General features: G+C 40.4%; 3 protein-coding genes and 1 long non-coding RNA gene across 6 annotated transcripts; 3 read left to right on the top strand and 1 right to left on the bottom strand.

The window, feature by feature from the left end:
- Positions 1-11,827: 11,827 nt before the first annotated feature.
- On the top strand, positions 11,828-41,661 carry quob (quattro b). Of its 3 annotated transcripts, none has more exons than XM_079681346.1 (24): positions 11,828-12,122; positions 21,611-21,808; positions 23,009-24,539; positions 25,568-25,732; positions 25,865-25,988; positions 27,855-27,948; positions 28,380-28,466; positions 28,575-28,691; positions 29,836-29,934; positions 30,042-30,190; positions 31,673-31,811; positions 32,023-32,145; positions 32,346-32,543; positions 32,667-33,646; positions 33,861-34,110; positions 34,522-34,611; positions 35,256-35,480; positions 36,489-36,659; positions 38,502-38,679; positions 39,132-39,248; positions 39,857-40,102; positions 40,302-40,579; positions 40,958-41,014; positions 41,158-41,661. In XM_079681346.1, exons 1-23 carry the CDS (start codon positions 12,120-12,122, stop codon positions 40,994-40,996), a joined length of 5,601 nt encoding a protein of 1,866 aa, XP_079537472.1. In that variant the 5' UTR covers positions 11,828-12,119; the 3' UTR covers positions 40,997-41,014; positions 41,158-41,661. The 3 variants fall into 3 exon arrangements, with proteins under 3 accessions (XP_079537472.1, XP_079537470.1, XP_079537471.1); XM_079681344.1 differs by having other exon boundaries at positions 25,529-25,732; XM_079681345.1 differs by having other exon boundaries at positions 25,529-25,732; positions 40,958-41,020.
- Positions 41,662-42,924: 1,263 nt separating this feature from the next.
- tgm2b (transglutaminase 2b) lies at positions 42,925-52,444 on the top strand. Its single transcript, XM_079684444.1, has 13 exons — positions 42,925-43,032; positions 45,978-46,157; positions 47,093-47,311; positions 47,708-47,826; positions 48,275-48,403; positions 48,520-48,697; positions 48,860-48,992; positions 49,498-49,601; positions 49,687-49,926; positions 50,269-50,544; positions 50,628-50,788; positions 51,116-51,252; positions 51,938-52,444. Exons 1-13 carry the CDS (start codon positions 43,023-43,025, stop codon positions 52,089-52,091), a joined length of 2,040 nt encoding a protein of 679 aa, XP_079540570.1. The 5' UTR covers positions 42,925-43,022; the 3' UTR covers positions 52,092-52,444.
- Positions 52,445-53,310: 866 nt separating this feature from the next.
- On the bottom strand, positions 53,311-89,027 carry vstm2lb (V-set and transmembrane domain containing 2 like b). Its single transcript, XM_079683192.1, has 4 exons — positions 88,770-89,027; positions 57,410-57,579; positions 55,401-55,445; positions 53,311-54,670 (listed from the first exon to the last, which is right to left on the bottom strand). The coding sequence occupies exons 1-4, from the start codon at positions 88,882-88,884 to the stop codon at positions 54,362-54,364; spliced, it is 639 nt and encodes a 212-aa protein (XP_079539318.1). The 5' UTR covers positions 88,885-89,027; the 3' UTR covers positions 53,311-54,361.
- Positions 65,846-67,363, top strand: LOC307040400. Its single transcript, XR_013808483.1, has 3 exons — positions 65,846-66,311; positions 66,582-66,707; positions 67,106-67,363. It is a non-coding gene; the product is annotated as an uncharacterized lncRNA (long non-coding RNA).
- Positions 89,028-131,807: the final 42,780 nt, after the last annotated feature.

Below are 131,807 nucleotides of genomic sequence, written 5' to 3'. Positions count from 1 at the left end.
AACCCTCTTGGATCAGCTGGAAAAGGCATCGTCACAAAGCTGAAAACAGGGCTGCTTCTAGGCTTCCAGGACAGAGGCATTACAAACATATGATGACTTTAAATAATACAATGCATTGTTAAAGATTTAACTGAGAACATAAAGAAGGTACAGTTAGTATCATCTTAAAATCTACAGCATTACAATGTTACCGAAACATTAACGCATGCAGTAATATTACTCCAAAAACATCTTACATAATGGTGAAACACCGGCAGGGAATATGAATATGCGCATCAGTCATTAAAGGTTATAGAACTTTCGTCCAACACTGTGAAAATGTTCCCTTGAAAGCAAGATGTTGTTTTTTAAATATTGAATATGATTATCTGGTCTTTTGAGGTTTCAATTAGTCAGTGAATTTCAGTAAATGTAGTTAATTTCTGCGTGACTGCAACATTATTACATCATAGCTGTTTACATAATGTAAAACTAAAGCTTCACAATTGGTATTATGATGATTTGGCGGCAGAAAGTAATGGGATAGACACAAATTCTAATTGAAAAGCTGCTGCCAATTTCCAACTAATACAATGCGGTGTCTTTTTCCAGTAGGGAGGCTAATTACAGCAATATTTCTGGCTCCAGTTAAAGCACGAACTGTGACAGGAACAATCTTTCCAAGGCTTTGCTTTGAGGCAGTTGTCTGTGTGCAGGTTTCAGATCTTTGTCAGCATCCTGAAGAGGAATCACGCCATGTTGCTTTTTATTTTTACTCATCTTTGTGTGTGTGTGTGTGTGTGTGTGTGTGTGTGTGTGTGTGTGTGTGTGTGTGTGTGTGTGTGTGTGTGTGTGTGTGTGTGTGTGTGTGTGTGTGTGTGTGTGTGTGTGTGTGTGTGTGTGTGTGTGTGTGTGTGTGTGTGTGTGTGTGTGTGTGTGTGTGTGTGTGTGTGTGTGTGTGTGTGTGTGTGTGTGTGTGTGTGTGTGTGTGTGTGTGTGTGTGTGGTAGGATGTTGGATAGTCCAGAACAAGTTTCACATCCTCTAAGAAAAACAGACAGATGTGAATATGTTATTTAAAGCTTCAAAATATTGTGTCAACAAAGAATGGGGTAGAAAGGTGATGGGAGACTTTTAGAGGCCTGGCTGTAAAATACAACACAAGGCTTTCTCTGTTTGACGTTTAGACAAAAGGCAACTGCATAAAGTAGTTTGACGTATTCCTTGAAGTGGTAAAAGTCGTTCATTTGATCCTGGAGATCACATTTCTTACCTGCAGGCCTGTCAACCTACAGAAAGACGTTTTTTTACAGATTTTTCAGTTCAGGAAATCTATCTTCCGTCAAAAAATCCCACCTGTTAGCCACAGACATTGATGTGTGTGAGTGTGTGTTGTTTTCTTTCTAGACTTGTGGGATGTGTTGAGTCATGGAGATCAAAGGTCACGACCTTTTAATAGTGTCCCATGGCCTGTCACAGGTTCAGCTGCCTCTCTCGGACATAAAGGTCCCTGGTTCTTTATTTTAGTGTTTTTTTAATGAGCTGAGCTGTTATTAGGCTTTTACAACTTGAGCTATACCCAACTATTGAGTGTTCATTAACTATGAACATTATCGCCGCTCTTTTATTAAGCTTTCCCTCCTTTAGGCCCCTGAATTATTGTTTTTAGACTTGACAAAGATTGTAGATAACATAGTTCTCCTTTTTTGTACGGAGAAGTGACATTTTATGACAAAAAGTTATTTATGGATAAAATCAGAACCATATATTTCTGACACACTAAACGTATTGACGCAAAGTTCTTATTCTAACCAAACATCCTGATATACAAATCCTAGAGCCTGTTCAGTTCCTTGGGAGAATATGATCAGATTCAGTGTGTTTTTGAGGCAGTGGCTTTGCTTTTTTTCTTTTTTTTGATGCACCACATAAAAGCTTTCAATGTTTGCTACAACGGAAAGCCATACAATCCACAGCAAACACAGGCACAGACAGCCAGGTGTGTTCTTTAACCCTTCAAAAAAGAACACACACGCACAAAGAGCTGTATGTTCTTTGTTCTTCTTTAAACATTTCCGACTTGAACAAATATTAAAAACTTGGTGACAAGTTTTCCAAACGTCCTTACAGTAGTGATATAAAAAGCTTGCTTGTTAGAATCATTTACTGAGAGGAAACACTTTATTCATCCCACTCCTATTTTGTTCTTGGTCTGTTGACATTTTGAGAATTATACTTTCAATTATTAAGTTAAAAGGTTAGAAACAATGTCGGTATAATGTGCTTATTGATTTCATAACCGTTTTGCGTCATTCTGTGTGCCACATTAAGAGCACATCCTTTGTGTGTGTGTGTGTGTGTGTGTGTGTGTGTGTGTGTGTGTGTGTGTGTGTGTGTGTGTGTGTGTGTGTGTGTGTGTGTGTGTGTGGGGGGGTGGGTGGGTGGGTGTGTGTGTGGGTGGGTGTGGGGGGGTGGGTGGGTGTAGGTGTAGGTGTAGGTAAACATGTGTTTAAAGACTAGGCTCTTAGCTACTAATGTCCCTGTCAGGTTGATTGCTTAAACAGCTGCACACTTGAGTCCCCGTACAAACACAAGCGTTCTCTCTCTGTCTGTCTTTCTGTCTGTCTCAGACACACACACAAACAGACATGTGCTCGGTTGGTTTTTGCACAAAATGCTTTAGACATACCTTTTGTTGGAAAACTTGTTTATATCACTTCTCTTTGCAACAATGGTATCAATATGTCACGTTTGTTACACCACATTAATTTTGAGCAAATCCAGATTTAAAACCAGACAGTATTATCAAACAAGGAGAATCTCATTTTGCAGATGCGTAAACCTTGAAGAATGTGTGTGTGTGTGTGTGTGTGTGTGTGTGTGTGTGTGTGTGTGTGTGTGTGTGTGTGTGTGTGTGTGTGTGTGTGTGTGTGTGTGTGTGTGTGTGTGTGTGTGTGTGTGTGTGTGTGTGTGTGTGTGTGTGTGTGTGTGTGTGTGTGTGTGTGTGTGTGTGTGTGTGTGTGTGTGTGCTATGTCACCCCTGCATCACACAGCTCTGCCGGCCAGATGTTTTTTGGAGTGATAATAATACCTTACAAGGAGGCAGGTGAAGATAGGGTCACAATGCTCACCAGTCCACATGCCATCTGCTTCAATTTATTCTGCCAGTGGAGATTACTTTAGTTCAGTCTATTTTCAGTGGATAATCTTGTCCTTTTAAGGAAAGCTCTGCTTCGGCACATAAACTTAATGTTAGCGGGTTTTTTTATGTATAAGATGCTTTGAAGTCAAGAGATGATATGCAGATGTTGAATAGAGTGCTGATATCATATACAGCTTTTTCTTTATTCTGTGGTCTTGACATCTTCTCAAATTACTATAACATCACAGTTGTGCCAGCTGAGGAAACATGACACCTAGTGGTCTAACAATTACACTGCAAGTTCAGTAAAGGAAACCCATGTAAGGCAGGGACGCCAAATGATGTCGAGTGTGACTGTCTGATTAGGATGTAGGGGTATGTTTTCAGAAAATGTTATTGAAAATGCAGTTATAATGTGTCTTTGCCAAATTGCTGCATCAGTTATCCCTCTCACTTCATCTCAAAAATGTATTAGTGGACCAGAACTTAATGTTTCCCTTTATACAAAAATGAAGCCCTCACCCAGGATATTCATCTTTTCTTAAAACTCTTATCTGAATCAAAACAAACGGCAACACACTCGCCCAAACCTTTCAAAATCATATACCCCAATATAAAGTGTGACATCTTAATGAATGCTAATGTGTGCCACCAATGTAGTTATTAATAGAACCCTGATACAACCATCAAACTGGGTGCACCTTCATTTATATATATTTTTAATGAATTTCATAGTTGTGGTACAGATTATGGCACCATCAGCTTTACTGCAAAGTAAGTATGAAATTAAATAAACTAATACATGAAAAAATCTCATAAAAGATAGACTGCCTTCAGCCAAAAGGAACAAATAATCAAAGCATGCCCCTAATTCTGACCCTCTTCCTACTAGTTTGTCTACAATCCCTTATAGTATTTCCCCCTGATCTTTAGGAAGAGTAAATCTTGCCCCTGTGGCTTACGGGGTTGGACCTATGCCCTGTAAACCAACCACTGCGTGGCATGGCTTTCCAGTTAGCCAACACATCTGCTGCATTTATCACCACAATCCCCCCCCCAAAAAAAGGAATGGACCAAGGCACAGCTGGCACTTAGAGAAACCAAAAACAACAACTGTAAACATAGTTAACGTAGGCAGACACGCCTGAACCAAATAGTACCAAAGAAGATAAGAGGAGGGAAAAATAGAAGGAATGTGATTGTCTGACCCAAGGAAAACACAATTATTTGGGGTGGTTTGGAGTACAAAGATAGCAGAAATGACAAAAAAAGGGGCCAGTTACAAAGTAATACATCTAACAGGTTTGCTCCTCTCAGAGGGCCACAACCTCCCAACAGACATCTGAACTACTTACTGTAAAAGTAAAAAAAATGCAAGAGGAAGGAGAATAGTGAGTTAAACTGGGAGTGTGAATTGTGAGGAAAAAGAGTGACAGGAGGAATTAACGCAAGAAGACAAGACATGTTTAGGGGGAGAAGGAAATAGCTGACACAGAAGAGCGCTGAGAGATCTGTGTCAGGGAAGGTAAAGCAGTTAGAGGCAGTCAGAGGGAAATGATCCCAGGAGACGCTGAGGAGACAGAAGATGAGACAGATGGGGTGGGGATAGTCGACAGATAAGATTTACACATTCTTGTGGTGACTCAGTGGTATTTTAATAAAGCTCATATATTACTGTGTTATTGTCTCGGGCTTTCCCAACAAAATTAAGCTCTGTCAATAACACCATCAATCTGTGTGTGATATTAGGGTCTCTGCATTCCACTTCGTCTGAAGAGGCCTTTCAAGTAAAGCTTATGCTAGTCAGTTATTTACTGTTTATTAGTGGACCAAGTGAGAACCATTCAGATAAACGTTAAGTCTGCTTTTTAATGTTCAAGTGTATGGAAAGGAAGGATGAAGGCATCTCAAGCAAGCTGCTTTTCTTTCTCTCACACACACACACACACACACACACACACACACACACACACACACACACACACACACACACACCTGTTGTCCTCAGTTTCACCTGAAACAACATTGTCCGTGTGTGCTGCCGCAGCCTATCTCCAACTCAGCGGCATGTTTTGTTCTCCCCGTTTCCCATGGCCCAGCAGCGGGCGTTGTTTTCATATAACACTTTCCCAAAACACCATTGTGTCGACAGCTTTGCTTACACAAACGAGTAGAGAGAAAGGTTGACCATTAAATACTGTCTTGCTGCAGTCTTCCCCGGTGTCCTAATGACTGTTTCAGTCCGGTGACTTCCATTAAAAGCTTAATTTTGTTGAGGTGACAAAACATTACTGTTCCTGGTAAAAGCGTATACCTGCAAAATGTCACAGGACATTTAAAACAACCGCAAAGAAACATAAACATAGAGGGGGAAAAACAACCACAGGGACACAAAACGACCAAAAAGGAACCGGCTGATTACAAAGAGACACAAGCAAACTAACACAAGGGGAAACAAGACCCAAAAAGGACTACAACGATTAGAAAAGAAACACATAAAAGAGGATACATGAAAGGACCCCTAGATCAACGCAAAGCCACTAACATATGCATAACAAGGGATACAAACAGCTTTAACAGCAACAAAAAGATGCAAAACTACCATTGATATGAAATATAAGGACCGATTGATAACCAGGAATTTGTTATAAGAATGTAATGTTTTCTAGGAGATGATTCTTAATTACTTTGGTGCAGCCCACCAATATGTGGAGCCTTCATAATGTATATTCATGTCGTTAAGACCACAGCTTCCTGGTTGTAGTTGGAGATATGAGGAATTCTGTATCCGCTTAAACATCTCTACATGCTTTTACTGTTCATAACCATCTTGTGAACGTTGGGAACACTATCTTTACAGATATTGTGTGAATGCAGCAATAGTCTGGTGAATTTCAGGTAGGGATGGTAATGAAGAGCTGGGCCTGACACAATGACTCTGAGATTTCCTAAAATAGCATTTCATGGCTTTTCTTTTGGTAACACCCTCAGGTGAAATTGACATTTTTGTTGCCCCACTGGTGGGAAAAATCTAAGGCGAGTGAAGACAATTTTCCCCCTATCTATTTAATCACTTCGGTTTCCTTGTGCGTAATGAGCATAACATCCTCACGAGGCCGCTAGCTTCGCTCCAGACTGTTATCCTTGTTTTACTTTTGAGTAACTTTTTAGGGGAGAGGGAATTTTCCGAGCCAGAATCCCAAACTTCCCACATTCCTGTGTCTTCTTATTCTGACTTGTCTGCTGTTATGAATTTAACACCTGCTTCCTACTCTGGACCAGCACCCAGCAGTGGCCAGCTGAGGTTAAAGCCTCACAGCGCTCTACCTCTCAGGACAACACAGCAGGACAGTAAGAGACCGACCAAAACATGTGGAACTGCTCAGTGGGTCCACCATGACCTTCACATGTGATAATAATCAATACAGCATCAACATCCTTTTTTTGTTAAGCAAAAGCTTGCACAGATAGGAGAGTCTTTGATTCTTACAAAACTGTCTCTTGAGAAACAATTACTCTATAGCAGCTCATTGCTAAGCCCTTGATTGAAATTGACGTGATATCACTGAACCACAAACACTTCATTTTCCCACTTGGATATCAACTCAAGCCTACAGAAAGAATAAGGAACAAATGGGCTTTGTTCTTTCTAGCTATGGCAAAGATGTTTCCATTTCGGGGGAGTCTTTTATGCATCATTCCTCTCCTGCAGAGCATGCATGGTCCTTTATTCCCAGCATTTGTTTGACTCAGCCCTCACACAGTTAGATTCAGGCTATATCCTAGATTGCTGCTGAGTGGGATTCCTTGGCAAAGCAAATTGTTTTTTCCAAAAGGGATTGAAGTTCATATTGAGGATTTGCTATAAACAGGATTGTGTGATATAATGACATGAGCACAGTATCATCTGGATGTAAGCTGCTGCAAAACAGGCATCAACAGAGGATTACAAATATATATATTTAATCCTGTTGGTCGGACAGTTTGCTCTTTTTGACAAAATTAAGTACATTGAAAGTTATTTTGAGAAATGTTATCCTATTTGATATGTTATCTATTAAGATGTAAGCGTGTGTTTGGGAGTTGGTTGTGTTTTTGCATATTTTATAAGGAGAAAAGAAAAATGTGACTACACTGAGAAAAGGATTTGTAGTCCTGAGAGACATTATCGTTGTATTAAAATGTCTCATTATAAAAGCCTCAGTGGGAACAAAGCTGTTAAAGTGGGGCAGATGGAAAGCTATTTAAAGGGTTTCAAGCAGAGCTGTCCTGTCTCGTATTAGCCTTAAAAATGGAGCAATAGAACTCGATAGATTTACAATTACAAGGGAAACAAACATTTGGGAACACTTAATGTCACGATGCATCACTCGTCGGCACCTGAATGAACAGACGAGTGCGTACACATGCATGTAAAGAGCCCGACTGACCCGGCTGGAATGTCATTGAATGCACATCTTTTATCTACAAGACTCTCATTTTCTCTTGAGCAGCACAGCAGGCGTGACATGCTACTCAAAACATGCCTTAAATCCTCGCTTAAAAAAACCCCAGAAATACCACACACAAAAACACATCTGTGGTGTAGACAGATATCGACTGGGTAAAGAAGCAGGGACTTGAATCCCTTCTGTTTGTTGAAAGAACAACCAAATGTCTAAATCACAAGACCCGGGGCCCCTAATCTTGACAGGCCGGGGTCGGGCAGGAAATGATGTCACAGTCACAGCAGCAGATCTCCAGACGCTGATAAGGTCGCTCTTCCTGGGAACGTGAAACAAGGGAGAGACAGATAACCTCTTTGTCTTCCCTCTTCCTCCTTTCATCTTGTCCCATCAAGACATGAGTGATTACAGCCAAAAGCTATTCAGACATTTGTCACTTAGACAGGGCTCTTTCTAATAGTGTCACATATGAATTATGAATGCTGAGACTGCTCTTCTCCCCTTGTTTTAAATCAAGACAACCTGTGTTGCATAAAAGAACATGATTATAGACTTGCAGTGTAAATGGAGTCAGTTAATTGATCCAAGAAGTGATGCAGGGGGTAAACTGCCAAGAGGAGAGTTTGTGTTTTCCCATTCTTTAACGACGATAATAGTGTGTACGCTCACTGTGAGTCATGCGTTATAAACCGTCAAGGCCAAGGGCTGCTGAGTCTAAGTGTACACGGGAGGTCATGGGGGCGAGTGTTGGTTTGAAGTAAATCACTGAAGGGTTCCTGCTTACTCGCCTTATGGGGCTCCCACTCGAATGGAATTAAACACAGGGGGAGGGAGGGAGCGTTCAGGGTCTCGTCCTGCTGTGTTTGCGTGCAAGGTTTATGTCTGTACTTAAGAAATTGCAGTACATGTGCATGTTTATACGTGTACTTAATGAACCCATGTGGGTGTGAGCTCAAAACTTCCTCCGGTATCTCCGGAACTCTCGCTCTCTATCTCTGTGTACATTTTTAGTTTAGTTTTGTCTGGTTCTCTCGGTGTGTATCCATGTTTGTTTATGTCTGCAATTTTTAAAACGCCTATCAAATCTCACCATTCACTGACTCAGAGAGCAGCCCCCTCCAACATCTCTCTGTTGGCTTAGATGGACAGCCCATCTGGTTTTCATGAAGGAGGGATCCAAATTGAGTGTCAGCTCGCTGTGACCCGCTTTCATCCTCCCAGCCCTCAACTTCACTGTCATGTTTTTTGCTAGAGCAACAGTCTGAACTAGTCTGAGACTAGACAATGAGTCAAAAGAACATTGCCCTTTCCTGAGAATTAGCTGGAATCACAGAAAGATCCCAGAAGATCTAAGCCTATGACAATACAAAGTGTTGATGAACATTTTGGGGGGTAAATAGAAATAAACGGATAAAGATAAGTAGCTTTGAAACAATTACATCATTGTTTGATCTCTAGTTAAAAAAATTGTTTTAGTCAATTTATTGAACATGTCAGAAACAAAAACATACAACAATAATATATATATATATATCTATTCTCCTTTTTCCTTTTTTTTCTCACTCAAATTAATAAATATAACAAAGTACAAAAAACAATAATAATTCTCAAATAGTCTCTGTCATCTGTCAACAGGGGCAAGAAGAAGCTTAAAAAAACTTTTCTGGTCCTACCCCCTCTAGCATATATTTTTCTTATAAATAAAATATTAGGTCATCGTCATCAGCGACATGTTTGTCTTGTTAATTTGTTTGCTTTTTGACAAAAAAATCAGAAAGAAATTACTTTTACAATTACAAGAAATAACAACACATGGGATTTTACAGGTCCTGTTCATAACCATTAATGATTTGGCTCCTAAATAATACTTTCAGTTTAGATAGACTTGAACAATATTCCAGTGCGTCATTACAGTTATTCCACAGACTATCACCTTTTGATGAGATGCAATGAAGTTTGGTATTTGTTCGTACGAGTGTTTTTTTGAAAATGCAGTTTCCTCTCAACATGTGCATGCTTTCTCTCCGTGTGAAAAGTCCCTGGATATTATGAGGTAATTGTTGATTTGTGGCTTTGAACATAATTTGAATAGTTTTATAGTCAACCAGGTCTTGAATTTGTATTGTTTTTAGTTTGATGAATAATGTATTTGTTGGTTCTCTGTACGTAGTTTTATGTATAACTCGTATGGCTCTTTTTTGCAGGATGAAGATAGGATGTGTATTTGTTTTTGTTGATGACCCTCTGTACAGTCTCTACAGTAGGCCTACATACCTTGGTCATACAAATTCAAAGTAGGCATTACATGTTTATGTGAGCTATGTCTTAAATATCCCTCACATATTGGTTGATAGACTTTATTGAAATTATTAAAGCTGCTAAAATGTGTTGTTTTTGTCTGTTATTTGTTGTTTTTGTCTGTCTGACTGGTTGTCTGACTGCCTTTTGTTTTGTTTGTTTTGCCCTCTTCTTCCTTGTAAAGCGACCTTGGGTCTCATGAAAGGTGATATATAAATCCAAGCTATTATTATTATTAAAATCATTATTTTTTAATTGATCAAACAGGTGTCGCTTGTCATGCATTGTTCAACACCCTCGTGCATTACAAAAGTCAGCAGTTTAAACAAAACAAAACAAAAAACGGATAAACTTACTGTATACTGTATATACTGTATACTACCTGCCAAGCACGGGACAGCAAACAGACAAAGTTAGCAACTAGTACAAGAACAGTTAAGCATTTAGTAACAAAAGGGCTGTATATGTTTGATGAGAGTGAGTGAAGAAGACCAAATAAAGAGCTAAAAAGTAATACTTTCTTAATATATTGAATTTGTCTATTTCAATTGGTGAAAGTCAGTAAACACGTTTTTATATTAATATTGGCCTTAGTATTATTACTGTTAAGCAGACAAATGATTGTTGGATTAGTATGAGCAAGCACTTTTGGTTAATTAACATCGTTCATATTCACTCTGTCTCCTGACTGTTCAGTTTCCCCGTCATAATACAATGCTAAATGTTGGGGAGATATTATAATGGGATGTTCAATACACAAGTTTTGAAAGATGGAGAAAAAAAGGGGAGAAATGGGGAGTGGAACAGTGTTCAACATTTCAAGAATGTCACCTACATATTTCTGTAATTTAGGGTGAGAGACAAATCAGCATGGCTCTCTTTCTGTGAAACAAAAACATGTGAGAAATGCTTAAAAGACTGCTGTTTCTGCAGAGCGGGAAACCACAGATACCGAGAGAATTACAGAGAAAGTCAGAGGCTTACGTTTCATATTTCTAGCTGCCCCTTCACCTGCATAATGAAGAGGAAAGTTTAATTAAAGTAAATATATTCTGCCTGTTATCCTTGTAATGAAAATATGTATGGACTCTAGTAATTTCTGGAATTTGAACCAACAAACAGACATGGGTTGAGGCAATGTGTGAGCTAGTTTTCTAATCCTCCTCAATAACACAAATTCTCAGGCAGAAATAAATCATCTCCTGTCAATCTTTTTTCTCAAAGAATGTCTCAGGGATTTACCTCGCTTCTTAGAGCAGAGGGTTTTGTGTTTCATACTCTATACATCTTCCAAATCCAGATGTAAAAAGGTAGTCCAGAGGGTGTAACCCTAAATTCCTCTGGCCTACTGCGGATGTAAAGCAGCACTATTCAATGCCTGCTGCTTGGCTCGGACAACGGCAGGGAAGCCCCCTCTGCTCTCATTCCTTTTGATAACGGTCAAAGACTGGGCAGTCTGCCGGAAGACAATTGCTGGAGAAAGGAAATGAGAAAGCCCGGAGCAGACAGTGGAAGTCTAGGAGTGACAGGGGAGAGGAGAAAGACTGACTTAGGCTTTAAAAAGCTTCCAGTGATTGAAATAGAAAGAACAAAAAGGGGCCACAGACAAGGGGCTGGATTTCTGCAGCTCTCTGATGCCGGGCCAGAGGAGCACATCGGTGTGTTTACATGCATGACAAAGTAGGATGTGGAAATGTTTCAATTCCGACATTTGCATACAGTAACCTACACATTGAGTGGGAGTGTATGTGCAGACTGGCATGCTTTTGTGTGTCCATTTGTGGCATATTGTGTCTGTGAGTGTGTTAGGGTATGTGATAAAGCCTGCGTGTGTTTCAGAGAGAGGGGAGAAACTCTGAAAAGCCTCGAGGGGGATTTCCCTTGAAAGAGAAAGCTTTTCTCCTCCCCCTCTCAGGCACTCTCTTGCTCCCTCCTTCCCTCTCTCTCTTCCCTAAACACTCAGAGTCGCCAGAGAAGTGAAGCAAGAGGATCAACAGGCGGCCTGGCAAGTTGTAGCTCTCTGTGCTACAAACTCAAGACTTTTGAAAAGTGTACAAAGAATGGGAATAACTTTGGTTACTTTTCGATCAAGACAACTCACTGTCATGTGGATATACTTCAGCAGACTTCTGTTGTTGATGCTCTAAACATGGCAAGTCTCTCAGCACGGAGCCAAGGGAGACTCTCTGGAGAGGATTATCAGGAACAAGAACTAAATAGACTTTCTGCCGTATAGAGAAGAAATCACCTGCAAAGATGGTAACGTTTTTGGTTTTACTGCTGGAGATTGACTTGTGTTGCTTTAAGAGTTAAGAGTTCTCAACTGACTTAGTAACAGAGATTTGGACAAGTGACTTCTCTCTGTGGCTTTGCAGGTCATGTGTGAATGAACCCTAAGAATACTCATATTGTAACTAATGCATTTTGTATGCTTTCAGCTGTCTTTTATTCACTTTGTGTGTTACCATGCACATTACTAATCCACATTTTCTCTCTCAATGAAACCTAATCTTTGTGACATACAAAGGCAGTACAAAGCTAATGTAACTGCACTCTTTAAACATTTGTGTTATCCTTAGCACAGTTTGTGGGACTGTTTCACATCAACAGCCCACGGCGTCTCTAGCTTTTAAAGCATGTGCACAAAGACTGAGTGACAGAGAGAGGCACATTGTCTTTTGTTTTGCATCCTTTGATTTGGACCTAATAGATGTGGATGGCACACATACTTGAGTGAGTGGAGAGTGTTTGAGGAATACATTATTTGACTGCTTTGCATTGGCACATAATGGAATTCTCCAGCCCAGTGTTCAGCACTTTAAAAAGTTCAAACCGCAGGGCCGCTCTAATCCCAGGCACAACAAGAAACTAATAAATGACAAAGAGTGAGCCCTAAGATGGGAACATGTTTGATGATGGGTTTGTGGTGAGACGCAGGATCTTTGACGTTTTAATAACTGGTTGTTGCTGCTGCGAAATAGTCAAATAAATGAGCAGATAAATTATAATGTTATGATAAAGACCATAATGAGGCATAATAAGCTTCTCCTTACGTGTCTTAGCTTGTCTTACTTGTCTTTAGCTTTCTATTTATAACATTCTTATTTCTATGGAAACCAGGCAGACCCCTAACATCTGTCCAAGGGAGACAAATAATTGATAGCTTTAAGGAGAGCAGGAAGGAAGGATGTTTAAAGCAGTGCAGACTTGGCTTCTCATTGTGGCCACCACTGTACTTTGTCCTTCCTTCACATGCACCGCAGCACTTGTTTGAGCAGCTTTAACAGCCCCAACTGTTTGTTTTACTTATTGCATGACCAATGTCGTCTTCCGTGACCACCCTCCAACTTCCAGTCATGAGCCAGCTGAGTCAAAATTATTAGATTACAAAAACGTGCATGACCAGGAGTTTCAATCTTAGATAAACACTCAGCAATGACAAATACAAAGTCCCGGGCTACTGGTGTGAATTGTATTTGCCTTGGCAGGAGTTACTGTGTGATAAGGACAGCCAAGAGAGTCATTCATTCACCAGCAAGGTTAAATACCTTCTTCTTAAGGCCTCACAGAAGCATGGGTTTCATTCATTGTACATTCGAAGTATATTCAAAGTCAATGCAAATCCTTCCATGAGATTTGCTCCAGGGTTTTGGTTGTGCTCTCGTCTTGCCAAAACAGGTTTAGTTTAAAGTTTTCTCTGATTTAACAACAGGGAACAACTTACAATAGCAGATTTACAAATCACTTAGCAAAACATTTGATTACAGTATGTCTTTTGCTTATTCATGAAGTGGATTTGGGGCAACATTAGCATCTCAACCTAACAAATGTACTGTCAAATATTTACTCTGCTTTTAACTCTGCTGAGCTCTTCACTGACTCCTTTGGAAAAATATCAGGCTTGAAGTTTATCTTGTTATAAAACAACATGCTAGCTGAGAAAACACTTTTTTTACTATCATGTTGCGGTCATAAAACCAAAAACAATGAGCCTAAAGATGCCAAAATGCTCAGAGAAACTGCAAAGTCAGATAATAATTATATGTGAGTTTGTGGTAAAAAGCTTTCCGCACATAACACATATATATTTTGTATTGTAGCAGCTTTAAGTCTCTTGATAACTGAGATACACTTGCACATGCCCGCTCCATATCATCCGTCAGATATGCTCATTCGTAACAGTTCGTTTACCTTAATATACCTTAATCTATTATGTGATGTAAATAAGCTGTGTGAGAGCATCCAGGTTTTGACTTGCTGACAGTATACATTTAAGGGTCACAGCTGTGTCTCTCTCTCTCTCTCTCTCTCTCTCTCTCTCTCTCTCTCTCTCTCTCTCTCTCTCTGTGTAACATCCAGGGTAGAGACAGTATCAGTAGCTTCTTCTCCCTGCCTGTATTAAGTCATCACATTTTAACAATACGACAGTCTGTTCTCCCTTTGGCCAACAAATGATACTTCCTGCCCACTGCTTCATTTTCTGTGATTTCGCCAAATGTCTACAAAGCCAGACGGGGAGAATCGTAACAATGAACTGATGTGATTTATAGAGAAAATATGTCTAATTGCAGACATCTGCCTCGTGGAGCTGTTTGGGCCAAACCATTTCCAACTTTCTTCAATCAGGGAGTCGAGTTTCTGAGGGTTGTCATGGAGCTGTGAAACATATTTTCAGTGTGTTTATTATCTCTGTAGCACAAAAGCGGGTCAAACTCAATAGATGCTGTGTGGTGTATTTTGATAACAGAGCCATTGGCAAGTGTTTGGGGAAAATATGTTCTGCTATAGTATAGGCTGTCAGCCTGCTTTGTCTGTAGAAACACAGTCACTGTAGCTTTGTCATTTTATACCCAGACTATGTTTGAACTGCTGTTGTTTATCCTCTCGGGGCTTTCTCTAAGGAAGATAACACCTGTATTATAGCTGCCGGTTCAGTGATCATGATGCACCAGTCTCAAGTCATAGGATTCAGGTTTTGTTGCTTCATTCAAAACCAGTCTAACAACTTTAATCGGAAAATCTGAGGTGACATACTGTGATGAGATGAGACAACATTTACTGAAGGATAAGACATTCAGTTTGAATTCCATGTAGACCGCTGTGCTCTGTTTGGCTCTTGTTGGTGTTATGCACTTGTTTGCGGAGCTCAGGAATGAAGAGCAGCAGATGTCAGTGCTTAGTACACTTCTTGTAAACACATTCACATGCTGACTATCAAATCTCCCGTGTTAGGGCACAAGGCCCTCGATTAATTGTATTTCAGTCCTTTTTCAAAGTCTTGGACATTTTAACGTTGTGAGATGAACAATGGTAGTTAGGTGTGTTGCATTCTTTAAAAACAAACCATTTGTATGTTTCATATCTTGTAGTTTGCCAGAATGCAACCTTTGGGATATGAGCTAAAACCCAGGAGTTGTGTTGTCAGTAAAATGGGAGCGGTGCATTATGAGTCAGTCGTGAAGACATTCCAGAAAAAACTCAACAACATTGTCGTTTAGTTTCAGTTTTTAAATGTACATCGGGGATGATAAGTCTTTGGAGGAAGCCTTATAGTTGCACCCAGCTGCTCTTCCTATCCTATCGCCTCATCAGGCATTTGGCAACTTTTTCCCACTACACAGCAGTCTGAGCCTAGGGTAAGATTTCAAAATATGCTGACCTGGCATGACTGAGAAGGAGTGTATCCAAAACAGTGGTAGAAATGATGAAACAAAACAGTTTTTTAATTGTTACATTTCACAACGTGTGTTTGTCATGAAGGGCTGCTGTGAGTCAGCTCTTTATGACAAAAGAGATGACAGCCCTGATTAATGTCGGATCCAGACACACTAGGTTGATTGTCCTATAAGATAAAATATTACAAGCCAGTCGTCATTGCTCATTGATAAAAGATTCAGGGTGGATTAATGAGTCATTGTGAAATAAAATCTCATCTTGAATCTCATGCAGCATAAGAAGAAAGCCTGAATCGGAAACCAAACTCACTATTAGTTTGGCCTCTTCACTTTACAAACATAGCTAAAGTGCTCACAAATAAAATAAAAAGTATAATAGGAACCATGCCAGATTGAAGGTCCGATAGGAAGCACATACCATCTTTACTGCTGGCAGCGGTGACTCTAATAAAAACGATGTAGGGGTTTTGTTTTGGAGGTGCCTTTTTTTTTTTACTGGTTAAAAGGATTTAAGATGGCTTAGCTGAATAGAGTGCCCCTCTGCTGAGTTTAACAAGAGTGGATCGCACACAATGAAAGCACTGTCTCACCGCCAAATAGGAGATACCAAATGTTTAAGGAGGAAAAAGGGAGGATAGGAAATAACTGACAGATACTGATAACTTGTTTCACGATATGACTTAGACTGTGATCTTGGTTTTGATTGCTCTTGTCAGCTTTCTTATTTTAGGTCTTGTGTCAAACCAGTCTGTATAAACTGCACATTTTCACTTTCTTCTTACCATGGTAATATTTCTCAATATTACTTAAGGTTAGGTGTCATTTCCCATCATTCCTCTTTGCCACCGGCTGTTGGCTGATGTTATGGCTGAGTTGGTGGTGTGTCACCTTAGACTCTTGGACATATCTTCATGTCTGTACTTGCAGAATTCACTCGGATTTACTGGCAGGTCTTGACGCAACTGTCACTTCTTCTTATGTTTTGGGTTCAGCCCGGAGGTGCTGTGACATTCCATTTCAAAGAAATGTGTTGACCAGTCAAGACACAGACATCAACAAATCCTTAGAGAATGTCGCATCAGGAACTTTGTCCATTTAGTTGAAGTTAATCTTCTTTAGAGTCACATTCTGGTCAGCTTACCTGCTCTAATCTTTTGAGCTTTGCGGCTCTCCAGATACACATTGTGCATTATTACACACCTTGACAGTTTGTTTATACTGTGGCTCAAATCTGGGTCCAGACTTTCTTTGGCCAAGGCCCAAGGCAATATGGAGGAAACCTGTAATTATCTGCTTAATAAGGCGAAAACTCCCAGGGAGCCTGAAGGGTGGACAAGACAAAGACGGATCCCTGTTGTCCATGCTAGCATGCCAATTCAGGTCAAACACAGATCTTTGTTGGGAGCTGAAGCTATTTCTAGGGTTAAATCACCGGCTGCACTGGATAATGAGGGGCAAAGAAAGAATTCCCTTGCGTTAAATGTATAGAGGGTGCGGCTAAGCTGGACATCGATCAAGTCCCAACGTATTTGCAGCCCAAGATAAAGGTTCAGGATTTAAGCTTGATCGAACGCTTCTCTCTGGCTGAATGTGGGAGTGAAAATACCCTGGAAAAGAAGTAGCAATTCTGTCAACATGAGGAAACTTCAGCTGGACACTGCACACTGACATGCAGTGACAACTTGTGTTATTGTAGGATGTAGGGCAGTGATTGTGTCTGGGTGCTCACACAAGACTGAACAAATTGCTGCTAACCAGGAGTTTTTGTAATGGGACGAACGGTTAAACACACAAAAGGAATGCAGACAAAACAGCAAAAAGACTAAAAGTGTGATGAGACATTTCAATTGTACTGCACATTATAAAATGCAATATAAAAGTTTATACAATACTATGGGAGTTAAAAGACAATCTGAGCATACATCTCAGAACCTCACGTGTATTCCTTGCATTTATTGATGTTTTACATTACATTGCATTTAGCTGACACTTTTATCCAAAGCGACTTACAATAAGTGCGTTCGACCAACAAAATACAAACTTGAAGAAAACAGAATCATATAAGTACATCAGGTTTCATAGAGCTAAAACATTTCAAGTGCTACTCAACTGGCTTTAGATAAGCCAGTCCTTTATTAGTATATAAGTGCTTTATTAATAATTACACGCTCGAAGTGGAGTCGAAAGAGATGAGTTTTCAGTCTGCGCCGGAAGATGTGTAAGCTTTCTGCTGTCCTGATGTCAATGGGTTTTAATCCCTCACATTACATTTTCAATGTGCTCGGCAATCTCTTCATCTCCATTAAATGCCCAAATCGCTCAATTCAACTACTAGAGGGAACCAACACATATCTTGAATAAGGAAAGGTAATGTAAGTAAATAATGATCCGTACAACCCGCCAACTGAGAGAAATCTAAATCATAAGGAGTAAAGAAGATCAAGTTACTTAGTTTCCCCATTTGTGTATTTATTGTTCCAGATGCTGAATATTTGCATGTTTGCCAGTCAGGGTTTCAAGTCCATAACACTATGTTTTACAGAGAGGTTGTTTATTTACTGTAGTTCTGGACATGTATTTTAGATCCAGTGGTGAATTTGGCAAGAACTTAGCTTTGTCTTAGAGGAATTCCTGCTGAACCTTTCACAGATCAGTTCAGACCTCGTTCGACAAATAAACAACCATGAACCTGTTTTGCATGTTGTCTGGCACTTTGTGCAATATAATGAGATGCAGAGGAGAGCCCAACGCTGGCAGCCCACTCTCCTTACTCTCAGTTCATTTGGCTGGCTAGCCTTTCTGAGCTTGGTCCAGCAGAGCAACGCTTTGTATAATCTCAAGTGGTTCTCACTTATATGAGTATCACCAGCCAACCACCCACAGAGAGGAGCCCGTGTCGTGTTTTCAACCATCTTTGTTTTGAGAAGAAGTTCAAGTTTTGTCATTTTAGCTAGTGTTAACAAAAATAGGTCTACATCTCAAATGATTTTGAGGTAATGTTATGATAACAAGTCATATTTTTTCAAAGACTGAATTTCAATGACTGATTTAAAGTCAGGCTAAAGAAGAGAGATTGGAATATTTTGAATTCCAGAAATCTAGAGTAAAAACAAAATGCCCCATCTCTTAACTGTGACTTAAGAAAAAGACATGTCTCTGGTTTAGTGTAAGCCTTAAATCATACAGTACAACCCAAAGTTCAATGGCTGCATTCAGACTAAGACAGCTGTGCTGCATTACCGTTCAACAGCCAACCTCGAAGGTATTCTGTTCTCCATTGACTAATCTATTTTGACAGATGTGCACAATCACAAAAAGGAAGCATTTTTTTCTACTGAGCACATGCAATGTCTGGAAGAACTAAAAAAACTTTGCAAGAGTGGTCAAATATTGATATTGATATTGATCCAACATCTTACATTAATTGTGTTGATGAATCTATCGAAATGTGTACAAAACTGCCTGTATTTCAAATGTAAACAATGTTTGAAAGGTGTAGCTAACAGAGAATGTAAACACTAAACTAAGTTGTACGAGTTGTGGAATTATTTGGTGACTCATGTAACTACTTTATGACCTTTGTTCCCAATGTTTCATGGCTGTCCAAGGTGCTCCCAAAAGCATCCGTAGCTAAGCAGTGAGCGCAGTAGTCCCAGTGCTAACCAGTGTGAGCTCTTTGAAGCTGAGGTCCTTCTGTTTATCCTGGGCTGGTCTCTGGTCTCGGTTAGGCCATCAAGCTAAATGAGGAGGGGGGCTAAAAACAGACTCCTTTGTGGAGCGGGAGATTGACACAGCAGGGTACTGTGAACTGATTGTATGAATAGCACGTCTGCTGTGGTTAGCTGCTAAGACCTGTCTTGATTCAGAGGAAGCGTCAAGTCCTTAAGCTCAACATGAATATTATTCATTTCATAACAAGGTGTCATTCCTTGTACTGAACTACTACGCGCCATAGGTGCTATTAGAACGCATATTCAAAAGTACTGTGCACCTATCCAACATCAGACAAGTATGTGAAAGGTATTTTAAACACGTGTTTTGAACAGATTTCCCCCCAGGCTCAATTTAAAACAAAGAAGGCAAGTTTATATGTATAGCATCTTTCAAAACAGAAAGCCATTAAGGCGTTATAGAAAAATACACTTTTATAGGATTTTACAAGATATCAAATAAATAGCTTTGTTGATAGTTTCCTTTTAAGTAAACCCCTATCATCAATTGTGTTAAATAGTCTGGCTTTTGACTAAATGCCTTTGATATTAATGACATCAATCAGACTTAGTTGTACTTTTTTCTGCTGGTACAGTAGCTTGTACAGTAAAGGTGGTTAAGCCTTAAAACCTGCTAAACCCAACTGTGTTTTTGAAGCATGCTGTTAGTATTCACCTCCAAGCATGCCTGCATAAGCAATAATGTAATCACACAAAGCCTCTCAGAGCCACGCCTCAGCATAATACAGTAAAGTAATTGTTTGATTCACATGACAATTTACAATCAACCTACAGGTAACACTCTGAGTTTGTTTTACAGTATCTCCAGTATTACACAATCAAATCAAAAGTCCTGTATTTGCAATGCTTATTCAATTGCATTAAAAGCTTGGCTGTCATGCCATCAGGTGGTTGACCAAAAATGCTTTGAAGACGGCCTCTCTTCGTCTGAAAATAGGTTGTGAGTTTAGCTGGATGTCACCCGTGGCACAGCTGGTGTTGACAGCTTATCTACTAAGGACATTTCTACATGCAGTAAAGATGAGCACTAAGTGTTCCTATGACAGAGAATTGTGTCGTTTCACGCACTTGCTTTTTTATGGTAATTTTTAACAGGACTGGGCATTTATTTTCTCTGCTTTGCTTCTTCTTGTCACTTTGAATAAGATCAGACGCTGGCCCTGGTCTGCTACAAATATAGGAGTTTAAATGAAGCATATCCTGGCTAGACATGAAACAAGTTGCAAATACTCATGCAGGACAGACTTAATCTTCTCCAGATACTCTTTTGATTAGGCTCAACCAAAATACCCCTCTTGATCTCCTAAAAATGACAGTATTAATTCACCTCAAAGCCTTTTCATAAGTGAATAGATTATTTTGTTTACGTTTTTGGTGAATTTGATCTTTTGGTGGACGTTTCAGTTTGTAAAAGATGATAATGCATTTACTGATACATGTAGGCCCAGTTCAGAGTCCAAAAAGTGCACTCATGCAAAAAGGTTTATCGCTTTTAAACCAAAAAAAACAACTCTTTGATGTATTCAAAACGCGCACAGCGAGGGGTGAAAGGCCAAGAAAAAGATCTGTCCTGTCGTTTTGCATTTACAGGGTATTTGTTCTCCCTTGACCATGTGAAGCTTCTTCAAAGAAATCAGTGTTAGAAAATGCATTTACTTTAAAATGTGTAGTCCACACTACACACTCAGGTTGCTAGATTTTCACACACAGTTGACCAGAACTCGCACAATACATGTCATTGGATGGAAAAGGCCAATAAATTCAGATTATATGCCACATTATTTAATAACTGCAATGACAGGATTTCAGTTTGAGGGCAGCTATTCCAATGACACAAGATAGTCTGTAATATACGATTTATTACAATTAATGTTTTACAATTTATGTGCCTTGATTAAAAAATCATTACTCATTTGAAAAGAATGTGCACATCACACCACTCCTTAACTTATTCCCTGACATTGATGTTCTGAATAAGCCTTCATTATGTGCACATCAGATGTTATATTGCGTTAATTTGAAGTGAAGAGGGTTTTTATTTTCCTGCAATGTCAGTTCTAGGGTTTGATATAGTTCTTGTGGCTTTGACTCATTAATACTTTAAATCAAAGAAGACATTAAATGCAAAAGACATAAAAATAATTAAAGGAAATTGATTGCTTTCTCATCCAAGAACAGGTGGTTATTAAGTTTAACTATCATTTGTATTGGTAGCCTTTGAATTATTGATTTGTTGTTGCTGGTATTCTTCATGGGTTCAGCCAGAGTCTAACAGTCTGTTTAAATAATAATCATACAAACAAACCTTATCTCACTAACCAGCACCTCTTTTGACCTCCAGAACCCTGAATCTCTGGACTCGTCCATCCAGAGCGCCCTCTCGGCCCTCTTCCCTCCTTTCGAGGCCACAGCTCCCATCGTCCTCTGCCAGCTGTTTCGCACCATAGAGGAACGTTACTACGGTGATGCTTTACAGTGTCTGCTGGACTTCCTCATTCCCTCCAAACACCTGCTGGAGAGTGTTCAACAGGCAGCATGTGTGAGTATTCACCCGTGTATTCCAGGCTTTTACAGAAAGGGTTGTGTGGATATTGTCTGAAATGTGGAAATTCAATTAGACTTTTATTATCGAGATCAAAGTGGGTGATTACGATGTGTTTCTAGTGTCTTCGTCCTCTATTTTTACATACATGGAAATGACAGAAAAATATAAAGACCTCCCAATATAATACATTTCCCATCACACTCCTCAATGCTTATAATATAACTGAAGTTATACCTACCCCACCTTTAAGTGTAGGCCTACAAAAATGAAAGTAGACTTCATGGAACTACAGGATTCGGTTTTTGGAATGCAATAGATCGACAAGTGTGCTTAATAAAGCTCCCACCAAGGGTGTTTTACATTCACTTTGACTTACCCTTCCAAAGATTGGATATCCCTGCTGTCCATAGCGAATACACGTCCACATGTGCTTAGGAAATCACAGCAAAAAGACGCTCTTAATAAGTGCAAAACTTCCCTGAAAAAGCATTGCATTTTTAGTTGTATTCAGTATCAAAGTATTTCAGTATGAATTGTATATACAACCTTGGATACAATGCACAAAGAACAGCTAATAACTAATTTGGCATACTTTAAATGCTGCCAAAAAGAAATGGAGGGGGCTGAAGCAGGTTGAAATTGTAGCCCATAGCGTCCGACATTACACTTCCTGTTTACAATTGCAAAGTCCCCATGGGAACTGTTGTTCCAAAAATCAAAGCATGATTAATCCCCATATGAGAAGAAGAGGAATGCAAAAAAGAGTGAGATACAATACAATAACATAATCTTTTTTCATATAAATATTATGAATATCTCCCTTTTTTTTTACTCGCTCTTGCATACCTGGAGTAAGTGCCTCTATCCATGTATAAACACATTTGGGTGTGTTACAGTGCAGATCCAGTTGCATACCATACATAACATTTATAAACAATGATACATTTCCAAGCTGCAGCTTCTCTTGTGTTTACTTGGTAACAGATAACTCAGCTCTTTGTATGCTCTATGCATTAAACGTCATAAAAAAATAAAATATTTACAGTGTATTCTAACAATCTACTAAATATGACTAATATTTAAAAATAGGAGAAGACAAGAACTTACACATAAATGAAAATATGATACAAATGTATTAGGTAGAGTAAATAAAACCAAAATGACACTGAAAACTTATTATTTTATTTTTTCTAGGCTGGATACTCTGATGTGGTTTTTCGCTGTGAGGGCTGGCCTCTGTGTCTCCATGACAAAACCGTCATCCAGTTAGCACCTGTGAACCCTCTGTTGCTGCGTCCTGGAGACTTCTATCTGCAGGTGGAGCCTTTCGGGGAACAAGCTGCTCGCGTTGTCCTCAAAAGTCTTCTGGAGGAGGGCTGTCGAGAAGTGGAGGAGACCCCTGTTCCTGAGACTTCCTACCCCTGCATCTTCACTGAGGAATGGCTGCAGGAAATCAATGAAGGACGCCAAGGAACTCCTCTTTCCCGTTGCTTACTTTGCACGGATCAAGGAGTGATCAAGTTGCCCTGGGCTGAAATCGCCAACCCAGAGTTTTTAGACAAGCCTAAGATCTTGCCCACGTATCGAGAAACTCCTCCTGAGCCAAAACAGATCTCTGTTCCTTCCCATTTCAACTCCTCCACCCTCCCGATGGAAGCCATGTTTTGTCCTGCCAAAGACAGGATGACAGCTTCTTTCAAAACAGTGGACTGCTCTTCCAGACTCGTCAAAATGGATCATGAAAGACGAACGCCAAAATCCTGCTCCAGACCTTTAATCAAACCTGTGGGCTGGGTTTCTCCTAATACTTGGGACAATCATAATTATCGAGAGATTGAAGGTGATTATGTGGATCTGGTGGATATTGCCAAAGGGAAGAGGTTTGTGGATAAACAGAGCCATCCACATCCACCCAATTCAGTATTGTTTAAACCTGTCAGACCACCACCACCTGTACCACTTAGGAATAATGTTCCCTGTGAAGGCACCCTTCAGTATGCAGAGGAGCCTTGTACACCGTGCAGCCAGGGAAGGCTTGAGCCTGAGTCAGCTGACCAAGACTTGAAGTGTAGGTACAGAGAATCTTACGTGGCAGCACTGAGAAACCCAGTTGCTTTTGAGAAGGGGAGTGTGGAGCTCCTGGCTGCCTTGGAGGAGGTCAGCCTTTGTGAAGAGACAGAGTTAGGATCCAAAGGAGCATTTGAAGCTCAAAGAGACAAACTTGGAAACTTTTGTAACCACTGTAATAAACCTGTGATGAGTAACAAGCGCTGCCAATACAGACACTGCTGTGAACCAACACCAGAGGCCTTTGCGTCTCAACTCAAAGATCTTCCTACCAGTTCTGAATCGGAAGACGTCATGAAGGAATCCCCCAAGATCTTGAAATCAACACCTGGTTTGAGCCATAGTCACAAAATTCAGATGAAACTTATTTCCCAACAGACAGCACATAATGCTAGTGCGCACCCAGGGTCAGGCGGTGATAATAAAGCTCTTCAGAAAGTGGAGGTTGTGACGCCTTCGGGAAAACAAAAAGTTAAGGCTAGGTCTCTGTCCACGGTGTCAGAGACTTCCAAAGGGAATCCACTTCTCTATAAAGTCAACAACAGGAGCCACAGTGATATCTGCCCTGACACAATCACAAGCATCATGCAGTGTAAGAAAGGTGAACTGTTGGATCAAGTGACTTTGAAGCTGGAAAGACTGAAGTCCTCTAAAAAAGGTAAGCAGACTGGACAAGTTAAGGCTAATAATCCAAACTACTTTCTGTTTCCTTTTTTCTCCCCACCCACTCACACACATGTTGTACATTGTTATTACTGCACACACAGCCATTCGTTATGATCTGTTGCTAAATGCTTGAAGGGCAACTGAACATTCACGTCAAACTGACTGATTGAAACTCGACCGTGACCTCGCGTGCTTGGAGGAATGTGCTTCACTGAGATCATAAAGGCTCTTTAGAGAGAAGGGTTCAAAGGTCAAAGGTCAGACTTGAGTATGATCTTCTCCCACTGCTGTCTTGGTTCTTCAGCAGTACAGCTACATTCACACTATTCCCATAACAGAGGGAGTGAACGGAAATAGCATGCTGGGGGGGGCCTGAACCACTTGGGTAAAAAGAAAGAGCAGAGCATTCCTCTAATGCAGAGAGACAGCATAACGTGCAAGAAGGAGGTCTCTGTGTCCCCTGCACCCGCTGGCATGCACCTTTATGCCCTCAGAGGGGCATGTAGAGATCTTGACTTGAGACATGTTTGTCATGGACTGTTAAAGCAGCAAGGAGAGAACACAGGCACGTCTTTGTTGCCCCTAAAGGGAGGCCAATTAGGATGTCTGAAATCAAAGCCAGGCTTAGTCGCAAGGCCACTTTAGAGTTTTGTTACAGAAACCATGTCCAATGTGAAATGCTGTCAGCAGCTGTGCAGTTGTGAACGTGTTGATTGATGACGATTAAGATTTCCGGGTAAAGAATTTAATAACTACTGTTGCTATAAAAAGGACAACGTTTCTGGGAAAAACAGGGAGTTGATAGTTTATAAGAAACATCCTCTTGAGACAAAGTCTGATAAATTAAACAAAATGATGTTGTGGGAAAAAAAATACACACACTGACTTTTTCTGGCAATGATCCAATTATATTTTGGTTTATTTGGTTTTCCATGCATTTCCTGTGAGAAGACAACTATGTTTGTGTTTACTGTAATGCAGACTGCCAATCAAGTAAGAGTGAAACTCCCTTCACTGCAGATGGACCAGACTCAAAACTCAATTTCTCAAAGATAGAAAGGCCATCTCCTCAACAAGTTCAACTTCCGTCTGCAAGTTCTGATGCTCCTCAGCCTCCAAAGACTGAGGACTCGTGTTTCAGACGCATCGGTGGTCTGTTTGGACTCGGCCTTATTTGTTTACCAGGTACTTGATTTCTATAACCCAAATAATGTTCTCTGTATGATCGCAGCATTTGTCATTAAACAATGACTCAGGCCCTTTTATCAGTCTCAGTGATACGTCACTTACTTTTTTATTTGTCTTGTACACTCTCAGGCAGTAGGGACCGAACAGGAAGAGCAGTGCTGGAGGTCCATGGTGGCAACGTGGAGTGGACATCTCCTCTTTCAACATCCCAGAATGTCTGTGAATTACTGCTCTACTTACACGCCATACCAAGGTACTGGACACATATTAACTAGATATCTTTTTCTAGCAAAGAAGACCAAATTGGAATATAGACCCATAGCCGTGGGAACATGTTTCAAATGTGGGGTGCTGTGGGGATGTCACCAGGGCTGGTTCTGACCAATGTGCTGCCCTATAGGCAAGATTTTAGCTAGTAATGAAAAACCTCTACAAAAGACCAATACACTACAAAAAGAGAAACATATTGACATGGTGGACAGCTTATATAACAAGGCTTCAAATTTATTTAGTATTATAACATGTTTTAATTGGGGGGGTGGACTTCACATCCTCTAGGGGGGTCCGGGGATACTCCCCCGGGAAGATTTTTTTAACATTTTAAAGTAAAATGCTTCAATTTGGTGCACTTTGAGCGCCCAATTAGAGACTGATCTAGGGGGTACAACTCTAAACACCCATATGAAAAAGATCGGTTTGCATTTTATTAATCAAATAAGTAGGTATGTGAACATTTCCAATAACCTACCATAGCCAATAACAAATACATGTAACTTATTTTATTTGTGTTGTTCATTCATATCTTATTTTACCAGTTAACATTTATTTATTTATGTATATTTTTAAATCTCTCCAGTTTGAAACGATGTTTTTGGTTTACTTTCCTATAGTATACATTGGAATGATTTCAAACCTGTTTTTATTTATCCTAATAATTATAAAGGTGTGCCTTGGAAATATTTGTTTACATAAATTGTGATCAAAACGTTTGAGACCCACTGAGATAACTTAGACTAAAGTGAACTATCTAAACCCTCAGAGTCCTTTACCTCACTGTGCCTCTCAGTCTGACAGGACAGAACTCTCCCTCCACATTATTGTAGAAACAGCTTCTTATATCCGTTAGCGCAGCAGAAGCTAACAACAATCCCCGCCGGTACCGCGGTATCCCCTTTCTCTATCTCTCTCACTTTGGCTGCGGGCGCCTGCTAAGCCAACATCCCCCACTTTCATCACTTACAGCGCCCATCGTACAGGGCAAATGGAAAATGTAACCGGGGTGAAAAGGGTGTTATCTTTACTTAATTATGAATGTTGTTACATCAAGGCTGAAAATTCGTTTTTTTTGTATTGTGGAAGTGCAGATCCCCTGTCCTCCACCAGGGGGTGCTGCAGCACCCTCAGCACCCCTACTTCCCACGGCCCTGAGAGTAGCTGCTCAAATGTATGCTGTATGCAAGAATAGGTCTGACCACAAGAGGGCAGCAGAGACTATTTAAAATCTCTCCAGTTCAGGTTTTGAATAAAGTGATACACGTTCTTACATCCAGCCTGAATAAGTCATCATGTATAGGTCATCCGGATGGCTTTACAACTAATACAACAACATGTTTTATTCAGAACCACAACTTTGAATAATTCTGCCTCCTTCAGAAACTACTTTGAGATCAGCCGACTACTATCGCACTCTTTTTAAAGTGTTGTTTGTTTACACTGGTTGTAATGGAGTCTTTGAAGTTAATAAAACCATTCTACCAGATAGCTTGGCCTTCCTCTGTCCCCACTAAAGAGCCATACCATAATAGTCCCTGGCCAGGCTGGCTGCCAACTGTCTGGTATGCAGCGCCTTGCTAGAATTAGCAGCCATTTCTGAGGTAGGCTCTCACAACAGTAACCGAAGAAGGGGACATTAAGAGGGGAGTGTGAAGGCGTCAAAGTGTTTAAAAGAATGTGTGAAGAAAAGTGTGTGTATGGGGATGTCAGAGAGACATAAGAAGATAAATACCGATTTGAGAAGTTTAATTATTAATCCTAAAAGCCTTTTTTTTATGAAATGAAGACCACTGTTATGAAGTCATAATGTTTAAATGTGTACTAACATGATTAAATGTCTTGCTAGGAAAGAAGTTCGAGAGCTAGGAATGACTTTGGTCATCAATGCCAGGAAGAAACCTCCTTCACTTCATTTTTACAAAGCTCTTTTGATGGCCCAGGTAAAAAAAAGAAAGCCTGCATGCACTCGTCCAACTCTACAATACCTGCACTCACACATCATCAGATGATGACAGACGTAAACTATCATGTTCCTTGATTCACAGCTAAGGAAGATGTTGGGTTTTGCTTGGTAGAACACTGAGTAAATACGTACATGGGGTTTGTTAGCACTGAAGTAAAGAAAGAAATCTCCATTTTTTCAGATATACTTTTACAACAGTGTAACACACTGTTGGACTATTTTACTTGGACATCTTCTTTTTCAATTCAGAGGGAAGGTCAATAAGAGTACACATTGTATTTTGTCATGACAAATAAATCATCTTATATCTAAATGATCAGAGTAACCAGTTGAGATTATGTTGAATTATAACACATGATAGTCTATGGTTCTTTGTCTGTACCTGACTGACTTACTGATCTGCTGCAGGAGCAAGCTCTCCATGCTGTCCACAGTATCGTGCTACTGGTGGATAAGGACACTTGTCCACGACCTGAAAAACAGCCAGGGTTACAGGTCAGGAATTCAAACTTCTTCTTGTTCTCCATTGTTCTCTTGATTTGACACTAGCTATGACTCTTACCTACATGCCTAACCTCCCCTTTTTGTTTTTGTTTCTATAAGATGGAAATTGTGACTTCAATGAAAGCCCTCAACAAAATAGTTGAAGCTTCCCAGCTGACCTCTGACCTGGGAGGGACCTTTACGTACAGTCACTCCGACTGGCTGCAGTTTCATCAGGTACTGTACTCACAAACCACAATCACGTTGATAAACGTAGGAGTTTCCCGTTATTTCAGAGGAGGATGTTGTTCGACCGTTGTTATCCCACTGAGGAATGACTCGTAATGTGCACGCCCTCACTAAACATCCATCACCTCTATCATTCTTTAATGCAACATTTAACTTTGGTATTTGAGTGGAAGAAGGCTGCGGTCACAATAGGAAAGTACAAAGATCAAAATATGAATTTGATTATTCATTATAGTGTAAACTACTGACTTCCAAAAATATTTTTAATTTTTGTCGAAACTGATCAGTACAACCCTCACTGGCTCTTCAAATATACACTATTTCAGCTGAATTGAATGTGAAAGGACAAATTGTTTGCAAGTAAAATGTTGATGTTATTCAGGTTGCATGATTAAAGTATTCAAAACCAAACTACTTTTTTTTGTACATTAGGGCATTGTTTTGTTTTTATCGTTAATTTTCATTGTCATCTGATCCTGGCTTGTTAAGCACTTTGGAAACCGTCTTTGCATGAAATGTGCTATTTGAGTAAAATGAATATCATTTGTAAAGTGCAGCTCAGATGGAAGCAGCTAAAGTTTCTCATCTACAACACTGTATATTGTACATTTGTTTCCTTTCTTTCATCTTTTGCGTTTTGTTTGTGAATTTCTGGATCATTTTACATTTTCAGGTCCCTAAAAACATTATAAGAAGGAAGGAAAACATGTCATTTAACCTAACAGAGTACCATTCACAAATATGTACAGTAACTGGTAGGTGAAGCATCGGGGTCACAGTCCAATAGGTTGTGAATCAAGAGCACTAATGTTCCAGATGGAAAGTCCTGAGCAATGGCTTCATGTAGTAGCTACTCAGAGTGTTGTTAAGGATGTCTAATTAACAGTAGCAGTCAGGTCTGAGACACTATTCTCCTGTGTCTCTGTTTGTCTGGCGTCTTTCCCTGCTAACACACAGAAGGCAGTCTCCTGTTTTTAGATGATACGTACACCTCACTGCGTCAGCTCTTGGCCTCTGGATGGCACTGCCTGTGATGCTGTCAGCAGAACAGGGCAGATAACTCATCACCTCAGAGCTCTAATAATGTACAATTATTTCCACTTCTACTAAATTTACATTTAATTCATTTCAGAGACTGGTTTCTTTCATGACTGACCTGCGAGGAGCCGACAGCTTGTTGCAGAAGGCCATAAAGAAAGTGGATGGCAGTAAGAACTTAGACACAGCACAGGTAGGATATACAAGGTCACAGTGTGAAGTAATGTTGTTAGTGCACCGCACATTTCCAAATAGCTCATACTGTAGGTGTTGACTCTGCTTTTGGTGTGGCTGCTACAGGAAGTGCAGCAATGCATGCAGGAACAGAGGGCCTCAATGAAAGAGGTGCTGGAAGACACTCGAATGTTGACCCTGCAAAGAGAAGGGGGGGCCGTTCTAGCCAGAATGAGAAGGGAGGAGTTCAGGTTTCCCCAGTCTGAGGACTACAGGTATCAGACCATATTTACATTTATTTATTGTCAGATGTTTGTGCCAGGCAGAACACATAGATAAATGGCCTTGCTGTTTTTTTTTTGTTTTTTTTTTATAATATGCTTATTGGGATTTTACAAAAGAATTAAATCACATTATAAATTCCACTTTGAACATTTGAATTGAATCCCTAACCCCCTGCAATCTTACAGAAAGTGAGATAAATTAGAGACAACAATGTAAAGAAAGGTACACATACTAATACTAGGAACAACAACATACAGGTGATCATAATAATAATAATCCACTGAACCAGCAGTTGTACTTTAACACTTAAGAAATAGTTCACTTTCAAATGTAGTGCTATAATGACTATTTACCAGTTAAAGCATCAGCTACAGATTTACAGATATATTATTTATACTAGGCTTTTTTGTAATAACAGCAGTATTCCTCTTTCATTCATACAGGCTATAAGCCAGTGAATGACTTGTTATCATAACAAGTATCCTTTTCTGAAGTGCTCTTACAGTAAGCACTTCAGAAAAGGATAGTTTTTATGATTTGAGTTGTTGCTCAACAATTGATGAGTTACAGCAGTGGTTCTCAAAGTTTAGATAGTTAACTTTAGTCTAAGTTATCTCAGTGGGTCTCAAACGTTTTGGTCACGATTAATGTAAACAATTATTTCCGAGGCACAGTTTTTTTAGTTATAAAAAAATAAGAGAATAAATGAAAAACAGGTATGAAATACTATATGACAGTAAAAAAAGAATAACGTTTAAAAGGGTGATTTGTAAAATATCCATAAAGAAAAAGTAAATCTGTTTACAGTTCTGTTTCAAATGGGTGTTGAGAGAGGTATCCATAGATCTCTTCATGTTGCTCTCAAAGTGCAACAGATTGATGCTTTTAACTTCAATATTTAAAAATAAATCTTCCCGGGGGAGCGTGCCCCCGGACCCCCCTATGTAAGGTCCACACACCACCTATAAAAACAGCACTTTACCCCTGTTTACACCTATATGCCGTGAGCTGATTATCGAGCCTTCATTGTAACTGTCGCGGGTACGTTGTGTAACTGTCGCGGGTACATTGTGTAACTGTTGTGGGTACGTTGTGTAACTGTCGCGGGTACGTTGTGGGGATTGTTGCAGTAGAACATTCCACTGTAGCGACTGGTACGGGAAATCCTAAATGTTTGAGCACCCTCTATGAAACGTCAAGCTACCCCGCAGCAGCCCCAAAATAAATCTCTGGCGCCGCCACTGAGCGTGACTATTTATGTTGGGGGGGCCGGACTTTTTTTTTTTCTCCAAAGGGGGGGCCTGACAGAAAAAGTTTGAGAACCACAGAGTTACAGTAAGAGTCTTACTGTAACTCATCAATTGCTGCTTTAGCCCATTAATACACTTGAAATAACAAATGATACTAAATAACCCAGTTTCGTTTGATTTGTCTCATAGTTTTTTTGTATTGTTTATTCACTGTCCTTGCAGAGATGCTCTGGAGTCTGTGACTAGTCTCTATAACCAGGTGGAGGAGAAGCTCCACACCCTGGTGATGAGATCGAACGAGTCACTGCAGCAGCTGGAGCTCCTTTTCAGGCTCAGAGAGACAGAGGCCAACATTAGCACGGTAATACAAGTTCTATCACCAGGTTCACAACAATTAATATCTACAATGTGAGGAAACCTTTACTAATGAAGTGTTTCTATGAAGAGAGATTCAAGTTTGTCTCCTTTTGTTCTTATTAATTTAACTATTTCTCTGTAATAACAAGCGTAAGGCTACACTCACAGTGCCAAGTTAACTGTAACATTGTGTAATCCTACATTACATATTGCAGGCTGGGATATGGTTCAATGCAGAAGGCGAGCAGAGGCTGAAGAACTCTTACACAACAAATGAGTCCCTGATGTGCACTGAAGAGGCCTTGCAGCACTTTGATGTGTTTCACGCGGAGTCTAAGGTATTACAGCAATATAACAACATTTTTTAAATTGCTTTTATTTGGCTGTCTATGTTAGTTTTTACATACCAAAGGTTTTTCTTTCTTTTTATTCTTTCCAAAAATTGTAATTACTTCACTGTTAACATTGAGGGACTCCCATAGATGTGGGAAAGGGGAAATCAATCTTCCACTTGACATCTTATTATTATTTGTTACAGGAGAAACAACAATGCGCCTTGACCCTGGTGACAGAGGCAGAGGGACTCGTTGGGGCGAGTGAGTCCAGTCCTGCATCAGATGTTTTTCGGACTTTGCTCAGCACTTTCAAATCCAATGTGGATGATTTTATGGTGCGAGCAGAACAGAGGCACAAAGAACTGAACACACTGGTGCATGTGCACCGCTTCTGTGACCAGGTTTGTGTTTTTTAATCTTCCATCTGACATTTCAAATTAAATTGTCCTTTTTCTTCACTTGCCGTTTGCCAACATATGATTTTTGTTAACTTTAAAATTCCCTTTTTCTTTCTTTCATTCTAGGCGTCTGCTTTGGCCAAGGAATGCAGTCATTTTCTGGAGCAGGTAGAGCCAGGGTGTTACTCAGCTCAGACCCTGAGAATGCTCCAAATGTATGTAGAGAGATTAGGTGGTGAATTCTCCACCCTGCATTTCCAGGCTGTGAAAGCTAAGGCCTGTGCTGTGGGATCAGGGGCCTCGGGGCTGATGAAAGTGTGGAATGCTGCCTTGGTTCAGTGCCAAGAACTTAGGCAGCGTCTTGAGGAGAGGCAAAAGAAGGAGAATGGCGTAGATAAGAACCAGATCCAGCAGACCACAGCTGCAAACCCTCAAGAGGTATATGGAGGAGTAGAGAAGGAGGAGAAAAGGAGCGAGTTGGGGGAGGACGAATGCTCCCTGAGACAGCAGCCAACCCCTCAGAAAGAGGTCGTCAATATCTCAAAAAGTGAAGGAGATAGCACCACTGCTGCATGCCTCAACCACGATTTAAAACAGGACTTGAAAGATGGTGAGGGAGGAGAATCCCAAGCACATAAATTACACGGAGAAGAAGTTAAAATCAAAAACAATTCTCCAGTTTTTCCAGAAAACGGCCAATTTCCTCCAGAAACCAAACAAATGTTCAGAACACATCACAGTGAGGAAGATCTGAGGAGAACAGACTCAATTAATGAGGGCGATGATCTCGCATTGCACCAACCTTTGGGTCGGTCCCTGAGCGAGGGCTCATGTGCGAGCTCTCATTTGACAAGCATCGTTGGCCTTTCACCTTTAAATGGGAGACACAAACACTGTCAGCCACTGGAACCAAATCTGCAGACCGTCCAAAATCTGCCCGTTTCCCATAACGAGAGTTTACGGTCAGGAAACCTGAGCTGCGAGTCAAAAACAGACGGTAATGAAGAGGAGGGTGGAGGATGCTCGGCCTCTACACAGAGCCCTAAGGATTTAAAGACCCCAGAGACATCACTCACACCAACAGAAAACAATGGCAGCAATGTTTTGTAAGTAAACCCCCCTGCCTCAGCTGTAATTTAAATCTCAGTGAGATGCTGTACATGAGGAAATGGATATATAGGTTATATTCATGAATGGCTCAGTTGTTCTGTAGTTGCAACACTGTCACACCCGCACAAATACATCATACTGATCCCAAGCTCACCTGGGTTACATTATGAGCTTCACATTCACACTTTCCATTCCCTGTATGCGGAACAGGAAACTGCGGAGGATCATGGAGGAGCTGCTGTCCACAGAGAGGGAGTACGTCAAGGCCCTGTGTTATGTTCGAGATCACTACTTCCCCGAGCTGGAGAGGCCCGACGTCCCTCAGGACCTCCGAGGCCAGAGGGGGAGCATCTTCGGCAACTTAGAAAAACTCCACGACTTCCACCGGCATCACTTCCTGAAAGAGTTGGAGAGCTGCGTGGATGAACCATTCAGAGTGGGACGCTGCTTCTTACGACATGTATGTGTAATATTAACAGTGAAAAGAAGTATTACAAATGAATTATAGCCTGCAAGTTCGGTAAGACCTGGGTTATTGTTGTTTATCACGAAACTATGTCAAGGCAGATGTGAGACGTTAATGTTGTCCATGGTTTCCTGTTTTGAGCCAAAACCATAACAATTAAGCATGATCGTTTGCCAACAAAAGCCCTGCCAGATGTGTCCTGATTGTAGAACAATGCAATGTCTTTATTTCCAATTTAACAACTGTTTATTCAACACATTTATTGGAATTGAGAAGTAGAAACGACACACATGTGAACTGCTCTTATACACTGTTTAGTCTGCACAGTTTGACGTGTGCGTATTCTTTTGTTGCCGATGATGATGATGACTAACGTTCTTTCTTTTTCATCTGTTTTTTTTTTAGAGAGACAGCTTTGCTTTGTATGCCCTTTACAGCAAGAACAAACCACAGTCTGATTGTCTTCTCATTAATCATGGACAGTGCTTCTTCAAGGTGAGAAGCACTGCCATCCTCTCTTTGCTCTTCATTCCTATTCCCATTTCTCTTCTCAAAACCACGTCCTCACTTTTCTTTAAGAAAACTGGAGATAATTATGTGTTAAGAATCGACTAGCTGCTATGTGAGCTTGTACTTAGACCAAGCAGTTCTTTGAGTTACTTTTAATGTTAAGATTTATAATGCAGAAAAATATAAATCAACTAATATATTACAATGTTTTGTCATGGATTAGAATACACCCCAGTACACAGTCTTTTAACTGAAACAAAGTACTTTATAAAGTATTCTGAAATTGCCCAGTTGGTATAATGATTTACTTTTTGATTCTTAAGAAAGATGTATACTTAAGGACTTTTACTTGACACTGAGAACTTCTACACCGTGGTATTGCTACTTTTACTTGTGAAAAAAATATTAGTACTTATACCACTTCTGAGCCAAGCTGATAGCATTGCTAATAAAAATAAGTGACTTTCTAAGAATGGGGGCGCGGCTCTTTACACTAAGTCATGATGGATATCTGTCTTATCATTAAAGTGTTCTGCAAATAGACTTCACCATTATTCGAATACCTTACGAGTACATTTCTAGCGCTGCTGGACAATAATGAAGCGTTGTCTCCTCTCCTCGTACGGCAGCAAAAGCAGCTGAAGCTGGGGGATAAGATGGACCTGTGGTCGTACCTGCTGAAGCCCGTGCAGCGGATCAGTAAGTACAGCCTGTTGCTGCAGGACATGATGAGGGAGTGCGGTCCGGGACAAACCAGAGAGATGGCTGAGGTCAAGGCCGCCCTGGAGGTCGTCCACTTCCAACTTCGCCATGGCAACAACCTGCTGGCAATGGACGCCATCCACCACTGCGACGTAAGATAATAATAATAATAATAATAATAATAATAATAATAATAATAATAATAGTAACAATAATAATAGATTACATTTGTATAGCGCCTTTCAAGGGACCCAAGGCTGCTTTACATGGTGAATAAACAAACAAACAAAAGGGGCAAATAAATAAGTACAAATTAAATAAATAGCAATGAGAGTGGAAGCAGGGGGACTGTGATGGGTTAGGGGTCAAAGGCCATGGTGAACAGGTGAGTTTTTAATGAAGATAGGCAGCTCGTTCCTTTAAAATGTTGTGTTGTATTGTAAACCGAAATATAAAGAAAGACCATAAGAAGGGGATGTCTTCATGTCCTGTATACATTACATACCTATATAGTTATGCTCTATAGATATATAGTATACTGTGATAAGAATGACTCATCACCCTCCAGCAGTGAGCAGTGAGCAGTGATCATTGAAATCTCCACTTCGATGGGGAAAGCATAGTTGGCAGACAGGTACAGACAAGGCAAGGTGACAGCATTCATCCATTACAGTTATTTGTAAGTGAGGGGAAGGAGTACAGTTTTCCAAAACATTCATCATTGTGGATTTGTGCAATACAGGTCACCAGGGATTGATGTGGGTGGAAGAAATAAAATGGGTTAATTATAGAGAAAGAATTATAGTTTCATAATCTTTCCATGGAATGTGAAGGGAGATGCTATGTGCTTGGGATGTGCTCCATTACCAAAAGAGCAGATTCATAGGAATTGTGTTGGTTAGCTTATAAAGGTTATTGTTTCTGTACATTGTCCCAAAATACTTTGTAGTGATTTTAACTGAAATTGCCTAAAGCATTTATATTAAATGCGTATGTCCTCATCAGCTAAATTTAAAAACAAAATAATCATTTTTGGGAGAAAAGGCTGATAGTACATCATATTGATAAATAATTTGTAGAGTTGAAGTTGGTATTTTCTATTTATTTTTGCTGAATACCATACATAACCCCCCATAATCTCTTTTTTGTGTGTACTGCAGGTTAATCTGAAGGAGCAGGGGCAACTGATACGGCAGGATGAGTTCTTGGTCACATTCAGGAAGAAAAAATGTTTACGCCACATTTTTCTCTTTCAAGAACTGATTCTTTTTAGCAAAACCAGGAAGACGGATGTAGGAAATGATACATATATCTACAAACAGTCATTCAAGGTACACTTTTTGTTGAACATACACAACTTGATGTAAGGTCTAAATGTGTTAATGTAAACCAGAAGTAGTAAATTAAGCAATAACAGTTTCAGATGTACTACTACTTCCTCTTTTGTTGGAACAGGGTAACTCCCTAAATGTGTGTGCATGCTGAATGACAATTACAACTCTCTTGTAACACACCTACTCATTATTTGCAGACGTCATTCTTTGAGAAAAACTCCAAATGACCTAAGGCCTGGACATGAAAATTGGCTTTGAACGTTGTCCCATTTAGAGCTTCGCGTTAGAAATAATATCTCAAAGAACATTTGGATACTTTACTAGAATGTTAATGAGAGAAAAGAAAACATTGCAGTACATTAAATATAATTGAAATTCATGGATTTAAATTGTATATATTTCACCTAATATTTAAGTACTTTAACAAGAGAGCAAACATTAGACCAGTGGTTCTCAAATCTTTTCTGTCAGGCCCCCCCTTTGGAGAAAAAAAAAAGTCGGGTCCCCCCAGCACAAATAGTCAGGCTCAGTGGCGGCGGCAGAGATTTTTTTTGGGGGCGCTGTGGGGTAGCTTGACGTTTCATAGAGGGTGCTCTAACATTTAGGGTTTCCCATTAATGTACCGGTCGCTACAGTGGAATTTACTACTACAACACTCCCCACGCATATACACAGTGTGACAGTTACAATGAAGGCTCGATAATCAGCTCATGGCATATAGGTGTAAGCAGGGGTAAAGTGCTATTTTTATAGGTGGTGTGTGGACCTTACATAGGGGGGTCCGGGGGCACGCTCCCCCGGGAAGATTTATTTTTAAGTATTGAAGTTAAATGCATCAATCTGGTGCACTTTGAGAGCAACATGAAGAGATCTAAGGATATATCTATCAACACTCATTTGAAACAGAACTGTAAACAGATTTACTTTTTCTCTATGGATATTTTACAAATCACCCTTTTAAACTTTATTCTTTTTTCATACCTGTTTTTCATTTATTCTCTTATTTTTTTATAACTATAATGATCATATAAACGTGTGCCTTGGAAATAATTTTTACATTAATGGTGACCAAAACATTTGAGACCCACTGAGATAACAGTGAGAGAGTCCTTTAGTTCACTGAGCCTCTCAGTCTGACAGGAGAGGACCCTCCTCCACCTTGTTGTTGAAAAAACTCCTTATATCCGTTAGCGTAGCTCGCTAGCACCAGAAGCTAACAACAACGATCTCCGGTACCGGTGCGCTCTCTCTCTCTCTCTCTCTCGCGCACACAAAATGTCTCGTTCCACACACATACACAGAGCCAAGCTTTAATGAAACACAGAGACCCAGACGTAATAGTACTGTACTGCATCATATTATTTTCGAATCAATCATTTTTCAAATTATGATATTATTTTTATTTTTTATTTTTTAAATCTTTTTTTTCCTCCTGGTCTCTCGCGCCCCCCCTGGCATGCCTCTGCGCCCCCCACTTTGAGAGCCAATGCATTAGACTAACACCTAAATCAGCATAAACCCCATTAACACCTTGGAGAAGCTTTCAACTGCAACTATAAGCAAATATTCAGGAGCCAACCTCGACCTCCAGGTTAACAACAATGTAGCTTTGGCCCCATACACTACACTTTACTTTAGGGGCTGTCTTCCTATGAGATTCACACTTTGTCCACCACTAACATTTTGTCCTCACCAGAAGTTTATGAAATCTTCTGAAACACTGCATAACACACCACAAGTCAAAATAAAACAAGTTGTAGAGAATTGTCTGTACTTTTCATGCTTTTCATATTTCAAACTAACATGTTACATGACTAGCTTGTCTTTGCTTCCATTTAGACGTCAGATGTAGGCATGACCCAAAACAGTGGTGACAGCGGCCTGTGCTTTGAGATCTGGTTCAGGAAGAGGAAAACCCAGGACACATACACACTTCAATCAGCCAGTCGGGAGGCGAAGGACGCCTGGACCAAGGACCTGGAGCGTATCCTGTGGGAGCAGGCAGTACACAACAGAGGTACCAACAAATGGACACAAATACATAAACACGCACTGACATGGCATGACATGTCCATGACATGTCTTCATGCCAATATACTGTACTGCCCATTACAAATATTATAACATGTGTGAGGTTTATGTAATAGAGAGTTGTTGATGGCTCTCTCTACTGCAGTGAGGGTTGCCAAAGAAATGTAGTTGTACTTTGTATGATGGCAATAAAGATATAGTCTATTCTATTCTATTGATAGAGCCTTTTCATTATAAAGACATTTGCACTTCCTGTGTACCTATCTTTCTTGATATTTCAAAACAAGTGAGCATTTCCACAATTTCTACAACGTGGTGTTGCTTTCTATACCAAAGTAATAGATCTGAGAACTTCTTCCACCTCTGCCTGCGTTTTCTTTAATTTCCATTCCTGAATTTGAAAACATTTTGAACTGATTATTTCACTTGTGTTTTTAGAGGTCCGCATGCAGGAGAGAGTGTTCATGGGTATTGGAAACAAGCCGTTCATGGACATCCAGCCCAGTGATGCAGCAATCAATGACAGAGCTGTCAACTATGTACAGATGGGAAGAGGTAAGCAAATAGGTTTACTCACTGATTCATGGCTTTCATTTTATTCAGCAGCAGTGGCCAGGCCAGCAGATTGACTCAGGCCAGCCTGTTCGCCAATTCAAACCAACAAAATGCTAATTGTGTAGGCTAACCTTATTTGTTGATGCTGCCTAACAACTACCAGTGTAGTGATACACTTTGCCACTCTGTTTATCTGGGCAGAAAGGCATACAAGCATTTGGGAATGAGCAACAAGTAAACATCCCACATCTTACCGTAGTACAATATAGGCTACACACACCTTTTCAAATGTCCAAAACTTTCCATGACCTTGAGCGGAATTTATACTATTAATAACTACCATTTCCTTGCAATCCTGCTAATGTAACTAAAAAACAACTAAATGTGTACTCACTGAATCCTGATGGCCAGTCTGGAGAGGTGGAGGCTTCAGCTCTTCTTTAGTGATGATGCAATATTGACGTTGTGCCTGATGCATGGATTCTGACCTGTAAACCCATCAATTCAACTATTAGCTATTTTACCAAATGTTCATTGATGAAGGTGACAATAGGCTTTATATAACTTTTGGCTTTTTTGATCGTATCACCCACTTTCTCTCACTGCAGGAAACAGAGTGCTATCCTCACTTGGGCCATTGGATGGGTTTCTTGGGGTTCGTCCCAAATCTGGTGGTTCAGGAAGCAGCTCGTCCTCTTCCTCTTCATCTGGAAGAGGTTCCCTGTCTCCCGGGGGATACCTGTGTGGGCCAGAGAGGAGGGGGGTTACGGGGGGCCTTGGAGGATACGCATTGCCTTCTGGAGTTATAGAGGACGACGACCTGGACCATGAGAGTGGGAGTCACAGCTTACTGCGTGAGTTTAGTTAATATGTTCTTAACTCATACATAACCAAAATGTTATGAACCTGGAGATACTTTAACAGTTGTATTCCTCTCAAACAAAGTCACAGGTTTAGGTCAAGGGCAACCAAGGAGACTTCTAAAGGGAAGTTGATGGAATTGACCATTTATCCATTGAACGTGTGTGTAATCCAGCCTCCTCTTTGTTCCAGTGGACAGCTCCGAGTCATCTGGAGAGAGTGTGAGTGGCTTCAGCTGCTCCAGTCACAGCTACCAATCGGCCGTTGGAGGAGAGGTGGAGGAATCCTCTTCCCTTTGTTCCTCCATGAACACTGTTAAAGAGGCATTGGTTGCTCATAGGACTGAAGCCTCTGCAGTCTTCCAAAAACCAAGTGCTCTGGCAGGATCCCCAGTAAAAACCCAACCACCAGTTGCACCAAAGCCCAAGTTTAAACTACAAAAACAGACCAAGGACCTGCCCTGCGGCAAGGTGCAGTACAAAGCTCCTTACCACTGATTAACATGTTCACAATCTGGAAACTTAAAATACCTAGTGATTAATTCATCAATAAATGATCTCTGCCCTGTTTATCCGAACTGCACAATTAGTGTTTTGCAAATACCATGCCTGCACCATAAATACTGTCTGTTCAATAAAAGAATGTTGGAAATAATCCCTTTTTTATTCATTTTTTTATTATTGTGGTATTCAACAATGTTATTGCATATGGCATGTTTTCCTCAATTAGTGCCGCTCTAGTCTTTATACAGAAAAGTGATTTCTGCATGCAGATTGCATTTCCCAATCTCAATGATTCCTCTTATGTTGTGATTCATATTTCATTGTATGTTGTATGCAATCCCTCAGGCTCAGAACACCAGTGTTGGAAAATCCACTGAAGTTTGACCTGTGATGCAGTACAAGGTGAGTGTGAGTAATTTATACTTTACCCATTGTTCTTAAACTTTTATTTACTATAACTCCTTTTGAACAGTTGGTAATTATGTGTACTATAAACTGTTCTGCTGTGGAAAGAAAATTGATTTAAACTTTTTTTTCTTCTACAGGTTTGGATTTCATCCAAGAAATGCCATCTGTTGACGACAGCGTTGAAGATGAAACCATTCAAACAGACATCCTTTTATAGACCAACTGTAATCCATAACCACTCTGTAAATAGTTGTCCTAATAATTGTTTTTAAAAAAGTCTGTAAATGTACTGTACTCAAACATTTCAAAAATGCTTAACTGACATGGCTGTCCCTCTAAACCAGTCTCATATCTCTTGCAAAGGATCATAGAGTTTCTGCAGTCTTTCAGTGCTTACCTGCTATTTGTAACACAATGCTAATAATCGTGGTGAAATTAAATGAGCAGAATGTTATTAACAAGCAACTTACGGATTCTAGAGGAGTTTTGTAAAATGTGGAGGTCCGTGAAGAATTGTATCACAAAGGCAGCAAACACCATTATGCCTTTTTGTCCCATATGTATTTCCTTTTGTACAGATTTATCAAACTTGTTAAAACATGTCATACTTTTTTCCTCAAAAATAAAACACATTCACTCTTTCCTTTCTTTTGATCAGTCGCACAAACTAATATTTTACTGAAATGAAGGATAGCAACTTGCTTTTGTATTTGAAATGTAGCGGATTTACAGTGATGATAGGTGTCCTTTGTGTATTTATTTGCACAATAACCTTGTTTGTATCCAAACCAAGATGCAAGATCTTTAAACAAAAAAATGTGTGGCTAACATCTAATAAAGTCTAATATTTTAATTAGTCAAATAGTTAGTCAATTTCTGGCCCAAATTTAAGATGGGGAATTAATATAGTCGAGTAAGTTATCAAAATGTATTTCCTTAATTAATGAAAAGTAAATATGCAACACCAGAATATCCAAACCCACATGAAAGAGTTAACATAATTTGAAGAGAATCGATTGATTTGTTCACAATACTTTACTTTTTAAAAGTGAAGAAGAACATGTAACATTGTAGCCAACATATCGCATTAAACGGTATGAAAGATAGTTAGATTACTTTAACTAGCCTACTAACAGTTCTATCTAACAGGAAATGTTATGCTTCATTGCGCTCAACAGGAACCCCACTCACATACTTCCCCTAAAGCTTCTGCTTTTCTGACTTCTTTAGAAGTAAAGGTTTCAAAAATATTTCCTATTTATTTTTCTTGGAAACACTTGATTACTATTAGATCGGGAACTGAGACGCCACAGTCTTTTAGCCAAGCCTGCCTTGGAAAGCGTACTTAGTCATTTCCACTCTGTGCATGCAATGCACAGCTCTGGAGCCAATACTCTTATATGTGGTTTATAATAGTCTGCCTTTAGAGCTGCAAACCATATGACTGACTCTTACTGTGTAATGTGTATGGGTTTTACTCGAAATAAACTAGGCTCATAAGCCAACATGTAACCAAGTGTAATACCGGAGTGAAAAAGAAGAGAGAAAGAAATATATATAAAATAGTGAAACAAACAAAAGGTTACATCTTAAAGTATAAATACTTATCAAATACACCTGCTTTTAATTGCCTTCTTATTTTTAATATTAGTAGCATATTGCCATATTGTTGTAATTCTAAGTAAATGTTACTGCACTCTGTACCTTTCCACTATTCTTCTGTTACGTCAAAGTGGACCTCTACTTATTCTTGGCTAACCCAGCACACACAAATTAGAGTTCAAACCATCCTTCAGTAATGAATCACCGGAAGATGTTTGCAAGAGGCTACAACTCAACGTGTGGGCGCTTGCGCGAAAGGGTCGCGTCACGCCCACCACCAGGAGGAGGACCACTACAAATAAGAGCGAGATAACGGTGAGGGTTCACACACATATTCCCCTTTGAGCCGCGCTGCAGATTCGCTGGAAACACAGTTTGGTCCAAGAACACACCTGCAGTCATGTCTAAAGGTAAGTTGTACTCTCATTACTTGCATTTGTTGTCATACAATGCCGGTGCTATTTAAACAACAACAACAACCATTTGCGATGTAATTGCATAAAAAAAGTCGTGTAGTAGCCTAGTTCACAACTAGGTAAGTTATTGAACAGAAACTCGGCTATGCGTAATGATATGTATTTATTTTGCAAGTCAAGGATTTTGCTTTGCAGTTTTATCTCTACCGTTTTCTGTACAGGTGTTTGTGTTAAGGCAACTCACTTTCAGTTTATTTAATGCAGTGCTCATTTATTCTAGTCACTGACAGAATAGTAAATGAGAAGGAAGGTCAAACAATGTTGTCAGAATATACTTTAGTCATGATGTGTCCGAAAGAACCTGACAAATGTTAAGTTGTCACATCCTGCACTATCATTCTGTCAAGCACAGAACCATCTAACATCTGAAGACCGATGCATCTAAAAACGGTTTGAACCGCATGTTTGAGCCGATGATTGTTGTCCTTGGACCCTTTTAATAGCAGCTGAAAGCAGCTGGAGTCAACTGGTTAGGAAGGCACACAGACAAACATACATACAGAGACACAGAGACATACACGCACACGCTCACACACAACCCTACAAATAGTTAATTTGTATGACCTTTTAAAGACATTTAAAACTCCTCAAATACCTTTAAATGTTGAAATACAGCATTGACCTGTGTGTAGGCAACATGTGTAGTATAATTATGCCAAACATGGCTGGTGATGAGTAGTTTCACATTTTATGGAAGAAAAGGTAGAATAGGCATACGATTTTCCCTTTTACAGTAGGTGGCATAGAAGAGAACTTGTGAACAGAACAGTAAGTCTGAAGTCATAAATAAATGCTTTTTCTATTTTTTTTAATTCAATCTCCACAGGATGTTACTAATATGTATTTTTTGCAGCAATTACACACAAATAGAAATGAGCAAATATAACAACACTGACTACAGAATTAGAATAAACAGCACATTGATGAAGAAATGGCACCTGTTTTCCATCTGTTGGAAGCTTACAAAGCATTTAGTTGAAAGTGTCTGTGATGGAGCGCTGAAGTCAGCATGGGTGTTAACTGCAAGACTGAAAACTCCATTCACTTCTGACGGGAACATATTTATTTTTCCAGGGTTAAAACGCTGTTTACTGTACCAGCGGCTACACAGTTGACACTAGCTAGATTTGTTTTAATATCCTTATTAGTGCTGCCTGCTGAGACAGTGCCTCTGTGTGTGGTTCTGCGGGTCATGGGTGGTAAAGTTGGACTGAATTGTGGGCGTGCACAACGTGTAGAGGTCAGTGAGGAGGACAGAGTCATTTCTGGGGAATCTCTGCCCATCCGTGTCATATTAAAGCCTTGTGCTGTGAGTTATTTAACCCTATATACCTTTGAATACCCACATGAATACCATCTGCTTCATCACATGCACTGTGGTTTTAAATCAAAAGAGATGTTCTCTTGTGGCCAAAAAAACCACCCCACAAATCTTTACAGAAAGCATTACGTCAGTTTCCCAGTGCACCATTTGTCTGCTGTGAACGTTTCAGGTTCATGGACATTTATATGATATTCATCTTTATAATAGTTTTTACATTCTGTAAACTGAGGATCTGTTTTATTGAACTCTTAGCATGAGGTGCGATGTACTTAACAGTAATACTCTTGTCTACAAAATAAAACAGTAAAAATAAATCTGAATTTCCTGGACTCAAGTGAGATATTTCTTTCTCCAGATGTTTGTTCTCAAACACGATTAAATAGCATAATGCTTCATGCTTCCATGCTGATTTTTTATATGGTATTTGCCTATATCGAATGGCTGGAGAGTATTCACAGGCGGAACTGCAAAGCCCTCCTTATCCCCTGACTACAATCTACAGCTGTCCCAGAATAGGTAGCGCTGTCATCTATAAGGCATTTACCCCAATTAGTGACACAAACGTGTCTTCAATTAGAAACTGAACTAAGTTCAAGATCAGTAAAACATCAGAGCTACAGGAAGGTTGAGGAAACACTGAGGAATGATGGACTTGGTGTAAAACAGCAGGAAAACGATGCAGCTTAGTTTTTGTTGATCCAAGTCTAGCCTAGACCTGACACTCCTATATCCACATGAGGGTCTCCAGGGCTTTTGTTAACACATCATACTAATATATGGTCAGGGGATAACCTCCTGACATGTCATGGTGCAGTAGGTAGTGAATAACTTATATAGGGAGACCTTTAATTTGTCTAAAAACAAGAAATCCAATGGTGTGATTCTCTTTAGTCACAGGGTGCCCTGGGGAGAAGGAGTGGTTCTGTCTTTGCACACTTCACAAGCAGGCTGTGTTTACTTCTTGTTAAATCCAGCCCTTTGAAATTAAACGATCTTACCATTAAAGTATTTTTATCCCAAAGTCCACACAATTTTGCTTTGAGGATAAATAATAAACATTTGACCTTTTTTGTTTTGTTTTATTATATAAGTCAACTTGTAGCCAGGAAAGCAAAAAATACCTAAAAACATGTTAATTGCAACAACAAGATTCAGACTCTATGTACACTACAGATCTGTATGTTCTACTCATTTTAATGAATATAAAGAGAGCTACTTGCTATGTAACACGTTATACATTATTTGTTGAAGAAAACGACAAGTTGAGCATCTTTTCAGAGAATTTCAGATATAAAAACACAAAGGACCATATACTAATACATTAGTAAGGATACCAATATCAGGGTATAATTAGTGAAGTACAGTTTAGTAACCATAATAACCAAAAAGACTGTTGAGAGAATACTTAAAATAATTCACAGCGTATTGAATAGCAAACATACATGTTTATAAGGTTGATAATGGTAAAGATGTATAATGATCAACACCACCTTTTTAGGGTTATGCTTTCTGCTCATTTTTTCAGTGTTTTTTAAATGCCCTCACGTCTTTACAGCTCTGGACATTGAACGCTGGAACCTGGAGTGCGAGTTCAACAACACCGACCATCGCACCGATCTCAACGGTGTGGACCGTCTGATCCTGAGGAGAGGCCAGGTGTTCACAATCAGCCTCTACCTTCGCTCCGGAACCTTCCAACCGGGAGTCAGCTCCCTTGAGTTTGTCGCAGAGACAGGTGCTACTCCTACTTTACCTCTTTACTGTCTGTACACATACAAGTTTAAGTAAACATTTTAAAATATTATAAACGTTTCTGTAAGTATCCCTGTAATGCAGGACCTTAGTGTCACATTGGAACTTACTGTGTGTTTTTTCTTAAGCAACCTATTGTGATTGTAGATATGATCGGGGGAAGCAGCTGTAGAGGAACCTAAAGCAATTTCCCATGGTTCATTTTTCAGTGACACCGCTATTGGCTTTTACAAAGAGCACACTTACAGTAGCTTTAAGATGTTCTGTTGTTTTGTCCCTTAATGTTCTATGGGTGTTAGAGGACAAAGCTGTTATTGTTAGGAGCCACAGTTACAGTTTACTCATCATATTCTGCTGTTTGAACACTAAGTAAACACAGAGACATCTGAGTACTCTCCTCAGTTCATATTTTGATAAACTCTCATGCAGAGTATGATAAGTCAGCTGATACTTGCCATCATATCCAAAACAGGAAATGTTGCTTGCAGACAGGAAAGCATGTGTATAATCATAGATAACATTATCAAGCTATAAAAGTAAAGTATGTTTTAATGGATCAGAGTAGGAACCCTAATCCCACCCAATGAGAAGGAAGCGGCCTGCTCTTGTTTTAGTTGGATGAACCCGGTGGAAGATGTGAAGACATTTTTGGACTGAAATGAACACAGTGGATTTTAAGATGAAATTATTTATCACAATCCAAAGCTAAACTGAGGTCTCTTAGGGGGGGGGCTTGAGAGAGTTATAATGAGATGCCATTACACAGTTAAGCTGTCCATGCATGAGAACAGATTCCAGAGATGTTTGAACTAAATATAGTCAGGGTTGGGAAAACAGGCAAATGCACCCTGCGAGTTTCCATTGCCCAGACTCAAAATCTTTCCCAGATGGTATCTCTAACTAAGTTCTTTGTCACAGGTCCTCAGCCTAATGAGCAGTATGGCACCAGGGCCTCCTTTGGTCTGTCTGCCAGCATTGACACTTCCCGCTGGAGTGCTGCTGTCACCAGCCCCCCCGGAGACATGGTGGCCTTGTCCCTCTGCGCCGCCCCTGACGCACCTATCGGCCGCTACACCCTGACCCTGGGGCCATCAGAGCGGATTGAGTTCATCCTGCTCTTTAACCCCTGGTGCCCAGGTGGGTAAACAGACAGAAGTTATTTAAGAGCACTGCAGCACAGAGGGTATAGGAGAATGATTAACTGAATAGTTTTGTTGAATAATTATTGTCTGACCTTAAAGAAATAGTTAAACATTTTGGGAAATATAATTATTGATGTTTTTTTTGCCGATCTACACTGTTCTGGTAAATATGGGCAAGCAGCCAGTTAAACTTAGCATAATGGAAACAGAGGGAAACAGCTGGCCTGGTAAGCATCTGTAAATCATACTAATAAAGCTGTGAATGAACTCCATCAGATTGCAGGGTGCGGTTAAAAATGTTGTTCCCGAAGAAATTGAAGTCAACTGATGTTCCACTTCAGACATGTATTAGGACATTCATGATATTATTCTTAATGGTTCTTGGCAACAGGAGATGCAGTGTACATGGAAAATGAGCAGAGTTTGGAGGAATACGTCTTATCTCAGGATGGGATCATCTTTCGAGGCAGCCACAAACTTCCCATACCTACACCCTGGAACTTTGGCCAGGTACCAACACTAACACTGTTGCTGTCAGCCTCACTTCATCCTACACACTTTGTCCAGTCTGAGAGCCAACATTGTGTCTGAGTGGCAAAGGAGTTTGAACCCTCCTTATTTTGATAAAAGGAAGACATGTGCATTTCTAAAAAATATTTGGCGCTTGAATTGGCTGAGACATTTATATCTGACAGTGTACAGTCTGAGTCTGATAGCATGAGGGGAGTGTTATCTTTTCCTGCCTTTTCTTTGATATCTGACACAAAGTGTGATAAGCCTGGCATAAGCGTTGCATTACTGCTTTACAGCATGCCAGAGTTCCACGCTATGCGTTTGCACCGGTTTTAGTTGTTTCGAAACTGACTTGTCTAATCTCTCCTTGGTTATTTCTCCATCTCTAACCTTGTGTCAGTAACGGTCAGTAATAAGAAACTAATCAGCGTTTTTTTCTGTACAGTTTGAAAGTGGAATCCTGGACACCTGTCTGCAGATTTTGGATATGAATCCTAAATGTCTGCGAAATCCTGGCAAAGACTGCTCAGGGAGGAGAAATCCCATCTATGTTTCCAGGGTGCTCAGTGCCATGGTACTCATTTCCTTTCACTTATCCTTTGTTCATCTGCACAGATGATGTCATTTTAAACTAAACATTTAAAAGTCTTGGATTTCAGAATTTAAATGTATTATTCCTTTGCCTGTTAGGTGAATTGTAATGACGACAAAGGGGTGTTGCTGGGGAAATGGACAGATGGCTATGAAGGAGGTGTCAGCCCCCTGTTCTGGAAGGGCAGTGTGGAGATTCTGCGCAACTGGGACAAACAGGCCTGTCAGCCTGTTCGCTACGGACAGTGTTGGGTGTTTGCAGCTGTAGCGTGCACAAGTAAGATAGGACACAGTGGAGCTTTGTGGCCTATCACTGAAAAACACATTCGATTTGTCTCAAACGGACACAAGAAATGTGTAAACACACAGTAAATATATACATTTGTCTGTTCCTGTTAGTATTGCAATACTCATGTAAGTTGCTTATATACCCTGTTAGTTTCCAGAGCGCTTGGCATCCCCTGCCGAGTCATCACCAACTACGTGTCAGCCCACGACAACAACGGCGACTTGGTGATCGAACGCTACATCAATGAAAACGGTGGCCTCCTTAAGTCTGGAGAAATGATATGGTCAGAACATATTTAATAAATTAAGAAAAAGGTCTAATGTGTAGGGATGTAACTAAAGATTATTTGCATTATCATTTAATGTGTAGATTGTCAGGAAATGTTGTAAAACATCCATTCCCAGTTTCTCAAAGACCGTGTCGAAGTCTTTGAATGTCTCTTTTTGTCAATGTTAACCGAAAGATAAACTTACTTAAATATGATATATAAAAGATAAAGCAAAATATCATAAAATAGCATATTCTGCATGAAAAACCTCTTCAGATTAAACAATTATTCAAATAGTTGCCAAATAATTTGTTTTGTAGATCCACTGATTTATCGGTCAATAATTGTTGCAGCTCTAATATTAACTTACTTTTCAATGATAGATATGTTAGTATTATTAGAAGCTTTCCATGCCTGTAGTTAGGCAGATTTGATTATTAACTACAACTTGACCGTCTAGTTTGCAGTAAATACTGATAACAAAATGTGTAGGAGGCTGATGGTGTGTTTGTATCTGTAGGAATTATCATTGCTGGGTAGAGAACTGGATGAGCCGGCCTGAATTTAAATCTGATTTTAACGGCTGGCAGGCCAGTGACCCTACACCTCAGGAGAAAAGTGAAGGTACTGAACACACTTCAATCAATTAATCATTGAGCCTACTTTTGATCAAGACAAATCCTCACCAAAGTTGATCTTTTTAACTTAGGAGTGTTCTGCTGCGGCCCAACCCCTGTCAGAGCCATTAAGGAGGGTGAGCTCACTTCCAAGTACGACGCCCCATTTGTCTTTGCTGAGGTCAATGCTGATGTCGTCAACATCATGAAGAAAAAAGACGGCAGCACATCAAAAGTCACCACATACACATATGTGGGGAAGAAAATCAGCACAAAGAGAGTGGGCAGTGACGCCAGAGAGGACGTCACTCATCTCTACAAGTACCCTGAAGGTATAAAGAGATAGACTAAACTAATATTCAATAGGGGTGGTCCTTATCATTTCTATATTATCACAAGACACCGTAAACATGACCATTACTTTATACAGGCCTTTTTCGCATATCAGTAGGTCACAAAGAGTTCACTTGCTGTTTACATTCTTACATTCCCTATCAGTATTTGTGTTATTCTTAATGTACATAAAGTGTTCAAGAAGGTCACATTTAAGCTTGTTTTGTATAACGGGACAATTTAACAAGTTAAAAACATAGAAAATTACCTTTTTTTAAGGGCTAAAACAAATGTGGGACTTCTTTCTTTCAGTGTTTGATTTGTGACTTCCATATTTCCAGGTTCTGATGAAGAGCGGGAGGCTTTCAAGAAGGCTAACCACCAGAACAAGCTGCTCCAACAGCAGCAAAATGAAGGCCTACACATCGCCATCAAAGTCACATCAGACATGAGAAAGGGCTGCGACTTTGACGTGTTCGCCGTGGTCACAAACAACACGCAAAGCGACAAGAAGTGCCGGCTGGTGTTTGGATCCTGTGCTGTGTCCTACAGCGGACATATGGGAAATAATTGTGGTTTTAAAGATCTGCTCAATGTTGAGCTCTCCCCAGGAGCAGGTGAGGTAGTGTTTTTCACGTGAATGCTCTATACACTTGACTTTGCACTGCGAGTATTCAATAGATTGTGTGTTTTCTTTTAGAGAGGCGCGTCCCACTAAGACTGAACTACTCTAAGTACGGTGAGCAACTCACTGAGGACAACTTGATCCGCCTGGCAGTTCTGTTGATAGACTTCTCCAACAGTCAGGCAATGCTGGCTGTGAGGAACATTGTGCTGGAGAATCCTGAAATCAAAGTCAGAGTGAGTATATGACCTGCAACTGGAGCTATATATTAGGGACAACTTTTAAATAACAATGCCAAAAAAGTACATATATACAGTAATGTCCAAAGTCAAAACAAGCCATGAAGATGTATTAGAAAAGTGAAACAAAAGCAGGCCAGTTAATCACTAGGACGTAGATATACAGTAGGATTAGAGTATTGTATCAACAACACATATTCCCAAGTATGTGTAAACCACGATTAAATAGCATAATGCATAATTTTACTTTACCCAATTAGGTAAAGTAAAAAAGTTTTCAACATATAGTGAGACTTTTAATCACTAAGTTCTTGTGCTCTGCAGATCCTGGGTGAACCGAAGGAAGGAAGGAAGCTGGCTGCAGAGATCACCCTCAAAAACCCTCTTCCAGAGGCGCTGGAGAACTGCTGCTTCAGCATCGAAGGGGCCAACCTGACTTCGGGACAAGTCCTCTCTGAGAGGTTGTATGAGTTCCTTCTGATTGAAATCATTTTCTTTACTCATTAAAACCAACCACTGACCTGTCATAAATGACTCTGCAGACACCAACATGCACACAGTCAATTATAAAAAAAAAAAGGTTCCCCAAGAATGAAATCTGATAAACATTTGAATTCAGTGACAGGACGCAGAGCAACCAGACTCATTCTGCCTCTTTTGCTATGACAACACATTGACCAACTTTTGACCTTTTCAAATCATATGTGTCTGTCGTGGACATTTGTTTTTCCCATTCGACTTCCAAACTCTGAGATATGTGTTATTTTGTTTTATGACTTGTTCCCCCTCTCTTGGTGCAGCCTCCAGATGTGTGGCTGGATGTGCCTCTGTTTAGACAGGACAGGAGCCCACTGCTAAAGAAAGAAGCAGAGACTTAGTGGGGTCGAGACAAGTTTAAGAATGCTATAATATACTAGTGAGGAGGCCTTATTGTTCAAGTTTTTAAATGACCTTTAGTCATTTACTGTATGCTAAGTTAATAAACTACAGCTTCCTTCCCATCATCTCCATACATAGTGTAAACTGACATGAGTCGATAGTCTTTGGTAATTGATCGTCTAAACATTTATTCAATCAGAAGACAAGAAAAATGTCTCTCTCTAGTGTACGTGTCACAATCTTACTGTCTAAATATTTACCCTACAGGCTTGGCTCTTCAGTGGGACCTGGGGAGGATGCCAAGGTGAAAATATACTTCACTCCCACCCACTCTGGTAGGAGAAAGCTGGTGGTCGACTTCGACAGCAACAAACTGTGTCACGTCAAGGGCTACAGGAATGTCATTATCGGGAAAAAATAAAGCCTTTACCGTCCATGAGATGGCCGAGCCGGCACTGTTTTGTCAACAGTTACTACAAGCCTTTTATCTAAAGATATGCAAATGCACGCTTTTTTGCACAGTTTGAAAACAAAAAGCTTTTCCACTCAAATACTTTATAATCTCACTGTTTAGTCCAAAATGCTTAATGTATATTTGTTTATTTTAGTGACAACGCTTTATGCTCATTAAGGCTTATTCAATCTGTGCATGCTAAAATGTTGACAGAATATATACTGTGATCTGAATTAATAGCTAGTCACTTTAGTACTATGTTTTATTTTTATACCTTTTCATTGCTACAATTAAAAGAGTTGTTGCACCCTTGCATCAAAGCAATGTGTTTATCGTTTTTTGAGCTTCTCCTTTCACCATATGGGTATAGTACGGACATCCTGTAGTAATTAAAAACAAATGTCTGTCTATAAAATGTAGACCCGTGGATGCTTTAGGTGATCTGTCTTCTGCATGGTACAGTAAGCTGCAGTAATATAACCATTTCCACTTCCTTTAGACTATAACAACACACCAACTTTTACAAGACATTTACTTCTATCATTCATATGGGCATGTGTGTGGGTAAGCAATATGCATGTGTTATTCATTTCCCCAATGTTAGAGAAAGTGCTGCTCTCTCCTGGTCACAAACAGTAAATGCAATGGTTAAAAAAAAGGCCTAAGAGCTTCTTTTTGTGCGGCATGCTGCTGGCTGCCAAAAGAAAAATACTATTTTAACAGGATGTGTAGTGACGTAAAAAGTACAATATAAAACACCAAATAACCATCGTTTTAGATTTCTCCAGTGAATACAAGTAATTACCTCTTTGATCTATGTTTGGCAGGTACTGCAGTTAAAATTCAGGACACATAAAGGTCAATCGACTGGTTAGTTTGTGCGGCCGAAGCACATATTTACTCTACAGAGAACAAGGCTTACCCACTCTCTTAGAAACATCTATGATGTGCACTGCAGTGCAGTATAATAGTAACAAAGTAAGAGACTGAATATCAGCCAGAAGGTCCTGGTAAAGTACGTTTTACTGAGTATTACTGAGTTTCAGCGCTCAGTCTGTGAAACTCAGTAAGTCGACTTGAGTGAATGTTTATCAAATATCAAAAATCCAAACTAAAAGCCTTAAACAGACAGCTCTAACGCGTTTTACTCACAGTTGGATAACTTGCTTGGCCTCCGTTGGTGTTTGTTGATATTTTGCTATGCGTTAAAATACACTTTTCACACATTCAACAAAGAAAACAGGCCTTTACAATAGTCAAAACAAATCAAACAAGAGGCAAAACTCAAATAAAAATAATGAACAACTTAGGTGGTCCTTCTTTCTTTCTTTCTTTGCATTGGCTTGTATAACTTTAACGATTAAAAACTGTGTCTCGACGGCGTCTGAACACAGGTGGCCCATATCTGTCTATTTAGAGGCTGGCGCTGGGGGAATTGTAGTCCTTTATGCAGTCTTGACTACAGATCACAATTAGGTGGCCCTTTTTGTAAAACAAAATACTGGCTCTAATACTAAGAACAACAAGTCATTTCTAATGAATGTATTTAACAGAACAAATACCAAACAGCAGCACTAACAGTAGAACAAACACATTATACATTATTTGATGTGATGAAGGCATACATTTTTATTTTGAAAAACATTATAGTTATGGTTTAGAAAGCTTAATACAGATACTGCTTTAACAAAGATTACATGAATAAATCAAAGCACTTTGAAATGTTCTCAGATAAATGAAAGAAAGCTTGATATATTATTTATTTCCTAGAAAGCATTAACATTAAAATACTGCAACCTTTGGCATATGTTTTGGTGAAAGAAGTGGAATGGGGAGATTATCTGTTTTGTGCCTGTATCCCCTTTTTATTTTTTATGACATAATCATTCTGACTCTCCATTGCAGTTTTGGGTTGTGAGGAAAACTACAGTTGAGTGAGTCGAAAAATACAAAATAACAAAAACAAATGTTCTCTAATTACAGTCTTACTTTCACGATAACACAAACCTAATGCAAGAGAAAAAAAACTGAGAAAAGAACAAAGCAAAGAAAAGAACACATTTATATGCACACTAAATCAAATGGTGCCCTCTATTGGCATTCAACAGCATTGGCAATCTGCAACACATACATTAAAGATGGACAAACAAACGCTGAAACCCAAAGGTCCAGTCTGTGATGACGGGTGTTTTGGTGACAGTCCCTCTGTAGAGATAAGTCATGAACATGCAGACCCTCTACAGCCCACAGCTCTCACTGCAGTCAGTGGGGCTGTCAGCTGATCTCCTCTTCAGTTCCCTGCCCTCTGTCTGGTGGTGGGGGTGCGGCTGGCTCCCATGTGACCTCTGCCCGTTCTTCTGCCTCTTGACCTCTTCAGACCCCTGACTGCTCCCAGGCTCCACACGGAGGAAGGCGCGAACACGGTGTTGCTGCGCCACAGGGCCGCTGAAGTCGATGACTCGACACTCGTACGTGCCCTCGTCTGACGGCTTGACAGTGGAGAGACGGAGCTTATGGGAGATGTTGCTGCCGGCCACTTTTACCACCTAATGGGGACACAATATGATGTATTCTTATTTGAAGCCATATGGTAAACACACAGTATAACATGTATTTCTAATCTAAACACTTTAATTATGGTAACAATAATACTTCACCCCCAAAATTACGTTTACTAATTACTTTCACATTGTTAATGTACCTTGATTTCTTGAAGAATCCACAGAATCCAGAGTCAGAGAAAAGTCTTGATGAACTGAATGTAATGTGTACTAGCATATCAAAACACCCACAAAACTTGTGCAGTGTAATCCAAATTGAATTTATCCAGTCATTCAGTACTGACAAAACACATGGATTTTCACTAAAACCTTACTTTTTATAACACTACTAAAACAGTGCTTGCATAAATAAGTAGACCGAGTGTGAAACTGTTGATGAAAGTAAGGTTGGAGCAAAAACGCAGGATTTTGGATGTAAAATAACACAAATAAGAATCATTATACTGCACACGTTGTGTGAGAGTTCATAATAGACTTTTTTGATGTATTATTGAACAAACATCTTCTCTGTTTTTGATTCTATGTTCACAATGCGGGGTGACAAGTTTTTTGGGGCGAGCTGATACATCACTTAGGGGGTGAAGTATTAATTTAAGCTTTACAGAGTCACCTATACAGTTATAATATAAAGATATCTTACAAAATGTTTTCATTCATTATTTGAACAATAATAATATTTGTGCTTTATGCTTGATGACAGTTTATGCAGACTTACACTTATTTTGGTGGCATCTTTGGAATTTTCTTCCAGCGGTACAACCTGCACAAAAGTATGGATGAAGCGTTAGCAACAGAGGGCCGCACATCTCTAAAAACCTTTCATGCTAAAAATGACTCATTTCATCGACTTACAACAGCAAAACATTGCAAAGGAAAACATGTTTTGATGTTTTCAACAGCCTTTCCTTAAAGCTTCCTTGTTGTTACCATTATTTTTCCTGCTAGTTGAGATGTATGTATTTATGTGTGTAGGTACGCATGCTTATAAGTGCTTGTTTAAATGTGTGTGTTTAGGAACAGACAGCACTGAGCACGTAAGCCTCTGAGAAGGAGAGTGTGTGTGAATGTGTATGCAGAGGCACAGAGGTATTCTTCTGGGCATAGGTATGAATAATACATGCAGCAGACTGAGATTTGGAAAATATATTTCTTTCTCAGTGCCAATTATAGTGTCTTGAAGCACAACAGGGAAGCCTCAGTTTCCCCATGGTGGGAGAGTCAACCTGTCCCCCTGGTGCTGGCAAATGCTAATCAGTAATTATGCCTTTGTTTCCGTGCAAGAGGTATTCTTCCACCGCTATGGCTATTATTGCATTTCTCTCTGCCTGATATACAGTAAGCTTAGTGTGCAGGCTGTCTAAGTTTAAATCCGAAAAAGTGAACTGTGAAATTGGAAAACCAAAACTAAATGTTTACACTAATTGTTAGGTAAAATAAAAATAGGTTCACATTTGGATAACCAAAAAATGGGATGAGTAAAGTACAACAGCATAATACATAACATGTACATTTAATGTTTTATGTAAATATATGTCATAATAATGTGTAGACAAAATTAAAGATGTTATTTTTGTTTTACTAGAATTCTTGCCATCTTTTTTTGATGTATATACAACAGTGTACTGTAATCCAAATTACAGAAGCTAAAATATTTTAAATGTTTATTTATTATATTTAGCTAACAATTTTCATACATTTTTTTCATTTATTTTTTAGCTTACTATTTTGTATGGTTGCCCATCGTTAAGCCCCAAGCCTGTTTTTCAGGTTTCAGGTAAATGACAAATGACCATATCTTCCCTTCTAAAAGGGTTAAATTAATAATATTTTTTCTCAAAGTAATGATAAACCTGTGAGTTGGATGTAGAAAAGTCAGAATAAATATAGATGTTTTTTATTTTAAAGAAAATTCAGATTGAAACTGTAAATGATAGTGTCCGTCCCAAAAATATTTTGTACTTATAGAAAACTAACCTTGGATGATGGGTTAGTAGACTAAAAGCTTTAGGAATCCAAAGTACAACATATAATAAGTACCCTGTATCAAGATTGATGCAAAACAAGTGATATTTGACCGTTTTAGACAGATTTAGCAAAAAAACCCTCTTCTGGGGCCATTTGGGTGGATTTTCCATATCTCTGGCCCCCTTCTTCGATTTTGACATGTGACATCTTTTTCTGACCGTTAGAGCCAATAGAATCGAAGGGAAATCGTCCCGCACACACTCATGTTAAAAAAAAAGTGGCATATTCGCGCATTCAATCTTGCTACAGAGCGTAGGAATAGCCTGCTCTGATATTTGAAAACGGAATTGCAGTTTTATTGCTTATAGATTATCAGAACATTTCAAAGGGGACACAGTCACATTGGATATTAACCTATGGATTAACTACAGCATCGTTTTTATCGTTTTAATGCCATTGCATTTTTCGCTCGGGGCTAATTCAGAGGGTCAGTGTTAGCATTGTGTGTTTTTTTGGAAAAAAAAAGATCAGTTAAATTACTTTTTTCCCGTTATATGGATATAAAATATTCATAGTTTATTAAATATTAAAGTTCCGGAACCGGGTCCGCGGGGCTTAAGAGGTTGCTTTATTAATTGAAACACATTGTTTTAATGTGTTAAAAACTAGGGTAATTGCTGTTTTTTAAGAGTAGTAAAGATCACAGTTTTTTAAACCTTGACTTAAATATGTATGTATCTATTTCCCCTCGCAGCTTACATCATTTGTGATCTTCGCAGGCTTCTGTTTCCAGTCTCTCCGGTCCTTGATGTACCACCACTGGATCTCCAGGGAGTAGGAGGGAGAGCCCATCCCACGGAAGGAACAAGCCATCTCTACATCCTCCCCGCTCTGCGTCGTGATGTCGTGTGGCACCTCTGTAAATAGAGCTGCAAGAGAGAATAAAAGTACACACGTTTAGGGGAAAGGATTGGCTTAAGACACCCCTAAAATGACAGAGACACATCCTCAAGAATTATATTTCTCAGGGAGCTCAGCGTCAACATTTCACCGCTTCATCACACTAAAGCGAGACAAAAACTGTGACACGCTGGTACAAAGTGTTGGTAGCCAAATAAATACAGAAATTAGAAATTCTGAGCGATGGTATTGACTCAACAAACCGTTGCTAATTGTGAGATGAAAGCTTTTGCACACTTCAATGGGCCGTTTTTGGGTGTCATCCGTTATGCACCTGCAGTTATCTAGCTTTCTTTCCCTTTTTTCTCTGGAGCTCAACTATCAAGAATGTTACATAATGCTGTAACATCGACAACGAGCTGAACAAGTGTGCCTGTACCAATTAGGAACTGTCAAAGCACCTCAATCCCACGCACATACTGTAATACCACCCACACAGAGAACATAATTTTCTTTGGTTTGGCTTCCAGTAACGGTCAGAAGCACTACATTTTCCATCACTTATTATCCGACTCAACATGCAAGATGTGTCTGAGGGAACACGTTGGATGCTCAAGCTAAATGGATACGTTTAGTGATGCTCCTAAATGCAACTTTCTCTATAAGCTGGTAAAGATTCATAGTTAAATACACCAAGAAACACAAAATAACGAATGGAAAAATGAATCAAGTTATTAAATGGATTAAACTATGACTAAATTCAAAATGGATGGCGTGTGTTCTTCTTCAGAAACCTTTTATTTCCTTAATGTACAGCGCTACTTTAAAATTCAACCTGAGAACTATAGAAAAGGATTGTAAGATCTTCAAATTATTACAAGTTATAAATCCATACACAATTATATATTTACAATACTCTATATAAAGCTAGATACAGGCATTACATATATAAATAAAATGTTAGCTTTGCTCTTTTGTCAAATTAACTTCTAGATAGATATAATGTATACTTTATTTATCCCAAAATTAGGAAATGATTTGGTTCCAGCTGCCGTGTGAAGCATTACACAGGTCAAAATGTTTACAAGATACAATAAAATACAAATATTATTGTCCTTAAATTTAAAATGAAATCAACATTAGACTCAAGTAAATATAGTAAGAATAAAAAATTCAAACATGACGTTAAATGTATATCACCATCCAGTGTAACCTTAGTACGGTCAGTTTATTTATACAGTGTTAACCATTCTAATTATATTAAAGTTAATATACTGTAGTGGGAAGTATTATGCACATAAACCATAGATGTTCATTGATTTAATGTAAATGTACAATCTCACACAGCATTCTCACACCCACCTAATTCACTCCCTTCTTCTCAATCATTCCTCTCTTTCAGGCTCACTGATTCAATTGATTTTATATGAGCATATTTAAAATATATTGCAGGAATGAGAGTGCTGAACGTGGGCATTTCTGTCTATAAAGAAAAAGAGAAGTAGCTATTTTGTAGGAAATGTAGACCTTCTGTCCTTTTTGGTCTATTTAGTATAAGCCCTTGTAGCTTTTGTATGTTTCAATGTACTCAATCAGTTTTCAAGAAAAACTGTTGCTGCAACAACGTAAAACAATACATCTCAGTGTGACAAACTAAACCACAGATAAAGATACAATATACAATATGCACGTGCATATTAAATATCCACATCATTTTTTGTTGAAGAGAACAAATATATTCCTCTACAATTCTTATTGATTGTATTGTAGGTGTAAGGGCCTAGCCAGCATGTTGATGTTTTTGTTCCTGTTTTCATTGTGGTTTCTCTCATTTCAGTCTCAGCTTTCCTGCCCTTGATTGAACTCCACCTGCTTCCCATCCCTAATTAGCCTCACCTGTGCCCCATTATCATCTCTCCCTCTGCCTACTTAGTCTGCATCCAGATTCCCTTCAGTGCCACTTCGTCTTAGTTATTACTAGCGTTCCAGCAGTATTTTTCCTAGTATCTGATTCCACGTGTACCTGACCCAGCTTTGTGTCCTGACCTGGTCCCTGTCTACACCTCGTCTGTTTTGTTAGCCTTATTGACTGATCTCCCGTGTACCGAACCTTGGCTATAAAGACCTTTTAGTGCATCCTAAGCCTCTGTCTCTGAGTCGTGCTATTGAGTCCTCCACTTGTGTTCATCCAGTCGTTACAGTACGAACTGGCCAGAACCATGGACTCAGCCAACTCTGAGATTTTGCGGACCGCTATTCGATCCCAGGGGGCTCGTCTTAACCTGCAAGATGAACAACTTGCCGCTGTCTGCCAGGGAGTAAGAGAATTGTCGGAGCGTCATTAGGCTTTCCAGTCCTCCATCGGCAGCCAGGTTTGCCAGCTGGCAAATCAGATCCAGCAGCTGGTGGCACATCTCGATCCACTACGCTCTGCTACTCCGCTCCCTGCGTCGGATCCGGCTACAGCTCCCGGTCCTGTTCCTGCCACTGTGCCGACACCGCTGCCTTCAGTGCTTCACCTCTCCAGACCAGAGCGTTTTTCCGGAGACTCGGATAACTGTCGTGCGTTCCTGGTCCAGTGTGGGTTGCACTTCGAGCTGCAAGCATCTTCCTTCCAGTCTGAACGGGCTAAGGTAGCCTACATCATTTCCCAACTCACCGGCAGAGCGGAGGCATGGGCTACGGCGGAGTGGGCTCGAGATTCCCCAGTCTGTAATTCCCCGAGAGGTTTTACAGAGACTTTAAGCAAAGTATTTGATCACACAACTCCAGGCAGGGAAGCAGCGAGAGCTCTAATGGATTTACACCAGAGAGGGAGGCGTGTCTGCGACTACGCCGTGGACTTCCGCACTTTGGCTGCAGACAGCGGCTGGAATGATTCATCCCTCTTCAACGCTTTTCGGCATGGGCTGTCTGGCCCCATCAAGGACCAGTTGGCTCCTCTAGAACTTCCCTCTGACCTGGATAGTTTAATTGCTATGGCAATAAGAATTGACACTCGCCTCGTAGAGAGAGAAAGGGAGAAGTCGAGAGCTGTGTTTTCTCCGCCTGGTCAGAGAGGGCAGTCTCAGGCCAGTCCTTTTTTCCCGAGCAGCGTTTCCAGACGACCGACTCTCCAACGCCGCCTACTGCCCAGGAGCAACCCATACAGTTGGGAAAAGCAAGGCTGACTCCTGAGGAGCGCCAGCGCCGCCTACCGGAGGGGAGGTGCATTTACTGCTCACAGATGGGTCACTTTGTAGCCAGATGCCCAGTAAAATAAAGTCATCAGTAAGTAGGAGGGTCCTGGTGAGCCGAACTGTTTCTTTTTGTCCCTCTCGTACTCTCACCTCTGCTCAGCTAATTACTCCTACTTAGACTTTGTTTCATGCTGCTCTAATTGACTCCGGAGCAGATGAGAGTTTCAATGATTGGAGATTAGCCAAGAGACTTGGACTTAATTTTGTACCCCTGTTGAGGCCTCTTGTAGCAAAGGCTCTGGATGGACGTTTATTGTGCCGAGTCACCCACCGTACTCGGCCCCTTCAACTAATCATCGCTAGCGGCCACCCTGAATCCCTGAGTTTTCATCTTTTTAACTCCCCTTCACACCCTCTTATTTTGGGCTACCCATGGCTGGTAAAACACAATTCCCACATGGACTGGTCCACCGGGAGAGTTTTGGGTTGGTATAAGGATTGTTTGGCCACATGTTTCCCTTCTGCCCCGGCTCCAGAGAGACCTCTGCCCTCCACCCATGTGACTGTTGGCCTGACTACTGCTGTCTCTATCCCTCTCCAAGCTGCAGCAGACTCAGATTTTCCGGATCTTAGCAGGGTGCCCACCTGTTACCGGGACCTGAAAGAGGTTTTCAATAAGACTCATGCTTCCACCCTGACTCCCCATCGACCCTATGACTGCTCCATTGACTTGTTCCCTGGGACCTCTCCCTCTAAGGGACATCTCTACTCCCTGTCTGGCCCCGAAAGGGAAACAATGAAGAGATACATTTACTCCTCCCTTGCTGCCGGGATAATTCGGCCTTCCTCCTCTCCGGCTGGAGCAGGCTTCTTCTTCGTCGACAAGAAGGATAAGACTCTTCGTCCATGTGTCGACTACAGAGGGCTAAATGACATCACCATAAAGAACAGGTACTCCCTTCCTCTTATCTCTTCAGCATTTGAACTATTACAGGATGCAAAGATATTTACTAAACTTGATCTTCGAAATGCTTATCATTTGGTAAGGATAAGGTAGGGGGATGAATGGAAGACTGCTTTCAACACCCCTTGTGGCCATTGCGAATACCTCGTAATGCCATTTGGGTTAACCAATGCTCCAGCTGTTTTCCAGGCTCTGGTTAATGATGTTCTCCGTGACATGCTCAACCAGTTTGTTTTTGTCTACCTCAACGACTTTCTCATCTTTTCTCCGGATGAGAAGACCCACATTCAACATGTCCGCCAGGTGTTGCAGCGTCTCTTGGATAATCTACTCGTTGTGAAGGCAGAGAAGTGCGAGTTCCACGTCTCCACCGTCTTTTTCCTGGGATTTGTCATTTCGGAGAACAGCATTCAGATGGACCCATCAAAGGTTAGTGCAGTCACTGAGTGGCCTACACCTTCCAATCAGAAACTCATGCAACGATTTTTCGGCTTTGCCAATTTCTACAGACGTTTCATCAGAAACTATAGTTCTGTGGCTGCCCCACTGCATGCTTTAACCTCCCCCAAGGTGAAGTTCCAGTGGTCCCCCCTAGCAGAAGAGGCTTTCCGGAGGCTTAAGAGGAGCTTCACTTTGGCCCCTATTCTCACGCTTCCTGACCCGCTTCAGCAGTTTGTGGTCGAGGTTGACCCTTCAGATGTGGGCGTTGGGGCAGTCATCTCTCAAAGTTCGAAGAGAGAAAACAAGCTCCACCCCTGTGCTTTCATGTCTCGGAAACTCTCCCCAGCCGAGAGAAACTATGATGTGGATAACAGGGAGCTGTTGGCAATTAAGGTGGCTTTGGAGGAGTGGCGTCACTGGCTGGAGGGAGCCGAGCACCCTTTCCTAGTCTGGACCGATCAAAAGAACCTTCAGTACATCAGATCTGCAAAACGCCTCAACTCAAGCCAGGTTGGCCCTCTTCTTTAACCGATTCAACTTCACCCTTTCATACCGTCCCGGTACTAAGAACGCTAAAGCTCATGCTCTATCCCGCTTGTTTGATTCCGATCCAGCTCCTCGCACTACCTCGCTAATCATTCCTCCCTCTTGTGCAGTGGGGGCAGTCACATGGCACATTGAGGAGAGTGGGTGAGGCAGGCGAGTGCTAATGTTTTGGTTCCCGCATTTGCCCACAGAACCGATTGTTTGTTCCTGACTCTCTTCTCTCACAGGTCATCCACTGGGCACATATTTCCCTCCTCTCCTGCCATCCTGGCGTTCGCCGCACCATGTTCTTCATTAAGCAGCAGTTCTGGTGGCCCTCCAAGGAGAGGTCGGTCAAGGAGTACGTGGCAGCCTGTTCAGTCTGTGCCCGGAACAATACTTCCCATCAGCCCCCTTCTGGTCTTCTGCGCCTGCTTCCAGTGACACATCGCCCCTGGTCTGACATCTCGTTGGACTTTGTCACAGGGTTGCCGCCGTCTCAAGGTAACACCACTATTTTGACAATTGTGGATAGATTTTCGAAGAGGGTCCACTTTGTCCACTTTTGTCCAAGTTGCCATCTGCCATAGAGACAGCAGAGCTAGTGTTGTTCCGTGTTTTCCGTCTCCATGGTCTCCCTAGGGATGTTGTGTCAGACCAGGGCCCACAGTTTACCTCACAGTTTGGGAAGGCTTTCTGCTCACTCATCGGTGCCACAGTCAGCCTCTCTTCTGGACATCATCCGCAGTCTAACGGCCAGACTGAGCGGCTGAATCAGGAGCTTGAGACCTGTCTACGCTGCCTGGTGTCTCAGAACCCTGCCACGTGGAGCACGCATCTTATTTGGGTGGAGTACGCACACAACACTTTACCTAGTTATGCTACTGGTCTCTCACCTTTTCAGTGTGCCTATGGATACCAACCACTGTTGTTCCCCGACCTGGAGAAGGAGGTCAATGTTCCATCTGCCCATGCCCTCATTCGCCGATGTCATTGCACCTGGAGCCGGGCCCGCCAGGTGTTACTACGGAGTTCAGCCCGTTATAAAAGGATGGACGATCGCCGACGTATCTCTGCTCCTGCCTACCAACCTGGACAAAGTGTGTGGCTCTCTACTCGAGACCTGCCCCTTCGAGTGGAGTCTCGCAAACTGGCTCCTCGTTTTGTGGGTCCCTTCCCGGTATTCCAAGGTCATCAATCCTGTGGCAGTGCGGCTTCGACTACCTTGATCCTTGAGGGCCTATCCTACATTTCATGTGTCACTCATTAAACCGGTTAAAGTGAGTCCACTGGTTCCCACCTCCAGACCCTCTCCACCCCCCCGGTTTATTGATAGTGGAACTGTATATACTGTGAAACGCCTCTTGGAAGTTCGACCTAGAGGCCGGGGACGTCAGTACCTGGTTGACTGGGAGGGCTATGGTCCTGAGGAGAGGTCATGGGTCTCCACCAGTAATGTCAGTAAGGACCTCATCCAAGACTTTCAACGCCAACATCCTGAACTACCTGGGACGTCAGGTGCCGTCCCTAGAGGGGGGGGGGGGGGTACTGTAAGGGCCTAGCCAGCATGTTGATGGTTTCTCTCATTTCAGTCTCAGCTTTCCTGCCCTTGATTGAACTCCACCTGCTTCCCATCCCTAATTAGCCTCACCTGTGCCCCATTATCATCTCTCCCTCTGCCTACTTTGTCTGCATCCACATTCTCTTCAGTGCCAGTTCGTCTTAGTTATTCCTAGCCAGAGTTGGGTGTAACAATATTACTTTTGTCGGTAATGGAGTAGTGTAACGTGCTACTTTTATAATACAGTAATCACACTAAAGTTGCTAACACTGCCCCAACACGCGTTACTTTGTTACTTACTAAAATCAGTCATAATCACACTGACAGACAAGAGGGGTTTCCGCCGCAGGTTTATATGTAGGCTACTACGTAATCTGCGCGACTTGCGCGTCCACATCTCCACGTGCAGTGCTGCATAAACATGGCTGAGTCAGCGATAACTTTCGAGGGGTGGAGGTATGCCCATTATTTTGAGTTCGTCCGAATAATAGACAGGAATGTGACGGTGAGGTGCAAACTGTGTCCAGGCCAGAAGCTGTTATCCACTGCTGTAAACACCACGTCAAACCTCAACAAATACCTGCAAAGAACACATGCTAAGGTGAAGCTAACGCACACGCTATTTGTTGTTTGTTTATATCACGTCATCTGTTCTTTTTCTCTGTCTTCCGGTTGTTGCCTGTTTTGAATAACGAATACACACTACCGCCACCTGCTGGTAAGGAGAGTTATTGCCACTCACGCATGCGCAGTTCGTACGTGCTCGGCGAGTAAAGTAACCAGTAAAGTAACCAGTAAAGTAACGAGTTACTTTATGTAGAGAGTAACGAAGTAGTGTAATATATAACTTTTTAAAAAAGTAATATGTAATATATTACATTTTTTTAGTAACGACCCCATCTCTGTTCCTAGCGTTCCAGCAGTATTTTTCCTAGTATCTGATTCCACGTGTACCTGACCCAGCTTCGTGTCCTGACCCGGTCCCTGTCTACTCTTCCCTTTTTTTGCATCCTAAGCCTCTGTCTCTGAGTCGTGCTATTGAGTCCTCCACTTGTGTTCATTCAGTCGTTACAGTATGAACAGTTCAAGGAATAAAAAGCTCAAACATTTCGAATAAACATTGTACATAAATTGTCATAAGAATCTGTCTGATCTATGTATAGGTAATAATCTACCTCTCATCCACAGAATAATTCTCTTTCAGAGAGAAAGAAAATATGTAGACCAGGTTAGCAAAGGGAGAAGTCAGTGATGGATCTGAAATTGACATTCTTCCCGCTCAGGACAAAGGGGACATTTTGAGGAGAAAGGTGGAGAATAGAGTATGGGTGGAGCAGTGGCGAAACTACCAGGGTGGCATGGGGTGGCAGCCGCCACCCCTGAAAAGGGGTCTGCCACCCCACCTGCCACCCCAGTCAAAAAATACCAACTGATGATTTATTGGATAATTATTATTAATATCGTTTTAAGATCAAAACAAATTCAAAACAATCCAAAATCGGTGTCAAACTGCAGAATGTCAAATTTGAAAAAGAAACTTGTTGGTGCACACCAACCAATTTTATTTGACTGTAATTTCATTTAATATTTACATAGTAAACACTTTCTACTTTTATATAAAAGGGGGATATTTGTGATTTCATTGCATTTACTATAAGAGTAATGAAAGGTATTTTAAATTTGCTTAATTTAGGTTAAAATAAGGGATACACTACTACACTACAAAACTTAACATAAAATCGTATAGATTACCACATAGTTTGTGTGGTCAGTTAAAAGAACTTAGGAAGTGTCCCAGTTAACAATTTAGTTAATTACATTGCTACAGTATTTCTATTTTCAGGATTTCCACTTTTTGTCACAGCCCAGTAAATGTGATCTTATATTTCAATATACCACCACAAGTAGTGATATTTTAAACGAAGCTACAGTGCAGTAACATTAGGGCTAATGTATTATGTTAATGGCCTACTTTTTGTGTAAAATAGGCTACAGATCAGAAAAGAGCAGGAGAGAGCGAGCCCGAGGCAGAATCTGCCAATGCAGAGAGCCAGTTCATTGAGATGGAGGTGGAAAAGATCTGCGTAGCTGGTCAGTATGTTTTTGTTGTTGTGTTATGGTCCAGTTGTGTTCACTCCTTACGTTTGAGAAACTCCACTGCCGTTGGTGTGTGAATGGGTAAATGAGAAGCCATTGTAAAGTGATTTGGGTACTGTTAAATGCAAATAAAGTGCTATAAGTGTGACATTGACCATCAGGGTTATTATTATTATTATTATTATTATTATTATTATTATTGCTACCTATAGTATCTTATTTTATTTTATTTTTCTCCTACACAACAAAAAAATACCCCAACAGAGACCTTGGAGTGCCTTGATCCAGAGCCAGAGCCTGAGCCAGAGCCAGAAAGTGTCAATGATGACTGTGCAGAGAGACAGTCTGAGACAGAAGTGGAAGATTGTGCAGCTACAGCTGGTCCTCATGGTATGTTTTTTGGTGGGTGGGGGGTTCCATTCAAGTGTTAGCTCCTTACGTTTGAAAAAAAGCTACCACAATTGGTGTGAATGTGTGTGAGAATGGCTTAATGAGAGGCCATTGTAAAGTGTGTTGGGTACCGTTAGTTGCAAATGAAGTCCCATATGTGCAGTCCATTTACCATTTGGATCAAATACATATATCAGCACAGAATTAGTGACATTTTATCAAAGCCACAGTACAGTAAATGCCATGTATGATTTGAATCAATGTAGATCAATCAATGTATCAATGAATCAATGTAGTTAATCAATGTATCAATGAATCAATGTAGTTAAATACATCTTGGGGCTTATCAGGGTAGTTATTATAGAGTAACTTTCCCTCCTTATTTTATCTTTTTCCAGACATTTCCAAACACAGAGGGGATGGGCCGACACAACCATCGCTGGAGAGCTTTCCCAAGACGATGCAAGGTTGTGCAAGGAGAAGTTTCCATGCTGACTGGTACAAAATGCATAACTGGGTGGAATACTCACAGTCAAAAGACGCAGCATATTGCTTTGCTTGTAGACACTTTTCTTTACCTAATGCCTCTAGGACTGTGTTTACCTCTATGAATGGTTATTCTAACTGGAAGAAAGCTACATTTAAGGACAGTGGATTTTGTTCGCATGCTAAATCAGAGAGCCATGTTAATGCTATGTTTGCATGGACAGTGAATAAGAAAATGCTAGACAGAAACTCATCAATGTTAGGAATGATGGAAGAGGAGTCAAGTAAAAAAGTAATCGAAAACCAGAAATATATACGCACACTTGGTGAAGTCCTGTTGTTAACTGCCACTCAAAACATTTCCCAGCGTGGTCACCGGGAATCATCCGAGGCGGACAATAGAGGAAATTTCCTAGAATTGTTGGATCTCCTGAGCAAGCATGATCCGTTTTTAAAAAAACGAATGGAAAATCAAGCAAAAAATGCAAAATACACAAGTAGCCTGATACAAAATGAAATACTGCAGTGTTTAGCAGATATGGTTAAAGAGGAGATTATCAAAGAGGTTAAAGAGAGTGCACAATTTTCTGTTCTTGTTGATGAAACAAAAGATGTAAAGAAAATGGAGCAGATGTCTTTTGTTCTTCGGTACTATTATAATGGTGTAGTTCAGGAGAGTTTTCTAGAGTTTCAAGAGGCAGATAAACTGGATGCTGCCAGTTTAACAGAGAAGATCATTGGCTGTTTAGAGAAGTATGGGCTGGAATATAAAAAAAACCTAGTTGGGCAAGGCTATGATGGTGCTTCAACTATGAGTGGGAAGCATGCTGGTGTCCAAGCCAGAATAAGAGAAGTAGCCAAGCATGCATTCTACGTTCATTGCAGTGCCCACTGCTTAAACCTAGTGATGGTAGACAGTGTGAAATCTGTTCCTGATGCAAGAAATTTCTTTTCATTGTTAGAGCGACTGTATATTTTTATGTCAGGATCTTATGTCCATCCTAAATGGTTGGATGTGCAGAGAGAGATGTATGATGGTCAAGTAAGGGAACTCTCACGTCTCAGCGAGACTCGATGGGCCAGCAGACATACAGCTTGTCGCAATGTCATGGATAGGTTGCCTGCTGTAATGCAAGTACTGGAAGATATTTCAGAGGAGGACAATCCGGACAGAGCGGTTGAAGCAAGAGGTCTACTAGTTCAGATCGATCTAAATTGTATTGGATGTCTTGTACTATTTAGAAAGGTACTAAAGGACACACACTTTTTGTCAGAGATGCTTCAGTCAACACAGATTGACCTTACTAAAGCTGTAGAGTTAATTGCGACCCTCAGACAGACTCTGGAAGACTATCGCAGTGAGACATACTTTGATGAGCTGTGGAATGAGGTACTAGCCACCTGTGAAAAGTCTGACATTTCAACGACTCACACCTTTAAAAGGGCAAGGCAAATAACACAAAGACTTCAAGGTAGTGTTATCATGTCAACATTAGGACAACACACAGAATCGGACAGTAAGAGGTCTTTTATCACCAAGGTATTTTATCCCATCATTGATTGTATGGTTGGTGAAATGAGAAGACGATTCTCTAGCGTAAACTGTGACATCATGCAGGGTGTCCAGGCCCTAAATCCATCCAGCAGCAGCTTTTTAAATGAGGAGGCAGTTTTTCTATTAGCAAATGCATATGGGTCAAATGTAGAGGATCTGAAACATGAACTGCACCAGACTAGAAGGTTGTTAGATCGACAAGCAACACATGGAAAAAGTCCGTCCAGTTTAATAGAATTTGTTAATTTTTTGGAACCATACAAGGAGGTATTCTTTGAGATGTTCAGGTTATGTAAAATAGCTGTGGTATTGCCTGTTACCAGTGCAGCATGTGAGAGGAGTTTTTCAGCTCTTAAACTGATCAAGAATCACCTGCGTTCTACCATGACTGAGAACAGACTAGCAAGTATAGCAATTCTCAGTATTGAGTCTAAACGTGCGAAAGATTTAAATTTGGATGAGTTTGTGAAGAGATTTGCTGCACAGCATAGCAATCGTCGCATACAGCTTCTGTAGCAATCAGATGATATATGTAACGGAGTCAAAAAACATTCTAATCTGCTTTGTATTTTTTTGGTTGCATTTACAATGTGAAATTTCATCAATAACTGATAATGTAAATACTTGTATATATTTTGTGACTTTAACACACACAGAAATTGTTCTCACAAACCTGTCTAACCTATTCTGTACACATGCACTCACAAAACACTTTGGCAGGCAGGCCTTTGAGGGAGGGCTTTGCTTCTAGGATAATGCTGGAATTTTGTAAAGTGCTGGGAAGTCCTCAAATTTCTAAATCATTCCTATGGCTTGATTTTGCTTTCAAAGTGCCTCAGATTGATTAGATTGAATTAACAATGTTCAACATTTTTGACCCGGGGGATATGCCCCGGATACCCCCCCAGAAGGCTTGCTTGGGATGAGCAACATTTCTGCTGCTACAATAATCCCAAGGGAAACACTGTTTTAATGTACTAAAAAGTGGAATGCTCATGTATGTAGACCAAATATTGAATTTATCACACTTGGGTGTTGAAAAAACTGTTGTATATGGGTGCATATAAAGTACAAAGTAAGGTGGGCTTCCTAAAAAAATTGCCACCCTACAATATATGCCTGCCACCCCTCTGCCACCCCATGTATAAATCTCTAGAATCGCCACTGGGGTGGAGAGGGATTTGGTGTCCGGGCCCTCAGGATTTGTGCCTTTGATGCACCGCTGCTTTTGGCCAAGCAGTGGCCTCATTTGTGAGGAAGACACATACTGCAGGGATGGAGCCGTACAGGGGCCAAGAAGAGTAGAGGAAAACGAAGAAAAGAAGGACAATGGTGAACTAAAACGAGTGTGTCCAGAATACAGAGATGAAAAGGATCTGGGAAAAATGTTTAAAGAAAGTGATAATAAATGCAGCTGTGAACCAGAGTGGTGATATCTTACACACAGGCAGTGATGAGAAGTGAATGGGACCTTTAGGAAGGACTGTCAGTGTAGGAGTGACATAGAAAGGTACGAAGAGAAGCATATAAAAGTCCTGCAGAGAGCATCAGTGAAAGCTCTCCAACTGTTGGCTCTGCTGAGACCTGCAGCAACATAAGTAGTGAAATACTCTACCCACTTGATAAGATACTTAGTTATCTTTTGAAAGTTACAATAGCCGGCGCAATGCTATTTTGTATACATGTTTTATTCTTCAGCAGAGAGCTGGCTAAATGATAGCCCTAGAAAAAAAATGTATTTTTAGTTAGGATTTAAATCTGTGAAATGTTTCCCTCACTCCTTTATTTTGTCATGGCAACAGAAAGGTCCATTACGTATGAGCACACAGCACTTAATGGTGTAAAAACAGCGCACTCTAGACACTTTTTCCTTTCCTCTCCAGCTCTCCCCTCTTATGCAAATAGTCCTGGGAGACAAAAGTATCAGGTGATAAAGGAAACATTCTACTCATTCTACCTCTCGAGTTATGTTCAATCTCTTTATGAGTTTTTATTAAAGGACTATACAAATTAAGTTATGTTAAATTAAGAGAAAACTTGATGCTGCTATCAAAGTGAAAGCTATATACAGAAACAATAAATATATTTTCAGAGCATGACATTTTATAGTTTATTTTCGAAAAAATCTGTTACATTTTATTTGTGTAATAGTATGAGATTATGGGCTGACACATTTTGTTTTTGACCTATAGTAGAATATTTACAATATATTGGTATTCATTTATATTTAGTCTGACAGCTCAAACAATCCATAATTGTTTGAGCTGTATTTAAATACATACATTTATTCTTGTTAATGAGTGAAACATTTTTTTCTCATTTTCTCAGCTCTATGGAAAGCGTGATTCTACTGAACAGTGGGACACAATCTCCGGGACAATTTCCTGGAGCATTAACTATTCAATACATGCAATTGTCGACCGTAATCACAGTTTGCATAATGATTCACTTTAATCTGATGATGCGTGTCTCTCCTGATGGCAGAAAAGTCTTTCAGAATACAAAGCATCACAATCTCAACAGAACATGTCCAAGACATTTAGAAAGCCTCTGAGAAAAAGCTCCAATGACTTCCAGATATCTAACAAATCCAGAAATCAAACTCTAGTGTAATCTTTAAAAAAGGAAGGAGATCACAGTAGTTATTTCAGAAACAGCTACACACTGCTGCAATTTACAATGTCTAATTATTTCAATTTATTTTCTATATATGGCTACCAATTTATTTTTGTTTTTAGGTAAAAAGCGGATTGGATTTGTGCCTGAATACATATTTCCATATAATCTCGACATTTTCTTTGTATTTTTTCACGAGTGACTCTTCTGTCTATAAGATGATATTTACTGGCATTTGAAAAAACACATAAACAGAGAATACAACTCAACATGTTACTCAATAAGAGGTGCTACGTTATTATATTTCATTGAATATTTTATTCCTCCTGCTTTTGCACTCAACAACCTGCCCAAGCACCAAACCTGGGTGGGGACAGAGCCTCGTCCATCATCACATCAGAAACTGCACCGATCTCCCCACCTTCAAAACACTGACCAAAACTCACCTTTACAGACTGGTTTTGAACTTGCGATTAATTTTGTGTCATTTTGTCAAATATAATTATATTAGCTTGATTTTTATATTTTTCTTTATTATAACTGCAAAGTGTCTTTGAGCACCTGTAAAAGCATTTGATAAATGCATGTATAATGTCTAACTCTACAGCAGACTTCTTATTATTCAAGACTTTCAATCCCTCTCCCGGATGCATGATGAAGATCACAGAGGATATCAAAAACGCATCACATTGCATGGCAACGATGTGTGTTCAACATATGGTGCCAGCGCTAAAGCCTGGAAAAGCTGAGAACTTCACTTTGCATAAAAGTGTATGAGCAGAACAACAGAGGGTGGCGTTCAATCATCTGAGTTTTCTTAGTATTCGAAGCAGTTGCTGGCACTTTCTTTGGTCCTGAAGATACGGTATCAACAGCCAGAGGCAGAGCACAGGCGGCAGCATCTGTCACTTTGAACAGGCTGTGTTCCCACAGAGTAAAATGTCTGTGTGGGACACACAGAGAAAAGACAGAGAACGATACTGTATCAAAAGCAATACCTCCCTCATAAGACATTGTTAGGTAGTCACTGCTGAAATTAGATCTTAATACTTAATTGAATGAATTATAATTCCATTATAAATGTATCATTGCGTCAACCCCTCGATTAAAACAGTGACTGTCAAATATAGTTAAATATCATCGCAACTGTGCTTTGGATTTCTTCACAGCAAGCGGTGTGTATGTGGATGTAGTAAAAGTGATACTGAACCAAAAGAAATACAAGAGCAAATAAGTTTAATAAAGAATGTGTATCTACTCTAACATGAGGTGCAACCAATACTGGATTATGCAGATACTGCTATTGGTATATTGAGAGTTCAGACATTCTGATATGTTTGCCAATACTTTAAAAAAACATGAACAGATAAAAAAAAGTTGAATGGCTCACTTAGAATTATCTTTGTGATGAATTGGGACCAAGATATAAAATAAGAAGGGAATTTGACAGTGAAGCTATACCTTATTCAAAATCCTCTTTGAAAATAAAATGAGCAAAAGACAGCTGATTTTAACCAAATAATGAAACATCTACTTAGCTAGCAGAAGATGATAACATCTGCTGGTTAAAATTGCAATTTAATTTTGAAATGTTTCCTGTGCTAACAATGAGAGGCCTGTCTTTGTCTACTTATGTCTGAAATGAATAACCTATTGTTTGAACAATTGACAAAAACCTTTGGTGGAACACCTGCCACCGTTATCTATGCAAACTCCATGTGACCTTTGATAGTTACAGTTTAACTACAAGATTGCAACACTCGTGTAAGACTTGATACTTACAGTATTATCTCTTTGTCCATCACTATTTTACTTGAAAACTGACTTAGTATTTGATAGTGATTTCACAATATTTGTAATTTTTTAAAAACGTATTCTTCTAAAATCTACCCATGCAAACCTTTAAAAATATTAAACAGTCCTTTCCTTACAAACAAAGTAGAATATATCAGAGGAGTGGTGAAGCTGTCTCCACAGCCATTTGAAACCACAATGTGTGAAGTCAAAGTCAAATCAAGGAGAGAGGAGCACAGGGAGTCCTCAAATATTCTCGAGAGTGCAGAGCTACAGCCGGACCAGCTCAGAGCTGCAAAGTGATTCCTGCACTTTCCTATTTACCCAGCAAACTAATAAGACCCCAATTCTGCAAACGAAAGGTTTTTCTCAATTTCCCCTTATTCCTTTCTCTTGATTAAATCCTTTCTCTCCAGCTGTATAACATCTACCACAAACCTCCCCCTTTTGTTGTTGACAGTGCTCTGCTTTCTCCTTTTTTTTATTGGCCTTTCATTCTTACTTTCTACCCATTAGAGGTCCCTTCTACCCACTCAGGCCTCTTCTGTACTCTCACCTTCCTTCCACCTTCAATTCAGTTCCCCTCCTCACTTTCTCCTCCTCTCCTCCTCTCCCCTGCTGAATGGGCAACCTGAGTCGGTTGGCTCTCTGGTGTGTGGCATAAAGAGATGCTTCCGACTCTCACTACATATCCTGGAGCTTTGCCCACTGGCTCTGGCAGGTGTTCAGCATCCTGGGAGACATACCCTGTGTGTGTGTCTCACTGTGTGTGGTGCCCTGTGGCTTGTAGTTATAATACAGTGTGTGTGTGTGTGTGTGTGTGTGTGTGTGTGTGTGTGTGTGTGTGTGTGTGTGTGTGTGTGTGTGTGTGTGTGTGTGTGTGTGTGTGTGTGTGTGTGTGTGTGTGTGTGTGTGTGTGTGTGTGTGTGTGTGTGTGTGTGTGTGTGTGTGTGTGTGTGTGTGTGTGTGTGTGTATGAATCGAGCTATGCAGATTTGAAAGAAATGTCACAAATGAACCCGTGTTGCTTCTGTTGCATGTTTTATGCAAGACATAATGCAAAAGGGCGTCTAGAAGAAAGTAATGGATGTGAGGCGAAATGGAGCCTCTCCAATTATACTCAATATCTATTTATGAAAAACACTTGCTTTAGCGCAGGCGTGCACACACACACTTACATTCATTTCTCCCAACCACAAATCCTAAGCCGAGCAATTAAAAAAATAGATTGAAACTAGAAGCTCTTTCGTTAAATGTAGGAGGACAGAAAAACAGTATGTGTACTGCAAGTATTTCGAAGCATATACAAAATATTTCAGCAACCTCTGCTTTGAATTTAGCATGAATATATTTTCTTTTCGGAAATGTCTTACCAGTTAAAGGCAAACAAGTTTAATGAATTGTGAAATTTTACTTGTTATAAACTCAATCTCAAATGTCGTTCACCTTTGATATTCACCTTACATGATGCAAAGTGGTGTTGCATAGTATGTATCACAAAATGACTACAAATACGTTTTACATTTGTTTCACAATGTATACAGATGTATAAAAAATAACAAATAAATTGATCAAATGAAAGTGTGAATCTGGCAGGTGACTTGGGAAAAGTACTGCAGATCTGATGAGAAAGTGTAAACAGGTGGGCAGATGGGGGGGGGGGCAGTGAGGTGATGGGTGAACGGACAGAGGACGCAAGGTTGCAGGAGAGGAGGGACTGAGGGACAGTCACTGACAAAAACGAGGGATAAATCTGTAAATCAATCTGCTTTTGGAACACAACAAGGTTATAATCATGAACTGTTGCCCCACTAACCTACTGATTGGGGGCTCCCTAATAACTCAAATGTACAAATCCCAACATCTTATGACCATTAGACTCCTAGGGTTCTATCCGAAATCATTAGCACCACTAAATGATGCTGTGCCCAAACTAATTCCTCACCATGCCTCCGTCCTTCCTCCTCCTTCCTCCTCCTCCTCCTCCCCCCTCCCCCCCCTTGGCTTTATTGATCTGACAGTTTTCAAATTGCCTTTCAGTTTGTTATGCAGGCGCCCTCTTCATCCTGCCTGTGAAACACAACTTGTTGACAAACAGTCTGTCTCTGTGAGTGCAATGCTGCGTCGGCCCTGACAAGCATACTCTGTAGACATCCAACTATTTCCTGACTTGAATCACATGCATCACCAGAAATCAATCACATAACCTTGGTAGAACGCTAAATCAACACAAAAGCTGATGGTCTGTTTCACAGAGAAGAAAGATGAAAATGTGTACTTTGGATGTGAATAACGACTTCCAGGCAAATCTGAAGCACTCTGGGATGTCTTATTTATAATGCTATAGCAGAACAGAAAGAGTTTGCTTGGCTTGGCCTTTTCTAAGTATAGATTTCATGAGGGCGGTACTGTCAGAACTGAGTTCTACTAGAGGCTGGGGAGCTTTGTTTGAAGATGCAAGTACAGTACATTCATTTTTAAAATGGTTCTCCATGGCATTTCTCACTATATTGCTCAGAGAGCATTGGTAGAAGTTCGGTCTAAAGAACACAGAGGCGGCATCTTGCTGTTCACCAAAGACTCATTAAAAATTAAAAGGGGAGAAATAATGAAAGAAAGCAATGCGGTGGAGGACATAAATATATAAATAAATACATATACTGTACACTGCCTTAGTCGAAGAACACCATGCTTAAATATTTTCTCACTTCAAGTCCGAGGCGAAATGAGATGGATAAATCCAGTGCCAGTGTGAGGTCAATCCATCGATCCTCACTCTCCCTTTCAGTCTCACTCTCTGCTTTGGAGGGAGCTTGAGCTGTTTGAGGATGACTAAATTACAGAGGGCTTATTAGCATGGACGAGAAGCAAGTGTGACACCCATTATCTCTGCTGGTCCATGTGTTTGTGCTTGTGTGTAAGCCAGAGACCAAGAGAGAGAAGCTTATGGGATAAGCCTGTCACCAGTGAGCTTCTGTTTTTCTTTGACAAATCATTAAAGGACAAGGCTTATGTTGTTCGGTATTTTCTCTTTTTTGAAAATGAAAACACCAAAGGAAGATTGGTCAATTCTTAAAAGGGCAAAATAATTTCCTATTATAGCTAGGCACGGTAGAATTTAGCAAACGTTATAATAGCAAAAAGTGCTTTTACTGAGGACTACTTGAGGAGTGTGTGTACACGTGTGCTAGTTTAGTATCTGGGCCTACATGTATAGCAACAGAACATCGTGCTTTGGGAGTGAATTAACTACGATACTTGGTAGTGAAATTATACCGAGTGCAAAAACGTGGCTCATTGATGTGTTTTTAGTAGTTATTGTTGGCACAGAGGGAAAGGATATAGATTTGGATCGTAGGGTTGTCCCTTTTTAATCAAAAGTTCAAGCTGGAAAACAAAAAATTAATATTTGACATGAAATCCTTTGAATTTCAAACTCCTCCTTGTACTCAAGCAGGGGTCTTGATAAAATGCCCTATCCATCTGTTTGCTGCGACACAGTAATTTGAGTCTGTTGGTCAAGTAAGACAGTGGAGTCACTGAAAGGGAATGAAACACAATCAGAATAGATTCCACAGGGCAAAGTATATTTGAATGCTGAGGCAGTCTATAGAGGCAACATGACGAGTTGGTGAGTTATGCCTGTATCACCATGCATGAAATCAGAGAATCTGTAAATGGCGACACACATCTCCCCCGTCTTCATCACCGTGCCTACGTCGACCACCTCTCCCCCCTGGCAGCATGTCCTTTACTCCCGCCCTTCAACAACGCCAACCAAAATCACCGAAGCAGGCTCAAGGGCGTATGGCACTCTCAACTCTTTCCAGGACAAGCCGGGGCCCTGCCTGCCTGTAGCTTTGCCGATATCTGTGTTGATAGGTAATAGATTAAGAGCTGTGAATCGGCTTAGAAACAGGAAGTGCTCAAACGTTTGTGTGAGTTTATCAAATTTAGCAACGATTCCATGTCAGCCACAGCTTGTCACAAAAAATCTGACTGATAGTGTATCTAACAAACTTAAACTAGCTTTATTAAATGTCAGGTCTTTGGCAGGAAAAACATTTTTAATCAAGGATTTTATCACTGAGCACAATCTCGATTTTATGTTTTTAACGGAAACTTGGATTGAACAAAATAACAGTGCAACTGTTCTTATCGAATCAACCCTTCCCAACTTTAGTTTTATGAGTCAGGAAAGAATGCATAAGAAAGGGGGTGGAGTTGCTATTTTATTCAATGATTCCATTCAATGCAGGAAGACATCTTATGGGAACTTTGCTTCTTTTGAATATTTGGCCCTTCAGCTGAAATGCTCCTCTCGAGCTCTGTTCCTAAATATCTATAGACCACCCAAATACTGTGCAAGCTTTTTTGATGAATTTACTGAACTGCTGTCTATAGTGTGTATTGACTTTGACCGTCTAGTCATTGTTGGTGATTTTAACATCCATGTTGACAACCCCCAGGACAGAGGGGCTAAAGAACTGTTTTGTGTTCTTGATAGCTATGGACTGACTCAGCATGTGACGGAGCCCACGCACAATAAGGGGCACACTCTGGACTTCATTATCTCAAAGGGTCTGAATACCTCTGAGGTTGTGGTGACTGATGTTGCACTCTCTGATCATTCCTGTGTTTTCTTTGAGAGCTCTATTTCTGTTCACAAAAATGTTCAAAACGAGGTAACCACAAAGCGATATTTAACTGAAAATACTAGCGAAATGTTTACTCAGAATTTTTCTTCCACACTTGCCCCTGCTAACATCTCAGTAAATGAGCTAGTAGATCATTTTAATTAAAAAATTCAAAATGTTATAGATGCCATTGCTCCAACTAAGGTAAAGGAAGTGTCTGGCAAGAAAATATCACCATGGAGAAAGGCCATGACCGTGAAAACAGAGAAAAGAGAATGTCGAAAAGCTGAACGTAGGTGGAGAAAAACAAATCTCCAGGTTCACTTTGAAATCTATAAAGAGAGACTTGGCCTTTATAATTTGGAATTGAAAAACGCACGACAGTCTTTCTTCTCTGACATCATTACCAAAAACAAAAACAACGCACGTGCCTTGTTTGCTACCGTCCACAGACTAGCTAACCCCCCAGTGTCAGTAGCCTCTGAATTTCTAACCACCAGGGCATGCAATGATTTTGCCTCCTTCTTCACTGACAAAATTCAGAAAATCAGACAAGCAGTCAGTGCCTCTGCATCAGGTACAGCAAATGTGTTGTCTCTGTGTCCACCTAATATCAATTCAGACATCATGACACAATTCCATCAGATTAATGATAAAAACCTAGAGGACATTATTCAACTTCTGAAATCCTCCTCCTGCTGCCTTGATATTATTCCAACAGGATTTTTCAAAGATGTTTTCCTTGCATGGCCTCAGATCTACTTCATATAGTAAACAAATCTCTTCACTCAGGTATTTTTCCACAGGCCCTGACAACTCCAGTCATTAAACCGCTCTTAAAAAATAATAATCTAGATGCTTCAGTAATAAACAATTACAGGCCCACATCGAACCTGCCATTTCTAGGTAAAATCATTGAAAAAGTAGTTTTTCAACAGTTGAGTAACTTCTCGCATTTAAATAACTGTTTTGATTTGTTCCAGTCAGGCTTTCATCCAAACCACAGCACTGAGACTGCTCTTGTAAAGGTCTTCAATGACATCCACTTAAACACAGACAGTGGCAGAACTTCAGTGTTAGTATTATTAGATCTCAGTGCTGCGTTTGACACTGTTGACCACAACATATTACTAGACTGACTACAAAACTGGGTGGGCTCTGACCTGAGTTTCAACAGTCACATTAAAACAGTTATTAAATCAGCCTACTATCACCTAAAGAACATATCTAGGATTAAAAGACTAATGTCACAGCGGGATTCAGAGCTTTCTCCAATTAAACAAAGATAAAACTGAGGTAATGGTTTTTGGAGCCAAGGCAGAACGTATAAAAGTTAGCGCTGAGCTTCAGTCTGAAATGTTCAAAACAACAGACAAAGCCAGAAATCTAGGTGTAGTCATGGACTCTGACCTGAGTTTCAACAGTCACATTAAAACAGTTATTAAATCAGCTTACTATCACCTAAAGAACATATCTAGGATTAAAAGACTAATGTCACAGCAGGATTTGGAAAACGTGTCCATGCTTTTATCTTCAGTAGACTGGACTACTGCAATGGTGTCTTCACAGGTCTCACTAAAAAATCTATTAGAAAGCTGCAGCTGATTCAGAATGCCGCTGCTCGAGTCCTCACTAACACTAAGAAAGTGGATCAAATTACTCCTGTTCTGAAGTCTTTACGCCGGCTTCCTGTGTGTCAAAGAATTGATTTCAAAATACTGCTGCTGGTTTATAAAGCACTGAATGGTTTAGGCCCAAAATACATTTCTGACCTCCTGCTAAATTATGAACCATCCAGATCTCTCAGGTCTTCAGGGACTGGTCAGCTTTGTGTCCCCAGAGTCAGAACTAAACACGGTAAAGCAGCGTTCAGTTATTATGCTCCAAATATCTGGAACAAACTCCCAGAAACCTGCAGGTCCGCTGCAACTCTTACTACTTTTAAATCCAGGCTGAAGACTTTTCTTTTTGCCGCTGCTTTTAATTGAACTCTTCACATCTTAAACTGCATTGTAACTTTTATCCATGTATTTTTTCTTTTAATGTTTATTTTATTATCTTTCTTTTTAATGACTGATTTTAAATGCCATTTTCTTAATGTCTTTCATTTTTTGTAAAGCACTTTGAATTGCCTTGTGTTGAAAGGTGCTATATAAATAAACGTGCTTTGCCTTGCCTTGCCTTATTTCAGAAGAAATTAGTAACAGAATAAAAACCAACATATAAGAAAATCTTCCACTAAGATAAATGTAAATAGCCCTTGAACAAAATCCTTGTAGGAACAGGTATTTCGCTGACTTGATGCATGGCTTTAATAATCAAGGGAGCCCTAAGAGAACTGGAGATGAAACAACAAGAAGCTCCTGTAATAAAGAGACCTGCTGCAGAGCTCTATATTAAAAAGCTTTAATCATGAAGGTAACCAACTAGAGGAAGAAATTATGTTAGGTTTATGATTATGGCAAATTATTCAGGGATCTCAGCATTTGTAGCCTACTGGTTGTGAGAATATCTTTATTAAAACTATATTTTTTGAACAGGCAGATTAAGTCAATTATATTAATTAAGGTATGTTATGTTTGTTAGATCAATAATCAGTCACTGCAAAGGTGGCTTAAATGTTATCGGAAATTGTTAATACTATATATAGCCTGACTCACCAACCCAGTCTCACAAAAAAACGTGTAATAATTACGTTGGTCCACAACGTAGGACGTAGTATTTCTACAAAAAAACGCCTCTGAAATTGTAAGATCCCTACGTTTTTTTTCACCATGCATTCCAATGGCTGGCGTCTATGTCACGTGATCTTCAAATTTCTCCCTGCAGAAAAAAAAAACATGGCCGACATTCGTTTTATTCTCGGTGGAAAATGCCTATTTTAAGGTTAGTTTGGCCATTAAAATGCGATTTGATGTCATTTCATGCGAGAAATATGAGTTGTTATTTCAGATTATGTGTGCAATGATGTACATGATCTTTAGTTTGCTAGTTATTACGAAGATTACTTCAGGAAATTGTGTCTATACAACGTTTTCATTGTTACCAAGGTGGTTGCTATGGACGCTGCTATCGATATTATTTCTGTTATGTTGTGTAACTGTTTAATGGTGTTATCTGTATTGCTACCCCCTTCCCCGTTAATTTAGAGTGTTGGTACACTGCGCAAACGTATTAGTTTAACAAAATCCACATCTAAAATTGTGGCATACGTTATTTTCCCCTGTGCAATTCTCCATTTACTCAACAATAACACATAATTATCCTTGTGTTTATTTATTTGTTTGATTAATAAACACAAGTTGGAGTCCGTCAGGACCGAGGGTCGGAGGTCGGAGCAGCTCATTTGCTTTAAAGTTTAGAGAATATTACACCTGGAAGTAAGTATTCTCTCCGCTTCGCTTGACAAACCCCGTGATAGTCCTCAAGCTCTGTGATTGGATGTTTGAGTGTGCTCCGAGGGTCACGCCGAGCGTCGAACAGCACTTGAAATGGGATGGAACCACGGCAGACTGTCCAAAACTGGATTTGAACGGGTCCACCCCGTCCCCCCCGTCCCCCCCTCCCCCACCCCGTCCCCAGAACTACACATGCTGGCTATTGTGTTTCGCAACATGTTCTCTATGGCACGTCTCTACTGGGAATTGTAGTTTTAAAATACGTTTTCGTATTTCCCATAATAAGAAGTTGCCAGTATTAAACTGTACATCCCTGGAGGTTTAGGGGATAGGAACACTGAAATTTAAAACATATAATTAATAAATGGGTGTGGGCAAAATTGCTTGTGCCCATAATGGGCAGCATTAATATATACCCACATGACACCTAAGGTCAGAAGAGCTTTATTTAACAGCTGATCTTATGTCTGTGACCCCTTCTGTTGTTAATTGATAAGCCTGAAACATGCACTTGTCAAGGTTCAGAGGCAAATTTTGCAAATATGGCTGTAGCCATCGATCATCTTAAGATAAGATATACTTTATTGATCCCAAGTTGGAAACATTTTGCGTTACATCAGAATGTGTAACAGTTGTAAATATGCGGTGGTGTTTATTTGTAAATCATTTAGTATAATCACACAAATTCTGTGTTTTATATTTAATAATTATGTGTTCTTTATTTATTGATTGTTCAATACCTGACAAGGTCGGAGATTAAAATCTTGGGTCACAGGTTCCTCAACAGTGCATTACAAGACATCTATCAATATGTGTTTACCTCCACCATTAAACTGTCCTATTCTGCACATTTCTTATACTATCTACATACATCTTATAAGAGTATAATACATATGTATAATATCAGTTAAAATAAGTGCTTCAACATAGTTAACATTGCTGGAGGTCTACACACATATTGATAGATGTCTTGTAATGCACTGTTGAGGAACCTGCGACCCAAGTTTTTCATTCAATGCATAACTACACCATAGTTGTGTATATGATATATCAATAAACCTTAGAAAATCTTGAAATCTTGAAAGGGATGTGCAAAATAGTCATTATATACAGTCTTTAATTAACTATTAGTAGAGAATAACGAGTAATGAATATTCTTTATAGGGATCCTATTAATATCTAATAATAAAAACAATGGAATTCAATAACATGCTTTAACCACTAGGTCTCCCTTTATATCAGCTGTGCACCGTTATGGTGTAAGTACAGCCTATCTACCAATTGGATCAAATATAAAAGTCAGCCAAATTAGTGTTGATACTGCAAAGAGATGTATTGTGTGAAAAGAAATGTAAGATGTTGTTTAATTGCTGATATATTTATGATCCACGTCACATTTTCAGTTTTGGCGGCAGTTCCTCATGTTTGTCTAGAAGTCTTCTCATCAGGGCTCTATAAATAGAGAACTACAGCAGATATGTCATATTTAATGCAGCCGAACCGTGTATTAGAATGCCGTTATGTGATGACTTTCAAAGAGAAAAGCAAGCACACTCGGAATAAAGTATTATTTTATTTTAAAAAAAAGTTTTTGGTCTGTTTCCGCTACTTGTTTATGACGATGTGATGTGAGATGTGAGACTGGGTTGGAGAATTGCAAAGGGGAAAATAACGTATGTATGCCACAATTTTAGTTATGGATTTTGTTAAACCAATACGTTTGCCCTGTGCACCAACACTATAAATTGACGGGGAAGGGGGCAGCAATACAGATAACACCATTAAACAGTTACACAACATAACAGAAATAATGTCGAAAGCAGCGTCCCTAGCAACCACCTTGGTAACAATGAAAACGTTGAAAAATGTTCTGAAGTAATCTTCATAATAACTAGCAAACTAAAGATCATGTGCATCCACTGCACACATAATTTGAAATAACAACTCATATTTCTCGCATCAAATGACATCAAAACACATTTTAATGGCCAAACTAACCTTCAAATAGGCATTTTCCACCGAGAATAAAACGAATGTCGGCCATGTTGTTTTTTTCTGCAGGGAGAAATTTGAAGATCACGTGACATAGACGCCAGCCATTAGACATGAATTGTGAAAAAAAACGTAGGGATTTTACAATTTCAGAGGCGTTTTTGTAGAAATACTACGTCCCAAGTTGTGGACCAACGTAGTTATTACACGTTTTTTTGTGAGGCTGGGTTGGACTCACTGTACAAAGATATGTCTGTAATGACCAGCAGTAATTAACTCAGGAGTTGTTCAATTGACAACTGATAACTAATAATGTGGAAAAATAGACATGATAGCACTGACAAACAAAAATAAGCAGTCTGGGAATATACCATAAAGTCAATAATGCTGTATTTGGTTCACAATAAGTGGTGATGCAAACCGACAGGAGCCTCCTTGGGGAAATAATCATTTGCCGCGAGACCTTCAGCCTCTCTTCAAGGTGGAAGGTAAAATAATTAAATAAGAATGGAGCCGGTAATCAAGCAAGCAGCTGTCTGCCTTTTGCAGCCAGTGCTCTAGAGGGAATTTCCATAGCCCCTGGGACACAAGACTCAAAGGCTATTTTCGCATTTCCTCCCAGAGTGTGGTAGCAGCACGTGTTGTTGACAACACCGGGGCTCGGGAGCACACTGTATTCCATCTGGACTCTCCGGAGATGAAAGACAACCATTTCTTTGATTTGAGTATGTGGCCAAAATGATGGCGTATATGCTTTCAGGAGACCACTGTACAGTGGTGTACAGCAGTGACACAAGTGCTTAAGAACTTTGCATGGCACAAATTGAACAGGGTCTTGATGAAGTTTAATTGGAGTTGAGGCAGTGCTTGACATCTAAGCCAAAGAACAGCTCGCACAAAACTACATTTCTCAGGGCCATGGCTTTCTTCTGTGATGACCGATGAGGATGTCTTTGAGAACTGGTCCGAACTACTTATTATGAAAAATCAGTGTAAAATTGAAAATTACCATAATTTACAATTATATTATAATATTTGTGTTGCAATAGCTAGAAGCAGAAGGCACATTTTTAGCTTTCCCTTTAAAGCGTGACAGGTTCAAATGTAAAACACCTCCAGTATCCTCTCGAGATGAGTGTTCTTGCAGCCATCTTTTCCCTCTCCTGCTCTCTCCTACCGAGCCTCCGCCAGCACCCTCCGCCGTGACAGCGTGACTGTACAATCTGTTGCCCCCCCGCAAAGTCAGGGATCCATTAAATTGGAAGCCAATGCAAACTGCCTGGGCTGGCTATCCTCATTAAGAGGACACCAAGCAGAGGTCTGGCAGAGAATCCCACACACTTTGGAAGCTTAATGAATTGGTACACGCCCCCACACTGTGAAAGTGGTCTGCTCACGATGGTTAACAGGATGAACGCTGCCAAATAGCACCAACGCTGTCTTGCACTGGGTTCAGAATAAGGATGAAACTACGTGTAGGATCATTATCACTTTGTATTGTATGGCATCAACATGACCAATAACTCACACAAACAATGCTCATTCTTATCTGCCTACTGTCCTCACTGGTGAGACACGACCCTCAGGTAGGTGATTCATATTCTGACACACATGGCCCTCATTGACGTAAAAACACAGATTCAAATAACCCTGTCATTTGAATTCACACAGAACCTATTATTGTGCGTAGCAGGTGATTCAATCTACATTTGAGCTAAAGTGGAATCTGTGGTGCAGGGGCTGACCGAGCCCCAGCCAGATGCACTTATCTGAAACAAATGATTCAGGGCTGAATCTAACAAGCACTCTCCAGAACGGTGCATCCAGCCTCTCTGCTCTACATGACGGCTCGGCTCCCCTCTGCTTGGGCAATTTATCAAAAAGCAAGACTGAAAGAAAAAAGGAAAAAAAAGAGTAATCTCCTGAGGATTACTTAACAACACTGCTAGAGCTAGAGCTACTTTTGGTGAAAAGTGAAAATAAAAGGCTTTTATTTAGTTTCTGGAACAAGTTTAAAAAACCTGAACGGTTGTTTTTCAGAGTGCATGTTAGTTTTTGTTAAAGCATCACACCCTGAGGAATTTTCTTCTTCATGGCCAGCCAGTCTGACACATAGAGTGGGAAAGAACACGATTTGGCAAATTGTAATCAAGTCCCTTTGAGAGAAATGCTATTAATTGATTTTCCGACCTGTCCGAGGCACTCAATCCATTTGGAGCCAGCTGCTTTCACTCTTAGCGATCGAGCTAAAAGCTAACTTGCTAAGCAGCGAGGGCTCAGGGGAAGACACTGTGATGAATTGGTTATCACGCAATTTAATTAGAGAACAGTAAATCTATGTCTGGAGCTGCTGGAGAAAGGTAGGATTGCTAGGAGGTACAAATGCCAATTGTGTTCAAAAGAGCTGACTCTGAGAAAAGGTAGCACTTGACACAAATAGCACTGTCTGAAAATAAAAGCACTTAAGGAACAGCAAAGATGTTATTTTAGCAGCTGTCTGAATGCTATATCTTACCAGACATACACACATGCTTTCACCTACAAGATAAAACTATGCACTCATAATTGCATATTATAATACTATCTTGAAGCTGGTTTGACTGACTATTTTTATTTACAGTGGTGACTGACTGCTCAAAATAAAAAGCAATTTCACATGACGGATCAGAAATCAAGATCTGCATAAACATAGCAAACCAATGAGGCTCAGTAGAAATCAAGTCCATGAGTATAAGAAGTTGTGAACATAACATAAGGTGCCACAGGACAATGCCAAGCATGTCAAGCCTTCACGCACCTCCAAAAAGTACAGAGTGCAGCACAGATCCTCTGGGTGTTTATAAGGGTGTTTCTCAATCTCGAGTAAAGCTGCTCCAGAGCCACTATTTCAAGCATACTATAGGCGCGTTCACACCAAGTACTTTTCCCACAAAGGTTCCTGAGAACTCTTTAGTTTTCATGAACTAAGTACAGATCGCGTTCACACCGGAGATTAGTTCCTGGGGGCGGATTAGGCAAATGAAGCCGCTGATGTCACTTCTTCTTCTTCTGCTTTGGGTTTACTGGCAGGCCGCAAACAACTTCACGGCGTATACTGCGGCCCAAAATCCCCGGCCGGAAGTCGCCGGAGTTAGGGACTGGCTTCAGTAGAAGCTGCTGGGACTCCCAGCAGCTTCTACTGAAGCCTTCCGAGTAAACGGCCAGAACGCCGACACCTCCTCATCTCCACCGCTCCCATGTTTTATTTTGTGTTGTCATAAGTTAGTCTCTCTGCGTTTCTGCGCTGGGCTAATGCTAATGCTAATAATGCTAATAAAATGGCGGCTTCACAAACGTTTTTGGGAGTTTGATGGGGCGTGGTTTGCGTTCCGCCCAGCCAATCAGACACAGGAACCTTTTTCTCCCACGAAAGTCCCTACTCACTAGCAGGGACTGAAAAGGGGGTAAAAAAGGTTCTCTAGAACTAATTTAGTTCCTGGGACTTTTTGGTGTGAACGCAACAAAATCGTAATTCTCAGGAACCTTTGTGGGAAAAGTACTTGGTGTGAACGCGCCTATTGGCATTGAGTGCCGCCGAAGTACTGTTCTAATGTCCAGCATACTTGGAATTTTACCGAGCCCGGCGTACTTCGTTTGGAGAAATTTCGAGGCTGCACATGTGTAGACTCCACGGTCTTAAAATCCCCACAATGCTTTGCGCACGGACCAATTTCCCCAAATCTGTGGCGGAAAATGTAAGGCGGGGCCTCTCATATGACGCAGACCTGCACACTTGCTAGCCTGTTCCACTCTTTGTTTTCCGAATGCCAGGAAGTATTCTTGCCTCGCTTCTGAAGCAAGTGACTCGGAAGACATGGCTACCAAACAAGCGTACTCGAGATTGAGAAACACCCTCAATCTCGAGGAAGGCTGCTCAAGAGCCACTATTTCAAGCATACTAGGTCATTGAGTGCCGCCGAAGGACTGTTACAATGTCCAGCATACTTGGAATTCTACCGAGCCCGGTGTACTTTGTCGAGAGCAATTTCGAGGCTGAACATGTGTAGACTCCGCGGTCTTAAAATCCCCAGAATGCTTTGCACACAGACCAATTTCCCCAAATCTGTGGCGGAAAATGTAAGGCGGGGCCTCTCATATGACGCACACCTGCACACTTGCTCGCCTGTTCCACTCTTCGTTTTCCGAATGCCAGGAAGTATTCTTGCCTCGCTTCTGAAGAAAGTGACTCGGAAGACATGTGCTACCAAGCAAGCGTACTCGACATTGAGAAACACCCTCTCTCTGCTTTGGCTACCTTACGGGTAATTTGTCTTAAGAACATTGAAAGCTCAAAACCTTGGCCTTGCATTTCCTTTTGATGTCCACCGATCTTAACCTTGTTTCGAACGATAAATATTATCTTATAACACTGTGGTGATTTGGACAGGAGACAAACGTGAGTGACTGTGTGGCTGGTGGAGGTTTATACTGCATGACAAACACGCTCTTTAACTCATATAAGATATGATGTAGTATTCCACATACAGTGCCCAAAATAAATAGAAGTAATAGATTATAGTTGTTCTAATTGCTTAGTCTATTGGTCTAAAGCTAATGCATTCGCAATATTCACAATCTGCTTTTGACCAGGACTTATGTTGCATGCAACCCCTCGATGCTCCTTTTTCAGAGATGGAAGGATGGGGCATCAAACTCAAAGTGGTTGACTTAAAAAATATTCTTGAAATTAATTGGAGGAACAATTCAAAGGCTTCACAATGTCAACTGTTTTGTTGTTATAGAGACTGCTGGACCTTGGAACACAGTTTTGTATAATTTAGCATTAGACAAAATATTAACTTTTATTGTAATGTACATTGCTGTAAAACCATGAGCCATAGGAAAAAAAATCAATATAGTATGTGTGGGTGCTGCAAATGGTATACAGATGTTACAATCTGGATCTGTTATTTGTTTCCTCTGATACTGAATCACTACTTCAAGAGACCAGTATATCTTGTTGACATTCAGACATTAGTTATCTAACTTTATTGTAATCAGATTTTCCGAGAAATATATAAAGAAAAATCAAAAAGACATTTAGGTCTGCATCTTTTGGCATTGCATTCCAAAACAACATCTTGGACACAGTTTTAATAAAAACTCTATAGCTATTATATACCTGATCTTCTCCAACAAAGGTTGAAACAAATTATTCATAAATGTATATAAAGTAATGAATATGGCTCTCCATAAGTTACTGCAGTTATCTGTCGTATTCAGTTAGATGAATGCACTTCAAATAACTAACCCAATAAACAATTTTCAAGTGGACACATTTAAAGACGATACAAGTGGTATATTTATAAGTTAAATTAAAAGCTATAGTGATTCCCTTTTTAAGATTCTCACAGACATGAGCACAACTGAAATAATAATAGACATCTATCTTGACAAAAAAGAAAACGGCATTAAACTTAAATACACTTAATTATCTCCTCCACTGAACCACACCCATTCGCTTCTGCTCAAAACATGATTATAATAATACAAGCTTATTTTGCAGTCAAGCTACCACCAACAAACAGAAGCATGAACAAACTTACCATTTCCAGAGATGTGATTATCCACCTCTCCGTGTCCGACATTAAGAGCTGCGTTAAGTTGAATATAAAGTCCCACGTACTGTAAAATCCCTATTATCACTCCAAAGACTCTCATTGTTTCAACCGGTGATTCGAGCACTTGTATGAAATGTGTCACATTAGGTGAAGAGCATCCATAAAATCTCCCCTCCGGCGAAGAGCAGCCCTCACAGACATAAAGCTTGGAGCTGGAGGAGAGACGCTGCTGCTCCAGTTAGCTCTGCGGGAGGAGATGATGCGGCCAGCGGAGGCGGAGGGAGAAGCAGCGTGCAGACAGGTGCTGCGGCTCACATTGAGAGTCAATTAGGCGGAGGGATCTCACAGGGTGACTGTTGGTTTTAGTTTATTTTCTGTACATTTCAATCTTTGTTTACTAATTCCCGTGTTGTAGATGTCCTCAATGCTATCAAGAAAAGGCTCAGGAGATTTTTTTAATGATGATGATTCTTCAGCTTATTACTTCAGCTACATTATTTTATTTTTTATTTGTCTGATGGGTTTCACATGTTTTAAACACTGAATGTACTCTATACGTTTACTTTATTGTTTTTTCAATTTAAGTATGTGTGTTCGGTGTTTCACTGACCTGCAAGACACATTTCCACTTGGCTATATAAGGTTGGATGCTAAAGGAATAGGCCTGATTGGGGTTAGCTTTTGCAGAATGAAAGATGTTGGAAACAGCTAGCTTGGATGTCATTTTAAAATGCACATGGTGTATGCTCTTTTAATCTGCAAAGCGTTATGGCAAAAAAAGGTTTTTTATGTTGGCTCCTTGAATTTTCTTTTCAGTAATTTTTTACATTTGACTATTACTTAAATACTTTATCTCACAAGCAAACAAGTGAGCAGAGCTTGTGACTTCAGAACCTCACTCAGCTCACAACTTTGAATGTAGGGATTTTTTTTACATTTATAATGTAGCTTAAACATGCCGTCAGTTTAAATGCTGTTTTATACTGAAAAAACTGAAATTTTTGTGCACAACCAGTTGTTAAGCTTTTATTCTGAAAATCCTTCATCTCCGGTTAGCATTTATCATGTGGCTAATTTACCATTTGCTATAGAGGTGAATTTAGTAGCGAAATGACATGGAGTGATGCACACCGAAACCTTCTGATTTTAACACTACAACTATAGACGTAGAGATATTATTATTGCTGAATATTGAATGAAGGTACAGTTTATTTGAATAAAGTTATTGTTTACAGACGTGGGTAGCATGTGACAACATCCGGAACGACCGGAAACCAAACCAGCCGTGAAGTATTTTCTATATTTTTTAGAGTATTGATTACAGCGTTTAGAATGTATTAAATGAAAAGGGATGAAAGAGAATATGAGGAGAAGAGGCGTGTTTAAGTATATATTGAATGTACAATGTCTCGCTTGAGGCCAGGAAAAGGCTAGTCACTGTGACCTTTTTACCTGTGCCTAGTGCATCACCTATAGGTGATCTGATGAATATGAATGCACCTGCCAACTACCTGAGCAAACTAGATGCTGCGTATCATAGTGCTCTGAGATTTGTCACAAATTGTAAAGCACTTACTCATCACTGTACACTGTATACCGAGGCAGGTTTACCATCACTCACTGTATGGAGGCTCAGTCACTGGTACACTTTTATCTATAAAGCTATGTTGGGCAAACTCCCGTATTATATCTGTTCATTGATAAAGCAGAAAGTTGCAAGCAGCTATTGTCTGCGATCGCAGGATATAGTCTTGTTAGATGTGCCAAGAGTAAGGACTGTCTTAGGTAAGACAGCTTTTATGTGCGCAGCTCCACTTGCTTGGAACAGTCTACAGGCAAAATTGAAATTGAGCATTTTTATTTCTCTGAATGTATTTAAGGCAAGTCTAAATGAAATGCTTTCTGACACTCTGGGTATTTGTAAATGTTGAATATGTAAATATGATATCCTCTGTTGTTTGTTTGTTTGTTGTTTTTATGTCTCATGTGGAACTAAATGATGCAGGTCTCCCTTGTAAATGAGATCGATGATCTCAAGGGACCAATCTTTCTAAATAAAGGTTTGAAATTAAATGAAATGAAAATCCTCTGTTATGTGCGATATCGGACACTGGTGAAAGGAGGGCGGAAGATTACGCCACAGGCGCCATTGAAGAGGAGGAGCCAAATGAGATATAAAGGCCCTTTCTCATTTCGTCAAATCCCCCTTCTCGACTCCTCTGTCCTCCGGTTGTGACCCGGAAATGAATTTCAGCGCGCCATGTTGAAGGACATCTAATTTCTCTAAATGTACTTCGAGGACCGAGGATCGAGCGTCGAGGAAGCTCTCTGGAGGAGCTATAACCTAGGATACACTGATGGGTCCTCCACAGTCCTTTGTGGCTCCTTCGCGGATGCATTTCCGCTGGAATCATTTCAAAACCATGGCGGGAGCAATACACAAATGTAAGTGTTGATATTGATACGTTGCATTAGTTATTTAAGAAGTGAAATGCGCGATCCAATTCCGCCCGTCTGTATGCAATTAGAGCCCTCTAACCGCATTCCTTATTGACATTTCTCCTGATATTCTTTATGTTTTTATCCACATTTTAACTACACCCAATCCTGCTACAGCATGCCATGATGTTTAAAAGTGCAAACGTTAATTTTTTTGTAAGAGTGTTAAATCAACCAGAACTTTGTTTAGCATTCAGCACCATCATTTGGTTTGGGCTATGTTGTACACTAGAATCCATCGCTCATTACAGTCTGTAAATCTTCCAACAGTTTTAAGCTACACCTTTTACTTTGTCTTTTCACAGGGACAGAGCAAGACACTCTGACCCTGATCAAAGTGAGGGTCGAGAACGATAACCTTTTTACTGGCCGAAGGGCGGCACACTGTCAAGAAAGCCTGGGAGTGAGTGACATTTTCCTGGATTGGGAACATAATAGATCCGTATTTTACGGCCATGCATGAGGCCATCGGTGGGAGGCCATCCATCGACCCTCCCACCCTGATGGACTCAGCCACTGCTGCTGTGGCTTCTGGCAGTGGCTCAACATCCAATGAAGCTGTCCAGAGCCAGGCCACAGTGGAGGATGAGGAGGCCACAGAGTCTGGCTCGGACAGCCAGGAGTGTGTTGAGCCATCCACCTCTGCCGGTCCCACTGAAGATACAAGGAGATCTTTATTTTATACAAAGCTGAATATACATTTTATGATTGTGACTTGACTTTTGCAACCCAAGGCACATGTCTATAGTCATACAGAAAGTCATGGCCACTGATTTCCGCTTTTTAAATCTCCACCTCGAATAATTCTGCGCATAAACCAACTGTGTGTAAAGTATCCAAATCCAATATCAGGGATGTTTTATTATAAATAATATATACATTGACATTGAGGCAAGTTACTGCATGTAGCTCAAACCCTACATAAGTAAAATTGCTAACACATGTCTCTTCTTTCTTTTCAAGTTCAGTCAAAGCATAACAATATATATTTTTTTTTAACACTTTCTTAAGAGATTGTGTGATGGCCTATTTCACATACAATTTGTAATAAAGATATGGGTCTGTAAAGTCCTTTGCTCTAAATAAACTTGAGCAAGGTGAAATTGGAAATAAGGCATATAAATGGACGAACAAAAGAACTGAGTAATGCATCTGGCCAGTAAATGCATTTTTCATCGGTGAAGAAAAAAAACGGGTAACAAAAAAACTGGCCATAAATAAAAATCCTCTCAACAATAATCGTGGTCGTTCAGCTGGACCGGGTTGTGGACAGGAGCCGAGATTTGGTCTGCCAGTCTGTCTCTCCGGCCCTGTTCACCTCGCTCCCCCCTCACAGGACGAGGTGGAGACCTTTCTACCTCCTCCTGCTGCTGTTGCTGTTGCTGCTGCTGCTGCTCCTCCTCCTCCTCCTCCTCCTCCTCCAACAGTTCAGTCATGTCTGCAGTAATGCTGAGATTGTGCAGTACACAGCAGGCAGTTACCACAGCAGGGACAAAGGTGTAGTTCACCTCCAAGGCCTTCGACAGGAGGCACCTCCATCGCCCCTTCAGTATCCCAAAAGCACGCTCAATGATGCTGCGCGCTTTGGCATGGCAGCCGTTGAAGCGGCTCTGTACCCTCCCCTGTAGTGGCTCCCGATACGGGGTTACGACCGTTATGGGGTGTACAATGCACGGATAGCCACCATCTCCCACAATAAAGTACCCTGGTGGAGGGTACAGAGCCTCTTTGTATAAGGTACTGTTTTTTAGGACACGGGTGTCGTGCACTGAGCCCGGAAATCCTACGAATTTTTGGAGGAATTTACCTTTCTCATCGCATACAGCCTGCAGCTGTATGGAAGGAAAGAGCTTCCGATTCTTGTAGTCCTGGCCACTGGGTCCGGGTGGGGTCTTTATTCTAATGTGGCACCCATCAATGGCACCCACACATGAACTAAATGCCGGGCTATCGGCCAACTGCTGGAAGCCCTGCCCGACCTCCTCCAGCTCTGGACCAGCAAGCAGCCTGATCAAAGACTGCCCGAGAGCAGCGATGTCCTCCACTCCCTGGTGGACCAGTCTGCGGACCGTGGAGAGGGGTACCTGAAAGAACCGGGACACCACACTGTATGACAAACCGTGTGCCAGCCAGTACACAGTTGTCAATACAGTCATGTGGTGTCCCCAGGCTTGTCTCCTCTCAGGCCCCAGACACCGCATCAAGGCCTCCAGGGAGTCTCGGCTCATCCTGAAGTCCTTCAGCAGGCACCCATCTCCGAAGTACAGCTCCAGCACCGGGACACTGCTGTTCAAACTTTTGTATGACTGTGGGTGTTGACCTGCAGGAAGAATAAAATGTACAGGTCAATACCTTTATCCATCAAACTAAACTGCACATACATATTCTGTCATAACAAATTAATCCATTGTTGTATTCCAATGAAAAAAGCCAGCTATTTTTCACTATTTAAAACAATTGTAATCGAACACTCAAATACCTCAAGATGAAGAAGGATGGCTTTGCGAATTCTCGCTTTCCAGCGCTGGGATCGGCGTCTCTCCTGATTCCTGTTATTGGTCAGAAGTTTTTGCCGCGGGTTTCATGACTCAATTTGTGTCATATGGTCACTGAATATGTTTTTCGTTGTTGAGATTTAAATCACAGGTGTGCCTGGACCTTATATAGCCTGTCAGGTCCCTCATGATTCGTTAATTGCTTGGATTAGAAATTTGTTGCAGGTGTTTTGTGAAAAAGGTGTGAGTTGATGATTTATCATGTCATTTAGCTACTAGTTTAAAAAGGTTAACATAGCCTATAGTATAGTGTATAGACAGTCATTGTTTTGTTTTTTTGTGTTTGTATGTGTGCATGTGTGAATATATGAAACGTACATAAGCCTCCTATATGTCTCCCTTTATTTGTAGGGTACTTTTTATAATAATGTTTTAGTGCTGCCCAATACAGAAGAGATGCTAGTATGTGTCGAAAATACTCATACATTCGTGTCATACTTGTTGCAAATGGAATTAAAAGTAAATATGTGGGGGAACAATGTTCAGCTGATCTAACAGAGATTACAAAATACAGCGCTCTAACAAAACACTCACAGCTGATGTTGCCACGTCATAATTAACGTACGTCGCTTTAATATGACCGCGCAGAGGAGAGGAGTTCTCATTTCTCTAACCGCCTGCTGTTTCCCCTCCTCTCTCCTCGGTTCCCCTCCTCGGCTCCTCGGCTCGCATTTCCTGTGGGCGGGACTAAGTATCGAGGATAGGAGTCGAGGATGGGAGTTGGAGAAATGAGAAAGGGCCATAGAGAGGTGACGGTCCGGAGCTTTGTGGGGTCTCTTCTGCTCGGCCGACCACTGGAGAGGAAGCTGCAGCTTTTCTCTCCTCTAACTGAACAATATCCTGCTTGTAACATACCCGCGCCTTTTTTAATTAAAGTACCCAATAAAACCTTTTCAGAGACTCCATTTAGTCTCCTTTTTAAAGCTTCTCTCCTGCACGTGAGAACGATCACAGTTTACACTACCAATCATATATGTGTGTGTTAGTATTTGGTATTTTCAGATATATTTTCACATGACACAGAGGGGGATAGATATGGGTTTATGCTTAACTGTATTGCTGACAATGGAAACGTGGCCTGGGCTCAGGGGAAGACAAGTTGCCTGTAGCTGTTTGGCAGCCACAGGATTCACATAGTTGAAAACATAAGACAACAATTTCATATTTTAGACACAGTGAAAGGGAGACATTTCCCTGCTACCCCTTGGTAACCTGATGTAACCGGTGTGGTTAAGCGGTCTCTGCGTTGCGTTGTTAATGGAGGAGACCCGAGCAGGCGTAGAGTTGAGACGATCTCTGTTTAATTACTGACAACAGATAAAACGATCAGTTTCATATCAATTTCCCTCACAGTGACTCCTCTCGGAACGTTTACAAAAAGGGAAGAGGAAACGTGAGGGACACAATACAGCGATCACACTTCAGAGGTTCCGCCCACTGATCTCCGACCTTGCCAGGTATTTAACATTCAATAAAATGAAGAACACAGAATAAAATAATATAAAACACAGAATTTGTGTGATTATACAAAATGAAATTAAATAAACCCCACTGCATATTTACATACATTCTCCCCCCTAGAATTACACAAAATTCTGAGCACCAAAACAATCCACACATAACACATCGGCCATGAAATACACAAACAAAGTGTATGGAATCAGCAATATAAACTTCCTACTGAAAGGATAAGAGAATCAGAGCATTACCCGGCGCCTAGCAATAACACATGACACCCTCTAGACAAAGTGAGATGCCTTATACATCACACACACGGCCAAACCATGTGGATACACAAAAGAAAGTTTGGCATACAGCAGCAGAGTTAACCAAAAACATTTGTTTGTCTCAAGAAAAAAACATTATACATATAATAACAATAAATCAAAACGTCAATCCTATGCCACCCCAATTTCTCACACATGGGTAACAGCACCGGGGCCTGAATCAACCCCTAGAACAGACTCAAGTTGTGTCATGTGTTATTGCTATAGGCGCCGGGTAATACACCATACAACATGAAACCCATACATTTTGCACAGTGAGCAAAAATTGCATCTCCATAGTTAGACATCTGTGATGGCCACAGCCACACAGGGTAAAACACATCCACTGCACCCTCACCTTCAGTAGTTATGCTTCAGTTCAGGTGCAGGACAACATGCATTTTTTTTAACACCACACATTTAGATGGTTAAGTCTTCATTTGCTTGTAATCGGACACAGTAGTTTATTTTCAAACATTTTACTTTCTTTGTCTTTGAGTTACCGTGGCCGTTTGGGGAGGTTACTTCCTGGTTGAGCAAAAGGTGTGGCTGAGTACTGAGGACTCCTAAATACTGCAAGTATGCAAGGGGGGATTTGTGTCCTTTTTCTATTCTGTTCATCTTAATTAGTGTGAATGCTGTGCTACAGCATTCCACTATAGTTCTTCAAATCTTTATTCTTCCCCTTATTTCACCAATACTTTGGACCGACAGACCAGGTCACCACTTTATTTGAAGAGGCACAAACATGATGAAGTAATGACAAAATAATGCTTAGTTAATCATGATTACAACACTTGGAATTGCTGTGACTGGTCAGTTTTTTGGCCTGTCACTTTAACTGCAGATCTATATGAAGAAGGCATGAACATAATTAATAACTCAGAAGTCATGATGATTGAGATACCTTAGTTGATGCATTAATTAAGGTATTGTTCCTGCATTAAGTCATGCATGAGATACTATTAATCCTTGTACATTACTGATAGTTCATGAAGTACTACATGAATGAATTCATGCTTTTTAATGCATGAAGTCATGCATGAATTCATGGTGATTCATGTACCCTTACCATAAAGTGTTACCGGGAACTGTTATATATCTTAAGGAGTACATTTTCTTTTTTTAATGGGATTTGAGATGTTATTTATTCATTTATTATTATTGTGAAGGGATTAAGATTGTGAACCAACCAATTATTATTGTCTGTTCCACACTCCGGAACAGAAAGGTGGCGGTAATGCACCATTAAGATGGATGCCAACTGCCTTAAAACTCCAAGAAGGAGAAGAAGATTTTAGCAGGTCAGTTGGTTGAGTTATCACCTGTCAGGTTGATGTCATGTTTATTTTAGGTATTTTCTGTTGACCTCTTTATAGGACTAGTTATTAGAGATTCTTGGTTTGTAATGTTTTCTTTGGAATTTCGAGTAAATAAAAAACCTGTTGCAAATGTATTATCTTTTCAATTTACACGCGGCATCTATTGCACGTCTTTCCGTCCTGGGAGAGGGATCCCTCCTCTGTTGCTCTCCCTGAGGTTTCTCCCATGTTCCCCTTTAAACTGTGGGTTTCTCTGGACGTTTTTCCTTGTACGATGTGAGGTTCAAAGGACAGAGGGTGTCGTATTGTCATATTGATATTCTGTACAAACTGTGAAGTCCACTGAGACAAATGTAACATTTGTGATATTGGGCTATATAAATAAACATTGATTGATTGATTGATTGATTGATTGATTGATTGTTGTGTCCTGTTGCCTAACTGCTTGGTCCCTGACAATATCGGACAGATTATTTCATATAAATGCTTTTTTATGTAACCTAGTTCTTAAAGGATAAAGTAGGCTATAATAACATGTAAGATTAATATCCTGACCGACATTCTTTTTGGTGACAAAAAATGTAAAACGCATATTAGGTGGAATATATGATCAGATGATATGAGACATAGGCTACTTGGTTTATTCAGAGACGTATAATCAGTGGCGGTTCTAGACCAATTTTACTGGGGGGGCCAGTAAATTGTTTTAGTCAATTTAGCCAATTTAAGTTACAGTCCTTTGTTTCGGTAGTATAGTAACTTTAAAGGGGACCTATCATGCAAAATGCACTTTTTGATGTGTTTTATACATAAATATGTGTTCCCGGTGTGTCGGGGAACTCACGCAGTGTCAGAAAATAAAACCCTCCCTCTTTTCGTCCGTACCCAAATCTTTTAAAAACTGGGGTACAACGAGCGGATACAGATTTGCTGCCGATATTACGTCAAATCGGCGGCGGACCCACAGAAAGTTGCTATCAGAATGCCTGACGTGTTTTGGAACGTAATCTTGTCTTTGTTTAGATCCGCAAGCCTCGCTAACACTCAGAGTTAACCTGTACTGTGTAGAGCACATGTGTTTAAAAAGCAGAAAATAAAAAAAATGTGTGATAAACCCACAAGAGAAAAAGCATTTGAGCTCCATACTGTTTCAGAAATAATCCTTGATGTGGTTTAAAACAGGATGGCGTCTTATCACAGCAGAATTTTACTTTATCTCCGGTATAATTCCGATCAGGCATTAGCTCCGCCTCCTCTTTTTTTTTTTCAAGCTAAGGACCCACAATCCGCGTTTCTCTAACAGGGCTGTAAAAGAGGGGAATGAGCAGTATGAGGCATGGCTACAATGGGTGATCTGTTTGGTATTTTAAGCAAAAAACTTCACAGACATGTTTTGTATAGGTATGGCCCTACAATATATTTTTCCAATATAGCATAATAGGTCCACTTTAAGTGACAATTGAATTAAACAACATAAACAGTATTTGCTTTTATAGGTAATGAATAGTTTAATCTCCACTGTACATCCGGGTCTCTGATTTGATTTAGTTCCAATAAATCGTAATATTGTAACCTTTGTTTTGAAGGGGGGCCACAGGGGGGTCCCTGGTCAGTGTTACGGGGGCACTGGCCCCTGTTGCCCCACCCCCAGAACCGCCCCCGCGTATAATCCCCTCACATTTACTATGCACACCTGCTTAGGCATTTGTTTTTTGCTTGAGTGTGTAATTAATTATTATCAAAGGGGAAAGAGACTGAGACCTGCTGACTTTAATCCATCTGTGCAAGAGCTTGACATGTGGAGCTCACAGCATGCATTTCAGACTTCATGGGAAATAACATTTAATTAAAGTTTGAGCACAATTCAAAAAAAATGTAGCCAGGTTTATATGAGTTTCATTAGAATAGTGTAGGGCCATACAATCTATTTGCTTGCTCTGGTTTTAATGAGGTATATAATTCAGCGGCACCTGCTGTCTTCTGTCATTGTTTTACTGGAACATGATTAGTTTGCGTTTTAGACATTTGGGATATCCACAGCTAAAAGCCTGCTACCTCCACTTATAAGCGTGAACAGATAGCACCATTTGAAGAGCTCAGAAATCAATTTGCAGCTTCAAAAGAAAACCAGTTAACCTGAGAGGTCTTTGAGAAACGCTACCATTTTCACTGCGTGCCTGGTCCAAAATAGGCTTTTTATTTTTGTTCTCGGCTGGTGTGCCTGTCTGCTCCCTTCCTGTGGGTGTCAACCGGGCTCTCCAGCCTGGAGAACTGAGGGTTAAATTGGAGTTGATGTATGCAGACGTGAGCCCCTAAGACTAACACAGCATCTGCCTGGTTGCTCTGAGCTCAGCACCTCCCGAGCACTAACTGCCTCAGACAGGCCCAGCCAGAGATGAGGTGTATATGAATATGTTTGTGTTGGAGATGATGGTTATACAGCACAGGGTCAGTTTAATGTAAAATGAAAAGAGCGAATTGGGAGTGTGACTCAACCAGGGAGTGGATTTCAAAGCCGACAGCTTCCACAGACGCTTCATGACATCCATTATTTATTGAAGTCTCTTTGACACTTTCAGCCTCCTCTTTTACCTGCTGCTTCAAGATAGCAGAACCGAGGAGCACGCTCTTCTCTCTGAGCAAATTGATACAATCAGCAGAGAAGGTTGCAAACAATAGTTTCTCTTAACATAACGATAAATGAAACAGTAACATGCTGTTGGGACTTTAGATAAGATTCATATTCATTTGAATTGTGATCAGTTTAAGCCTTATAGCCATCAGGCACATTTTCATCATGACCTTGACACTGATCGAGTAAAGCCAAACCAAAAGATCAATTGTAATCATTTAAACTTTCAATGTGTTGCTATAAAGCTCAACTTGGTTACCAAACTGTTTATTTGTATTGGTTGCTATAGAGTGTAGCTTGCAAAGGGCCGTTCATTTTAGGCTAACTAAGTGAATAGGTTTTTTTGTATTCAAAATAGCATCAGAAAAGAGGTGAGACCAGGTGAGATTGATGAGATTGACACAGCTGTTCAAGTTATAACAGGATGTAAAGAAATTACAGGTGAACATTTCTTTGAGGAATTTGAAATGTTTTATTTGTCGCAGCAGCTTCAATGTAGATACAATTGATGTTGTTGGGCCTGAAACAATACTCACGACTACTGACAAAATTGACTTCTGCCTATCAACCTTTAGATTACATTTAACTTTAAAACATATATTTCAACAAGGTTGAGAACATTGCAGTATGTGTGGCAATTCGCTGTCTTCCAATCCTCTGTTTGCCAAATCAAATAATAACAATATATATGTTGGGTCTTAAGTTCACAGAGATCTCTGGCTGTGGTTTATAAATATTTAAAGAAGCTCCTAGTCCTGGATACCATATAACCACAGCTTTAAAGCACAAGGTGAGGGCTTAAAATGTGACTGCCGTTGCTTGCAGGCTCAATCATTTCTGCTTTTTCGGGCTGTTTTGAATTCTTTACAAAATCCTTAAGGCGTCTTCTCCATATAACTCTACTTGAAATGGCCAAGCTTTTTAGCATGTAAGTGGTGTAGGTATCACCTCCAACGGCTATTTTGTGAGTCAAATGCTGGAAAATGTTGCCATACCCTAGTGAAGACGAGCAAGGCTTACATTCTAAGAAAAGTGACCCTCTTGGGGGTCATGTGGAGGAGAAAGCTGACTTTAGCAGAGTGAATACACCTTACTTATAAGTCAGAGCCTTAGTATTGTTGTGCATCGAAAGTATGTCACAGCATCACAACTTGAATAAGATGTGCTTTCCTCTTTTATGACATATAAATAAAGCATTATTGTAATCCCTCTCATGCGGTACAGCACTTCAAATACAACAATAACAGCATGCGCTCTAAAACTGCAGGATGTTCAGCTGTGAAAAACATTTTTATGATGATTTTTTTTAATGAAATGCAACACAGAACTTGGTGTGTGGTTGAAAAATGATACCTCATTTACAGCTGCAAAACCACTAGACTGGAAACTGACAAACCCATATTTTGCAGCAGCAACTGATTCAATGTCATTTACCTACGCAATACCCTTCATGAACATTACACCATGACACTTGTTCTCAACAGGAGAAAAGTATTTTCACACACCACGGAATTCATCACTTTCCTGTCAAGCAGATCGTTGGCTAGCCTCTCTCCTCTGTCTCTTCCTGTCATCTCACTGACCGTTCAGGAAAAATTGCATGATGGCAAAAACCTCGCCATCATTTCCTGGTTCACTGGATACAGGTTCTTGCTCCAGTAAATCTTTCCTGTTCATTTCTGGTACAACTTTAACTGGCTGCCGCTGAGAGGTGAAGATGTCAACCAGCATCCCGGCTGCAGCAGGTGCGGCACATTAACCACCTTTCCGCTTTCCGCCTTCTTCCAGAGGCTAATGTAGCCTGACAGGAACATGCAATAAATAAAGAAACATCGGGTAAGGTGAGTGTGTTGTGTTCACATAGATATACAATGGTGCTAAATGTGAAGGGGACATTTGTATTTGTAAACTATCATTTTTGTCAAATACTAACACAATGTTGAACCAACTTCTACTTGATTAATGTTCTTTATAAGCTAAAGCAGTCCAAACTTTTTTCACCGAGGGCCACAAAAATATAAGAAGGGCTGGGCCACTCACTAGAGGTATTTTGCTTCATAAGTTCAGTTATAAGTTAGCAAAATCAATCCAATGTAGGTAAATTATTCTTGATACTTGAAAATGCTATAAGAAAAAACAGCATCTATCACAGCTCTCCATAGGGTTTCATTTATTTTGTTAGCAACTCATTCTTTAAAACAGAAGCTTCAGATTGCTTAATAAGAGGAAATATGAAGGGTATATTTCAAGGTTATGTGAATTTGTTATTGGGCTTTTTTCTTATAAACTTATATTTGTTAGAAAATGTTTTCAGCTTTAATTGATTGAATTTATTTGAAAATTGGACTTATTACAATATAAGACAAGCAGAAATGTATTATACTTAAGTCATTATACTTTTAGAATATGCTGAGGGCCGATTCAAAATGGTCCACGGGCCGCATTTGGCCCCCAGGCCATAGTTTGGACACCCCTGAGCTAAAGACTCAGCAGTCAATAGCTTTGTGGTCACTTACTAAACAAGCCTCAACTGTGGCCTCACAGTGCCTGCTAGTCTTTTTGAGCTGGACAAGGAAGATCCATTCTGACCATTAAACAGTGCGGTGTTAATACAGCCTCATTACAGTGAGCTCTCTGCACAGGAGGTGATGCAATCGTCTGTGCTCTTACTCACAGCAGCCTTTGGCATTTCACCACAGTAGGCGCAGATTGCAGTCAAGTGCTTTTTAATCTTCTCCCAATTATCATCAGTACGGCAGACTGATGAGGTTTTTTCAACTTACACTTCGAGGCCGGCAAATTTACCAAGCTTTTAAGCACACACACACACACACACACACACACACACACACACACACACACACACACACACACACACACACACACACACACACACACACACACACACACACACACACACACACACACACACACACACGAAAGCTACATGTGGAACATTTGTAGATCTTAGGAATGTATTTTCTCAACATTTAACAAAACAAACCTGAAAATGCTTATAGCCCATGTCATAATTACTGGAAAACAGCATATTGATACAATATCCTCATATTTGGGCTCTTGAAGAAACATTTTCATCATCTGAACAGAATAATCTCAAAACAACCTCTGGCTACAAATAAATTAAAAAAAGTATTGATTAGCAGATAATTTATTAAGGATAATAATGTTGCTCAAAAATATGCCAAAATGTGTCCAACCTGCCTCTGCCCAAATATAAGAGAACTGTCCTCACGGGAACTCAAAACCTCAATACTTATGTTTTATCACATTGTTTGTTTAATTTATCAAAACAAGTATAAATGGTTGTGGGAATTGCAATGTGTGACACATTTCTATATTACTTTATTGACAGTCTTTATGAATTCTTTATCAATAAAAATGTTTTTTAAATGGCTTAGTTATTATTGTTTGGGATGTTAAAGCAAGAGAGAGTAGTTCACACTTCACTTAAACTGAACTGAGAATTTGAATCGCACAAAGCCAGTGTAGTGCCTTTATACCTGCAGTCTGTTCTAACCATGGAAGTAAAGAGAATAGCTAACAAAATAGGAACCTGCAAGACTAGCATGTTCTTTAGGTCTGTTTCTTTGGATAAAACATAATAATGGAAGTTATCAAGAGGACATTTCTTATGAGAGATTATTAGTATTCGCTCCGGTGGGCTTGAAGTTTAGTAGAAGTGAATGCCTATTTGAAACAACTCTGAAAGGTCTGTTGTCTCTTGAACTTACCATGTACCTTCATATTTCAAGAAAAAAGAAACGATAGATTTAAAATATTATGCTTGTACATGAACATTTCCTTGGGGATGATGATTCTTAAAGCGGTGTAAAGCAAACCCTGCTGCTGAGTGTGAGAATTTTAATAACATTTTATACCACACTGACATGTTGAACTGCCTTCCTACCTCCATGCATTTTCTGTATATAAAGTGAGGTGAAACCCACTCCACATCTCAGAGTATGTTGTTAATCATGTGAATGTATCCTTTTGCAGATTAGCCACATATAATCTCCCTCCCACTTATATGTATACCCCCCGAAAGGCCATACTGTCAGAATACTGAGAGAAATCAGTTAGAGTAACATCTTTTGTCGAGTAAAGGTATCAAATCTCTTAAGATCCCTATCCGAGCTCCCAAAAGAAAGCATAGCATAAAAGTATATGTCATACAAAAGGATAAAGCCAGCTGAAAAATGCATTGCTTTATTTCGAGGTGATAGGATTTCCAGAGAGTGAGGGATCCTGCAGCATGTTTGTTTTCTGATGAGTTTCATCCTGTGTTCATCAGCATTCCCAAGGAGAGAGCGCGTGATTCAGGGCACATTATGCAGAGTCAATCAATTTTGCATTTGCTTGTGTGTGCAGCTACTTAATTCCATCACCATACCCTGTTGTCATGACAACACTATTATACATAGCTATTGCCTTCAAAAGGAAATGAGAGGTTCAACACTGAGCGATCACAGTTGCTGAAATGCATCGGGGACACAAGATTGACAGTGTGTGAGGACGATGTGGAACATGCCGCTGTGTTCAGGAGCTTGCATTTTCGGTCTAACATGAAAACATTTCAACATCTTTATGAAAACAGTCTCCTGTATTTTTGGCATCAGGTGAAATGTATATCTTATCGATGTGTATCAACTAAAACACATAATATTCACATTCAAAGCCTAAAAAAGGGCGAAGGACTCTTTGAAATTGTCAGCCACAGTACGCATTTGTGCAACCAAACACACACACACACACACACACACACACACACACACACACACACACACACACACACACACACACACACACACACACACACACACACACACACACACACACACACACACACACACACACACACACACACTCTCATTTAGAGGACAGTCCCATAGTGGACAGGCTGCAGCCTCAGTCTTCTAACAGATGGGTTTTTATCACACTTTAATGTGCAGCAGTGCCAATCTCTCCCCCAAAAAACTGGCATGTTCTCCAAACAGCCCCTCCGGCAAATGAATGTGTCTTATGAACAACAAGGGCTCTGGTGTAGTGTGCCACGTTGTAAAAAAAAACCAGTACGATTCCAACTTTATAGTGATGATAAAATGCAGAACAGGGGATGTTGACAGCCAGGCTGTTTTGTTCCAGGTCTGAATGTTGATGGTTATGGATCTCCACTCAGAACTTCAGTGTCTGAACTGTTTTGTTCCTAATGTTACCCATCTGTCTCATAGACTGGAATTAAGTGTGTCTGTTCCCTTTACCTTCATCTTCATTTACTGTAAATAACAAACACAGTTTTACCAATTAACCATTTGCTAATCTCCATCTCCCTTAGTTATTGGTGCTATGCCTTCAACTGTGGGATATGTACCATTACAATTCGTAGTCATTTTTAAAACATGGGTTTGATTTCAGACAGAGAAGGCTTCTCTTTTAGTCCATCAACTTTAACCAATGCCAATATCATTAAAGGAGTCTTGGAGACACACTTGCTTACAACGTTCGTGTGTCAATAGTAAATCTGAAACCTGTTTCCACACAGCAAGGAAACACAGTGGTTGAGCTTGTAGAGATCAGGGTTGTAGTTTTTTTGCGTAACCTATCACTCTACAAACCAACATTGTTGGCTTACGATATGCTACTTGGATGTTTGTCTTAGTTGGTAACCTAATTAGCCCAGCATGCTAACATTACATAAGAGCAGACAAACACGCTCTTAAATCCATTTCTTACTGTTTTTCCCATATACTTTTAATTTTAGTAATAAAAGAACTAAACTAAAACATATTTGTACAATCACTGTTTTGGTGATGGGGCTTGGAAATTGTTGGCTTCACATCTGGGCAGCAGAGCTGATTTCAGTTATATCTCACCACAATGAGGAATTCTTTTTTGATGTGTGTGTTGATGTGTGTTCATGTGCTCTCCTATTCTTGAAACCCAGCTCACAGTTGTTTCATCTTGTCAGGCTGGCAGACAGTTAGCACACATGGGGCAGTTCTTCCACATCTGCCAGTTGAGTAGCACTTAATGGTTTGGCTCTGAAACCTAATGTACTTGATGATTCTGTTTTCTTCAAGTTTGTATCTTCTTGGTCGAATGCACTTATTGTAAGTCGCTTTGGATAAAAGCGTAAGCTAAATGAAATGTAATGTAATCCGGCCATCCTTCTGAGAGGAGCATGATAGTTGGCATTTCTGTGCTCCTGTAATTGCTCCTTCAGAGGTTCATTGGGATTGGCTGTGCTCTCCAGGATGAAAGCAGCAGACTGCAGAGTGCATTGATGCAAAGGCTTAAGCTTCATTCATATTGAGCGAGAAATCCAACACATCCAGGATTACATATTTGCCTTGGGGAGATACGAATTATTCATTTTGAGATGCAGAATTTGTTGGACATTCAGCCTATTTTATGCAGATGCTGATCATAAACATTTTTTTATAAACTCTGAACTGATATTTAGCAAAACAAAAATTCCTTTAAGAAAGAAAACCTTGTCCATTGTTTACCTTTGCGGCAGACTGCGGCAAAACTCCAGCTTAAAACAAATAAAGCTGTCTCTAAGTAAAGCTTTGACTCTGTTATTATTCCTTTGACATTCCGAAGATGTTTATTATATAAGCTTTAAAACTAAATGAAGTGCCATGTTTCGAATATGAAAATGTACAATAGTATGGTGCAATATGTGGATAATGAAATAAAATAACCAACGTTTTGTGGACAACAGAGTGCTCAAACTAAGAAACCACAGAGATGATTAGATGCTGGTTTTAGGCTGTAGTCACAGTGTCAGAATATAATGAAAATAAATGGTGCAATATGTGCTAAGTGGAGCCGCTGGGAATAGACAGAAGGAGAACAGAGAGCAGGCTGTGAAACTCATTATGCACACAGGAAAAGGTTTTGTTGGGATTTGTCTTAACTTGAAAACAAAGAGCTTTTGGAGCAGTCTCTCTTTGTTTTCATTTGCAGGTAAATAATTTGTTTCCACAGAGTGACTCCAAATGAGAATTAATGCATCAAGGCTGGTCTTACTGTAGGTGAAATTAAAAAATAAAATGTATCTAGATGTCTTTATATAATGTAAACTTTGTTTTAAGGAAAATATGTGTGGATTAACTCGTGCAGGATCTAAACCTGAGACTAACCCTATAGATTTAATTGTATAATATAACATTGTTAAATTAATTAATGTTATAATTTGAATTTATACTGTAGCATCCATAGGATATACAGCTAATATGTTTTTATATTGATGTTGACATGTTCATAAAATGCTGTATGTAGAGATGTGTATACACATGTCAACAGTTTTACGAGGTGCAAAGAAGCGTTACATTCCTTACATTATAATCCCATCATAAAGCTACTGCTCAGCAATCTACATCCAGCTTTCCTGCTGGAGCAAAAATCCTTTTCGCTTGAAAGATTTTTTTCCGGCTTGTACTGTCCTCATGGGCCTAATATATGCACTTTTTATGCAAACATCTTCTAACCCCTGAATTATAGTCACCCTCTCGCAGTATTTGCGTTGCAAATGTGCTATAGGTGGCCATGAAAATGCCAGCGCTGTGACAACACCATTAGTACAGATGAGCGTTGAAAGGTAAAAAAGAGGCGATCATTTCAGAGCGCCTGCTGCTCTGCTGACATTCTGATTAGCCTCAGCTTCCAGGTACGTAATGACCTGCCAACGCTCCTAATCCATTGCAAAGTAGGGGGCAGGGCACCCCCCTGACACAGAGAAGACCTACACAAATCTACTGTAGGGTAATGTCTCGTTCAAGTAGCACGGGGAACATATTGATGTTACTGTTAATAGTAAAAGGCTAAATAACTATTAAGGGGCCAAAAACCAATCTTTTTATGTTTGACTTCGGTATTCCTTTCATTCAGATTAAAAATGTTTCAGGTTTGTTTGATCCTTTACTCCTTTAAAAAGAGGTCCTTAACTATTGAACACAAGAGAATATTTATTAATAATTGATGTTATTTGACACCATATTCTTCAGAAATGCTGATTTGTATGCAAACCAACTGAACATTTGTCATGCTGACCTGCTGTGAATATGTAAATGTTGTGAGTCCGACAGTCAGACATAGGCTCTTCATTATCAAAGAACAAATTACATTCTTTAAAAGAAACATCCTAGGACGTTAAGGGAATTTGCAGATCTTTTGAAATAAAAGTGTTACTTTTATTGTACATTGGTACCTTTTTCATATAGGCTACTGGTATTAGTAGGTGCCATGAACAGTAAATGCTGAAGTATCTAGATCAGGGATGGGCAAATGGCGGCGCACAGATTAATTTATAAACAACGTAATTGATTAAAAAAAAAAGTATTACATTTTTTTTAACTTGTAGTACTGATACCGTCCACTAGACACCTAGTTACGTTGCGAGCTGCGTACATGATTTCAAATACCACAAAATAATCTGTGACGCGTTTGTGTGTATTCTGTTTGTTTCCCGGGGAAACACTCACAAGAACACCGGCTGTTGTTATGCCTGCTGTGACGTTAAGTTACCGCCTGTAATTATGTCTGTACAAGCTTAAAAGTTGTATTTATCATCTGAATTTGGCGAAACAAGTTTAATATTCTAAAAACCAAGACTTTGTTTATTTGAAATCAGATGAAAACAAACTGTCACAGACCCTGCCGTGTTATCTATGATTACTATACACTTTTCATTCATAATTTCAGCGGGAGGGAGGGGGAGCGGCGCTGAGGAACAGCAGAGTGCGAGTTGACAGGTGTCTGTATTCGTCCCCCTCATTGTGGAATAAGGGAAATGCAGAGACTGGCTACAAGTGTCTTAGGTTCAAGTTAGACAACTAATGTCTGGGTTAGTGTTCATGACTTCATGTTTGTGTCATCTTAATGGTTCATCTCAATGCACACACATTTTCCGTGCTTTCCAATAGTTTAACATAGTTTTATTCCACTGTTAAATAACCTGTTCAATACAAACATGCCACTTGTAAACATTAAATAACATTTCTGTGAACTGATATTTGTTTAGTGAGCTTATTAGAGGATGTTCCCTGAAAGATTGTAAAATGTCAAGGAAGATGTCAGACTTAGACTATATTTGTTAATAATTACATACAACACATTTGTGTGTGTTCCAAGTGAATCTGTGGCTCCCTGTAGGCCAGTACATCAATTATGTGGCCCCCACCACCATCAAAGTTGCCCATCCCTGATCTCGATCATTGATTTCTAACCTGGTGGTTAAAAAAGCTTGTATGATGAATTTAGGGGGCCATGAGAGCACAACTAGGGAAGGAGATGAGCGAACAATAGATCTAGACAGTAACATTTTTATACTTTGTGGCTTATCTGTACCGGCTAAATTATAAAAGCTTTCTAGACCAGAAGCAAAACAGCTGTTGCCATTATATGAAATGATTATGATCATTCTAATATACGGTGGCACCACACAAACATAAAGCTTGGGCCATTACCTGGGTGAATGTTGTCGTGAAAGATGGTGTGAGGCTGTTGTGGGAAAGGTAGGGCCTGGTAAATGTAATAAAACATCACATTAAGTGGTTTCCTCAAGGGAACAGCAGAGAACTGAGGTGAGAGTGAGGAGATGGACCGGAGGAAGAGCGGGGAAGCACTGTAGCCGATTTAGAGATAGTGCTGCAGAATAGAGATTGATGAGGTGCTGGAGGGGGGAGAGGAAGGTTGAGAGAGGAGTGCAGATGCAGAGACAATGGTAACAAATGGTGCAGGAGGGAAAACATTGACAAACGCACAGAAGAGAGAGGGAATTGATCAAACTGGGAGGCTCATTGTAGGATCCCCAACTGAGGAAAGTGTTCTCTTGAAGCGTATAAGCTGCAGAGTCTCTGGTATACGGTGAGATGCTGGGAGAATGTCAATGGAGCCCGACTCCACAAAGGGGAACAACTAACCGACAGTCCAATTATTGATGGAGCATGAAAAGAATGAGACATGTGAAGCAGATGTAACAAAAACATGTGGTGGCTGCATTATTCATTACAATTACAACTTCTGAAATGATCAAAAATGTGTTAAGGACAATTATTACTTTAATATTTGTTTACAATAATGTTACCTTTAGATGCAAATCAAGTGTAACATACAGTAGGCATTTATTATGGATGAGTTGGATATTAGCCATTTGTATTTTAAAAAAATAACTTTGCTACACACTGTTGAGATCTTCATATTAGGTTGACTAATTAAAACGAAAGTTAGTTATAATCAAATATAGTCAATTATATTGTTGTATAACCCTCAATGAAAATATTTCATTTTTTATGTTTTTCTATATTTACAGTATAAATAAAACACAAGTGGTTTGTTAAATTGAGTGTGTAAGGCCTATTATGGTTTATGTGTGTCACTGATAAGAGAGGAGGCAGTTGCTTCCCCCTCCCCTCACAGCAGTACATAGGGAGGGGGGCTCCTGACTTAAGATGAAATACATTGAGGCCCCAAAAAGGTAGTTATGTCATAGCTGAGAATATATTTTGCAAGTCCTGCAGAAGGTAAGGTATGTCTTATGCCATAGCCATAGAATATGTCTGGTCATGTCCAGGCCTGTACATCAGAGGCCATGCCCAGTTTCCACAAATATGGGTATGGAGGAGGTGTCTTTAGGTTTTTCTGTCCTGTATTTAAGCATAAAGACATTGGCGGAGAGGGAGCAAACGAGAGAGAGAGACAGAGAGAGGGGTTGGGGGGTTCCCCTGGTATACTCTCTCCCGGTAAAGCTCTCTCCCTGGAGAGCTGGGTTTTTGCCTCTGTAAGGTTCTCTCAAACTTGGTAACTATTGCTTAAATCTCTGTGGATTGAATGCTGAGTGAATGGTTGGATGAAAGTTTTTAAAACTAGGATTTCTAACCGATCATTCTGAGGAGCTGACCTCTTAAATGTGTCGGGCTATAGGCTGTGAATGTTAGAACCTTCGATCCATGAGGAAATCCCTCTGGGTTCTGTCGGAATTCAATCTGAACATTTTGAGGAACTGACCTCTTACATTTGTCGGGCCATAGAGTGTGGATGTTAACCCCGTCGATCTGTGAGGAAATTTCTTTTGGATTTTGTCGGAAGACTTTAAATGTATGAACTATGAATTAAGGTTTTAGATTAGAAAATAATCCCAGCATGATATGTTTACTATGATTATAATGTTGTAACGAGAGAAGGTAAAAACCCTGTATACGTTTGGACCATAGGCGGATTTTGCGGGGGGGCAGGGGGGGCATTGCCCCCCCTGGTGGCTGAAATATGTTATATCATTACTAAATCTAAAACTGTTCCAATACAAATATTTTGTATATATAAATATTTTAATAGATGTAATAAAATGATTGTTACAATACAAATCTGAATAATATCATCTTTTGTTTGAAATAATTTCATTTTTGAGCAGTCGCATGTTGTGACCATAGACTGTATATATAAAGGGTTGTGACGTGTGTGTGTGTGTGTGTGTGACGTGTGAAGTTAAGGACAAAAGTTCCCTCACTTTTTTTTGTATCCAAGTGATTCAGCTATTGAATTAGCAGTAATGGATATTCGGCGATTTTTAAAACGTCCAATTTCGTCTTCAGCTTCAACAACAGAAGAGCCACCGACTGAGCCTAACTTTACCAACCAGCAGCCGTCACAATGTCAAGTGGCAGACACGCAAACGAGCAGCTCTGGATTAGCTAATGTTAGTCCCACAGCGGAGAGCTCTGGATTAGCAGGACCAGCTAACATTAACCCCACAGCAGGGAGACCACCGGCACCGGGGCCGTCAGTGGGTCATGATGATCTTGGGGAAAAGCACAGCTGTCCCAAGCAGCCTACTTTATCCGATTTCCCCTCAAAAATGTTTGGGAAAACGAAACGATCATTTTCCACGTACTATTACAAGAACTATCCCTGGCTGGAATATTCAGTACGAATTGATGCCGTCTTCTGTTTTTCATGCCGCCACTTCCAGACTGACAGCGGTGTGGAGGATTCCTTTTGAAAGGGCCTGAGTGACTGGAAAAAACTAAGCAGCAAACTGGAGAAACATGCACAATCCCAGGCCCATCTGAACTGCATGGTTAAATGGGATAACTATAAAGTGACTGCATCTTCTGGATCTATTGCAGCGAAACTTTCCCGAAGCCACAAAGATTCTGTTGAGAAGAACAGATCTTATTTGTGCAAAATTGTTGATATTGTGAGGCTGTTGTCCAAACTCGGATTGCCTTTTCGTGGGCATCGGGAGGGAAGCGAGTCAGAGTCGCGTGGAAATTTTCTTGAGGTTTGTGGATTTTTCTCCAAGTATGATTCTGCTTTTAAAAACATGCAGTCCAACTATTTCAATGCTACTAGCCCGGATTTCCAGAACGAAGTCATTGACATATGCGCTAACTTAGTTCGTGCAGAAATTGAAGAGAAAGTGCAGGATACTGGATTTTTTTCTATAATTGCAGATGAGGCCAGGTCTTGCAAAACGGAACAATTATCAGTATGTATCAGATATACAGAGCAGCTTGAAATCAAGGAGCGTTTTTTGTGTTTTATTGATTGCTCAGCATCTCGCAACGCGGCTGGGATTGTGGAAGCAATAAACAAAGGACTTGAGATGTGTGGACTGAAACATATCCCAGTTGTTGCCCAGAGTTACGATGGTGCCTCCGTCATGTCTGGTCACGTTTCTGGTGTGCAGCAGCGCATCAAAGAGACCCACCCATACGCAGTGTACGTGCACTGCATGGCACACAAACTAAATCTGGTGCTTATGGAGTGTTGTGCTGTCAACCGCAGCGTGAAAACATTCCTGAACGTCATTGACAAACTCTACTCTGTATTTGCAGAGCCGTCAAACCATCATCGATTCATTGAAATGCAGAAATCACTGAATCTGAAACAAACTGAAATAATACAGCCAAGTGAGACAAGATGGGCGTACAAGTGGCGATCTGTGAATTCCGTTAAAACTCACTACTCTGCAATTATAGGGTGCCTGAGAGAAATGAGTGACGAGGGAGACAAGTAGTCTGTGGAGGCCAGTGGCCTTTATGCCCACATGACCAGAATGTCTTTCATTACATGTGTTATTGTATTGGAAGACATACTGCGTGTGATTCATGTTACGCACAAGGCCCTACAGTCCTCCAGCTGCACACTCTCCGAAGCTGCAGCGCTTACCGACAACCTGAAGGCGCACTTCAAATCTCAGAGACAAGCAGATACGTGGAGCAATATGTGGGGATCAGTGAAACAGTTCTGCCGGGACAACAACGTGCCAGTACCTGGGGATGCAGATGTTGAGTGTCAGACTCCGGGTCCCCTTGCACCCAAAAGAAAACGGGTTACAAAACCCCCGACCTCCCTCGACAGTTTCCTGGTTACAACTACTTTGGGCCAAAGAGAAACTGATGAAAGTGGCGCACAAATGTCACAGAGTGATACAGCTGGATATCAGCAGCACCTCTATCTCCCTGTGCTGGACACCCTCATCAACGAACTAGACAGACGATTCACGGGAGAGTCCATAGAGCTGGCACGAGCCTGTGGAGCAGTGTTTAAATGTCAGAAAAAAGGAATTGAACCTCTCGTACAAAAATACGCACAGCTGCTCAAAATTCACCCTCTCCTTCTTGGAGCAGAGATGGACCTTGTTAAAGCCTCTGCTGTCGCACCTGTTGCACTTGAGCATCTCCGAAAGACTGTTAAAAAGGAGAGCTATCCAAATCTATACAAGATGCTCCAGTTGGCACTGACTCTGCCTATCGGATCTGCCACCTCTGAGAGAAGTTTTTCTGCAATGAGGAGAATTCGGAACTGGCTGCGGTCAACGATGGGAGGAACAAGATTTTCCTCACTTGCGGTTCTTCACATTGAGGACGACATAACCGCACAGCTGTCACCTGAGGGGATAGTGGACGTATATGCGGAACGTAAAAAACGGCGTCTACTTCTGAACTAAGGTAGGACACCAAGGGATATAGTAGTTATCAAATAAGTATAAGATAAGCACAGTTTTAATACGTTTTTTACAGTTATGTAATGCACTGTTGTTGGGGGGAGTGACCGCCCCTTCCATATGAGTGTGTGTGTACGGCGGGCATGAGGCGTGCATGACGGGACGAGTTGTGTTCGTATGTGGAAAAGTCATACTCAGTGCGGTGAGCACGAAATAGTTGGGACTGTGTACTGAGTGACGTCAGTAAAAAAGGTTTGCCCCCCCAAGCGCAAATGTCAAACTCCGCCTATGGTTTGGACCTATTTTTCTTCAAATAAACTGATCCCACCTTTTGGATTGGGACAACTTAAAAGACATCTGTGCTCTCCTCTCCTGCTTCAAAGGTAAGATTGTACACTGCCACACTCACACTTAGTATAGGGCCACACCTCATTTACTGATATCAAAATCCATCGGGATCGCTTAAACAGATTTCGAGAGTCGTCTGAATTGAAACAGCAGTTAATTGAACCTGGTTCTTCAGGAGTTGATAGAGGTGAGATCTTGCTGACGTTGGTGGATCTGAGCCAAACAGTAAACTTACATAGACTCAATAACTTCCATCCATCTTCTCCCGCTTATCCGTGGTCGGGTCACGGAGGTAGCAGTTCCAGCAGAGAGCCCCAAACTTTCTTTTCCCTGGCCACATCAACCAGCTCTGACTGGGGGATCCCAAGGCGCTCCCAGGCCAGCGAAGAGATATAATCCCTCCACCTGGTTCTAGGTCTACCCCTTGGTCTCTTCCCAGCTGGACGTTCCTGGAACACCTCCCTAGGGAGGCGCCCAGGTGGCATCCTAACTAGGTGCCCGAACCACCTCAACTGGCTCCTTTCGACGCGAAGGAGGAGCGGTTCAACTCGAACTTCTCAACTTATCCCTAAGGGAGACACCAGCCACCCTGCGGAGAAAACCCATCTCGGCCGCTTGTACCCGCGATCTCGTTCTTTCGGTCATGACCCATCCTTCAGGACCATAGGTGAGGGTAGGAGCAAAAATGGCGCGGTAGACAGAGAGCTTTGCCTTCTGGCTCAGCTCCCTTTTCGTCACAACGGTGCGGTAAAGAGACTGCAGTACCGTTCCCGCTGCTCCGATTCTCCGACCCATCTCACGCTCCATTGTTCCCTCACTCGAGAACAAGACCCCGAGATACTTGAACTCCTTCACTTGGGGTAAGGACTCATTCCCTACTTGGAGTGGACAGTCCATCGGTTTCCTGCTGAGAACCATGGCCTCAGATTTGGAGGTGCTGATCCTCATCCCAGCCGCTTCACACTCGGTTGCGAACCGATCCAGTGAGTGCTGAAGGTCGCAGACCGATGAAGCCATCAGAACCATCTGCAAAAAGCAGTGGTGCAATCCTTAGTCCACCGAACTGCAGACCCCCTCCCCCACGACTAGGCCTCGAAATCCGATCCATGTATATTACAAACAGGATTGGTGACAAAGCGCAGCCCTGGCGGAGGCCAACCCTCACCTGAAATGGGTCCGACTTACTGCCGAGGACCCGGACACAGCTCTCGCTTTGGGAGTACAGAGATTGGATGGCCCTGAGTAGAGACCCCCTCACCCCATACTCCCGCAGCACCTCCCACAGTGACTCCCTGGGAACCCGGTCATACGCCTTCTCCAAGTCTATGTAGACTGGATAAGCATGCTCCCAGGCCCCCTCCAGAATCCTTGCGAGAGTAAAAAGCTGATCCGTCGTTCCACGACCAGGACGGAATCCGCATTGTTCCTCCTCAATCTGAGGTTCGACAATCGGCCTGACCCTCCTTTCGAGTACCTTAGAGTAAACTTTCCCGGGGAGGCTGAGTAGTGTGATGCCTCTGTAATTGGCACACACCCTCTGATCCCCCTTTTTAAAAAGGGGAACCACCACCCCGGTCTGCCACTCCTTTGGTACTGTTTCCGACTTCCACGCAACGTTGATGAGACGTGTCAACCATGACAGTCCCTCAACACCCAGAGCCTTCAGCATTTCTGGGCGGATCTCATCCACCCCCGGGGCTTTGCCACTGTGGAGTTGTTTGACGACCTCAGTGACCTCCCCCCAGGAGATTGGTGTCGATCCCCCGTCATACTCCAGCTCTGCCTCTAACATAGAGGGCGGAGTTGTCGGGTTCAGGAGTTCCTCAAAGTGCTCCTTCCAACGCCCTAACACTCCATCAGTTGAGGTCAACAACGTCCCATCCTTACTGTACACAGCTTGGATGGTTCCCTGCTTCCCCCTCCTGAGGTGTCGGACAGTTTTCCAGAACAACTTTGGTGCCGCCCGAAAGTCTTTTTCCATGTCTTCTCCGAATTTCTCCCACACCCGCTGCTTTGCCTCGGCCACGACTGAGGCTGCTGCCCTTCGGGCCTGTCGGTACCTTGCAACTGCCTCGGGAGTCCCCCGGGATAACAAATCCCTGAAGGCCTCCTTCTTCAGTCGGACGGCTTCCCTGACCACCGGTGTCCACCAGGAGGTTCGAGGGTTACCGCCCCTTGAGGCCTAGGACCTTGAGACTACAGCTCCCCGCCGCGGCTTCGGCAATAGAGGCTTTGAACACCGACCACTCTGGTTCAATGTCCCCAACCTACACAGGAATGCCCGAAAAGCTCCGCCGGAGGTGTGAGTTGAAGGCCTCCTGAACTTGGGCCTCCTCCACACGTTCCCAGTTCACCCGAACTACACGTTTGGGCTTACCAGGTCTATCCAGAGGCTTCCCAAGCCACTCGACCCAACTCACCACCAGATGGTGATCAGTTGACAACTCCACCCCTCTCTTTACCCGAGTGTCCAAAACATACGGCCTCAGGTCCGATGATACGATAACGAAATCGATCATGGACCTTCTGCCTAGGGTGCTCTGGTACCACGTACACTTATGAGCATCCTTATGTTCGAACATGGTGTCAATAACTTCTGTTAGGTTAATTAGTAGGTCTGAGTAATTTGCCAGAATAAATGATCAGCCCTCCCGACTCTTACACCATTCCAAAATAAAAATGCGTATAAGATGACTGCATAATCAGATAAGGTAAAGTGAAGCACTTGTGTCACTATGTTTTTTGTGTTTGAGAACTGTGAGTAATAAGAAAGTATCCATAGACTAAAGTTGTATTATATCAATTTATGTCCTGCCCAAGATGCCACTAGTCTCTGATTACAATTTGTTTAGTTTTGTCTCTTTTATCAAAGCTACACAATGTACTCACATTGTTGCAAATTATTTAGTCATTAACTCATTCATAAAACAATTCAACAAATTTGGTTCAAACTGATATTTGTCATTGTTTTTACCTGGGCACAGTAGAAAGAACGAAGGTGTAACTAAACCACAGGACTACCTTAACTAACCCCCAAAACGTCCTGTATTTGCTGTATTGTTGCGTGAGCACTGGAAACAATAACACAATATACAGGACTGTCTCAGAAAATTAGAATATTGTGATAAAGTTCTTTATTTTCTGTAATGCAATTAAAAAAACAAAAATGTCATACATTCTGGATTCATTACAAATCAACTGAAATATTGCAAGCCTTTTATTATTTTAATATTGCTGATTATGGCATACAGCTTAAGAAAACTCAAAAATCCTATCTCAAAAAATTAGAATAGTTCCTCAGACCAAGTAAAAAAAAAAGATTTATAACAGCAAAACACAATCAAACATTTGAAAATGTCCATTAATGCACTCAGTACTTGGTTGGGAATCCTTTTGCACGGATTACTGCATCAATGCGGCGTGGCATGGAGGCAATCAGCCTGTGGCATTGCTGAGGTGTTATGGATGCCCAGGATGCTTCAATAGCGGCCTTTAGCTCATTAGCATTGTTGGGTCTGGTGTCTTTCAGCTTCTTCTTCACAATACCCCACATATTCTCTATGGGGTTCAGGTCAGGGGAATTTGCAGGCCAATCGAGGACAGTAATGCCATGGTCAGTACACCAGTTACTGGTGGTTTTGGCACTGTGGGCAGGTGCCAGATCATGCTGGAAAATGAATTCCTCATCTCCATAGAGCTTTTCAGCAGACGGAAGCATGTAGTGCTCTAAAATCTCTTGGTACACAGCTGCATTTACTCTGGGCTTGATGAAACACAGTGGACCAACACCAGCAGCTGACATGGCTCCCCAAACCATCACTGACTGTGGGAACTTCACACTGGATTTCAAGCAACTTGGATTTTGCTCCTCTCCAGCCTTTCTCCAGACTCTGGCGCCTTGACTTCCAAATGAAATACAAAACTTGCTTTCGTCTGAAAAGAGGACTTTGGACCACTGTGCAACTGTCCAGTGCTTCTTTTCCTTAGCCCAAGTCAGACGCCTCTTCCGTTGTCTTGAGTTCAGAAGTGGCTTGACCATGGGAATACGGCTATTGTAGCCCATTTCCCGGACACGTCTGTGAACAGTGACTTTTGATACCTGGACTCCAGCTTCAGTCCACTGTCTTTGAAGCTCCCCCAAATTCTGGAAGCGACTCTTCTTCACAATGCTGTTAAGGCTGCGGTCATCTCTCTTGGTTGTGCAGCGTTTCCTGACACATTTCCCCCTTCCAACAGACTTTTTGTGGATGTGCTTTGAAACTGCACTCTGTGAACAGCTTGCTCTTTGAGAAATTTCTTTTTGTGTCTTACCCTCCTGATGGAGGGTGTCAATGACGGTCCTCTGGACAGCAGTCAGATCAGCAGTCTTCCCCATACTTGTGATTTAGTTTACTGAACCAAGCTGAGTGTTTTTCAAGGCTCAGGAAACCCTTGCAGGTGTTTCGAGTTAATTAGACGATTCAAGTGATTCGTTGAACACCCTACTAGTATACTTTTTCATGATATTCTAATATTTAGAGATAGGATATTTGAGTTTTCTTAAGCTGTATGCCATAATCAGCAATATTAAAATAATAAAAGGCTTGCAATATTTCAGTTGATTTGTAATGAATCCAGAATGTATGACATTTTTGTTTTTTTAATTGCATTACAGAAAATAAAGAACTTTATCACAATATTCTAATTTTCTGAGACAGTCCTGTAGAGCGTATGAGGCAGAGCCAAGATCTGCTCTGTGTCTGTGAACAGAATATAAGGTGCGACACCGCAGCGAGGTCAGGCAAGGTTGAGCTTCGCCAGCCTTCAGCCACTGTGACACTTCACAGGTTTGCTCATAAAACTGGAAAGGCTCCACATTTTCCTCTCTATAACAAGACTGATGTGCCTCAGCCTCACAACGATATTTTACAGCTTTCAAAGTAAAACTCTAATTGTGTATATAGTAAAATGGTAGTTTATGTGTCTGCTCATAATAAAGGATGTCTTCCTGTTTTTTTTTTCTCTCACCACAATTGAGTTAATATTATCCATCCATCCATCCATCTCCCGCTTATCCGTGGTCGGGTCGCGGGGGTAGCAGTTCCAGCAGAGAGCCCCAAACTTTCTTTTCCCTGGCCACATCAACCAGCTCTGACTGGGGGATCCCAAGGCGCTCCCAGGCCAGCGAAGAGATATAATCCCTCCATCTGGTTCTAGTTCTACCCCTCGGTCTCTTCCCAGCTGGACGTGACTGGAACACCTCCCTAGGGGGGCACCCAGGTGGCATCCAAACTAGGTGCCCGAACCACCTCAACTGGCTCCTTTCGATGCGAAGGAGGAGCGGTTCAACTCCGAGTCCCTCCCGGATGACCGAACTTCTCACCTTATCCCTCAGGGAGACGCCAGCCACCCTGCGGAGAAAACCCATCTCGGCCGCTTGTATCCGAGTTAATATTATTATAGTTCAAATATATAACGCAAGCACTTTTAAGATATGACTGACCTTAAGACTGTATTTGTCTTCCACAGTGCTTCGTAATTTAAACACATCCTTAGTGTATCTTAATCATTTAGTTAATTCCTCTAAATGACAATATCTCATTTGCAATGTTATTTATAATGCATTGTTGTTGAATTGCTCACATTTGACAATCCCAAGGCTAAAATATGGCTTACTTACTATGTCTCGTTGTAAACAGTTTATTTTCCTCTGTATCCAGACAATAGACACAAGGTGTATGGAGGATTCACACAGTCTCCTGTGGGGACACAGAGCATCTGTCTGTGATCTCTTTACAAAATGGATTTGCACAATTTTGCTTTTCTGCCATCAGAGAAAAAAAACCCTGAAAAGCAATTTAGCATGAAATACATGGATAGGTGAGCATTAAAGGAAATGGACACATGGTCACTACAATAGTGGCTGTCTCAACATAGCGATAGCATACCAATAATTCTTGAAGTGGGAGAAAAGGAATGAGTCAGAATGTAATTATAATGGAGAGTTTGTCTGTCCGTGAAACAGAATACAATTCTGAGACGTTTAAAGAAAAAACGAATCACTTGCTTGCTATTAGGAGCACATTCCTGCAAAGTCGTGACCATAAACAACACGGATTAGTGGCTCAGGATCACAGTGTGATGCCTCAATTGGAATACAGTGTGACTGTCTGCATACCAAACAGATAACACTGCGTCCCGGGCTCCGATGATTTCTCTCACATAAAGACTTCAATCACAGGTTGACCTTTAGTCGTTGTGGCAGCTGTTGTTATCAGAGTGTGTGTGTTAACAAGAGCTGCCAACAGGAAGGGATGATGCCATTCAAGGATTGAAATGCGAGTAATACCGGATTTTATTCCCACGATAAAATTTGCTTCAATTTATCATTATGTAGTAAATGTTTATTGCACCATATAATGTCTGTTGAATGTTCCCCAACCATCTGTGTCCTATTAGCCTCAATTTGACTTTGTGTCATTCTATCTATATGTCATATTTTCCATCCACAGTAAAAGAGAGCAGCATCAACTAATATGCCACTTGGAAACGCTAGAGGCAGAGAAGGTGAAATGCTTTCTGTAGTAACTTTAATCAAAAATATATTTTCAAAAGAAATACTATGAGTTATTAATTCTCATCTGAAAATATTGTCACTTTTTCCAACTTCTAATTATCTGGAGCTGTTATCTGAGTTGTAATCAGCTTCTGCCAACTAGATATTTGTTGTTCTTTTGTTTTGGTATTCAATTATTCATCCTCCTCGGAGGTTTTCTGCTGCAGTGTTTTTTTTGTGGCAAAGCAGACACTTCAAGGTTGCTGACAAAAGAGAAATGTGTATAGACACAGAAATTGAATTCTGAATTCAACATTAAAATATGTTAGTCCACTTAATGCTCTTAAAGTATTCCCTCGGTGTATCTGAAAGGCTCAGTTCTGACACTTTCAAGCTCACAACTTGGTATAAAAAAATACAGGCCTATTTGTATGCAAGTGCAAATCCCCAACATGGGCGAACACCCAGCAGAGCTGAAAATCTCTAACACATAGTCAGCAATCCACCACCAGCAGTTCTCTGATCTGCTTATTTGAGATAAAAGAAGTCAGGCCAGCTCTCCGGGGCATTAAGGAGCGCTAGCACCTTCCACCTCTCAATTCCCCACCATGTAATTTCTGTTAGTGCGTCTCAGAAAATACTGCAGCAAAGGACCAAATGCATTACAGCAAACCCAGATGAACATAACATCTGTGACCCTTTTTGAATAATGCAAACCTTATAAGCACATCTTACGAAAACGAAACTGGAGAGAAACCATTATACAACATTTCTTTAAAGAAACAAAATGATTGCATATTGTTTAAAAGAAAAAAAAATGTCATAAATATATTTAACAAGAGGCAAGCGTCATCTTTTAACAAAAAAAAACATGTCTTGTAGGTATAACTGTCAAATAAAGGGAAACGTATTTCCTTTATGCCGCTCTCCTTTCCGTTTTATTTCCTATCCAAATAAACCACTCATTCTTCGCATGGTCTCATTATTTTAGACTTTTTCGCGAAATTACCTTTCGAATGCTCTTTAAGTTACATGGTAACGGTATTTCTTCCGTGGTTTGTTTTCCTTACATCACTCTACAGAGTACCTACAAATCTGTTGTTTTTTTCTGTCTATTTACGGCTCCTCTGCAGGCCTTTGCTGGTAAAGTGGCTGCTTTTATTTATGCAGTGTTGGGTCGGGGATATGGGACAACAACTTAAATACTCTTCTCATCTCTTTATTTTTTGTGCAAGGAAAGTGTTTAAAAGATGATGTTTTCAGTGTAATTACTTTTTCGAAAGTAGCATGCCTGTCATTCTTTCAAAACCTCACTTTAATCCACTCTGAAATATTTCACCAACTATTGGATGGATTATCATAAAAGCATGGAAAGGAAACGTAAAGACATGGCGGATTACCTGAATTTAGGCGCCACTGTGAGGTACTGAACTGCTTTCACAACTGTTGTATGGATTGCGATGCAATTTGAAGCTAGCATGAACTAGTTAGAAGGATCTGAAAATGTTAATCTATCATTAATTATGCATTCATCAGCTTAAAAGTTAAATTTCACTTTTCCATCACCTCAAAGTACTTTGCCTTTAGTGTTATTTAACATACAAACATGCCAAACTAAGGTGGTAAACAACATTAAAACGGCATATTAGCATTGCAATGTGAGCGTATCCGCCTTAGCATTGCTCTACACACTGTGTATCGTTTGATGTATTCTTAACGAGCTAGAGAAAAATTGAAGCCCCAATCTGGTGATTGCAGTCAGATATGATCAAAATTGATACAGTTGTTAATTAAAGAAGCAATTTCGATGAAGCAATATCAACTAGATATCACAAGGACTCTCATCTTTCAGATGATCTGTTTTCATCTGAAAAGGGAACGATTCAAGTTGCATCATTCAAATTACACCTAATTGGCAGGCCGGTCAACTTCTCTGTGAAAATCTAATACTAAATCTCATTCAGCTGCATTCTGGAACATGTCTGTTTCAATCAGCAAATAAGTAGCCTCAATGAGATGTGATACAACTCATACATTTCAACAAGTCCACTCAGGCTGCCTCTCTCCTCAACAAGCACTGTTCTCAAACCATCGCCTGTCCGGCTCCATCAGGCGGAGAACAGCCAGACACCCCGGGGTTAATCAGTGTCACTAATGGATGCTGGGCTGCCTGGAGACAGGGCCATTACCACTGGAAGAAGGGATCACAGGGATCATGGGATTGTACAGTCAGGAGGAATTTAAAAGGTATCCTTCACGCTCCGAGGAAGTGGCAACACAAGGACAAATGTTTTACATCGACCAACTTTCAGACGATGCGACACATTTAGCTTGTGTTGATTTAAAATTGATTTGATATATAATTCCCCAACTTTATACATGGTGTATTTAAAGAAAGGATGATGTAATAATGACTCAATTCAAACCCCAAATCGTTACATTGTAGTTTAGTCATTTTTCACAAATGTAAACCCTTAGCTATAAATGAACGTTTTTTGGTTTATTTTCTTTAACTGGTGAATGTCTGACAAACACGCAAGTCATCTGTAGCTCAGTGGTATGGCATTCAAATCTCACAAACGTAATACACAAGTTTCAGAACTTTACATATATTGAATGACTGTATAATAATAATAATAACAATCATTCATGCATTAATGGTTCATCTCTTTAATGTTGCAGCTGCAAAGGTAGGGCTAAATACTCAATGCTATATAATACTAAATAATGGGTTTATGATTTGATTTACTTTTTAATATTATAAATGGCCAAAATAATACTAAAAATAGCTATTAAACAAATCTAGGGTGGAAGTAGAAAAAAGAGTATAATGTAAATCAGGGGTGTCAAACTCAAGGTCCGCGGGCCAAATCCGGCCCGTGACCTCATTTTATGTGGCCCACAAGAGCTTGCAAACAATCTAGTATACAAAACAATTGGTATAACTGTTGAATATTTGCTTCTAATTATTTGCCCTACTTCTGCTTTCAGACATAAGTATTTATGAGGTTATAACCATAACTAATAATAATCCAATGCGGAGCCAATAATGTAATATAATACATGATTTAATATATATTAAATATTTATATATGTAGATCTATATATTCTTAAAGTGACAACCGGCCCTTTGAGTGCAACCATAATGCTAATGTGGCCCGCAATGAAGATAAGGAAAATAAACAATAGCTATGCCTGTTTTCAAGAGAAACACTATTTTAAGATTGATACCAACAAGATGCAGAAAACAATAAATGCAGTAATTGTTTATTGTGATACAATATAGTATTCACCAGAAAAGCTTCAACCAATGCACAGCAGTACGCTAATGACTGCACACATTACATATTAATTCAAGAACAGGCCTGACCATCCTCCAGCAATTCAAATGTTGTCTCTTCCAGTTAAAGGTTATTTATAAGACATACTGTATGCTTTAGGCGCTCTGTGTTTCGCCTGCTAATAAGCCACTGAGGTGAGTCCCTAGGAGCTTTAACAATCGTTTAATATTGAGTGAGCTCTCCGGCTGTCATTGAGATGCAAAGTGGCTGGAAGTGAAATCAGGAAAGCGATGGTCTGCTGTGTGCAGCTGTTGTGCACAGAGCGCAGCGTTAATCTAAATCAGGCAGGGACAAATTACCTTTACACTGGCTTGCTGGGATAATTAGGTCAGACCGGGAACAGTGATTTGGAACAAAACAAGTTTGCCAACTGTTGGATCCATCATAGAGGTCAAACAATACTTTTGATAGACATCTACTCAAAAAGTAATATTATATCACCCATTCCTAACTTTTAATATTGAGCGAGCCAAAACCTGATCTTAGCCTTGTTTCTTCACAGACTTGACTTCAAGTTTGCTTGAGAGGATTTGAGCTATAGTTAAATAATGATTCCTAAAACCTCTCCTGTCTGTTAGATCGGCATGAGAGCTCATTAAAATGAATTGACTCATGAAATAGACACGTCCTTCATCAGTCTGCAGCAAGGAAGACATAAAAGGATTGATCTATTGACAATGTTAACTGGCAATCAAATATTTAATTTGTCAATACATCTCAGCATGTTGTGGACTACTACTGACTGGAATATCCTATACCACCAGAATGCATAGGGAGATGGAGAACAGCTCTGAGGTGCCTTTCTCCCAGGCGGTTACGGTACATCCAGCTACTACCTCTCAGCTGAGGTTAATTTTGTTGCTGCACATCAATTTCTGGTTTCGATTTTCTACCACAACTGATGACACACACACCCACACACACACACACACACACACACACAAACACACACACACACACACACACACACACACACACACACACAGAACAAATGGGGAGAAAGTACAATTACTTCTACACTTTCCATGGAGTGAGAGACCTCCACGAAAGATGGCCAGAGGCTGGTGAACTCCTGGTGGACTGGGACTGTCTGTATGACTGATGTTCTGTGGTTGTGAGAGAACAAATTATTTTTCTATGTCTGTAGCTGATCATAAAGCAGCATTCAGTCCCCTTAGACACAGCAGTTCCCTGCAGATCGGTGGATCTGAGCAGATTTTGTGCAAAGGCATTGTGTTGACAGCAAGGCTGTACATCAAAATGACCTTTAAATCTATCATGTTTCCTTTTAGAGCATATGCTTGTTAAAGAATGAGAAGCTAGCAATGAGCTTTTAACTGTATACGCTATGGGCTTGTTACAGAGAAAGGGTCAATTCCAGCTTGAATTAGATTAAATCATAACAGTGTGGTCGTATTTCTTTGACATTACACCTGTCAGGGTTTGAGTTTTTGTGTGTCTAGTTTTGGGGTTATTTTGCTGTTCTGTCCTCCCTGTCGTTAGTTTCCCTGGTGTTTCTGATTGTCTGATTGTGTTCACCTGTTGCACTTGTGTTTCTCCTCCCCTTCCCGGCTGTTTCTCGTCTCGTGATTACCCCTCCCTGTATTTAGTCTTGTCTCTTCCTGTGTTCAGTGTTGGTTCATTATTTGTTGTTCATGTCTCCCTTCATGTTGGTCACAGTCCCTTTTTGTTTGGATGCTACCTCATGCCTTTTTTCAGCTTTTATGAATAAAGCTCGCCTTTTGTTCCATTTTGAAACCTGCTTCCCTCCTCATTCTGCATTTGGGTCCTATTTTTCCCCAATCTTGACAACACCACATTATCTGTTCCTAGAGAGCAGTTACTCACAGCCAAATGTTACTCAAGTAAAAGTACAAAAGTTACTAGCATCAATATATATTTAAAGTACTCCTTATGCAGATTGGTCCATTTCAGAATAATATATTATATGTTTTGATTGTAATTATTGATGCATTAACGTGTTATCAAAGCTGGTAAAGGTGCAGCTAGTTTTAATGACTTTGTATAATGCGTAGATTGTACATTTACTATGAATGTATCTATTTATCTAATATATCATTCCAATAGCTTACATATAGACTCTATTTCACAATTTCACTTTTTTTAAACTATTTTTCTTTTTGTATTTACTTTTTAATATTTACTTGCACTATATTTTTCACTTTCACTCTTGGAGAAGCCTGTGACCTAAGATTTTCATCGACATAACTACACTGTATATGTTCGTATGACAAATAAAGAACCTTGAACCTTGATTATATTTCACATCATTAATCAAAATATGCAAAGTAACTACAGGTATTAAATAACATAAAATGAAAAGTACAAGTATCTCGAAATAGTACTTAAGTAAATTACTTGAGTAAATGTACTTAATTACTTCCCACCTCTGGAAAAGAGGAACTCTGGTAAAGCAGCTCCAACCCATAAAAAAGAAATGTACTCAATGTTGTTTTAGCTATTTTGCTATTATTGAATTGGTAGTGGTTTTATAAAAAATAATAACACACATAGTATATTATGTATGAACTAGTTTTATAGTAGATTGGACATTATTTTCTAGGTATAGTTTTACCTCACCTGTCCACTAAGTGTCCTCTGTGGTGTTCATGGGTGTGTAGATCACCTGAGTGTCCTTATGATCCTCGGCAAGAGCTGCTGCTTTTTACCAGCTGCTAGTTGCTGGTATTGTTTTCAGCTTGTAAGTCTTGGTGTGTTTCTCACTAGGGAAGTATTTTCCAGACAGAACTTTACAAGTAGTAGTAGTTCAGATTTCAATAAAGGTCGATTTCATAGATGGGTGTGGTCCAAGCTTGGTTGTCGGCATTAAAGGGGTCAACGGATTTTGTGTTGTAATAAATGTGGTTATTATCATAATCACCACATTTGAAAACCTTTTAGCCTTTGTGATGCGTTATTCAAAGTGCTTCATAAAGTTGTTATACATTCATTGTTTTGTATCCCAAGAATATTTGCAGAAAAGTTTCTGGAATGTATTTGAGAAACCATGCCTACTTTATCTCAAAAAGTGGTTCAGCATGAATAACCAATTTCTAAGCTGTGTTAATTTCTTCTCCCCTCTATTTTTCTCTAAACCAAGTTAATCGTTTCTGCCAACACATCGGCTTGTCGCTGCCTCTTTACAGTCCCCTCCATCGCTGGAGCCTCCCTGCCTCCAACACACTATCATTTTCCCCTCCAGCAGTTTTCAATTTAGATTGTTAAAACCTGAATGTTCTTTATAGATAGCAGGGAAGTAAATCTTAAAAGCTGCTCTGAGAGCACAGTGACAGTGCTTCCTGTAAAGCTTTTTCGGTTTGACCCCAGCAGGGTCATGAGCCTGGATGGTCCGATTGAAATCCACAAAAAGAGCGTCTTATTTTTGTGTGAAGAAAAGTTTGATTTGTTATCCTTTAACAGTGTAAGGTTTTGCTAGCTTTTTGCAGTAAAATGAATCCTACTGTGCATGTATCTGTGCAGGTACAGTATCGGAATGCCGAAAACAGTGATGACACTGCAATAAATTATCAAACAATCTGCATTTTTTGCTGTGCGAATGAGCAGACCATGTTTTAGAAAAAAAGGCTATAATTAACTATATTAGTAATGTGTATGTTCCATCAAAAACTGAAAAACAAATCGGTTTATTGATATGGCACGGCAATGGTTAAGGGTTGGTTAGGTTTAGGGCCCATATACAACTCGGCTTGATTTAAAGAAAAATCATTTGTTTCAGGTTTAAAATAAGATCTTAGTGGAGGCTCATCAACATGGTGACAATAACAAACATGTACAGCACTAATCTACTCTGAGCTCCCCTGAACCTCTACGGCAGTGGTTCCTAGCCTGGGGGGCGCCAAAGATCGCAGGGGGGGCGCCAGGCCTCAGATGATTTGAGGCCAAATATCATATTTAGACTTTTTTTTCTTTTTACTTTTTTTTTTTTTTTACGTATAATTGTAAGGCAATACATGATTGTCACTAAAAGCCTTGTCTCTACATTACAATAACATATAATTTATTAATTAATTTTAATAAAAATTCAAGTTAGTATTAAAGGCATAAAGAGACAGGAATGTATAATTCTTTCTTTAATAGAAATGTTTCTTATGCCCGTAAAGTGTCCAAACCAGGCTTGTTTGGATAAGCACATTTTTAAAACATAGTCATTGTCCATGCCGGTTTCAGTTGGATTATTTGTCACAGTTGCTCAGATCAGATCGGTCTCCTCCATTTTGTAGATTATTTATGACTTTTGAATCCACATAAACACATCGGCAAAATCCGGCTTACTTTGAGCATGTGTTTTAAACAGTTTAATCCCTTTGTGAATTGTTTCCACTTCTGCGCCGTCCTTTAATTTCTTCATACAGCGGGAATCCAAATGAATTAATCCTGAGTCCAATAACCATCAAAGTCACTCCAATAGTGCTCCTTAATTACGCTTTCATACTCCTTTAACAACATACTTCACATTCATCCAGTTTGTGAAAGTAGTTGTTGCATTTTTTAGACTTTTAAACTTTAATTACCGCTGTTGCGACCCCCCCCCCCCCCCCTTGTGTGTGTGTGTGTGGGGGGGGGGGGGGGGGGGCGCAACCTCCAAAAGGAGTCATTTGGGGGGGCTCTTGGGAAAAAAGGTTGGGAACCCCCGCTCTACGGGATGCTGTCTCTTGTAAACTGTTTATCAATTTGGGGCTCTGGCTGAAGCAACTGATGATATTTCTCAATTTTGGAAGACAGTCTTGGTTCTGTTGACTGAAAGAAAAATAATCACATCATTAAATATAACAGTATCCACAGAGGACATTTCACCAGGCCTTTTCGGAGATGCCCTATGTCCAATCTATAGGAAACAAATCTGTCTCCATCAAATAAAAAGTGAAGCCTGTTGAGATTTCCCTTGTTTGTGACTGGTGTGGGTATAAAGTGATGACCGGGGCATATTTTTCTCCTCTGTTGCTAGGAAAAAAGATTTACAGGAAAGAGGGCAAAATGAAAACCCAGAACAATTATCCGTTCTTCCACTACGGGATATCTATTACATGATAAGGTCAGCGCTCATTTGTCTCCTTAAACACCCTGTCAGCTGTTGGCGGTCAGGCGAGCAGTAAAGGGTTCTGATGATCAGACACAGGAGGTACTGGTACTGTTATTATCAACTCATGCCACGAGAAATTCTCCATGACCACAACAGACTGTACACACCTGGACCTTGATTCTGAAGTGTTCTCTTCCAGTTCAGCTAGCAGGCAAACTGAGAAGACTGTTTATGTTTTGTTGTTGGGTATTGTTCTTGGTTCATTATCCCTGGAAAGAGAATTCATCACTTGAATTTAGGCCAAGGCTGTCAAATGTATCAAGTGACATATCTGTGTGTTGCGGAAGAATGCCACACGACGATTGCAGATTGTGTCAGGATTACTTTTTTCCCCAGATTTTGTGTTTTACATATCCCCTAAAAGCCTGCTTGGAAATCTAAATAGATGGGTATTTGCCTTTTTTTTTTTTAAATGTATATTAATATATTATAGAATCAAATCCTGATCAAATCTGGAATTTCTGACATTTTTATTTTCAAGCTGTCTGTCTCTTTAGATATCTGGATGTTTTGTTGTTTTTGTTTAACAGATACATCTTATAGCTTCAAGCACTGGTAAACTTTAAAATATTATTTTCATGGGTTTTTACACAACACAACAAAAAGGGCATCATACATCCTATTTCTCTGAGTTCTGTAAATGTCACCCAAAACAAGAGGAGAAACAACAACAAAGCAAAACTAAAGTAAGATATTATTATAGTTTAAAAACTCATTTGTTTTCTGTTGACTCATTTTCTCATGCATGGCCTGTCCACTGTCTCCCCAGGTGTCGATAGGGGTTTCATGCAATCTAAAAAGTCAAAGACACCAATCAACATCTCTCAAACAATTGATTGGTCTGATAATGAGTCCAGATAGGCACTTTCCAAGGGGCCCCAAGGCACAACACATCAATACCCAGTGCATCTGAAAACTTTTGAATGCAAACTTGTATTAGGTAGATACTTGATAGTACTCGAAACTAATGATGACAAAAACACATTTTAAAGGCTCAAAGATGATACCTTCCTAAAAAAGAAAGAAGATTATTAATCAAAGTTTATTGTTTTACACAAGAATGAAGTTGTAGCTATCTGTGGGGTATGCTCTGCAGCTTCATTAGTAAAAAGATAAGATGTAAGGGTGCAAGCTTGAGCCAAATACAGTGTCAGCACTTTAAAATCAATTTGGCTGAAGTCCACCACAGTGGCACCGGCAGTGAGGCAGCTTTATCCCTCTCAAACATCTTTGCTTGCGTGTGATCCAATTAAATGAACTTGTCTTGGTAGTAGGTCTATATTTTCAGAGCAGTGTGCAGTGATTGGTGAATTATTACATTGTAGGGTATGCATGAATTTTGCAGTGAGTAAAGGAAATGGTGGACTCTAGCACCATCGGACTCTTAAAACATGATGTTAGGAGTCCCTTTCACTTACTTTGAAGATTCAACAGTTCAACTATCTTATTGGTTTGTTTTAAAAGTTGAGGCCGAGTTAATACCCTCTGATGAAATCTATTCAATTTGGCCATGAGAAATTGTTTAGGGTTCCTCCTTCCAAATATCTTTTAGTGTGCGACTTTTGTTCTTCTTTGTGGTTGTTTTGGATAATTACATTTACAAGCACAGCTGATGTATGACAGTATGACATGTTAGCTAAACAACAGCATGTTCTATGATGGTGAACAGAAAAGTAGATAGTCAAAATGTGTACAATACCTTCTTCTCAATGCAAAAAAGATTGGGTGTTTTTTTCTTCCACCTTGATCTGTAAACCATACCTCCATTACTCATGAGTCTCTCATGGACCAATTGTCTGACATTTCAATCCCTAGAGCTGAGTCTGTAGCTTGGTTAAAAAGTATGACAAATGACAGGATGCCTCTTTGTTTTCTTTGGGAACCTTCAGCAGTAACATCCGCAAAAAATTAAACAAGTTTCCTAACTGAGTGGGAAGTTGCTCAGTGAAGCCGTCTAGGACATAACATTTGTACAACCGCCCAACTACTACATCACCTTACCCTTAACAAGTCTGCACTCAGCACCATTAATCTTTAGCACCCTGTTATTATTTAACATTTAGCAGCATGGGGAAGTTGAAAGGGCACGGATGCAGTGGAGACACAGGTGAGTGTAGGTTTTATCTAGACCCTCCAGCTGTGCCCCAGTTACCCATCACTGACTCTGGTAACAGGAATTCAGTTCACAGAGTTTAAAATTAGCCCGGGCATCTATCATTTCCCACCGGCTGAATAGGTTGGTGTCGCAGCCCTGACATTGGCAATCGGTCTCCTCACGTCTGTCTGTGTGTGTATCACTATCACTCGACAGAGCCGGAGCATGTGGCACAGAAAAATATCACTGTAGGACACATAAGCAAACACAGGGAGTCCTATTCACACATGCTCTGTGGTGAGCGTCAACAATGGCAAAGGAAGTATCACTAAAATTGAATAGGAAAGGCAAGGTGGGTGCTGTTCTTGTCACTTTAGGATGTTTTTAAATGTTTCTTTATAAAATAGAGTGTTGACCTACTGTAAATATCAAGTTTTCCTTTGTTGTTGTTACACAATGTTAATTTTTGTAGCTAGGATTATTACAGTAAATCATAGACTCTTACAGTACGGCAAGGCAATGACCTGGGGCCTCATTTATAAAGGGATATACGCTCAAAAAATGGCGTACGGCAGTTTCTACGCAATGTTTGCGTTTTATAAAATACTAACTTGACGGGAAAACGTCCTCCACGCAAACTCTAACCCATGCGTACGCACTAAGCACAAAAACGGGAGAGACGAGAAACTGCGACGCAGAAGGAAGAATGGAGAGAAATATGTGGAAATAATACCATAAATAAAATTTTACCTCTCATTTATCATATATGAAGAATTCATTTTCAAACATTGATTAAAGCCAATCTTAAAATGATTAAATAAACGCCTGTTTGAGAC

This window comes from Notothenia rossii (genome assembly GCF_949606895.1).
Source record: "Notothenia rossii genome assembly, chromosome: 5".
Lineage (NCBI taxonomy): Eukaryota > Metazoa > Chordata > Actinopteri > Perciformes > Nototheniidae > Notothenia > Notothenia rossii.
The sequence above is the reverse complement of the archived record's forward strand: the minus strand, read 5'-3'. Positions and strand labels throughout refer to the sequence as shown.

Bases quoted from the DNA above. Each gene is read 5' to 3' on its own strand.
- quob (XM_079681344.1), top strand. The intron at 31,812-32,022 runs GTAATACAAGTT...TACATATTGCAG, and splicing joins CAGAGGCCAACATTAGCACG to GCTGGGATATGGTTCAATGC. The intron at 34,612-35,255 runs GTGAGAAGCACT...CTCGTACGGCAG, and splicing joins ATGGACAGTGCTTCTTCAAG to CAAAAGCAGCTGAAGCTGGG.
- tgm2b (XM_079684444.1), top strand. The intron at 48,404-48,519 runs GTACTCATTTCC...TTTGCCTGTTAG, and splicing joins CCAGGGTGCTCAGTGCCATG to GTGAATTGTAATGACGACAA. The intron at 48,993-49,497 runs GTCAGAACATAT...TTGTATCTGTAG, and splicing joins AAGTCTGGAGAAATGATATG to GAATTATCATTGCTGGGTAG.
- vstm2lb (XM_079683192.1), bottom strand. From the start codon at position 88,884: ATGAGAGTCTTTGGAGTGATAATAGGGATTTTACAGTACGTGGGACTT. The intron at 57,580-88,769 runs GTAAGTTTGTTC...TCTCTCTTGCAG, and splicing joins TAATCACATCTCTGGAAATG to CTCTATTTACAGAGGTGCCA. The intron at 55,446-57,409 runs GTAAGCTGCGAG...ACTTTTGTGCAG, and splicing joins CTGCGAAGATCACAAATGAT to GTTGTACCGCTGGAAGAAAA.